Source organism: Aedes aegypti, chromosome 3 (assembly GCF_002204515.2).
Source record: "Aedes aegypti strain LVP_AGWG chromosome 3, AaegL5.0 Primary Assembly, whole genome shotgun sequence".
Lineage (NCBI taxonomy): Eukaryota > Metazoa > Arthropoda > Insecta > Diptera > Culicidae > Aedes > Aedes aegypti.
This window is the reverse complement of record NC_035109.1, coordinates 191,794,452-191,938,630: the sequence shown is the minus strand read 5'-3', so window position 1 is coordinate 191,938,630 and position 144,179 is coordinate 191,794,452. Positions and strand designations below refer to the sequence as shown.

The following is a 144,179-nucleotide window of genomic DNA, read 5'->3' as shown; positions in this document are numbered from 1 at the left end:
GATCACAAAGCGCGATAGTCGACTGACTCGGGCGAGCACTCAACAAGGAATGAGAATTTATTAAGAGATCGTTTATTTTCCCTTTTTTAAAGGTCACACCGTTGTAATTTCTGAACGCCTTTTTTTAACTTGGCGCCATGCAAAAGTTTGTTAGTAAAATCCACATCTAATTTATGGAGGCTCCAGATTTCCTGACACATTTTTAATTTTCGTTAATACAATATTGAAAGGCATGCCACAATTTGATCAAAAATCAAACGAGATATAAGAGCAACTCATACTCAGGAATTTATTGTCTACTGTGTTCTTGTACGAATTTGGGTCGCCTTCAATAGTATACAATTCATTGTCGCCGACGCCGATTTATCTGGATTGACCCAGAAATTCTTCTTGATGTCCTACAAAGCATTCTGTCCATAAACCACTTTATTTGGTTCTTGTCCACATATTTTTCAATCATAGTCTTCAAGACTACGTGATTTTTTTTTCTAAATATCTATTCAGATAATTGAACCATTAGTTTATTAAATGATTATGATAAATTTAAGGGATCAGGTGCATTCTGTTGTCCAATAAACAATCATATAATCAGCTATATCAGCACACTGGGATAATATTTCCTTATCTGACGTAGAACTGTGCAGAATCATATGCAACAATAAAATTTCCGGAATATATCAAGGCGTTAGCATGCTCATGACCTCTAGAAGATCTGTGAGAAGCAATATTTAATGACTGAGGGACATTGATACAGCTTTACACCATCTACATGATCTACGAGAGATACGTAACTTCAGGGCGTGGATAAAGCTTAGAAATTTCGACTGATGGTTTTAAGGGCATTACGATGATCAAAAGATTACAGAATAGAAGATCAAATATTTACAGAGCCTTAATACAGCTTGGAATTTTTAAATGCTATTCTCAGGGCGATCTGAGTTACGGTTAAATAACTTCAGGGCATGAATTTCCGGATGTCAATGATGTCATACATGACGTCTTGTAGACGTTATTTACATGGGATAATGTCGAATAACGCCAGGGCGTTGATGCAGCTTAGAATTTTCAATAGTTGTCCTTAGGGCGTAATGATGTACCTGATGTACCGTAAAATCGGGTGTAATTGATCAGAAGGGTGAAATTGATCATCGTATCAAACGATTTTATTTATTCGTAATGGAGCACAAATATCAATGTAAGCTGCAGTAAATGAACGTTGTCTGTCGTAACTATTGTCAAATTGTGTGTTGTGAAGTTTTTTGCGTTAAAAAATGTTTAATAGGGGAACATACGTATTCTCGGCAGCTCAAGCCGATGCTGTGCTTCTTTTGTAATTTTCTCGGACATCAGCAGACAAATTCCGTGTTTGTCTATTTGCATTTATGCGTTACTCAATCCTCTATCGATTCACACCGACAGACTTGTCAAAATGCTTTTGAAAACGTTTTTACAACGCTGCGAACATCCCTTGTCAGTGTGACTATTGTCGTCAGCCTCAATCTCTTCGGCAACTTTCCCATAACAACTGCTGGTGAATCTCTTCGGCAGCTCCAAATCAGTCCCATTTTGTGGCGTGCTCATTTGAATTAATGACATCTCCGGCGATATCGTTTGTTTAGTCTCGGAAATCTCGCCAGCGGAAAGCGGGCAGAACAAAGAATCATCTGAATGTTTCCACTGATGTATTTTGATAGAAAAGTACTGTATAATTGGCGTTTGAAATTTGGTTGCCGATAATAGTCGAATGGTGCCGAAGCCGTAAGTCTCCCTACTATGAAAATAATGTAAAATTTCAAAATCAAGCGCGGTGCAGTATTGATAAACACCTATGAACTTCTGTTTTTAAGTAAGGATTTGAACATGGTATAAACCTGCCTTCCTTAGCCGAGAGGTTAGAGTCCGCGGCTACAAAGCAAAGCCATGCTGAAGGTGTCTGGGTTCGATTCCCGGTCGGTCCAGGATCTTTTCGTAATGGAAATTTCTTTGACTTCCCTGGGCATTAGAGTATCATCGTACCTGCCACACGGCAACTATGGCAAAGCAAGCTCTCAGTTAATAACTGTGGAAGTGCTCGTAAGAACACTAAGCTGAGAAGCAGGCTCTGTCCCAGTGAGGACGTTAATGCCAAGAAGCAGTAGAAGAATAAACCTGAAAGTTTGTGAGGATGCTTGAGATATATCCCCAAACCAGATTTCATCACCAAAACTCGTACCAATTTGCTCATACGGTTGAAATAATTGAATTTCTTAGGAAATTGCATACATTTAGGCGTTTTCCGCGTAATTCTTGAAATTTAACTATTCGTTATTCATATAAATATTGCGTTGCTCAGAATTTGACAAGCATATTCGGATTCAGGGAGCTCAAATTTATCATGTAGAGTTGTTTTGAAAACTAACAATAATGGCATTGACAAGTGATCAATTTGACCCCGAAATGAGATCCCCTGATTTTTTATTTTCGAGATATTTGTTGACACTAAAAATTTCGGTACATGAGTCGATGAGGCTCACCTTCGTACTTGTTTTCCTGCATTTAGTTGTTTGGCTTTGTTAACATTATAGAAAACAGACTAGAAAAAAACGTGAAAAATGATCAATTTCACCCGAAATTATGGTACATAGGATAAGGTCAAACTACTCCAATGTGTTTATACAACTTCAATCAATGTCTACAGGGGTTGAAATGTAGCTAAGCTACGTGGGAGCTCAAATTACTCCAAGGCGTTAATATAGCTTCTAATTCTCAACTGATGTCCTACAGGGCTTCAAGTGGCGCCAGATCTTCGTGGGATAAGGTTAAATAACTCCAGATTACTGTATTACTCCATTGTTGATACAACTTGATCTATTTAGGATAAATTACTCCAAGGCGTTGATACAGCTTCCAATTTTCAATTAATGTCCTCAGGGGGTTGAAATGCATCTGATCTACATCAGTCGAAATAAAATTACTCCAGGGCGTTGATACAGCTTTGAAATTTCGATTGATGTTATACAGGGTGTTAAGTACACTTGGTCTTCGTGAGATAAGGTCAAATTACTCCAGAACGTTGAGACAACTTATAATGTTCAACTGATGTTCTACAGGGCGTCAAATTACTTGTGACCTACATCTTGTGATGTTCAAGTAACGTCCTCAGGGCGTTGAGGTGCATCTGATCTACGTGATATCTGGTCAAATTATTCCAAAGCTAATGTCTTACAGGGCGGTAAGATGCATCTGGTCTACGCAGATTAAATTTAAATTACTTCAGGGCGTTGAGATATCACATAATTCCAATTTGACGTCCTACAGAGCGCAAGATGCATCTGATCCATGAAGCATAAGTTTTAATTACTTCAGAGCGTTAATACAGCTTGAAAATTAATTTAATGGCTTACAAGACATCTACAGGGGGTTGAGATGCATCTGATCTACGTGAGACAGGGTCAAATTATTTCAGGGCGTGGATACAACTAGGAAATTTCCACTGATGTCATACAGGGGGTTATTTACACCTGGTCTACGTGGGATAAGGTTGAAAAACTGTAGGGCGTACATGCAGCTTATGATTTCGAACTCCTGTCGAACAGGGCGTCAATATGGTTCTAATCTACGAAGGATAAGGTCGAATAACTACAGGGCGTTTATACAGCTTAGAAATTTCAATAGTTGCCCTCAGGGCGTCAAGATGTACTTGATTTACTTAAGATATGATCAAATTACTACAGGACGCTGATACAACTTGGACATTCAATCAATGTCTTCGGGGGGTTGAGATGCAGCTGAATTTCGTAGAATAAGGTCAAATTACTCCAGGGCGTTAATACAGCTTATAATTTGCAACTGATGCCCTACAGGGCGTCAAGATGCATCTTGGTGGTATAATGCCGAATTACTCCAGAGCGTTGATACAGCTTGAAATTTTATATTGATCTCTTACAGGGCGTTAAGATGCACCTGATCTACTCAGGAATAAGGAATCAATTATTGTCCTTGGGATTGAGAAGCACCTACGTGAGACAAAGTCAAATTACTCCAGGGCGTTAAGTACATCTGGTCTTTGTGGGATATGGTCGAATTACTCCAGGGCGTTGATATGGCTTATAATTTCATTGATATCTTGAAGAACGTCAAGATACACCTGATCTACAAAGGGTAAGGTTGTATTATTCTCGGGCGTTGATACAGCTTATAATTTTAAACTGATGTCCTACAGGACGGCAAGATTCACTTTATCTACGAAGGATAAGGTCAGATAGCTGCAGGGCGTTTATACATATTTGAATGTTCAAATGTTCAAATGTCCTCTGGGCGTTGCAGTGCATCTTATTTACGGATATAATCATCTTATTCCAGGGCTCATGGCATGTTTCATGCATCTGGTCTACGTCAAAAGTCAAATTACTCCAGGGCGTTGATATAGTATGAAAATGTATATTGATGTCTTACAGGGAGTTAGGATGCACCTAATCTCGCTATGATGAATCACTCTTCCTATATTTTTAATAAATCAGGGCAAAAATTGTAAAAACAATCTGAGAAAAGCTTCTTAGTCGTCGACTAAGCGCGACTAAGCAGGACGACAGGGCTGATTTCACCCATAATTTGTCCATCTTTACCACGCGTAATGAGTTAATTAATTTTGCATCTACTTAACACAGTTGTACTACTGTCGTTTCCCTGAATATCATTCCCCTGAATGCCACCTCTTCGAAAGACCCGTTTCCCCGAAAAGTGATGCAGTTCAAACAGGTGCAAGAATAATCTTTAAGGACTGACCCGACACGAATGCCCTGACGAGGGTAAAGTGTCGTTAATAAATAATAATAATAATAAAAATTTAAGGACTGGGTGCTGAGCTAGAATGAATGATAAGCAATTAAAAGAAGAAGATAATATAGATTTTAACGGCATCCTCGACTAAAAAAATCATGCCAAAAATGCCAATTATGATGAAACTCGAAAGAACCGCCAACCAAGTGAAGAAGGGTGCATATTAGATGACCGGTTCGTTACCACCTTGAAACACATAAAGTAATGACAACTATAAGAGCTAAAAACTTTTCGGAAACTAGGCTTTTCGGGGAAACGGGTTGTTCGGGGCATTGGCATTCTGGGAACTGGCGTTCGGGGAAACGACATTCGAGGAAAAGTAGCACAACCGTTTAATATAAGCTGTTCCTACATATTCCATACCATGTTTTATGATCAAATTTGACCCAAGCTATTTGCTGTTTTTTTGCTTTCTTAGTTATTCTTCCTTCTTTTAAAATTGGCTGTTCTTTCCAATTGTACTTTCAAAGGGAGATTTGTGTAGTGTAATACTTGTTATATTTAAAAATTAAATAAATGGAAATTGATTTTCGGCTTCCATGGCATATTCTCCCTTCTTTTGAACATATGCTGTTCTTCCTAGGTTTATTGTCTACGTAATTATGTTGATTGATGGAACACAATTACAGTAGAAAATTTCTTTTGTCTTTGATAATTTTCTTTTACAGCAAAACATACAAGCTACAAAAAATCGTAGTCTGTGTGCACTAGGGTGGCCCATATTAATCAGACTACAATAAAATGCTATAAACGTTTGAACAGAATCCATCAACTCTAAAGAGGGGCTTAACGAGCTTGATGTTTGTAGGGAGATAATCGTAAAAAATATATAAAAATCATCCAAATGGTTCGAATTACATTTCCGACCATAGGTGGTTAATTTCTAGAATTTTTGATTTAAAGATTCTCCATTCAATAAATGAAAGAAGTCCTATCGTTAAAAAAAGGAAACAATACGAAAATGTTTTACCTATGAAATCTAAGGTTTTCCTCGAATTTTCCAGTTGGATGAATTCACTATTTACTATTTACCATTTATCTGGATTTTAACACCCCAAAAATCTCTTGTTATTTTTTTTCTGGGGAATGTCCCATTCTGGAGAATGGCGTTCTGGGGAATGTCGATCTGGGGAACGTCATTCTGGGAAATGTCGTACAATCCGGAGAAACATGAAAATACTAGTGATATAGATATAGAGTGATATTTATTACTTCTACCACATTTGTGATTTTTAATCCTTACAAATCATATTAGTTTAAGCTTTCTCTTGCATTTTCGTAAATTATTTCTGATGATTCATTTATGTTGACTAACGTTACACTTGGGACTTGGCTATTTTTGTCTGATTCAGATTTGAATCCCTTCGCCCTCAGTGAGGAACAATTTTCAAGTGTCTCTGCTTTCCTGAGTTTTAGCTTTGTCGAAAGTTGCTAATACTGTTCTCACGGAACAAAATATTGCATTTATTGCAGTGCAAAAGGGGAATATCCGTTTTCAAATGTCGGGACAAACCACTGGTAAGTTCTAAAATAATGTGCATCTAGCATCGTAACCATCAACTCCATTGCTAACTTTTCAGGCCTATTTGTCGTCTTCCTGGGAACTCATTCGTGGCAGGATAAAGTAATCAGAAAGCGAGTCCACAATTGCATTGTAAATCAACCAGAAACAACCGAGAAGGCAGCAAGAGTTTGACGATTCCACCTTGTTCGAGCAGCAGGTTTGGAGGTCATCTGCAGAATAAATGAGTTTACGAAGTCCTTGAAGAACTATGGAATCGAGTAGTATAGCTATAGATTATAACGTGATCACATTGTTTATTCAAATAAAAGCAAATATTTGTCATTTTGTTTCAAATAATTGACTCAATTTGTTTTCACATTCTTCCTTGGAATCTTGAAAGTAAACAAAAGCATGCCGCAGTATAAAAATTAAAGAGTTTTATGCATTACGATTGATAAATACGATTTAAACTTGGGAATGCTTAATCTGAAGATATGCACCCCATGGGGTGAATAGATCAAATATCGTTATAGTATGACTTTTAAGATTTTTAGTATTAAAATATTTAACCGTGTAGGTTTATTGTCTTCGTAACTATATAGATTAATGAAACACAATTACACTAGAAAATTTCTTTCGTCTTTGATAATTTCCTTTTAGAGCAAAACTTAATAGCTACAAAATATCGTAATCTGTGTAGGATGGCCCATATTAGTCAGACTACAATAATCTACTGTAAAAATTTGAACAGAATCCATCAACTCTAAGGAGGGGCTAAACGAGCTTGAAGTTTGTAAGGATTAAATCGTCAAAATATATAAAAATCGTCCAAACGGTTCTAATTACATTTCCGACCGTAGGTGGCGCTGTGTTTGATTTATTTCTTAAATTTTAGATAAAAAGATTATATAATCAATAAATGAAAGACTGCAATAACTGGAAATGCTGTCGTTAAAAAAAAACAAAACTAAAATGTTTTACCTGTGAAAACTATTATTTGGTTTTCTTCTAATTCTTCAGTTAAATGTGTTCACTATTTAATATTTACCATTTACCTGGATTTGAACAGCCCAAAAATCTCTTGTTTTTTTTCTGGGGAATGTCCCATTCTGGGGAATGGCGTTCTGGGAAATGTCGTACAATCTTCCCACATAAACCAAAAGTTCTTTATTTGAAACCTTCAAGTAGACATGTTGTCACGATGAGAGGGGTTGCAATAAATTGGTCAGATGAAGTTATGTAATTAGGGCTCAAGCTAAATACAAATTTAACTTTTAAAAATCCTCATTGAGGGCATTCAGCCCAGATATAACAAATGTATGAGATGTCTTTATCCATTTATTAATAGAATATAAAAAACTTTGTCTTAAAAACAAGTTTTTGATCATCAAACAAATTTTCAGGCCAGCCTTGTTGTATGCTGTACCAATATGTACTAGCTGTTGTAATACCAGAAAGAAAGCTCTGCAGAGAACCTGTACATATTCTGAACTGCTACGGCAAATGAAATGTATTATGTTGTTAACAAAATGTTGATAAAGGCTTAATTAAGTTGTACGAAATTAGGATGACAGTGTTCTTTAACACAGAACACCTAGATATAAGAAATGAATGTAATGTTTGGAATGATACTAATAAAGAAACTAAAAAAAAAAACATTTAGGCGGATGATATCGGGTGCTACCAACGAAGGTACATCAGAAACGTACAGAAGATGGTCAGAGTCGACTATGTGGCAGAACGAGTGGGACCGCGCGGAGAAAGGAAGATGGACCCAGCGGATCATCCCAAATCTGTCGATATGGATGAAAAGGTGAACTTCTACCTGACACAGTTCCTATCATGCTTCAGAAAGTATCTCATAGATTCGGGCACGCAGACTAGCCACACTATCCAGACTGCCCAAACATCGAGCAGACACCGCAACATGTATTTTTTACCTGTTCGAAAATCGCGGAAGTGCTGAACGCAAATCGAGTGTACGAAGATACGGTGCTGCCATCTGGGAAAAGTTTGCTCGATGCGTGAAGTGTCGAAAATTTTACCCGGCAATGTATAGGAAGCGAAATTTCAAATGCTCATATAAAATTAACTACAATAATTATTTATAATCTTTTCAATTTATGTTGATATACTTATGATGGGCTACATTACAGGCATATAATTTTGAGTTTTATATTTTTTTCTCAATATGCTGCTGATTATATAGTTGATCAGTAGTCTAACCCCATACACTTAACAGAATTTAATTAAAAAGTGTTTTGAATTTTTTAGAAGCATTTGAAAATTGACTTCCTATGCTTTGCCATGTAAAATAATCCGAGCTTCACGCATATGGTCAACTGTGGTAATTACCTTCGTAGACGCGAATGGTTAGAAACAGCGACGTAGATTTGAACCCCGACCACGTCGTGGCAGAAAATATATCAACACGTAAGTACGTGGCACGCCAGAGAAAACCAGCATCGAGTTAATGGTCGGGGTAGACTATGTCCGCCGTCGGGGACTAATTGAGTAGATCGCGTAGTTGCACTGGAAGTTTCCTTCCATAGAAATAGCGGGATTGACCTTGGCATCTGCACGGATAGTATCGGTTCGGGAAGCCTTCGGGAAAATCTTCGTCGGAGTAGTATAGATCCACCATCGGGGACTATTCTGAGTAGTCCGTAGCGAATCACCGGCTTGAATCATCGAAGCGCCAGTGAACCGGAAGCCATCCTCCAACTGGAATCGTTGGACTGACCGTCGGGAATTATGCCGAGTAGTATCGACCATGACGAACCGCCGGCTGCTTTGGGTCGTCAGGACGCACACTGTAGCCGTTCCTGAAAAAACGTGATCGAAATTGTTTTGACCTAGATAACATGATTTTTGTAATATAGTGTCTTCGGAAAAGTTTTTCCATAAAATAATCGCTATTTTATGAAAGTGTCAATTTGGTGATTAATCCACCTAAAAGTGAGAACGAAATTTTATTTTTCGTATTTTAGAATTTAAAAATAAAGTTTGTTCGGGAAAGTTGTAGGTAATATTAAAAGAAACAACTTTTCTGAAGACACCGTATGCATATCTTTTGTTTTTCATGTACATTTGTGGAGTTTTTCATGGAACACCCCTAAAAATCACTTTTTTCACAATAACTTGGTTGGATGATTTTGTACAATTTTCAACTGTTCTAGTGTTATTCGTTACTTGCAAAAACGCATAATATTCTCGAAAAGAGCATGTTTTTATCTCATACTTTTCGAGTTATTGAGAGATTTATATGGAATTTTGCTTCTTTTTGACACTGAAAATCATTAGGTCAGTGTAGGAATAAGATGGTGTATAAGGAAAAATATTCGACTCGAATTTATCTATACAACTTGCATCAGTGTAGTTACCGCCTTAGAGAATAAAATGCGTACGGAAATCCTAATCTATCATTCGGAACGAATGGAACGAAAACAGAGCTTGACGAGAAGCGTGGCTTGCATGGGAGATGAATGACGAAGAGCGAAAGAGAAAAGAGATCGTGGACTTCCCGATGGGTTGAGTGGGTAGTCAGTTTGAAGAATGACGAGTTAGAAGATAGTAGTGTTTTGTTGACGCGGGATATGAAAGAAAAAATGGAAATTTTCTGATGTAAAAAAAAACCTAATATAATAAATGTGTTTTGTGCTTTTGTGAAAATGTGTGGTACAAGTTATTTGGAGTCCGAGAAATTCCTACAGTCAGGTCCGTCCGACTCGGGCTCATATTGGGTACCACTTCTAGTACTGCATTTGGTCCCTTGGTAGTGCAAAAGGTACCCACGTTTAACATATCGCAGTACACTTTTCACGGCATTCTAGATTACCTTATGAGCCATGAAATTTTAGGCAACTGCAAGGGACATGGAGGTCTTTAATATGTCTTTGATTAGGTTGCGCAGATTTCCGCAGTCTGAAATTTGCACATCCAATGGTTTGAAACTAGTACTATGAAATGCAGAGAAAGCCACTTTTAGCCTGCTTTAGCCTGACGGTCAAAAGAAAGTCTGAAAAATGTTTACTTACATGCATATACAGTTTGCACTTATTTACAATACCCTATATTGGCATAACTTGAATATCTGCCAACCCTGTATCGAATCTTGTGCAACCGAATTAACAATGTAATCAATCAACAACAGGTCGAAATAATCGGTTCAAATGGGTTTATCACAGACGTTTGCCAACTATTTCTCCAGTTTCTTCTTCTTCTTTCTGGCGTTACGTCCCCACTGGGACTGAGCCTGCTTCTCATCATAGTGTTCTTATGAGCACTTCCACAGTTATTAACTGAGAGCTTACTATGCCAATGACCATTTTTGCATGCGTATATCGTGTGGCAGGTACGAAGATACTCTATGCCCTGGGAAGTCGAGAAAATTTCCAACCCGAAAAGATCCTCGACCGGTGGGATTCGAACCCACGACCCTCAGCTTGGTCTTGCTGAATAGCTGCGCGTTTACCGCTACGGCTATCTGGGGCCCCTCCAGTTTAGTGCCTTTAAAAACGTGAGTAGGGGCACAAGTCGGCCATTGTGCCGGCCATCTTTGGATTCCGAGATGTTTCACCTTAATAAAGAATTCAAAAAAAAAACAAACAAACAGAAAGCTATCATGCTTACCACCTTTTACGGTATATTTTATCTCCTGTTCATGGGATAGTAATCACAATAAAATATGCATGCACCATTTTGATACGAATGGACTATAATCCTTATGGAACCACATCGCAAAAAAAAGTTCTGTCCCGCGTATAGACTCAGGTCAGAAATATTGAACGACATACGATACCCACAAATGCAGTTTTTCCATTCCCGGCAATACATAACAATATCAATCAAATCTCGCGTAACATTACTAAAGGACCTATCTAACATTGAGAGGCTCTCTTTGTTTACTTTCTCTTTCATTAATAACTGAGTCACATTAATCTCTTCTGTTGCGTTTTTTGTATGAAACGCTAGTCAAGGAAACTGACTTTCGATCTATAGTGAAAAACTTCCCAAAATCTTTAGTGTTCCACTGTTATAATCGAAAGAGAACGAGAGAGGAGAGAATCTCTCATTTGTACATAGGTCCTTTAGTAATGTTACGCGAGAAATGTTGGAGAGAATTGCATGCCAAATATCACCTGTTGCCACGGAAGGTAAAGCAAGCGTGTCGTCTCGTAGGTATCGCTACCGTGGGCCATGTGCTTTTCAATCGAATAAACCAGCGATCGACGAGACAGCGTGAACCGCCCAAATAAACAAAGCCGATGTTTTTCCGATGCTCTCGGAGAAAATTGCTCTCCGTCTCAGCTTCTCAGCTGGAAAAGCGTCCTTGCGTATTGGATTTGTATTGCTTTTCTTATATACACACAAGCAGGGAAAGGCTATATAATTTTATTATCGGTTTACCGGATACTTTAATATTATACTTTTTCTACGCAACTTCAAGGTTCAACTTATGTAGCCATATACCAAGCTGCCAATAGTAATATTACAGTTAAAATGTTGTCCATTATCCAATCAATAGTTAACACTTCAGTCGTCGCGGTGAAAAAACCTTGCTTATCGTACACAGCTGCAGCGTGGTGGTTCGAACGGTAGCAAACCACGCGACGACTGAAGATTTAACAAGGTTTTTGTTAGCATTTCCTCGTGAATTTAAACATAATATTTTTGTCGTTGGATAACGTCTTACTGAGCAATTCTCGCTGAAACCAGGCCGCCATCGGCACCCATCGTTAGAATTCCAATTTTATGTCACTGATCGCTAGTTTTAGATAAAACTTAAGGGTGGTCCTTCCTGTTTTCTCAAATTGGTGGACCCCTTGTACGCCAGCTAGCTGAACAGTTTGCGAAAAAGCCCATTTTTTGATAAATCTTGGGTATTTCTTCACGGGATATGTCTCATATTTCGCTTGGAACTCATAGCAAACTTAGTGGCATCGTATAGAGAAAGGATATAGCTTTCATTTAAACTTGAAAAAATTTTGGCGCCCATTTTGAATTTGGCCGCCATCTTGAATTTTGTTAGAAAAATCTATTTTTCACCATTAGCGCACCGCTAGTTTTGAATTCTGAGATCACCATCAGAAAGCTGATGAAAAATTGCGTAAGATAGGCTACAAAAACTAGGTGAGCAAAGGTATTTACCCTATGATATGAACGATTTTCTAAATCATGTTCTACTATTTTGACGTATATGGCGAGTGCAATTAATGCAAACATCATTTTTTGCACAACAAAGAAACAAGTTTTTAACCGTTGGTGTATTATTTGAGACAGATGAAGAATATGAGTATTAATTTGAGTGAAAAAATCTGGTGGCCATCTTGGATTTTGACGCCATCTTGGTTTTAAGTAGTAGAATGAGTTTTCACCTTGTTAGCACTCAACATGTTGAATTTCAATGCTACCGTTACACTTATTCTTCTTCTTGTTTTTCTTTTTCCTCACGTTATGTCCCTACTGGAACAGAACCAGCCCTTCACCTTAACTAGTTTTAAAAACAAATTATCAAATAGAATTTTTTTAACGCTTATTTGCTACCTGAATGATTCTTCTGCATATCTTCGAGTTGTAAAATACCATTATTTCTTTCATTTATTTGGTCTAAAACCATTGATACAAATGAACAATCAGTTGAACAGCTGAGATAAGATAAGAAAGATAGAATCGGATTGTTTTTTTTTTAACGGAGGCCTTATAATTCAACATGATGAGCACTGAGATGGTAAAAAATCATGCAACTGCTAAAAACCAAGATGGCGTCGAAAGCCAAGATGGCCGCCAGTTTTTCTAACCTCGAAATTATACACCTACGTTTCGGCATTACGGTCACATTAGAACAAAACCTGCTTCTCATCATTCAATTTCGCTTTTTTTCACATGCATGTTGGGCGATACTAAAAACGATACCTTATGGCTTAGAAAATCAAGGATATTTTTTAAGACTTTCATTATAAATAAGTGCACTTTTGTCAATGTTTTACGTTAGAACTATACCCAAGTAACCACGAAGCTATATATGAATTCTTTATGTTTGCTCTATAGTATGCTATCAGATTTTGTTTTAAAGTGAGAGCTTTATAAAGCATAATTAAAGTGGGAAAGGGCCCCACAACAACCAAATTAATGCAATACTTGGTAAAGCAGTTTTAATGCACAAGCCCTACTAAAGCATTTATGTTTGTATATTTAGGGTTCATGATGTATATTAGCTTAAAATAATGTATGTTTAGGGCTTGCGTTCAAAATAAACAAAACAATGAATCCATTGGCTACCTTCCAATGGTTTTCTTTACCATCTGAATGATTTTATTTTGTTGGAATCAGGATTCGAACCCACAACTAGGATGATGGTGTGCTGGATGCCTGGCGCGTTGGTGTCCTGTGCTAAAGCTGCTGATGTAACAAGGTAGGATAAAAGTTCCTTATAAACGAAGCCACTGTGTGTGTTAACATTACTATTCGCCCAGTTATTACGAATAGAAAGAATTCTCTTCGGCGATTGATTTCCTTTCCTCACCAAATGAAACATAAATAGAAATAATTTGATCACCATTCATTCTCGTAGAGGAAATAACAGAACGTAACCCACAAAACAAAGCCCTAGCGCATTAAACAGATTTCGGGGGGAGAGAAATTGATCGACATTTCCTCTCACTCCTTATGAATAAAAGAGTCTCATAGATAAAATACAACAATTTTGAATGAATACATATATCCTTAGATTATGAAATGGGGGTTCGAGATGAAAGAAAGTCATTTCATTATTCTTCCATATGCCACAAATTGCAATGAGCGAGTGCGAACGTGCTCGATCGTCTTACTTATTTATTACAGATTCGAGTGCGTTTAATGAGGTTATGTAATCTTGTATGACAGCATAACTGTATATTCACTCTAAACGCTTAGCATCTTCCGCCGTCTATCGCCACTGGCAAGCAGATTTGTTGGAAGTTTTCAAGCCGGATTTGTGGACGGTCGATCGACGACAGACCAAATCTTTATGTTGCGGCAGATCCTCCAAAAGTGTCGCGAATATCAAGTCCCTACGCACCACCTATTCATCGATTTCAAAGCGGCCTATGATACCATCGACCGCGAAGAGCTATGGAAGATTATGGACGAGAACGGTTTTCCCGGGAAACTGACTAGACTGATCAAAGCTACGATGGATAGTGTACAGTGCTGTGTGAAGATATCGGGTGCTTTATCGGACCCGTTTGAAACACGCAAAGGACTTCGACAAGGCGATGGTCTTTCCTGCCTCCTGTTCAATATTGCGCTAGAAGGTGTTATGAAACGGGCGGGCTTCAACATGCGGGGCACGATCTTCAATAAATCCAGCCAGTTCATTTGTTTCGCTGACGACGTGGACATTGTCGGAAGAACGTTCCAGGTGGTTGCTGAACAGTATACCAGGCTGAAACGTGAAGCAGATCGGGTTGGATTGAAGGTAAATACGTCGAAGACGAAATATCTGCTGGCTGGAGGAACCGAGCGCGATAGAGCTCGCATAGGCAGACGCGTGACGATCGACGGGGATGAGTTCGAGGTGGTGGACGAATTCGTCTACCTCGGATCATTGATAACGTCGGATAACAACTGCAGCAGAGAAATTCGAAGACGTATCATCGCCGGAAGTCGTGCTTACTATGGACTCCACAAGACCTTGCGGTCTGGTAAACTTCACTTCCGTACTAAGTGTACCATGTACAAGACGCTAATAAGACCGGTAGTCCTCTACGGGCATGAGACGTGGACAATGCTCGAAGAGGACCTGCAAGCGCTAGGAGTTTTTGAACGACGTGTGCTTAGGACGATCTTCGGCGGAGTATGTGAGAACGGCGTATGGAGGAGAAGAATGAACCACGAGCTTGCGCAACTCTACGGTGAACCCAGTATCACGAAAGTCGCCAAAGCTGGAAGGGTACGATGGGCGGGACACGTTGTGAGAATGCCGGACAACAATCCCGCTAAAATGGTGTTCAACTCAAATCCGGCCGGTACAAGACGAAGGGGAGCGCAACGAGCTAGGTGGTTTGACCAAGTGGAGCAGGATCTTGGAAGTGTGGGGCGATCGAGGAATTGGAGGTTAGCAGCCATGGACCGAGTTAGTTGGCGTAACATTGTGGCGCAGGTCATGTCTTGAAGGACGTAGCGCCAGCAAAAGTAAAGTAAGCTTAGCATAATGCTATATTAAAATAATGCTACAAAGCATTTACAATGTTAATCAAATGCATCATTGCTTGACAGTTATTGAATAAATGCATGATAACATTATTAATGCAAAAAATTTTGGCTTTCGACCAAATTAATGCAATGGTATAATGCTTGTGGTTACTTGGGTAGATATTACCTCAAGGCTTACTAATGTCCCGACACGCAATCTATAAACTTCATACAATGAACAACAATGCATAGGGTAAAAAAAAAGTTTGTTTAATACAATCAATGTTTTTTGACGGTTTTCATTTATTGAATTCATTTATTCATTATTACTGAACTCAAAGATATGTCGAAGAATTATTCTGTTGTCAGAAATCGCATTAAAAAAGAAAATTCCTGTTTAATAACCTGGATTTATAACTAATAAAGCTGAGTATCAGGCTCGGTTCCAGTAGGGACGTAACGTCAGTAAAATGAAGAATAATAAGAAGAAGAGTATACGTAACCTTTTTTTATTGGTAGCCTCTAAATTCGACATGCTATCAAGGTGAAAAAATAATTCTACTACCTAAAATCAAGATGGCGTCAAAATCCAAGATGGCCGCCAGATTTTTTCACTAAAAATAATATTCTTAATCTTTACTTGACTCGAATAAAACACCAAATGTTGAAAACTTGTTTCTTTGTTGTACAAAAAATGATGTTTGTATTGATTGCACTCGCCATATACGTCAAAATCGTATAACATGATTTAGAAAATCGTTCATTTGATAGGGTAAATAACATTGCTCACCTAGTTTCTGTAGCCTATCTTACGCAATTTTTCCTCAGCTTTCTGATGGTGATCTCAGAATTCACTACTAGCAGTGCGCTAATGGTGAAAAATCGATTTTTCTAACAAAATTCAAGATGGCGGCCAAATTCAAAATGGGCGCCAAAATTTTTTCAAGTTTAAATGAAAGCTATATCCTTTCTCTATACGATGCCACTAACTTTGCTATGAGTTCCAAGCGAAATATGAGACATATCCCGTGAAGAAAGACCCAAGATTTATCAAAAAATGGGCTTTTTCGCAAACTGTTCAGCTAGCTGGCGTACGAGGGATCCACCAATTTGAGAGAACAGAAAGGACCACCCTTAAGTTTTATCGAAAACTAGCGATCAGTGGCATAAAATTGGAACTCTAACGATGGGTGCCGATGGCGGCCTGGTTTCAGCGAGAATTGCTCTACGGCAACATACTGGGGTACAATTTCGAAAAACGAAATTCGCTCGCGTCACGAATAGTGGTTAGATTTTGACTGTATATAACTTATGGCAAACGCTCCCTTAGTGGGGGTAGCTCCAATAGTGGAGGTAGTGTGTTTTGGAATGCTTCCCACTAATAAATGATTATGTGATATTTTTCTATGATGTATCATGCGAAAATGAAACAAGTAATCTATGACATTCATGAAACTCAACCGTAAAACTATTTACAACAATTATTTTGCTTAACATTGTTGCTCCTTTGCACCTATAGTGGTGCATCAGTATGCATGGTGGAGGGTCCCATAAAAAATCAATGGTTTGTGCCACTAAAGGAACCATTCTTAAGACATACCTCCACTAAAAGAACAGTGTTCCTATTATTGGTGCAAGGCTTTTTGCAGGGAAATTTCAAACAAATTGTGATTTTTATACATTTGAATGATAGAAGGATTAGAAATCTATCGACTGATACGTTAAATCATATATTTCATGATTTTATCGTCATGTTTTAGAAGTTTTCCCTTAGGTTCACCGCTAATAGTACATTTGCCCTACTAACGCTCGGATAGATTTTCAGGATTCTTACACCAATCAATTAGAAATATTTCTACGAATCGACTCCAATAATGGAAACTATTGATTTTCGTGACTCAACTATTGATAAATGGGTAAATATCGGGGCATGTCTTAATTTCCATAGAAAAGCACATTCTTATTGCGCGTTTGTAACACAAGCATCATTGAGCGATATCTTAGCCACTTTCGTCATTCAAAGCCTCTTTCGGTCTTCTTCTTACTCCTCTTTGTTCTATCGTGTTCCGTCGAAGCCAGCCAAACTCCAATCAGCCACGTGCAGGCTCGATAGAAACTCCTCTGCGATGCAAAGAGGAGGTGATTTTGCCGGTTTTCTGAGGAGTGAAAATTGAACTCGAAATTTTCAACACAGATCCTCAAGCAATTCGAGTGAGAGTGCAAAAAAATGCGAGGATTTTTTCAGGTACTCTCTCTCTCTCTCTTGTTGCGATGCTCACCTTTACTCACACTTTAAAAGAACTCTTGAGTCTGTATATTAAACAGTATTGGGGGAGTTGTGAGAGTACCCTTTTTTGATGGAATTTTGCTCTGTTGTGTTTTGTGCTACATCTTCATTTTTCGTTGCCTCTCTGTTTAGCATTTTTTCGCTGCCTCGCAAAGAGGCAAAGGCAGCACGCAACTCTAGAGAATTTCACCGAACTCTGATGATGTTGAGGAGAATTATCAAGCCTGGCCACGCGCGCATCAGTCAATTGTCGACCAGCAACCGGAGAAGGACTCATATCGGAATAAATTTGACACGTTCGTCGCTGCTGCTGTTTATTCCCAAGCTGAACGTAGCGGGTTCCGTGGAATCGCTCATCATGGCCATGGGCATTAGTGTGGGACAAAATTTAGATTCTCGCTCCAGTCCACTTTTTGGATTGTATTTAGGTTCCATAACAACTGTGCAAAATTTCAGCTCGATCGGTGAAACTATATTTTAGCGCCAGCCGTTCAAAGTTTGTATGGGATTTACTATGGGAAAACTTATTGAGAATTTTGCCCTCTAATAGACTCACACCTAAATAATTTTGGCACACCAAAATATTCTCCCACCATGTTTGCCATATATTGGATGGCGTCGTAGCTAACAAAACCAACAAGTAACGCACATGTAACGCATTATGTTTGATTGTACATTGAATGCAAGGTGCGTGCTTCTATGAAAGTGCCATATAAACTGACGTGTGAGTATTTATTTTTCCACGTTGAAAATGTGCACGAGAATCTATACCTCAACAAAACGAACAATACTTTTGCAAAGAAAAATCGCCAGAAGCCGCCCATTGACCTCTATAAAAAATCTGAACACAGATCTCGATACCTACGATGAAGGATATTGCCGAAGGCCGCGAAACAATCCGACACTTGTGAAAAAAGCTATTCAATGAAAATCTATTGACAAGGCAACGTTGATTAACACGTAAAGGAATAACAATAATAACGAAATCAGGCAAAATTTCCAAATAGTCTATGCTTAATAACTTTTTTCGCAAGCTTCGGATTGCTTTGCGGTCTTCGGCAATGTTGTTCACCGTAAAAATGCCTATCGAGATTTATGTTCAGAATTTTTATAGAGGACAATGGGCGACCTATGGCGATTTTTCTTTGCAAGAGTAAGTTTTCCCATAGTAAATCCCATACAAACTTTGAACGGCTGGCGCTAAAATATAGTTTCACCGATCGAGCTTAAATTTTGCTCAGTTATTATGGGACCTGAATGCAATCTAAAAAGTGAACTAGAGCGAGAATCTAAATTTTTCATATAATCGTGTCCCAGGCTAATGGGCATCCAACTGGCCCATCGAATTTGTGGAGAATGCTTCCAGAAAGCTTGAAAATGTTCGTCGGAGGAGAGAGCAAACCATCGAAAACAAGGGTGGAGAAGGGAACAACGAAGCACACAATTACCGACCACATTCAAATTGAATCGTCTTCGGTAATCTTCTGGTGTATTTCTATTTAACAATGGAATGAAAACCCAGTTCGATCGACGGTGACTACCCCTTACCGTCCTTTTCAGGACGACAATTTCATTTTCAAAGAGAGTTATTAGAATATTCCACTGTGAACAGTGACATTACTGGTGATTGGATGCGAATGATTCATGCAACCACTCATCATGGCTGAATGGACCTATGCACGAGTTCACTATTTGACCTTTTAGCGGCGCCGTGTTATTTACGTGACCATGGAAACAAGTGAATTCGGCACCGCTCAAACATCAAATTAGTGAACTCGTGCAGTTCACGAATTTGACATTTGAGCGGGGCCAAATTCATTCGTTTCCATGGTCACATAAATAACACGGCTCCGCTCAAACGTCAACGAGTGAACTCGTGCATTGGTTCATGGACCTATGCATTGGTTCACTATTTGACGTTTTAGCGGTGCCGTGTTATTTATGTGACCATGGAAACCAGTGAATTCGGCACTGCTCAAACGTCAAATTAGTGAACTCGTACATCGATCCATAGGTAATGCTTTTCGAGAATCACAGAGCCAAGAAATGAATTTTCCATCGTGCGCGCGCGGGCAATCGTCGACAGTGTGTACATGAGTTGGATAAATTGCGGACGGCACTTTAAAAGCGAACGCGCAGACCGACTAAAGACTCGACGACCGAAGGACTCAGAGAGAGAAAAATGAAACACTTGTTGTTTGTAGAAAACGCACTTTAGAATGAATTTATTGAAAGCAACCTTTTGACGTTTTACAGCAGGGCCGCCTCTTTACACTGTATGACTAAAGTACCCTTTAAAGGGTAAAAAAGTACCCTCTTTGAGAAAAACTAGTTTAACTCATAAAAAGAGTACAGGGTTTGTACTCTTTAATGGGTAAACCGCCTGTACGTCAAATTAAAGTGTAAATTTTACCCATTACTTGGTTGAAGAAAACTATAAAATGGGTAAATTTTGCCCTCTTTGTTCCTCGATGAATAACCTTATAGAATATATTATTTTGGTGAAAAACGAGAAAACTAATGAAACCAAAATGAACTACAACATTTATTTAACAAACATATGAATCATCTAAATTTATAAATAAACTCTAACATGCAATGCTGAACCGGCATCTCATTTAAGAAATCAGGACAGCTGGAAGATCGGTTTATTTTTTCGAGGTCTTCGTTTGTTCCAGCTTGCATCTTCCTCCACCCGTTCTGCATTGTTTGAATCTGATGAAAAATATATAAAAAATAGTCTTCAGAGGTCGTTCAATGATTTTAATTGATGAGGATTGAAAAAAAAATACCGTTAAATAGCAATTAAAACAGTTTTTGAGGAACCCTTAGGATCTTACTGATTCAAAGTTGTGAATCTTGAAAGTATTTTTTCATCCTTTAATGGGTATATGTCCAAAACTAACAAGAGGGCAAAAAATACCCTCTTTTGAAACTTTTCAAGTACCCGTTATTTTGACAGCTCCATATATCATTGAAAAAAGGGTATTTTTTACTCCCTAAAGGGTAATGCCGGGTTTACAGTGTACGGATACAGTTCATAGTTTATCTCTGTTGTGTGTAGTTTTGACCAAAGGGGTATACGATTGCACTCTAACACACTTGACTTGAAGTATCCATCCCGATTTGCCTCGCATTTAGAGATGATTGAATAATGCCGTTGTCGTCGTCACTACCTACATACTTGCTAGAGCAATCAGTATCAACTTGTCGATCAAAGAGCACTAACCAGTAACAGCTTTTTATAACAGAAATTATAATAGATGACACGCTTGGTGAGGATCCCGTATAGGTTGGTATCCTCAAACAAACCGACCAGTAAGGCCACGCTCGATTTCTGCAGGCCATGACGGCCGAGCTCTGGAATTGCAGATCGGTCTTGATCAAAAAGTCCTGAGCGATTTCACGGCCGGGCGCTGGAATGGCAACTTGCGGATCAGCAGCTGCGCAACAAACTCTGCACCTGTTATGATGTAGAGCTGGGCTTGTCAGATGATTACACAGGTAGAAATCAGAATCCAAAATCATGGTTATGTACCCGGATATCATGATTCCAGTGTATTTTCATCTTATGAAAATACACCATGATTTGGACTCACGATATCATGAGTCAGATTGTCAGTTACAGCTGAGTGCTCGAAATCATGCATCGAATGCTCGAAAATCATGGTTCGCGCATCCATTTCGGATCTATTTATATTTCTGCCAGTTAACCCGATAAAATGAAAAAAAAAAAAAAACAAAATTTGGAAGAGCAAGATTCGAACCAAAAACCTTCTGATTGAGAGCCACGTACTTTACCACAGTACCAATCTATCGTGATGAATGATGAGTGATGGATGCAAATGACTTGAAGCAAAGTGCACCGCTTTGTGTTGTCGCTCTGGATGTTACATTTATGAAGAATCATGATTATGACTCCAGGAACCATGATTTGTCGTCCTGATGTCATGGCCTAACCAATTTATGAATCTCATGACTTGTAAATCATGGTGTGGGAATCAGATTTTTATCCGTGTATGGTGGTATCTGCGCTGCCGAGATCACTATAATGAATTGTCGGGAACTACTGGTTTGCCTCTACATTTCTCCGGATACCACGACGAAGCAGAAGAAGTTCTTCATGGCGCGGAACTTCTTCGAGTATCAAAAGACTGCTCAAGCTTCTTCTTCCATCGACCGGTTCTATTGTTGAAATGTTAACCGAACCAAACAAATAATAACACACAATGTCCATACTAGGTCAGAATTGACATGCAACAAATAGTGTGAAAATTGATTGGATTTTTAGCAGTAAAAATCTTTCATAAGTTCATGACGGCTGTGAAATGGTGAGCCGACAACTAGGAAGGAGCGTCCAACATAGCTCTGGTCCTCACAAGTCCCTACCTCACGCTTCCACGGGTCAAATGATGACAATGACCGCCAGCTAATGGTTGCGTACTTAGCTGGTAGTGCAGCCTGGGCACTGTTGTCCTTCTGACATCAGCTAGAGTGAGGAGGTGCGTCTCGAGCGTCTGTCCATCAAGGAGGTGCGGCTCAAGCAGCGTCTGTTCTGGCATCCAGCGGCTGAGTATGAAATGCTGTATCACGTCAGCTACACCTAAGGTGGCAGCCCCACCATCGTGATGTAGGTATCGTGACCCTGGTAAGGTAGCATATCGAATTTGGAAATGTTGATGGAAATGGAGAAAGGAGAAATAACGAACGATATTTTCGGCAATCGACCTGGCAACGAAATAAGGACTATGATTGGAAACTCGGTACCTGGAATGTCAGGACGTTAAATGAACCCGGACGAGTGAGCCTTTTGGCTCGTGAATTGCAGAAGGTTGGAGTGAGCGTGGCTGCTATTACAAGGCTGGTAGCGAGTCACTTTTTAGTGACTTGGTCACTTTTTTTAAGCCAGTCACTTTAAAGTCTCTTTTTTGAAGCCATTTCAACTAAAGTCACTTTTTTCGTCAAAAAGTCACTTTTTTCAACTATTTTGAGCTAAACTTTCGAGACAAAATTATGAAACGGTTTTTTTTAAATTTAGGTTAAGTTTAAAGTTAGGCCATCACCAGAACAACTTCATGCCAGTATCAACATATTGGTTCATGATTTTCTTGTGAAAAAAGCTTGGAAAAAGTTAATCTTTCATAGAGTTCCATGTAATTCCTTGATTTAGTTACACAAAATATTAACCTTATAAGATGGAAGCTTTAAAGTAGAATCTAATAAAGCCAAATAAAGAGTATTCTTCAGTGAATATTACATTTGCCGGAACTTCATCTATACGCTTATATATTTTTTTGACTGAATCTTAAATTCTTATCGACTTGAAGTCATGGAAAATTTTTGGGATCTACGCAGTTTATAACGAATTCAATTTTAGTGGTTTGGCATCTTAATTTTTTGGGAGTTTGGATGGAAATGTAAAATGACAAAAAAAAAATTCACGTATGTTCCAAACTTTTATTAAAATTTACAAAACAGAATATACTTGGGTGATATAAAATACAAATATTAAAAAGCTGATTAAAAATGATTATTTACGTAAATGTTAATGTTTCTGTTTGAAAAAAAAAATGTAGGCAATAGCTTTAAATTATAGTATTTCCAAATATGGTACTCAACTAGAACTACTACCTGCAGTAGATTGTATCGAATATTCCCTATCATCGTAAAACAGTATAATAGAATTAAAATAGAACTGATTACGGTTTGATTTTCAAGTCACTTTTAGTCACTTTTTCGAGAATTGGAAGTCACTTTTTAGTCACTTATTTCTCAAATCTGGTCACTAAAATAGCTTTTTTCGGTATCACTTTTTGCTACCAGCCCTGGCTATTCAGGAAGTAAGATGGCCTAGAACTGGAGAACGTGAATTCAGGGCGGTGGATCCCGTCGCCAACACAGCTTTCAAATACAACATCTACCATAGTGGCAGCGATAAGGCAGAGCATGACGTCGGATTCATAGTGATCGGGAAGCAGATGAAGCGTGTTATGCGGTGGAAACCGATTAATGAACGAATCTGCGTATTGAGGATACGGGGCAAATTCTTCAACTACAGTCTGATCAACATCTATGCGCCGACAAACGATAAACCCGACGACACGAAGGATGCGTTTTATGATTGTCTCGACAAGACCTACGGAGAGTGCCCAAAACATGACGTAAAAGTTGTTATCGGGGATGCCAACGCTCAGGTCGGAAGAGAGGATTTTTTCCGGCCTATAATTGGTACGGAGAGCCTTCACTCCGCCACCAATGACAACGGCCTTAGGCTAATAACTTTTGCTGCAGCTAGAGGGATGGCCATCAGCAGTACCTACTTTGCACGCAAAGACATCCGAAAGCACACCTGGATGCACCCAAATGGCGAGCTCTGCAACCAAATAGACCACGTTTTGGTGGACGGTCGGCATTTCTCGGATGTCATCGATGTGAGGACCTTTAGAGGCCCAAACATCGACTCTGATCACTATCTCGTTGTTAGTAAAATTCGTGCACGGTTGTCTACCGTGGCGAACACAAGAACACAGCGACCGTTGCGTTTCAATATCCAGCGCTTATCAACAGAAGGTGTAGCAGACGAGTACCGCCGGAAGCTTGATGAGTGGATAAGGGGATACAACGTAGGCGAAAACCTCAACAATCTGTGGGAGTCTATCCACGGTGCGATGAGCACAGCAACGCGAGAGGTGATAGGTACTGCTCAGAGACGACCCAGAAACGGTTGGTTTGATGAGGAGTGCCAGAATGTGACGGATGAGAAGAATGTTGCCAGAAGTCGGATGTTAGTGTCTGGTACCCGGCAGAATAGAGAGCGGTACAAGGAAGCTAGAGCAGCCGAGAAACGAATTCACCGCAGAAAGAAAAGGCAGTATGAAGAGGACATCATTACTGAGGCGCAAAACAGCATCGAACAAAACGATATGCGGAGATTTTACGAAACTATCAATGGCGTACGGAGAAAAACTGCGCCGTCTCCCGTCATGTGCAATGACCGCGAAGGTAACTTGCTGACAGACAAAATCTTGGTGGCTGCCAGGTGGAAAGAACACTTCGAGCAATTGTTGAATGGAGAGGACACGAGCGCGTCTGAGAACAGATTAATCATCAGCAACGATGGACAAGCTGTGGAGCCCCCGACGCTAGATGAGGTTAGAAGAGCGATTAAGGAGTTGAAGAACTGTAAGGCTGCTGGAAAAGACGAGCTCCCGGCCGAACTTTTCAAGCACGGTAGTGAGCAGCTGTACGAAATGCTGCACCGTACTCCGTTAAGGATATGGGAGGAAGAAGAATTGCCTGCTAGCTGGCTGGAGGGCCTCATCTGCCCTCTGTATAAGAAGGGCTACAGATTGGAGTGCGCCAATTACCGAGGAATAACGCTCCTCAATTCGGCGTACAAAATAATGTCACGTGTTCTGTTCAACAGATTGAGACCGCTGGAGGAGTCCTTCGTCGGCGAATACCAAGCTGGTTTTCGAGAGGGCCGATCAACGACGGATCAACGACAAATCCTTGATAAGTTCCGGGAATACAACTTGCAGACACGTCATCTGTTCATTGATTTCAAGGCGGCGTACGATTCAGTAAAGAGAAATGAGTTATGGCAGATAATGGTAGAACACGGTTTTCCGGCGAAACTGATTAGACTGATTCGTGCAACGTTGGATGGATCGAAATCAAGTGTGCGGGTTGCGGATGAGACTTCAACCACCTTCGTAACCTTAGATGGATTGAAGCGCTTTCGAATCTTTTGTTCAACATTGCTCTCGAAGGAGCTATAAGGAGAGCGGGCGTGCAAAGAAGCGGTACCATCGTCACCCGGTCGCATATGCTCCTGGGTTTTGCGGACGATATCGATATAATCGGAATTGATCGTCGAGCCGTAGAAGAGGCATTCGTGCCTTTTCAAAGGGAGACAGCGAGGATTGGACTTACCGTCAACACCAGCAAAACTAAGTACATGATCGCTGGTAGACAGCGTGGTTCCAATCGCGACGTTGGTAGTGAAGTGGTGCTAGGTGGTGAAAAATTTGAAGTAGTGGAAGAATTTGTGTATCTTGGTACTTTAGTGACTTGCGATAATGATGTTGCCCGCGAGGTGAAAAGGCGTCTTGCAGCTGCGAATAGGGCTTTTTACGGGCTCCGTAACCAGCTTAAGTCCCGTAGCCTGCAGACGAAAACAAAATTCGCGCTATATAAGACTCTTATCCTTCCGGTTGCTCTATACGGCCATGAATCCTGGACGTTAAAAGAGGTCGACCGAAAAGCGTTTGGAGTTTTTGAGCGTAAAGTGCTGCGAACAATATTCGGCGGTAAACAAGAAAATGGCATCTGGCGGCGTCGCATGAATCATGAGTTGTACCAAGTGTATAAAGAAGTGGATATTATCAAGCTCATAAAACACGGCAGGCTGCGTTGAGCTGGTCACGTGGTACGAATGCCGGAAGAACGACAAGCAAAAATAATATTCAGTAGAGAACCCGGACGAGGCCGTCGGCTTCGTGGTAGGCCGCGCACACGTTGGCTTTTTGCAGTTGAAGAGGACTTAAGGGCACTTAACGTTCAGGGCGACTGGAAGCGATTGGCTCAGGACCGAGCCCAGTGGAGAAGAATTTTCCATTCGGCGTAGATTCAACGTAGCGGATTGTAGCCCATCAAGGCTCCAAGGCAAGTTCATGACGGTCTCAAGCCAGGAAATAGAAGAAGCTAACGTTATCCAACGTCAACTTGGCGGTCGTATCTCGGAAACAACCTCTTACATCTTTTTTTTAATACAGTCAACTCTCCCTTACTCGACATTTAGTATCTCGATATCAAGTTAGAAATCCATAATAAGAGTTGGTTTTCATAGCTACCTCGATGGTCCCTTGGATCTCATTTGCACTGTTTTTGTTTTCTATAACTCGATATTTCCCTAACTCGATGGTGAATGCAATTTTTATTTGCTGGTGCACAGAGGTCCAGTATTTCATAAATCTGGCCATCCATTCGTGTTGAAAATGTGATCGATTGGTTGCATGTTGGTGAGGATCTATTAAATTTTTAGCTCTGAGCTCTGTTTGGTTCTCTAAACTAGTGCTCTTGAAAATTCGATTTTTAACTTCGTTTTAAGTTCTTTAATAATCATCCTTATCTCATATTGAACTCATATACCCTGTCAACAAGAAGTCGCATTAGAATTGACTAAAAAAGGCTGGTTTCCTTGCTTCAAACGCTATTTTCTGAGTTCATCGGTGCTTTTTTTCGTTCCGTATGGGTACCGTAATTTCGGGTGGAATTGATCATATTTTACTGATTTCAATGTCTGGTTTCTATGATGTTAATAATGCCAAAAAACTGAATGCTGGAAAACAAGTACGACGGTGAGCCTCATTGACTCATATGCCGAAGTCTCCTCACCTCTATTACAGCACATTGCAATCAGCCGCCCAATCAATATGCGGTGAGTATAGAGGGTAACGCTGATTATGTCGTCGCTGCGAAGGAGATGGCGTGAAGTTCAGATAATAGGCCAGGGGAAGTGGTTTACCTAGAGTGAATTTATAGCTTAGCTTAGCTTCACCTAGAGTGAATTTATAGCAGAGAAAAAGTAGATTCTGTATGAAAATTGACAGGTAAATGAATCCACTTATCCTAGCCTATACCGATCCGCATTTTGACGGTTGATTGCCTTGTTGTTTACATGTTATTTGTAGGAATGAAAGAGAGAGGAAGATTATTGCGCAGTGATCCATCCAAGGCTGGTAGCGAGTCACTTTTTAGTGACTTGGTCACTTTTTTTAAGCCAGTCACTTTAAAGTCTCTTTTTTGAAGCCATTTCAACTAAAGTCACTTTTTTCGTCAAAAAGTCACTTTTTTCAACTATTTTGAGCTAAACTTTCGAGACAAAATTATGAAACGGTTTTTTTTAATTTAGGTTAAGTTTAAAGTTAGGCCATCACCAGAACAACTTCATGCCAGTATCAACATATTGGTTCATGATTTTCTTGTGAAAAAAGCTTGGAAAAAGTTAATCTTTCATAGAGTTCCATGTAATTCCTTGATTTAGTTACACAAAATATTAACCTTGGAAGCTTTAAAGAAGAATCTAATAAAGCCAAATAAAAAGTATTCTTCAGTGAATATTACATTTGCCGGAACTTCATCTATACGCTTATATATTTTTTAGACTGAATCTTAAATTCTTATCGACTTGAAGTCATGGAAAATTTTTGGGATCTACGCAGTTTATAACGAATTCAATTTTAGTGGTTTGGCATCTTAATTTTTTGGGAGTTTGGATGGAAATGTAAAATGACAAAAAAAAAAAAAATCACGTATGTTCCAAACTCTTATTAAAATTTACAAAACAGAATATACTTGGGTGATATAAAATACAAATATTAAAAAGCTGATTAAAAATGATTATTTACGTAAATGTTAATTTTTCTGTTTGAAAAAAAAAATGTAGGCCATAGCTTTAAATTATGGTATTTCCAAATATGGTACTCAACTAGAACTACTACCTGCAGTAGATTGTATCGAATATTCCCTATCATCGTAAAACAGTATAATAGAATTAAAATAGAACTGATTACGGTTTGATTTTCAAGTCACTTTTAGTCACTTTTTCGAGAATTGGAAGTCACTTTTTAGTCACTTATTTCTCAAATCTGGTCACTAAAATAGCTTTTTTCGGTATCACTTTTTGCTACCAGCCCTGGCCCATAACTAGCGTACATAGTGTAGTATCAGAATGGATAATTAAGGCACCTTGAAACCGGAAATCATCCGGATCCCGGAATCACTTTGTGTGGCTCTGGGAGAACTTTTTTTTGCCAGGTCCACCGTCGGGGACTAGGTAAAAATCTTGCAAAGTAGACAGAGTAAATATTCGTAGAGGCTTCCGGACCAGAAGTTTCCCACCTTCGGAAATTTCAGGAACGATTTTGGCATCCTCCCGGATAGCATCGGTTCAGGAGATCTTCCAGTGAATTGACAGCAATTTGTCGCAGAGAACAGAGATCAGTCAGCAAGCACAGAAGTGACCAGTAGAAGTTTTGCAGGAATCCGAAGTGATGCCAGGCCCAAACCTATAGAACGCGTTGTCGCATCAGAAGCTGTGCAAAACCCCGTTGAGATCAAGCCAACAACGAGTTGTCGCAGAGCACCGTTGAAATGTTTTAATGAGCAGCGTTTTTGACGACATTCACGTTCCAACAGAAAACTAGCAGTATCGCTAAAGGCTGAGTTTGACGAAGAGCATGAGTCTGACCCTTCCTCGATGTAACTGCACTGCAACTGCTTACCTATAGTTTCTTTTTAACATGCGAGGATTGGCTGACTTTCGAAAGGCTAAAAAAAATCGTTTCGGGAGAGGATAGATGGAATCCTTGACAAATAACTAGTAACATTGTGGGTTTCGTAGCTGTGGATTCGATTCCTGATCCAGTCTGGAAAACTTTTCGAGTGGAACGTTAGTCTGTTGTCTACTGTGGTCCACCATTCAAAGGGCAAATTGTCCACTGACAAAAGAATTAACGTGTCAGTGTCTTTTCGATTGATTATGCTCGTTCAAAATGAGTTATCTAGGCTGGTCAAATTGACCTCTAGGAAAATATTACTCCAAGTGTCTCCGATTAAATTACTTATTTTATGTTAACAAAATTACCAAATCCTCCATACAAAATCGAGACATCGGAACATGTGCCTGTTCGGAATTTGAATGAACCCGGTATTTCGAATATCTTTTAAAGTTTTCCTTATTTAAGGCATACCTGCAAAAAATACACCGCATAAAAACACCGGAATGGTTCGCATCACCTGTAGGGAGATCAGCCATATCGCTAGATGTTCATATTTGCTACATGCCGAGAGAATGCGTGGGAGTCGTCTGGACGAAGGATTCTGAAACAGAAGATAGCAGTTATTTTATCGTTTCTATCGCAATCCCGTCCATTCGATAGCATCAGTTCGGTTTCGGGAGTCGTGCCGTACGGTCGGAAAATTTGGAAGCGGTTCTCGCCCAACTATAAATTTCCCTTGATACCGTGGAAACTTTGGCTCAAGAAATTCAACAACTGTTGCTCATTTTTACACATTGTTGTTATTCCGTCGTGAAGGTTGGGGTGGTTGATAAAATAAATAAAAGTTGTCTGGAAAAGTATTTCAGTTTTTGTTTGTTGTGAAAGTAGCACTAGAAAAGCAAGGCGAAGGATAGAAACCGAACCGGATGGGGTTTCTTTGACTTACAACGTTTGGCATGACGACGTCGACATACTTCACGCATTTAGCGGAATTTAATTTTGCCACTTTTGTAAAGTGATATTTTTCGTCGCATGAGAAGGAAGTGATGATCGTGAAGCAAAGTTTACCGAATGGAGTGAGAGCATATGTGATTGATGTTGAAGTGCGTGACGGAAGAAGCGTGGCCTCCAGATACGTTGGAAGACGCGAGAAACGGAAGCTTTTTCCGCAGAGTGTGATGCAAGGAAATGGTCCTGATGTGATTACCGGTCTCTTTAGCTTGTGAAACTCTGATGTTGATATACATCACTTAGCATACTCGTGTGGCGTCTGGGCCGGATATTCAAGCCATTAAATGTTTTGGCTTCTACTGAGCATCCTTCTACGATAGAGTTGTTGTTTTTGCCGCTAACGGAACATTATGGACGTGAAAATGGGGTGTAAGAGAAAAGTGGTTGCTTATAATCTTGTGTACATTGTACAAGGGGCTCAGCTAGGGCTAATTGCAGGGAGAGAAAGTACCATACAAGAAGTTGTAAATTCATATTAATTCATATTTATGATTCGATTATCAGTGAGTTTTTTTTTTTCAATTCGAAGGAAAAATGCTTAACATTTGGGACGTCAACATTTTTCATGTCTTCTACAAAGTTGTTAAACATCTTAAAACGCGTGTTTTTGCTATCTTTTAAGGTAAAATAATTATCAGTCGAATTCGTTTTAATAAGGCTTATTTGTTTGATAGTAAAAACCCATGCAAAGACGCTTATAGACAAAAGTTTTTATCGAATTCCGAAAGGGGAGATATGGTACTTTCATGATTTGTAAGAGTTGTCTGCGCCTTTTTGCGCCGAAGCCAGTTATGGAGGCCTAAACTACCCCTTAAAAAGAGTAATTCATGAACAATTTTGTTACTTCAAAAGATAGAGTTCAGCAAAAACACAGGTTTTTCCATGACAAACAACTTTGTAGAAAACACAAATGTTAAAAATCTTGGAAAAATATTATGATAAAATGATTTGTATGATTTTTAGGGGCCATTCACATACAACGGCATATATCTCAAAAAGTATTAGAGATAGAAAAATCGTGTCTTGGACAAAGTTGTTTCAAATTGCCAATGCCATAACTTTTCCGAAGACACCATATGTCTATTCAAATGTTTTGAAAAAAAAAAATGTGTTTTCTATCTCACTGCTAGGTGGATTGATCACAAAACTTTTTCCGTCAAAAGTTACCGTAATTTTGGGTGAAATCACGGTTTTTCTATAATGTTAACAATGCCAATCAACTAAATGCAGGAAAAAAAGTACGAAGGTGAGCCTCATCGACTCATGTACCGAAATTTTCTAACAAATGTTATTTTAGTGTTAACAAATATTTCTAAAATAAAAAATCAAGGGATCTCATATCGGGGTGAAGTTGATCACTTGCCAATGCCATTATTGTTAGTTTTCAAAACAATTCTTCATGATAAATTTGAGCTCCCTGAATCCGATTGTGCTTGTCAAAATCTTAACAATGCAATGTTACATAAATTTCAAGAATTACGCGGAAACGCCTAAATGTATGCAATTTCCTAAGGAAATCAATGGCATCGAACAGAAATTCAATTATTTCAATCATATAAGCTAATTGGTACGAGTTTTGGTGATGAAATCTTCTTTGGGGATGTATCTCAAGCATCCTCACAAACTTCCAGATTTATACCATGTTCAAATCCTTGCTTAGAAATAGAAGTTCATAGGTGTTTGTCAATACTGCACCGTGCATGATTTTGAAATTTTACGTTATTTTCATAGTAATAAACATTTTTCAACGCAAAAAACTTTACAACACACAATTCGATAATAGTTACGACCAACAACGTTCATTTAATGCAGCTCACATCGATATTTGTGCTCCATTACGAATAAATAAAATCGTGTGATACGATGATCAATTTCACCCTTCTGATCAATTACACCCGATTTTACGGTACGCCTCAATAAACCAAGAAGCTTCTCCGAACAAACTATATGGCTAAAATCAACGGTTTGGGCGCTATTAAAAAAAGCGCATGAATTCGAGAAAATAAAAATAAACAGTGCATTCGTAGGTTTTACGGATGTTCTGTTAATACAATTATTTTGATATTTTTGAAGCCAATTTGTAATTGCTATGGATATGGTCATCATGAATTGGTAGCATAGTGTCCAAATAATACAATACTGGATTTTTCGTACATATATTCCTCATCATTCCATTGAAAATGAACATAGAACGACCAGCTTGTCCAAATTAGATGCATATACAAGTTATTTACGTTACCTTATCGGGATTCTTATGAGACTTTTTCATAGAAGTCTTTTTTGATCACCATAATGACATCTTCGATCCACACCGCAACTTCTGTGGTTTTCTACCACGCGGTGGATCTTTTGATGTAAGTCATGAGTTCGACGAGAATAAAAAGGCCTAGATCAAAAGTTTCAGGACCAATTTATTTTTCTTCGGTTTTCAAACTAGTTGAGTACAGAAATAATAAATTGCACAGGTTTTTAATTAAATACAGTTTGTACTTATGGAGACGCGTGGTTGGTCATTTTTGATCTTGAACAAGCATATTGTCGTGAAAGTATGATGTAATGTTTGCATTCTTTTGATAATTGACATTGATGCAGATTGCTATCCAAAGAATTTGTGTGAAAAAAGCTACTAAAAAGGAAGTATATATTAAAACAAGGCGAAATTAAAGTATATCTTAAAAAGTGCGCTAAAACCTGTCCCATGCAAATCATAACCACTTCTTCTTCTTGGTGTACAGATCGTCTAATGCTTGAATGTCTGTTTTATGTGGCTCAGCTGATTGATTTTTGCAAATAATTAACTATTTAAATAATCTTCAATCATGGTTCAATTTATCAGAAAATAAAAACCAAATAGCCGTTTAAACGCATAGTTGTTCGGCAAGGTAAAGTTGAGAATAACGGGTTTGAATGCCGGTTCGGTTAATTCGGGTAGAACATTTTGGAGACTTTTCTGGGAATATAGTGTTCTCCTGCTTGTCATGCGATATGTAGAGTCTTGCTCGCGCTCATACGTGTTCTTCGGAAATTGTTAAAAATCATTCAAAGTTTACTTGGAAAGTCGTATGAAATTATTATGTGTATTATACTTTCTGCCTACTGAAATTATGATGCAACCTAAACAAAACAGTACTTCTCAGTGCAGCAAAAACACTACTTTTCAGTACTACTTTCACGCCGATTGATCCCCCTTTCAATCTGTATTATGACCCGTGTCTTAGATTTTTTCGAGTCGGTGAAAGCTAACGGTGGTAATTATTCTTGGACATAGACCTGTGCACCGAAACATTTTTGATCGGCGGCAGCGTGAGAGCATTTTTGTGCCATCGGCGTCACGCCGTTAATATGTTTCGGCGGCGGCGACGGCGGCGTACATGGGCGTGCAGAAAATTTAAGATCAAAATGATTGTATTTTTTATTTTTGCATTACGCCCCATCTAAATCAGAGCATTCTTCTCAGCTTAGTTCTTATGAGCATTTCCAAAATTATTAGCTCAGAGGTTTCTTATATAATTGATCACTTGTGTGTTTTGTCTGGCAATTGAGGGGGTTTGAAACAAAGGGGTGTAAGTGACAAAAAACTAGTTTTGAGAAAATCGACTTTGAAGTTTTTTCTTGCATTCCATACAAATTGTATGCAAATCAAAAAAGCTAGCCAGTCTTATACGAATTATAACATTTTTCTCATTGGACGGAAAAATCACTTAAAAATACCGTTGGAAAGTGTAGAATTTATTGGTAAACTTCACTCAAAACCGATCAAGATGTCACTTGCACCCCGTTGCATATGGGCCCCTCAATTATGAAGATTGGGAAGTCGAGTAACTAAGTAATCGTATGTAAATCGAGCATATTAATGTGACTCGTCTGTAGTCACTGTCGATCAAAACTAGCATGTATATTCCATATGTCCCCCATCGACTGCTATAGTAATCTTGTCATATAGAGTGTCAACTGTCGATAAATTCGAGTGACACAGTCGTGTCGAGTGTTGGTCGACAGTAACTCTAGTCGAGTCACCTTTGATCGACTCAACTCATACAATAGACCCCATACCTCATACAATAGAATCCAAAGAAGTCACAACGATTATTTAGGAATTTACAATGCGCATAATGAAATTTATATGCTTCCCACAGGATCCACATTGCATTTAATAAATCTAGTAGCAGTATATGGAGACATTTCCATACGACTTCATTGGAAGGAATTCTGGAGAAATCTTTGAAGAAATACCCAAAGAAATGTCAGAAATCCTGTAGTGACACTTTAGCTGTACAAATTGTAACTTGACACTATACTATGGACAAGCATGTTCCAATGGCAGCGCCGAGGAACATGGCTGAAGCGGAATCGAACCTGACGGCACTAATCACACATCCAAGAAGTCTACGTAATTCCTGCAATCTCTGGTTTAATTCCAAAATGTAATATAGATAGGATTTTTAGATGAATTGTTTATTGGAATTGTTTTAAAGAATACTTGGAGAAACTATTAAAAAATAAAGCCGGAACGGAGAAACTAATAAAAAAACGCACCTTTAAAATTATTTTGATCTTTTGAACATTTAACTGAATACCAATAAAGTTTTCAGTTTGCTCTTCAATAAAGTTAAACTGAACCATAAAACTGGTAACACATAACTATTTATTTTTTATTGAACTAACGAAAAAAAAATTGAAAAACATGTCCAAGACACAAAGTGATCAAGCATATTTTTTGTTATGTGTATCACTTTGTTTCTTGGTGCATTTTTTTGTTGTCAAAATTCAACATATCTGTAACCTTTGAATCAATAGTTTTCCCCCAATTTTTTCAAAAGTTATCAAAATCAAAGCTCTCTGAAGTTGACCATTTTGTATGGGAAAACAGCTTTGGTGCATTTTTTACGTCCAAAACTGTAGTTAGGAAGTTTTATGTTTTACCTTACATTTTTTTTAATTTGTGTGTGTGATAAATTAAATAAGGCAATATGTTTTTTATGCATTTGCAAGATTAGAGATATCTGAATAATATTCTGCGAGAATTTTTGAAACACTTGTAAAGGAATAATAAATAAATTGTTCAATAAATTACCATAGGAATTATTGGAAATATAGAATGAGAAATCACTAGAAACAACTCTCTGAGGATTTTCCATGGACATCTTTGGTATTCCTGGTGAATTCTATTGACGAATACTTGAGCAAATTATTAGAGGAATTCAAAAATAAAATTCTGTTATCTCTGCAGGATACTTTACAGAAATCCTTGGATAATTTTCATTTAATTTTCTAGAGAAACTGCAAGGATAACCCCTCACGTAATTAAAGAGGGATTTTTTTTGAAAAACTCCAACAGAAATCCAGGAAAAAAATTTAGAACATTCAAGATAATATAAAATCCCTTCATGAATTGTTTTCAAAAAAATCCTAAATGAATGATTTTTTCCCTAAGAAATGTCTAAATAAATGAAGAAAACTCTTATATGAATTTATTTAATTCTTAAGTAAATTCTTTAAATGCCAGAGGAATTTTAGAAATAGCTATGACGTTATTTATAAATAAATCATAAGAGGGTCCTAATAACAAACATATCAGGAAGAAACCTCTAATAAAATTCCTGGGCATACGCAAGATGATTTTTTTGATAGAACTCCTGAGTACATTCTTTGGAAATGGAGAAATTTCTGATGATTATCGTCGAGAAATCTCGCTGGGAATCCATAGAGGAATAGCTGATTGAATCTCTGTAAGCGTTTTGTAATAATCTCTGGCGTTATAGGCATTCAGAAGTCCAAGCTTAAATAATTTGTGCAGGAAATCTTAGACGTGTTCATGGAAAAATCCGTGTAGGTATTTCAATGTAATTGAAGAAATTTCAGGAGGTATCCCCAGAAGTATGGAAAGATTCTCGATGGAGTTCATAGAAAAATTAGTGACAGATCTCGAAGCCCATTAGTAAAACCAAGGTTTCATTACAAATCGCAAAAAAGGAAACTGTCGTGTTTTGCCAGAAACACTGAAAGATCGCGTTTAAGCAAGGTAATCTTGAAAGATCTCTGTGATGATTAATCTCATCAATTTTCTTTAGTCTAAATCAGTGCTTCCCAAACTTTTTCAACTTTCGCCCCCTTGAGGCCAATATTTATCTGGAATCGCCCCCCTAATATGTGATTCAAATATTTCAATAAATGTCCTCTACTCGTATATCCAAAGAATCATAATACAATAACTATTATGTACATATAAAAATATTTTCTTAAATATCAATAACCTGGACTGTTATAATATCAATCTTAACAATAGCTTGCGTGCATTACAGGCTATTGAATCAGTCAGTAAACGTTCGGTCCAGTTTCAACTCAAATGGAAGTTCTCCAACACTGAATGTTTTCCGAGGAAACGATTTATTTTTACATGAATATGTCATATTTAAGTGAACTGCATTGATTTTGTTCGCCATTGTTCGTTTTTGGAAGATCTCACCCCGTGAATTGTGATTTCATATTGATTTATCTGCTATTTAAAATTACTAAATAAAATTAATGCAATTATTTTCCGAAATTGTGAGTAAAAAATTTTTGAAGTTTCTGAAAATGCTTTTCTTTATGCCTAAAACCCCTGAAAAATACATGAAAATCCAAAATGTTTTACAACTGGAGGTTCAAATCTAACGCATCTTTGAAATTCCTTCAAATATATCAATAAATAGTGTTTTTTTGTCTTTGGCATCATTGGAGCCCGATTTTATCTGCTGAATTTTCCAAAATTTGTTTATAAAATGATAAAAAACATCAAAAATGACACTGTAGATTTTTGTTTCTGAAAAGATGGATGCCAGAAATATTAACTTCCAGACCTTAAAGCTCACATACAAAAAATCCTCCTTTATAAAATATTGGGCACTACTCCTTATATAAAATATTGGGCATCTGCAAAATCTTGTTAAAATTTCAAAAGCTGACCATTCTTAAAACTCACATGATATTTTAAAACCTCAATGCATGACACAAATATTTTGTGTTTGACAATCATATAATGTTGTCTATCATAATTTTGAAATGACCATGATATTTAATATAACGATCTAAGGTAAAATTGTCCTGGAAATAGTTAAGTTTGGAATTGATTAACTATCAGATGTGTGTCCTCCAAAGGTTTTGAGTAATTATTTTCAAATGCTCCCATGTTTGCTTTTTCGCCCCCTTTCTGGATTTTTCGCCCCCCAAATTCTGTTTTACAAATTTTCGCCCCCTTGACCCTGAAAATCGCCCCCAGGGGGGCGAATTCGCCTACTTTAGGAATCACTGGTCTAAATAATCTAAATAAAAAAAAGCACCAGATCTGCCAATCGCATGAGTCTTTCACTAGCATTTTGCTTAGTTCTTTTCAACCAAAGTGATCTTATTATCTAATATAAAAGCTTGTAATGGCAAAAGTTATGTGTTATGTGCATGTACTATGAGTACATTTCCAGAAACCTGTAAGTAATTTCCAGAACCCCTCTCAGTGGTCATGGTACCAAATATTGCCGCTTGGATGCTAAATGCATGATTTATGGAGATATTTTTCACGCGAAGGAAGATATCAAAAAATTGGTACCGTAAAATGGGGTGAAGTTGATCACTTTAGAGCAGTGTTTCCCAAACTTTTTTGACTTTCGCCCCCTTGAGGGCAATATATTTTTGGAATCGCCCCCCTGATATGTTTTTGAAATATTTGTATTGAACGCTTCACTTTGCTAAAGTTGTGATCGATATATTACCATAAGTGTATTGAAGATTGGTCAAATTATCAAAATTATTGGTGCGAAAATGTCAAAAATATGTGGTTTTGAATCATTTTATACACCAAAAATCACCTCAACTCGTATATCCATGACAAAGTCATGCGGTCATATTCATTGATTTTCATGTATAAACAAACCTATCCGAAATATTTTCTTAAATTTCAATAAACGCTATTTTTTTTAATAATGTACTTGTCAGTTATTTATAATAGCAAATATGTGCGTTACAGGATACTGGCCCAGACTTCACCAAACTAAATAGATTTGGCTTACTTTCTCTATTTTGAATCTTATCAATTTGATTGGTTGACAGTTATTTTCTGTTAAGTTATCTATTATCTTTACAATTTCTTGAAAAAGTTTCATAAATTCTATGCAATAAATGTTTGACAGTTTCAAAATGCTAATATTTACTAAAAAAACATTATCATTATCTTTTTCACTGCAATGTTGCGTAAGAAGATTATTTAATTAAAAAATCCAGATTTTTTTGTGTAGCTTTGGAGGTGTCAATACAATATTCATTAAAATCTATTTTTAGTTGCATGATCTACGTTTTAGAGTTTATACTGGCCAAGTTTGCTGAGTTTGATTCATAAAAAGAATGTAATAAAAGTAATTATTGAAATTATCGTAACCAAATATAAAAACAAGTTGTGGTAAAAAAAAATTGCCTGTGATGACCCGGATGTCAATAATCGTAACATTAGCTGTCCAATTCCAATTCACAAATAAAACATTAAATTATTTCTTTTCGTTTTTCGAAACAATTTCTAAGATTGTTTACATATTGTTCACTTTAATGAAACTTTGACTATAAATAGATAACTCTGATCTGAATGCAATGTGTTTTGTGAAAATTTCAGTATAAAATTCATAATTCTTAGTGTACAAATGCTTTAAACAGCTGACTGCTTATTAAACTTAGTTGGCCATTGGCATTGTTTGTACAAGAGATGTATATCGTGATTATAAAATGAGCATGTTAAGACAAACAAATAGAGTGAAAAAATTTAATTTGTAATCAACTTATCTTCAGTTTATTAGAGTATAATCCTCTATTAAATTGAGAGTCTTCTCTAAATGTTATGAATCGTTCCTCAGTTTCTCACACTTTCGCCCCCCTTTTAGATGTTTCGCCCCCCAAATTCCATTTTACAAATTTTCGCCCCCCTGGATCTGAAAATCGCCCCCCGGGGGGCGAATTCGCCCACTTTGGGAATCACTGCTTTAGAGCAATTCCGTTCAATAGGGATGCACGTATTACCAACCAAATATTTTTCAAACCAGTACTGGTTGAATGTTTATCGAATTATGTAAAGGAAATTTTGACAAAATGCTATAATAATAACAAAAATAATTTGAAGAAATCAAAAATTGAAGTTTTTGATTCCGGGGTGAAGTTGATTAATTACTGTAATTGGTTTCCATAAAACTTACAAGTTGTTGATAAATCGGTGTATTTTGGAATTGAAATGTACAAATCAAGCGTGTGCTAGAATAAGGGCGTAAGTCGCATGATCGATTTCTCTTCATCGATCCGGTGACAAGATGCAGGGTTGTCAGCATTTTTTCACCTCAAGACACAAGATTGCATCGCTGCCAAGCGATTTGAGGTGAAAAAATGCTAACAAACCTGCATCTTGTCACCTTTATTCACAGAAGAGAGGACCGATGAAGATAAATCGATCATGCGACTCACGCCCTTATTCTAGCACACGCTTGAAATTACAGAATAATCCACATAAACGCCTAAATGTAGGCAATTTTCTTTGGAATTGGGACATGGTTACGGAAAGAACATTTTTTCTCTGGAAATGATTTTTTCTATTCAATTCAAATTCTAAACTGGGTTCAAAAAATAAAACTGGAATGTATTAGACAGTGTATGTAAATGCTGTGTGTATATGGGCTTGGTAATAGTCGATTGTTTGGAGAAGAAAGTCGATTGTGTGGAGAAGAACCATTCAACAGTTCCTCATACATTTCCTAAAATTCCTGTTTTTTTCCATGGTATAATTATCTCCCATGTCAATCCAAATTTAGAAAAAATCAAGAGTACCTAGCGACCAGTCAATGCGACATCACAGAAATTTTGATAATTGAAATCTAATTATAGGCTATAATTTATAGCTCTATTGGCAGACTATGCATGTGGGTCAGGGATTGATCAACTTTACCCCACTAATCAACTACACCCTGAGTTACGGTATGTGTAAATTGTGCTGCAAACTTAAGTCCAACTTTTGGGATTGTCGCGAAACGAGTTGAGGAGTCTCATTCACAAAAACTCTAACCAGTTTCGACTCATAGTGGGGGAAAAATTCAAATCAGCGGGGCAAAAGTTCAAGCAAAACCATGCTGAAGGTGTCTGGGATCGATTCTTGGTCGGTTAAGGATCTTTTCGTAATGGAAATTTCCTTGACTCCCCCTTGGTTGAGCATCGTACTTACCACACGATATACGAATACGAAAATGGTAACAAAGAAAGCCCTCAATTAATAATTGTGGAAGCTGAGAAGCAGGCTCTGTCCCAGTACGAACGTAATACCAATAACAACAAGAAGAATGTAGAAATGTCACTACAATTTTAAGTTTTACTCTTATTTTGTTACATTTTACAATTAACACTATTTTACGCAAATTTCCAATTAAAATTTAGTGTGTTTTTCAACACAGACATCAGTGAAGTTTTTATGGTTGGTATGAAGTATTGCTATTACAAAAATATCAATCTTTCTCATTTTACGCAGCAAACTTTTACTCTTAGACTAGTTTCGATTTAATGCCACACCGGTGGATGATTTTGAACCATCAATAACTTTCAATTTTCAAACTGATATGTCTAAATTTAGCAAAATTGTAGGCAATAGATCGAAGGTCTACTTTGCGGTGTTTATTTCTTTATAACTGTTATTATTTTCCAGGAAATGTAGATTATTGCACTAAGGTCGAGATTTTGCCCCACCTTACCATAAATAGCTTGTAGAAACAGCATCAACGAAGATTTTGAGAAAGAATCAGGGTAAAAACACCGGTTTTGGCCAGCACAAGAGAAAATGTCGATAAAAATTCAATGGAAAGCCGTATTTATGCTACAAATATGTCAAATGCAAGCTTCCAATACATATTATGTGTGTAATATATCAAAACTGAGCTAAAACCATTTTTTCGTCTTGAAAATTCTGTTGGTCAATATAGGCCATCGGAACTAGTTTCGGCCAGAGATTTAAATTTGGTTCCTAAATTGGCCAATTGCATTGATTTCTCATGAGAGTGACCAAATTAGGAGTGCCCTGGCCAAATTAGGTGTATGGGAGTTAAAATTATAAGGAAAATTAATTGTTATTCTTATGTTTTGAATCAATTTGGACGAGTAAATCAATGTAGCTGTATAATATGAATGTGATCTACTGAACTCAAAATGTTTCAAGCTGATTGGCTATGTAAAACGGAGTATAATCCACTATGGCTACAATTGGCGTATGGCCAAAACTGGTGCTTCTACCCTATATGATCGCAACCCTCAATCCGGCCATGTATCTGCTTAACGACGGGCGTTCTACGTGGGGTTCCGCTAATGCCGTGAGAACATTTCTGGTGTGCAGTTGTTTTACTGTTTTCCTTTTTACTAACTGGTACATGGTATGTTTGTGCTGGGCAAGATAAATATTTATTAAAAATGGGGAAAAATTACTTCTTCGTAATGTTTCGATTGCCAAGGGGAGTGGTTTTTTTACACACAAAAGATTGAACCATCGCACGGCTCGATACTCAAACGGAAAATAAATCAATCAGTATCGCTGTGATTTATTATTATGTGATACAAACTTTGGCTCTTTTTGCTATTCTTAGGGAATGGGCATTAGCGGGCGAAAGAATCCTTGAAAAAGAAAGGTTATAACCTAAGAGCGGCAGACATTACCAAACGCGGCAAAACCAAATTCGTGCAGACCGTGAATTAACAAGTTCAATAAATTTGGCGCATAATTGAGTTTGGGAAGCCCCGATTAGATCGGAGCTGGCATTTGCCAGATCCGCCAAACGAGCTGAAAAAGATTATGATGCTTGTTAAAATGGGTTCGCAAACAGTTGAAACTAATCCAATTTTCAAATCCAAATCATGATAAGCTACATAATAAAGTAATGATTCGAATAGCTATATAGCATGCGACATTTTTTTTAATTCCTTCATTAGTATTCAATTCTTATATTCAGGTGTTCTGTGTTATTAGACAACACAATCATCCTAATTTGGTAATACTAAATTAGTATTAAATTTTATTAACATATTGTTAAAAACATATTACATTGCATTTGCCGTAGCAGTTCAGAATTTTCACCTGCTGGCAAAAGATAAGAAAGGCTTTCAATTAACGTAACCTAACTTAACCTGCATATGTAACGCATTAATCGTGGCAATAGAAGATTGCAACGATTTTTGTCTAAAATTATAAATAATTTTATTTGACATTTGTTCCAATCCTTCAAAATTCGATATTCTATGTAACATATTAGTACTATAGCAGGGAAAGAGCTTGAGAATCATTTTACAAATTTTATTTTCAATCCTCTGCAGAATTTTCTTTCTGGTATTACAACAGCTAGTCCATATTGGTACAGCATACAACATGGCTGGCCTGAAGATTTGTTTCAAAAACTTGTTCTTAAGACAAACTTTTGATTTTCTGTTAATAAGTGGATGAAAACATTTTATATATTTGTTACATTTGGCATTCAACTTCAATGTGAGTTTTGAAAGTTAAATTTTTAACTAGCATGAGCCCTAGATACTTAATTTCATCTGATCATCGTGACAACATGTCTACTCAAAGGTTTCTAATAAAGAGCTGATTTATGTGGGAATATTAGCGTAACAGCACCGGTTGTGGTCAGTATAAGAGAAAATATGTTTTTTTTTTTAAATACATGAAACCTTGCATGTACTGCAAATACTCCAAATGAAAGCTTTCAAACCATATTATGTGTGAAAAATATCAGAACTTGGCAGAAACCTTATTTTGTCATAGAAAATCTCGTTGGTTTCAGCCACATTCTTAACATGGGTTCCTAAATTGCCAATAACTATGATTTTTTTTGAGGATGGCCAAATTAGGAAGATCCAGAACAAATTAGGTGCTTAGAGTTTAAAATCATAAGGAAAATTATGTTTCTTTTTTATACTTAACAATGAAACATTTATTCTAATTTTCTATGTAAAATGGTAATGGTAATGGTAACCGGTTCAAACTTTATTGCAATCTACTGCACCAGTGATTCCGGAAGTGGGCAAATTCGCCTCCCCTGGGGGCGATTTCTCAGGTCCAAGGAGGCGAAAAATTGTCATACTGAATTTGGGAGGCGAAAAAATTGGAAAGAGGGCGATGTTATTAATGATAACCATTTTAATGAAAGACAGATACCATACAACCTTGTTTCTGATTACCTCTCAGGCAGTTAGTTCCATGAGCTGAATGACGCTTGAATAACCTTTAATTTGAACGATGTGCAGATGGGATGGGTCACCGAATTCCGTGAAAATTTGCTTTTTTGTTATTTATTCGACATAAGGATACACGTGTTTTTGGATTTTTTTGATTAGGGCGACCATTTCCAAAAAAGGGACCTGAAAAATCGCGACTTTGCAAAAGTTTTATTTTTTAAAAATTTATTACTTTTGAACCGTTTGACCGATTTTTAATTTTCTTGGACAAAATGGAAAGATTTTGATTTTTCAAGAAAAATACAAAATTTCACAAAAATTGTTTTTTACACAAAAAAAAAAAAGAAAATCAAATTTTTCAGTTTTTTTTTTTGTGTTTTGAAGGTCTTGGGACAAAATGAGCTATTGCTGTTCCAATTTTTCTTGAAAGTTCAGAAAAATTCACGTTTACTGTCGAACTTTCAGCGATGTATGTTTTTTAGTTTTTGAGATATATTTTTTTGAAAATAAAAAATCAGTCATTTTTTATCAGCACACACTGTAGGTCTCAGCGCATTAGATTTTTATATTTTTTTTAAATCATAACTTTTGAACAGTTCAACCGATTTCCAATCTTTTTTCATGGAATGAAGCTTAAGATTTCAACTTTTCAGAATAAATATTAAACCCAGAAAAATATTTTCTCTACATGAAAATATATAAAAATTTCAAGTTTTTTAGAAAGATTTTATTTTTTTCATGTAAACATTTTTTTTTTCAGAGTTTAATATTTTTTTCTGAAAAGTGGATTTCAGCTTTTATTCTATAAAAAAGATTGGAAATCGGTTGAGCTGTTCAAAACTTGTGATTTTTTTCTTTATAGAATATCTAATGCGCTGAGACCTACAGTGTGTGCCGATGAAAAATGACAAATTTTTAATTCCTAAAAAAATATATTAAAAAAACGTACATCGCTGAAAATTTGACAGTACCTAAACGTTAGATTTTATGAACTTTCAAGAAAAAATGAGAACAGCAATATCACTTTTTGTTCCGAGGCCTTCAAAACACGAAAAAAACGGATTTTTTTTATTTTTTTCATGTAAAATAACTTTTTTTGTGAAATTTTATATAATTTTTGAAAAGTCAAAATCTTTTAATTTCATCATGAAGCATGAAGCATGAAGCTCGTCGTCGGGACTACACCGTCCCTCAAACAGATGGTAGTGAAAACGTTCTATTGGAGAAGTTTCACCGAGGATTTCATCGTATACAGTCCTCTCAAGTCTAGTTTTTGTTGTCGCTGGTTGACTGATTTTACCTTCCCGGATCTTTAGAGGAATTTTCAGATGCGTGTTGTCCACACGAATGAGAACGGTTGGCGTGGCGTTGCTGTATCCTTCAATGGGCAGACCCAGGGAGGTACGAAAACTGTTTCGACAGTTGAACAAAGGGTAGAGTTTGATTTGGGAGGCGTACATTCTCTACCGTGTGGGCTGCTATCAACACATGTCGTTTAGACGTTCCTCGACCAGAAATTTCAAGTCGAATCAACTGTGGTTTATATTCAGTACGCTCTTTGTCACTTTTCCTTTGCAGGCAAAGCGAATAATCTTCTCCTTTCAGTCCCAACTCGCGGAATACCCCAACTTCGATCGGCATGGAATAAGACCCTTCATCCAGAAACGTAAAGGTGTGGACAGACTTTCCGTTTCCGAATCGCGTTACCGATATTATATGGAAAAGCGTTGTCATCTTGCGTTGATTGTGGATATTGACCGTTTCTGTTGTTGAAGGCTTCGCTGGCAATGATGTGGCAAGATGCAACAGCTTATTGTTCTTCACAGCCATCCATACTGCATAACGACGCCTTTCCATGCGTAATCAAGCACTTCCGATGTAGGTGAAGCTCTTGAACGCGCTTCCAACGATCATCCAAGCATCACTTCTTGAAAGCGTCGCATTCTCGTACCTTGTTGCCCGATTTTTTGCAAATGGGGCATGGTTTCTGCTGATGTTGTTGTCATCTTCCAACGTTTTCTGGCGGGGTGCCAGACGAATGTGCGTTGACAAAGAGTCTTTCCTTACCATTCGTTTATCCGATTGAAAGCGAGTTTCTTCGGACGATTGAAAAGGAGCAATATCGTTTGTGCCATGTTATCACCGAAGGTCCCAAGGTCGACTGTCGAACACTTCTGCTTGAAGAGCGCCCAATCAAGCTTAATATTCGCTGGCAGTTTGATCTCTAGGTTTGTACGATTTTGGTTACGCCGAAGGGAGTGTTCAATCAATGAGGAAAGCTTCACTTTAAACGTTGCGTTCGGATGTAATGCATTTGTTCTATTTTGTGGTAACATGTTATCAGAGAATAATTTACCCACCGTGGTAACTGCTGCTTGTGCATGCTACTTAGTGGTTCAAGGCCTGACGACTGGTCTACTGCTACGTTGAACTTGTTCCATGGACACTGGCTACCGGATGGTTACCACTCGCAGGTTGGCTTGACGACGATGGGCCCACTTGCTGTGTGTTCGGCTTTGGCGGACATAGTTGTACGCCAAGATATTTCCGCTGAATCTCCTGCAAGCCCACAGCGAATTGCCGTTTCGGTAGCGGTTGAGGTCTTGTTGGACATCTCTTGTCTTGTTGAGTGTCTTGTTTGGACATAAGTACTGTCATTTCGATTTATTTTATCGGAGTCCTTCAAATAATCTGTGCCTGACGAAAATTGTAACTGCAGAAGCTAGCCGCCAATTTGCCAAGAATCCATGAAAATCCCTGCTAAGGATTGCAAACGGAAGCCTCCATACAGCACGCCAACCACCACTTCCGGATTGCAGTTGTTCCAAACGCCTTCGCCGACCCGTTGGTTTCCATGCGAAACTATTATCATATTTCAACCCATGGTTTTTTCTGTTCTGGAGAACACGGTGATCATGAAGCAGGTTTTCCAGTCTCAAATCTATTAGAACAGCGATGAAGAACGTCTCCACTGATGCAAGATTGGCAAGGATCTTTATACGAGGCACTTCTTCGAGGCCTGTTGGTATTCATCCTGGAGGTGCTTTTTAACGAAATTCCGAAAGCTAAACCTTAACCAAAAGTGTTTTTATCTGAAAATAAGGCTGATACAAATATTAATTTTCTTTTATGTCACCCCCCGAAAATTTTGAAGGGGAGAAAAAAAAGATTCTTCATATTTTTGACATCAGTTAGGGGTCGTCCATAAATGACGCTTTTAAAGGGGGGGGGGCTTCCAGAATTTGTGACGATGTGTGACGAGGGGGAGGAATGGGTCCTAGCTAGTGGACGTAGCATTTTGAACCATGTCGGTAAAAAGAGAGGCGCTGAAAAAAATGGAATACAATATTTTTTTGATCAATTTTTTTTTTGTTTGACTTATAAACTTGGGTTATAAAATGATGATTCGGCTTCCAAACATTAATATGACAAAATTGAAAAAAATCAATGAAATTTCAGATTTTCTTGATAAATGCAATCAAACAGCTTTTTTTAAAGCTTCAAATAATTATGTGAATACAGATCGGACTCGATTATCTGGAGACTCGATTATCCGGGGACTCGTTTATCCGGGATTCGATTATCCGGAATTTTAGACTCGATTATCCGTAAATTGTTTTTTGATGTTCTTGTTTTTCAATTTTTATGCATAAATCTGAGATAATTTGGTATTGCAATATACAATATGAGTGGTTTTGCAGTTTAGAATGTATTTAAGGAAAGGGGGTTTAAAAAAGTGTTTTTTTTGTGTATGCTGGTCAAAATTATTTTTCTTGTAAAAACCCCTACTGTTCCTAGAAAAAAAATTCTGGCTACTCCACCGCATCATATAAATAAAATAACGAAAAAAGATAATATTTAAGTTTTTTTTATCAGAGATTTAATTTTTTTTTTAGTGATTCGATTATCCGGAAAAAAAATCGATACTCTGGATAATCGAGTCTGACCTGTATTAAATTATATTCAATAGAACAAAAAGTTCGATAAATTAGTTAAAAATCAATGCTTTATGGACTTTATGGAAAATTGTTTTCCAATTTGTTAACAATACATGTCAACCATTTTAGTTTTATTCGTATATTCTGTTGGGGCTTTATTGCTTCAAGATAATATGCTCTTTTTGGCAAATATTACATTAAAACAAGATATTTATTCCGAGAATGCATTCAATGTTGCAGGAGATCTCTACCCAATCAACTCATCGATTTGTTTTGATATATCATTGCTCTTGATGGAATAGCCTGAATATTAATGAGGACAACAGATTCGAGTGTTATCTAAATTGTCATATCATTTAATTTTCTTAATGACTCGGTAACTTGAAGAAAGATTATTTTTATTTTTTTAATTGTTTTATTATAGGTTATGTAAGATAATTTCAGTATGATCAACGATAATGAAAATCAGCTGAAATATTGATGGAAATGAATAATGTTTATAATAATCGCCAAAATTTTCTAAACATTCCAAATATTACAAGTGTAATCTTTTCTATATCTGGCCACTGATTGCTGAATGGATTTGAATTTGGATAATAATGACGAAGACACATTTCAAATTAATATATCTTGTTGATCATTTTCATTGAAATCTACATATTTGTTACATTTTTTTTACTTCGTCCTTTGGCGGAGAGGCCTGTGTCATCCGTAAACAAATAATTTTGACATCCCTGAGGTAACTCAGGTAAGTCAGATGTGAAAATATTGTATAATATTGGTCCCAAAATGCTGCCTTGAGGAACACCAGCTCTTACAGGCTCTTTCAGACCTGGAGCTCTGATAATTAACCTGAAGTGTACGATTTGACAGATAACTTTGAATTATTCTAACAACGTATGTTGGAAATTTAAAGTTCTTTAATTTTACAATCAAACCTTCATGCCAAACACTGTCCAATGCTTTTTCTATGTCTAGAAGAGTAAGACCAGTAGAATAGCCTTCAGATTTGTTGGAACGCATCAAATTTGTTGCACGTAAAAGTTGATGAATAGTCAAATGTCCATGACGGAATCCGAACTGGTCATTGGCAAAAATTGAATTTAAGTTGATGTGGACCATAAATCTGCTACTGATGGAGGAAAGCAAACTGATTGGACGATAGCTAGAAGCTTCTGCAGGATTTTTGTCTGGTTTCAAAATTGGTACAACCTTAGCCTTTTTCCATTTGTCAGGAAAATATGCTAATTGAAAACATTTGTTAAATATATCAACTAAGAATGATGAGCTACTTTCTGGAAGTTTCTTGATGAGGATGTAGAAAATTCCATCATCACCAGGAGCTTTCATATTTTTGATTTTTTTTAATAATAGTTCTCACTTTTTCCAAATCAGTCTCCCAGGAATTTTCGAAAACATTCTCTTGATTGAGAATATTTTCGAAGTCCTTAGTAACTTGATTTTCAATTGGACTAGTAAGTCCTAAATTGAAATTGTGCGCGCTTTCAAACTGTATAGCAAGTTTTTGAGCTTTTTCGCAATTAGTTAGTGATAATTTGTTTCCCTCTTTCAATGCCGGTATTGGCTTCTGAGGTTTTTTCAAAATTTTAGATAATTTCCAAAATGGCTTAGAGCCAACGTCCAACTGAGAAATCTTATTTTCAAAATGTAATATTATTTAGATCACTTTTATTAAAGTGAACTAAATAAAATTCTTGACAAAAGAGAACCTGTTAGTCTGGGTCCTCATTATTATAATGATTAGTTGGGCTGGGGAAAATCCAAGTAAATCATTTATTCCATTTTTGAACTCTGCAGGGGACTTATTGTCACTTGAGGTACCTTTCAAGACGACTTTGACAGTCTCCTTTCTTGATATTTGGGAGGAAACCTTGATGAAGATCAAAATCATTCGATACAATTATCAATAGTATAGAAATAGTACTGAAAAGTACTGTTTTTGTAGCACTGAGAAGTACTGTTTTATTGCTAGGTCGAGTACGTTGAAATTGCTTTCTCCTCGCGATTTTAAAACGGATCAAAAGTTAAAGATCAGCATCTATGGACCAATGCACGAGTTCACTCGTTGACGTTTGAGCGGTGCCGTGTTATTTATGTGACCATGGAAACGAGTGAACTTGGCACCGCTCAAACGTCAAATTAGTGAACTCGCGCATCGGTCCATAATAACAGATTCGAATTTTGCTAGACATTTTAAAATCAGTGAAAAAAAAACAAACAAAAAATTATTCATATTAAAATTATAGGGAAAAATCCACTGATGACTAACTTTCCGCTAATCGAACCACACTATTATTCATTTTGATTGAAGGCTAAGCGATGGCGGGTTGCGTCTGGGTTCATCTTCGGCCTTCCAGTGAAAAGTTTTAATTGAAGATTTCATTTACCCTACCCGATGGAAAAAAACAGCAGCCATGGAAAAGTACCATTTGGGAATTTGGGTAATAACACTAGGGAATCGCAATGGAACAATGTCGTAGTACGGCATTTGTAATTTTTTCGGTTTTGACTTTCAAATACAAATTGCTGTTGAAATTATTTTATACATCATTTGAATATGAAAATTTGTTGCTGTAACATTGTAACATTTGCGACATAAACGTCAAAGTGTAGACCTAGAATTTATGATACGAACTAATCGAGGGATACAAATTGATTATTCCGCATTATTTTTTTTATAGGGGTGCATACAATAACCTGCAAATGAAGCAAACAGATTTGAAATGAGTGCCAGATAGATTTCAAGCATACATTTTTCAATTGCTACGGATACATAGTTGGTCTCTAATTGGATATCACAGTTCGAATGCGGGGGCCTAAGTGCCTCTCCCCGTAGGTGCATCTAATTCAATATCCGTATATTGTGTCTATTCCAGTGCTGAGAGGAACCAGACATGGTTGAAAAATGTTCCACCGGCAATATGGGAAATAACATGAGTGCATACTAACAATTGAGGAATGCAAATAAATACCGGAGAGACCGAACTCTGCCATATGCTTGGGATCAAAATTGTTTGAGGTGCAAATAGTGCTGTCCCCAGTTGGTCGTGAGTTTGCAATAAGCGGATGCCACTAGCAAAAGTCAGGCAATCATCATGTTTGGAAATACAACGTGGAATGAAACCTTCGCCTGGTACAACGAGTCACTGTATCATGGAAACGTGACAAACATTGAAAAAATTGTATCCATGATGGTACCGGTGTTCTTCGGATTGATAGGTCTCGCAGGACTGATAGGCAACGGCTTGGTCGTACTCGGTAAGTGCAAATTAGTTTTGTTTAATTAGATTATCTGCTTTATACTTGCTTTCCATCGTAGAATCCTGATTAAAAATTTCATATGATGATTAGGGACATAATGAACGCAAGGGAAAAGAGCATTAAAAATTACAAACTTCTAATGAATGACACGCTATGTCTGAACCAGACGATTATAAAAATCGAATGTACATCGGATTTTTTCTCGCTAGGGATCAGTATTTGGTCTATATTTTCATAATCGGAAGGTTTTAAAATATTCTATCGGTGAAATTTTTTCCATACATTTTGTATGGGCTAAAATGCGTCGAAAAAGGGGGTTTTCATGGGTTTTAGTATGAAAAATAGCTAAAAAGAAGAAAAAAAAAAACAAATTTTCACCGATGGAATATGTTAAAACCTTCCGATTATGAAAATATAGACCAAATACTGATCCCTAGCGAGAAAAAATCCGATGTACATTAAATTTTCATAATCGTCTGGTTCAGACATAGCGTGAATGATCTATAAAGTGGTGCTTGTATGTCACGGATTGGATTGAAAGCGAGTTCATTCCTACAGGACTCCTGGGGACCGTTCAAATATTACGTAACGCAACAGGGGGAGGGAGGGGGTCTTACATAGTGTTACGGTCCATACAAAAAATTGAAGTTTTCCATACAAAAGCTGTTACGTGGGGGAGGGAGGGGGTATAAAATTGACAAATTTTGCGTTACATAATATTTGAATGAACCCCAACCTGTTCGTTCCGTAGTTACACAAAAAATAAAATATGTTCCAGAAAAAAAGAAAACCCAAACAAAATTTGGGTATTAGAGGTTTAAGCGATTCTGTTCTTAAAGCCTAACAGACTGCATGTTTAGTAGAGTGGTTCAAAAAATCGATTTTGCTCCAAACCGCTCATTCGAAGATCAAATTCTAAGTGTCCTCTCAAAATTTGAGCTCATTCAGATGAAAATTGAGACTGCACAAGCCCTTCGAAGTTTATATGGGAATTACTATGCGAAAAGCAAGCAAATCGGTCAACCAATCATAGTGTTTGCCCATGTGCTCTTGGAGATTAGAGAAACATTGATACTGTGATCACCTACAACTACGAAGACCGTTTACAAATCTGACGTCTCAGTAATTAGTTATTGATTTCTATGTGAGTTGTGAAACTTTGGCTATAATAATTAAGCTGATGTGCAATATTATGTATTAATATAATATAATAGTAATATTCCACAAGAATGTCATGAGCAATTGAAACGAATTCAATTGGAAAAATGTTATTCATGATTTTTCAAAGAAGTTATCCGCAGATATATCTGCATTTTTTCACAGATAATTATTTTTTAGATATCTCTATAATCAAAGAGCAACATCCCGCATACCTTCAAACTCTCTCGAAATTTTATTTTTATTTACTTGTTTTTAATTATGAAACGTGGTTTACGGCTAACCAGCCGAGTGGAAGTTTAACAACTACCGAAAAGCTAAACATTACATTTAATTTGCAATTGGATTAGATGGACAAATTGATGTGAAGATTTGCGAAAAAGTTACACGTCTTCTCAGTGAGAATCGAACTCACGACTCCCAGATCTCTAGTTGGGGCGCATTACCACTATGCCATGAGAGGACTCATGAACGCAGAAGTTAACCTGAATTCGATTTCAGCTCAATAATCACGTGGTCCTTTTTCGCAAAGTGCACCTCTTTCGGATGAATTATATGCCCATCCAAACACAACGCTTTCTATGTATATCCAATGCCTAGCCCGAGAGCGCATTGTTTTTTAGGTATAGGAATAGCACACTACACTAGCCAGCAACTGCGCTAGCTGAGGTATCTATTGTGTGGAGTCGAAACTCACTGAGAAGACGTGTAACTTTTTCTCAAATCTTCACATCAATTTGTCCATCTAATCCAATTGCAAATTATATGTTACGTTTAGCTTTTCGGAAGTTGTTATTTTTATTTGTTTTTTTTTTTCAAAAATGCCTAAATAAAAAATATTAAAAGAATTCTAACATTACTATAAAGTTCCTACCGGAATACGTTCAACTGTTCTTACAAAAACTGTTCCGCGAAAATATTAAAAGTTTTCCCGACTACTTCGTTCGGGAATTTCATAGAGATTTCTATTCTTGTTTCCCTAAAATTCTCAAAAGAAATCTATCTAAGTAATTACCTACGATTTTTTTTCTCTAAACCACAGTAACGATTCTTTTTGGATTTTTTGAAATTTATCTTCAGATTTACTAAAATTTTGCAATTCATTCTTGAGCTTCTCAAAAAAATTCTCCAGCAGTTCCATCAAGTATTCTTACTGGTTCTAGATATAACTCCAATTTGTTTTCCGAATGGTGAACTCAGAAATTTTCCATAAATAACATTTAAAAGAGTGGAGTGGAAACTCCATTTTTCTGTTTAAGAACTTCTTCAGGAATATCTCAATATATTTAAGCGATTGCTTTACAAATTCCTCTACGAATCACTCCATATCAGAAACACATACAAAAAAAAAAGGTTTGAAAGAACTTTATTGGTATTCTTTTTAATTGCAACCTGAATATAATTCGGAAAAAAAATATTAAATTCCTGTCTTAAAATTCAAGAACTAAACCGTAGAATTTCTGAAAATTGTAAGTACCGTAATTTCGGGTAAAATTGATCATTTTTCACGGTTTTTCTAGTCTGTTTTCTATAATGTTAACAATGCCAAACAACTAAATGCAGGAAAACAAGTACGAAGGTGAGCCTCATCGACTTATGTGCCGAAATTTTCTAACAAATGTAATTTTAGTGTTAACAAATATCTCCAAAATAAAAAATCAGAGGATCTCATTTCGGGGACGGAGATGAACCAGCCTAGGGCTGAAAATCTCCTTAATAATTTCGGGGTGAAATTGATCAATTGTCAATGCCATTATTGTTAGTTTTCAAAACAACTCTACATGATAAATTTGAACTCCCTGAATCCGAATATGCTTGTCAAATTCTTAACAATGCAATATTTATATAAATAACGAATAGATAAATTTCAAGAATTACGCTGAAAACGCCTAAATGTATGCAATTTCCTAAGGAATTAAATGATATCTAACAGAAATTCAATTATTTCAACCATATGAGCTAATTGGTACGAGTTTTAGTGATGAAATCTGGTTTGGGGATATATCTCAAGCATCCTCACAAACTTTCAGGTTTATACAAAGTTCAAATCCTTGCTTATAATTAGAAGTTCATAAGTGTCAATACTGCACCGTGCATGATTTTGAAATTTAACATTATTTCCGTAGTAATAAACATTTTTTAACGCAAAAAACTTCATAACACACAATTTGACAATAGTTACGACAAACAACGTTCATTTACTGCAGCTTACATTGACATTTCTGCTCCATTACGAATGAATAAAATCGTGTGATACGATGATCAAATTCACCCTTCTTATCAATTACACCCGATTTTACGGTATTTGTAACTTAAATCTTAGATAATAAATATTTTGTTTTAACTCCGAAGTTTCAATAATATGGTGAACATATTGATGTAAAACCCCTTGTTTTCCTAACTCCAGAAACCTCACAAAAAATTGTAGGGTCTATTACAAATTATTTTGTAGTAAATACTGTAGAAAGTTAACGCGAAAATATTGCCGGTATTGCGTCATGCGAATGAAGGAGAAACAACAATATGTTGAAGCAGGCAATGGTTCAATGAAAGATAATTTATAATCTTTTCTCTAGTGGTAAATTCAGGATAGTTTAAATCTCTCTAATGAATTTACAAATAAAACAAATTTCTCAAAAAGTTCCATCAGAATCTTCTTTAAAAATTATCCTTGAAATCTATCCTTTCTTAACTTTTAGTTTTCTTGAATTGTGCCAGAATGCCTCTAGAAATTCGGCCCTCGTATCGCACAAAACTTCAAACCAAGAATATGGATTCTGACAATAATTGGTTAAACTATTGCTAAAGAAGTGTTTTGAGGAATATCAGTACAAATTTCTTTATGAATATCTTAAAAGATACTTCCCCCCTTCCCAGATATTTTGCTACATGTTTCTCTACAGATTCCTTTACCGCTATGCTGATATCAGAAACAAAAGTTTTGGTGGGATTTGAAACAAAATTTATAGGAAACAATTTTTGACGCAATTTGTATTTTTGGAAATGTTTCTTCAGGACTTTTGGTGAACTTCACGGGTGAATTCGTAATATTTTTTTGGGAACATATTCAAAATAAATTCACAACAGAATTTCTTGAAGAACTTTCAGCAAAATTTTAGGATATGACAGAGTCAAATTTTTTTAGAGTAATTGCGAGAAAAAACTGAACTTTTGAAAGATTAAGTAAAATTCTTTAGGTAAATCCGGGAACATATTCGGGAATCTATTTTCTAATAAGCGTAGACATATAAGGAATGGATGTCCACCAGGAGGAAAGTATGAACAACATTATTTGACTAATTTCCAATAGATTTGCAAAAGTTCTGGAGCTCCTCTTCAATGTTCCTTGAGGATTTTGATTATACAGTCATCTCTCCCTTACTCGATATTGAAGGGACAATCGAGTTAGGGAGGTATCGAGTTACAGAACACAAAAGCAGTGCAACTGCGATCCAAGGGACCATCGAGTTAGCCATGAAAACCAATTTTTACTATGGTTCTCTAACTCGATATCGAGATACGGAATATCGAGTAAGGGAGAGTTAACTGTACTAAAATTCTATAGAGAATATCGAAAAGTTTTTTGAAAAAATTGCTACAAATTTATTGGAAATAAATCAAATAGTTTATGAAGTATTCTTGGAAAAATATCGTTAAAGCAATACTTTTTTTTCATGCGAAAATGCTTTTGAAATTGAATAAAAATCAAAGAGAGAATTAATTGCTGGAATAAAACGGTCGATTTTGTTACATTTTTTCACACCAGGTTAAATTTCTCCCATTCATCTGAAGAAAACTTGGCTATATCGAAATTCTTTGAAAATTATACCAATATTATACCCTATATGTGCCTTAGGGTAAGAAAAAAGCTCTCTCAAAATGTCAACTCAATTGGTTGCTCCCCCAGCTGGCGCATTCAATTCGATGTTTGTATGGAATATTCGTTTCAAATATATTGAAAATTTACCCTATGTCACTGTTTCGTTCTGTATACTAGTTAATCGTGTTCAATTAAGCCCAGAATGACAAATTTACCAGTTGATACCCTAATGAACATAGTTGCAGAAGGTTGTATCAGGATTTAAGCTAATTTTTATAAACCTTTCAGTTGTTGAAAGTTAGGCTCCCGTACAATCACATATATGCATGTACCGCGCCCAGCGTCATAGGTGGCTATGATGCGCCTAGTGGCTACCACCCAGCTAAGTTAAAGAAATACTAAGCAATATTGCAAATCTACTTCAGATTGTTAAAACACCAACTTTCTCTATTTTAATCATCATATAACCTTCTACAATATTGTGCGCTATGGTATCAGGTATTGTTTTTGACATTCTGGGTTCAATTGAACGCGATCAACAATTTTGCTGACTCAAACAGGAGATGATGTGCTGTTTCCCATGTGTTTGAGCTGAAAGTCCCATATTAACTTCAATTCAATTGCGCCAGCTTATGGAACGACCAAATGAGCTGAAATTTTCAGGAAGTCTTCCTCCAACCCTAAGGAATAATTCTGGGGGGTGCCCCGTGGAATAACACATGCTGTATCTTTTTAATTTATCAATGAAATTCCAATCGATTTTCTGTACATCGTTCGACTAGTATTGTACAATGTTGTGCCTCCATAGAGTTACTTATTTAGTCCCCACGTCACATTTAAAGCACAATAGAAAAACAACTACTTTGTTTATAGAAGACCTTTCGAAGTACATTGACAATCATCAAAATTGGCAACACTGCTGTAATAAAATCGAATTTATATTCCTTATATTATTTTCATAATATGTTATTCTGAGATTACCAATTTAAATATTCGGAGAAAAATGTTTACAATTTGCGGTAGATCGATAAATATGCGTACATGATTTCAAAGTATGGGACTTTTTAGTAAAACCACCATAATGTGTAAAAATTGTACATAAGACTGTGGTTTAATTTCACAATTTAGCTCTCGTTTATACAAATATAGTTTCTTAAGTAGTCTAAACTTGTTTTTAATATGCTTTTTACTTTTCTCTTTTGCTGGAAGCGAAAGGATGGTGTATCAGCAAATTTGGCCATAAATGGATAAATCACTAAAGTTACCTAAAGTCAGAGAACGGTGGAATTAAATTGATTTTTTAAGCTATACTTTTAGTAGAATAGTAAAGAATACAAACATACAATTTGTTCATAAAAATAAGGATTTTTGTTTTGCGAAAAATAATGTTAAACTTTGACAAACAGCTTTTCCTAGGAGTTTTTGGAAAAACTATTTTGCTCTTCAACGAAAAGCATTTTCTAAGATCTTATATTTTCATAGCACTGTAGAATAATAGTTGAACGATGCACAGAAAACCGATTACGATTTTATCAATAAATCAAAAAGATATAGCATAAATAAAGTGTCTACTTTATAAAATGAACAGTCCTTAGTTGTAACAGTAACCAATCGATCAACAGGTTAAGCTTTCGGTTGTCGCGCGATTCACCGAAGTCAGAACCACCATGAGCCTGTGCATGCTATAAAACGTTTGACTTTTACTGTGCGCCCTGTTTTCAAGTTGCCCGTGAGAGAGAGCGAGACAGCACCTACACACGGCGCACAGTAAAAGTCATAAGAACAAAAGAATTTATGGCACGTACAGAGGCTCATGCTGATGCTATGTAAGACAAGTGAGATTTTCTCATTATCCAGCTTTTTACGCTCGCTATAAAAATGCAGGGGGTGATTCGATTTATTTCCAACAGATTTTATGGTTTGATCTTAGTAGGTTGTGATTTCAGATTGTTTGTTGAACTGTCAAAAATTTTCGCTGTGTTCATTATCGGCTACTTTTTCTACCAGATACACTCTTAGGCGGCATCCATAAATTACGTGACGCTCTAGGGGGAGGGGGAGAGTAGGCTCAAGCGTTACGACTCATACGAAAATTTCCAATTTTAGCGTTACATAATTAATGGACGCTACCTTATTGAATATTTATTATAGTAATTGATTCTTTTTTTATCATTTTGGACACCGTAGGACCAAAAATCTCTACATTGGAACAATTGCTACACCAAACCAATGGAAATTGAAACAAAATTTGAAGAAATGAGATCGATAGATCGATTCATCGTTTAGTACATTGGTTCTCGGCTGTTCTGGATTTTAGCTTACGACTAGAAAAGGCGGGCCGCCAAAATTTTATAATCCATGCAAGTTGTATGTAACGAGAGGGGTGGTACATGATGTTCAAAGATTTTTCCTCGTCCATGTTTACGCCATTAATGTTCAGCTTCATACATACAACACGCATTATTCTTAAACATTCATCACATTTAAACATAATTGGCTTTGCCCAACATTTGTGGGGTGACTATCAGAGGAATTGCCATGGCCGTTCCTCGGGATGTTTTTTTTAAGGTCCTCCGAATTTTCAGTTAGTCTACTGGTTCATGTAGTTCTTCCAGTAGAAGCTTCAATGAAGAAAATTGCACAAATACGATTTATGGAGAAATCATTTCCATATTTATTATAGCTTCAATGCCACTGTGTCTCTCTAGCAACAATCCGAACCAATAACTCTGCTACTCATGTATTCAACCTAAAATTATCAATGCATTAGTATAAAATAGGCCATTTTAAGCTTATCGATATCAATTTCCTAGAATCAGAACTGAAAATTTTTGACATTGCTTTGTCAACAAGAAAAAATTCAGCTTTAAAAGCATACTTAGATCCATCCATAACAATTATAGTGAAGGCAAGAAATGTCAGAAAGGGGTGATTTACAGTTTAAAGCAGGCTAGCGTAAAAAGCTGGTAGCTGTACAACATAAAATAACGTAACTACTAAAAAGATTTTTGTCAATAAGAAGAGTCATGTACCTACATTGGTTCAATAGATTTTGCTTCATGTTATTTTTTTATTATCATCTAAAATTCTGGGGGGGGGGGTCTGGATGATTCTGGAGGGGGCCAGGCCCCCCTGCCCTCCCTGTTCCTACGACAATAGGATTGACGCATAAACCTGGATGGTCTCACTTGTCCCGTTTAGCGAGGTAACTGCGTCTAATGGCTCATGCTGAAACTTTCTTCTAAAGATTTCACAATTTCGAATTTATTCGATGAAATTCATGTACACACTTGCAAATATGTTGCCAAAATGTGACCGTGTTGTTGGATTTGCAAAATATTGACATTTGAAAATTATATTGGACAATTTGCTTAAACTACCATTTTTTTTTAGATCCCACTTTCCCCGGGGAACCGTAACTGATTTGTTTGAAAGTGAACAGTTCCCATAAGTTCAATCGATTGAATCTATTCATCGAAATCAAGCAAATTATAATAATTGTTATTAGTGAATGTGTCCCAAAATTTCAAGCATGATTTTTAGTAATCCTAATGAATAATACCAAATTTAGATGAAAGGAAGTGATAGACTTCCAATCATCATCTAATCTAAGTGATTCCAAGTACATCTGCTGATTCGCACATTGTCGGTCAAGCTATAGCATAGTTGCTGCAGAAGAAAAAAAAAACGAAAGAAATCGTCTGTACGACCAGCATAGTTGTAGAGAGAGTGGAAAGTAGAATGAATAAATTGACAATGATTTCGAAGGGAAGGAGCTTTTTTCGCCATTCTGGGGGTATAAAAGTAATTTCATTCGTTCTGTTAGTTTCATTTTCACTCTCGTCAAAATACTGTCGTGGCTGTGTGGAGCTAATATCCTAAAGTGAGCTCAAAGCTGAATCGGGGTGGGTTAAACCCCCGGAAATTATTTGAGTAAAGTACATACTAAGCTTGGGAGTTGAGTTGATTCTCCAAAGGAGGGATTAAATTTTATGTTTACGAATTTACAAAAACCAAATATAGGATATTGGATTTTCAAGCGAAAAATAATGTAAACTACTGAAGGCTGTATTACCGTACTTGCAATCCTACACAGGCAACCCTGAGCACTGTTACGTTACAAGCGTTATATGAGCCGCGCAAAGGGTTTACAGTGCCAACTAATCATAAAACATTTTTAAATGCTTTTAGGCAAAGTGACCTTCAAGCCCTGAATGTAGTCGTATATTGGTTATAATTATATGTTACAGTGTTTTAACCCTGTGCTTATGAGCCGTACACGAAGAAAACAAGGTACTCAAAAGTGAGTTCATTTCACTCAATTCGGAGGGTTCGTGCGTTAACCTAATTTTAAGTTGATGGGGTTGATTTTTTTTCATTTGCAGCCATGTAAAAAATATCTACTGGCTAAGTTATTTTCACTCAACCTGAAGATCAATTCACTCGGTAGAACAATAGAAGGAACGAATGAAATAGGGAGTGCAATAGAAGTTAAAAAATACACAAATATGGGTTTTCATTTTTTCCCAGCTGTCAATGCTAATAAACTTGCTAAGTGACATGACGTTTATGTTAAGATCTTACCAACACTAATCGATTATGGAAGGTGATGAAATTTTGTGAACATTTCTCCCGACCATGAATGATGCTACACAGAACGAATGTGATAATTTCTGCATCGCGGAATAAGACTAGGATTGCATTTTCTAACCAGTGGACCAGCACTTTTGATTATTGTATTTTTATGACAATGAAATTTTCAAGGGAATGGCTTATTCAGAACCGATTCATGAAAACCAAGAGGATACAAATACTAAAATGACATGGCATATAAAGACAGGAAAAGTACATAAATAAACAAATACTTTTTTTTTATTTATGTCTGGTACGATCCTTTTGCACAGGATAGGGCAAGAAACGGTCAAGGAATGATTCCGCTACCGAAATTACTTGAGCTGTATGCTGCTGAGAAGTAGAGATGATTTAATAACATCGGTAACGCTCAAAGGTGGTATTGGCGGCTCTTTATTGCTACCCCAACGTGTAGCTGGTTCTAAAACGAAAACAATCATACAAAATTACTACCAAACAATGGTGAATGCGTAATAAATTTTGTCAAAAACATCCATTTTGGGAATTCAGAAGAATTTTCTGACTAAATTGCCAACAGCGCACTGTAGTAGCACGTAGAAAATAATTGCTTACAAACAATATCCTTCAAGCGCATTTATTTAAAGACAAAATTTCATATATAGGAGAAGGTTTCGACCGTGATTGTTTTAAATGATTATTGTTTTATGGCTATATCGGTCATGCGACTCAAAGGTAAAGGGAGTCTATAGAAGTAAATGATGGAAACGAATAGGTGCATAGGCGTCGCAAGGGAGCGACAAGATTGAAATTTTAATTAGGTGGTGAAAATTGAGCAAGCCATTTTAAAGTCAGTAAGCATCGAAGCGTCCTGTATTTTGCCTAGCTTCTCTACTGGAAAAGGGTTGGCTCAAAGCTTTGAGCTTTGCTACCAACACAGGCTATGAGCTTTGCTACCAACACAGCTTTGAGCCAACCCTTTTTCAGTAGAGAAGCTAGGCAAAATACAGGACGCTTCGATGCTTACTGACTTTAAAATGGCTTGCTCAATTTTCACCACCTAATTAAAATTTCAATCTTGTCGCTCCCTTGCGACGCCTATGCACCTATTCGTTTCCATCATTTACTTCTATAGACTCCCTTTACCTTTGAGTCGCATGACCGATATAGCCATAAAACAATAATCATTTAAAGACAAAAGACAATTTACCTTAAAACTGGTTCTGGACTTAGGCTGGCGGCTTTCCAATTTTACTCCCATTTGACAGCTACCCTCCACCCTTGGTAACGCTTGCCTTACAAATCAAATGGAGCTGCCACTTTTCCGTACCGAAAAATTTGCCGCTCAATTATTCCGCAAGTAAAGGTGACACTTCGCTCATAGCTGTCAAAATTACTTTGATAGAAGAGAAATTTTACTTGAGCGCTTTACCCTTCAGGTGCATATCACGCATTATCACGTGCTACAAAATCTCGCATAACATTCTGCTAAACCGCACCAAGTACCAAAACCATTATTTAGAGATAATCAATTTTAAAGCCCACTCACCTCCGAATGACTCTTTTATAAATTTCATCGCTCACAAATGACTAACATGGTCCAATAAGTAAGTCAAGATAGAATATTAAAGAAAATTATCATATATTTTCCAAGCAGTAAGATTTGATTTCAAATTAAAAGGCACTTAGTTCACTCTAGCAGAACAAAAATTGGAGAAAATGGTTTTCAGTTCGGTTTGGCTGAATGTGTTTCATAATTTCCAGCAATACAAGAAAAAAAGAAGACAAATAGTTCGTATCATCACCATGCATGATACAAATGTTTATACACTACGAATGGGAAAGATTTGTAATTTCCCATAGAACTGGTCCACAATGTAATGTTGGGGAACAATAAATTGGTACAAGGCATCCAAAACATATTCTATCTGTCTTTCTCTAGATGGATTATTTATTTCAACATATATTATGTTAAATCAAGGTCCTCACGCGTTTAAAGATTCGAAAGAGACAACAATGATGTAGTTGAAAAATGTGAGTTACTGAAACTAGACCAAATTTTCCGTCGATTGCTTCCCGGTGCAAAATTTTCCTTTCTAAATCATTTTGACTACCCCCTGTATATCATGTGGTAGTTACGAAGATACTCTATGCCCTGGAAATCGAGAAACTTTCCAACTCCAAAAGAGTCTCGACCGATGGAATTCGAACCCACGAGTCTCAAATTTGTCTTGCTGAAAAGCTGCACGCTTACCGCTATGGCTATCTTGGACCCTAATTTAATATTAATGAAAATTCATTTAAATTTGCACAAAACACATGAATTTAGTTTATTTGTACAGTAGACGTAAATGAAATTTTAAAATTGTTTACAGTGTACTGTATGTATATAAAACATGGAAAGTAACTGACAGTAGCTGAAAAATATTGCAATATTGTAGCACTTGTCGTAATTATCATATTCGCCAAGCCTCGTTGGACAAATATACGACCCGAATTTAAAAAAAAATATTGTTCTGCAAAATTGTTGCAAAAACTGCTAATGTTTTATCGTAAGGTACCGTGGGGTAAGTTAATACAGAAAAATCAATAGTTAACTTCATTGTTATGTACAGCTAACGTGAATAATGAAATTGAAACTTTTTTCTGTGTATATCAAATGAGGGGCTATTATACTTCAAATCGTCATTTATTTCGATTTTTCTGATTGTTATGTAATGAGTATGAGGGACTTAAAAATTTGCGCCAAATGATCCACTTGCCCCACCATGGTGGGGTAAGTGGATCACCATTAAAAAAAATCTTTTCTCAAAACAAATGTGGTGCAATTATGTATAATAAGAATGATATTACTCTAGTTCTTGTTGTTAGTGCTAGTAATGTTACATTTTAATACTTTAAAATTAAAAAGTATCTTTATTTAATCAAAATATAATAAAAAGTATGTATATATTAGTTCACACTAATTCGAACAAAAAAAAAAAAAACATTGTAACTAGAATAATATGGAGAAAATTCATCCATTTATACGCATAAGTTATACAGAAGTATCGTGGGATTATTCCTAACGATGTTTCTAAAAACATTCGTAGTTTAAAAATATATGTTATATTACTTTTGAATCACAAAGTGAAATCCTTTTATTCTATATATGAATATATGTGTACCATCTGTCTAGAATAATTTATATGGTCAAATAAGCTACGATACTATGCTTTCAATTGGAAAATTAGTATATTTTTCTCTTTTGCAACTCAGCTTAGATAAACCACGAAAAGTTTCGAGTGAATTTTGAAATTATTATTATTTTGTATTTTTTTAAAACCAGAAAAGTTAAAAAAACTTTTAGGTGGATTAATTCAAATTTTCTATGGTCAATTTGACAAATTTAAGCTGGGAATGGAACAAAATAACAGAAAACAAAATTTGCGGATATTAAAGCTTATTAAAATTCTCGTAAGCGGTCTGCCAATAAATGTTAATAATACTTGATCCACTTACCCCACCCCATTAAAAAGTAGGGGTAAGTGTACCAGGTGCAATATATTTGTATTTATTCAGAAAAATCATATATTTTCCATTGTGATTAATTTAATTAGAACCACCATGTGGCGAAAAAAATAATAGAATTCGATTCTAGACAAATATACAATGGAATTTTGATTGATGGAAAACAATTTTCAAATTAATTAATTTTTGCAGCTAAAAAGTTTGCTTGTGTTAGTGTACGTGTAGTACCAGTTTTGCAATAGTATTAGTATTGGCGTAAGGATATAACCTAAAACGACGTAATGGTGCGAAAACATTCAACATAATCCATGTATTTATGCTTAATATTGACAAATGATCCACTTACCCCACTGATACACTTCCCCCACTGTACCTTATATCATTTCGCAAATTAAGCTAAATTACCTTGTGTTTTATTTCCAGTTGTTGCCGCTAATCCTAACATGCGATCAACCACAAATTTATTGATTATCAATTTGGCCGCCGCCGACCTGTTGTTTGTGATATTTTGTGTACCATTCACCGCGACTGATTATATCCTACCAGAATGGCCTTTCGGACTGATGTGGTGCAAATTCGTAAGTATTGACCAATTACTAGTGCAAATGAATTTCAGGACGTAATAACTGCATTCACAGGTACAATATATGATAGTGGTTACGGCCCATGCCAGCGCGTACACCTTAGTTCTTATGTCCTTGGATCGGTTTCTTGCTGTGGTCCACCCTATTACCAGTATGTCTATTAGAACCGAGAAAAATGCTGTGATGTAAGGAGTATAACGAAGTTTCCCTTCCCGGCACTCAGCTTATTCAATCCTATGGAAACTATTTTCTATTACAGAGCAATAACCGTGGCATGGATCGTCATTGTGACCACAGCAATTCCAGTCGCCATATCTCACGGAGTTCTGCACTATCCTAGCAGGGGAGGTGATTATACCGCTTGTCTCTTCCTTCACACCGAAGGATACAGTTTGATTGCATTTCATGTAAGTGTTTCCATCTCGAGTGCGAGAAGGCGATTAGGGCGAAGATGGAGGGATTTTATATGATAACCGGCCACCACCACAATAACCACAAATACCAATTCAGTTCCATGTTTGGATTAGATTTGATTCTGATTTCAGCAATGAGGTTCAAATAAACCGCTTTGATTGTTTTGTATCGCTTGAAAAAGCGTATATAACTTAAAGTTTCGATAATGATTACACAACTCAAACGGAGATTATGTTTATTATATTGAAGACACAGAAGCAGTGCTGGGAATGGTAATAGTAGTAGGCTTGAATTTTTGCGAAAATCACGTGGCTCTCAAGTACAGTAGTTCAAAAACGTGAATCTCATCAAGTAGCCTATGTTAGATGCACGAATTTTCTAAATCATGAGTGTCATTGAAGGCAATAGAAATACAAGTAGTAGAACGCTAGTGGCGCTGTTTTCACAAAATAGAATTATTTTATTAAAACTTACTATTGAAGTTTTTGATTGTTTGTTTAGTGCCATGTTGTAGAGAATGCTTTATTATGGTTGAAAAATTTGATTTGACACTTATAAACCCGGTACTCAGACTGTCAGAGCGTGGCAAACTAGATGTTGGTCACACGAACAGTCACGACATTGGCCTTCTACGGCTAATGCTTCTACTTTGAAGGCTCTAAATGCGGGAAATGCAGCGGGAAATAGAACATTTTTCTACAGTAATTCTGAGTTGCCCTTAGCAACGGGTGTTTTGATATTTTCAAGGCTTTTTGCCTACAGCAGCGATGGGCGTGAGTTTCACCGGCTTCGCTGACTATGATTGGCTTTGCTTGGCTACTGTAGAGTGAATTTCAAGATTTTTCCCAACCCTGCACAGAAGCGTTTCGATAACAAAGATAACTGAAGTCATAAACGCTTTCCATTTGAATTCCATTGTTGAGGTAAAAAGGATTGAAACTGTTTTTTGTCGAATAACATTTAAAATTCGTATTTTAAAAGAAGAGTTTTTTTGGTGTTCTTCATAAAACGCACCTAGTTGGAGTTGTTGCATAATGTTTATTATGAGTGTAGATATATGAGAAATTCACGCTGAAACCAGGCCGCCACACAGTGCTGCGTCCCTTGGACAAAAGTGAAAAAATCAACTATTTTATTGCACCATATCAAATACACTACTTAGTTTACATATATTTGATATGTGTTAAATGAGTAGCAAAACATCGTGAACTCTAATATTTATGAGAACAGACCAACCCAAGTTGTTGAATAGTTTGATTGAATGGTGTGGATTCTATAAATTTATGCAAATTACAATTTAGCTTTTGTAGCGGTTCATGTTGTTCTATGATATTTTCTTAAGTTATTATGAAACGGTAAGCATCAAACTAAATTAGTTCGATGCATAACACTGTAAGTATTTTTTTTTTTTCATACAAGAATTTTGAATTTTTGAAGATTTTTTTTTTAAAAGCTCCCATATAATTTATTTTTTCACATAGGCCAAATAACTAGCAAAACTTCCAACAGCTAAAACAAAAAATCACCCCAAAACAACTCTCTGATTTTAGTATAAATTCTTATTTAGGATGCCTTTTAAACACTGAAAATGATTCCAGCTGCTCCCGTCTGCTATTTTGATTACAATCTTTGATTTTGTGGATGATGGTCTTGCGAAAAAAAAACAGGATTTTTGAACACATGTGCAATGCTGATTTATTGAAACAAAATAGTCACCTGCTCAGCTTCCTATCCAGCTCGAACAAGGGCGGAGGAAGCACTTTTTTATTATAGATGCAACGAACGTCTTCTTTTTGGCGTTGCATCCCAACTGGAACAGAGTCTGCTTTTCAACTAAGTGTTCTAAGGCCCTGAGCATGGTATTGCTGAATAGTTTCATTAAATGGTTATAGACTTTGATTTGTTTGTCAGAACCTGCAGATTGTTCTTTCTATTTCACCACACCAGTTACAAACTGAAAAGAATTTTCACTGTCTTTTTTATTTTATCTTCCTCGCTTTTCCGGGAAACGGGTCATTCGGGAAACTGGCATTTGAAAAATTGAAATACGAGGAAAAGTAGCATAATTACATTATTTATATGCTAATCCACGGAAATATGCATTGGCGTAAATAGGGAGGGGCCAGGGGGGCCTGGCCCCCCCGAACCATGGCCTTGGCCCCCCGAAAAAAAATGGAGAAGAAATGACAATACAGTTAAAACTAGTTTTTAGTATCAAACACTAGACGCATTAAATGCATTTTGTATATGAATTCATGGATGATCATTGTTTGACAGGCAATGGCAATATGTAATTTTAAAACGTCACATACTGCCATACTGTTTCCTTTTTGTCTTGTTTGTTTTAGAACTATAAGAACTGGCTTGATCCATTTGTAGTGGTATTGTTAATTAGAAAACCAGAGTTTTTTCATATTTTAAAACAAGCTGCGATATTTTGTGATCAATTATCTAGAACGAATCGTTGTTACTGGAAAATGTTTGTGTATGAGAGTTATGGTTAAGTTCTACAAAAAAAAAATCTCGAAACTAAACAATTGTGCAGTAAGCGTAGCAGTTCGTACGTAAACGACAGTGAAGCAGTTGCATTCAAAAGTGAACATTGAAATTAAATAGTAAGATAGTGGCGGATTCGTACAAAAAACCACATCGAACCATGTAAAATCGTAAATGTCGCAACAATTTTCAATGCTATGTTGACACCAATTTTTTGATTTTTTTTTTGATTGGAAAGATAATAAGACCCTGTTACTATTTGTTTCTGTAGAATAAACGTAAACCTTATTCATACTGAAGATTGTTTTAAGACACGATTTTAATTTTTCTATAAATGTTTATAATATGACCCTTTTTTTTATTTTTTTTTTTATTTTTTCTTGCGCCAATTTTTTTTGGCGTCTTACGTAGTTTATATGGACATTACATCAATTCTTTTTGTTTGTCTTTGTTAACGAGATTTTTAACCCTGGGCTAATTCATTTCGAGAAGAACAGCTTCACTTCGCTTTCAAATGAAGTCGCCACTATAACTTTTTAAGTCATAAGTGACTATCTCCAGAATGGGAACCACATCAATTCGGTTCAGAGATGTTATTTTCGTTATAAATATGTATGCATTCATTTCTGTAATTAGAAGACGTTGCGTTATTTGTAAGAAATATAGATAAAACTTGTTTTAAATTAATGATAATAAATCGAATGTTTAGGATTCGATTTAGGATCTAGCTATAGTGTTCAAGTAAGAGACTTTCACTACAAATATCATAAGAGTCGATTATGATTTGGAAAAATAATGGCTATTTGTTGTTTTTTGACGTAAACATTATAATTTTTTATCAAACTTTCATTGCATGAAAATAAATAAGGATAAAATCTTCTTCAATTTTTTTATGTAAGGGCGTTTTTATGCATCATAAGGATGATTTGAGGTGTATTAGTAACTACATAATTGCTTGGAATCAATTTTTGGCCCATAGTGTGGCAAAAGTTCGAATCAGCGGGTCAAAAGTTCGACCTATATAATCTAGCAGAGAAATTTACTAATTACCCCAAATTCACATATTATCTTCAAATTTAGCGAAATTTGCCTGATCGTGCGAAAAAAGTCACCAACATTTCACATTTTCACCTAGTTTTACAAAAAACGTTTGGGCTTTGGGCAATTTTTTGATGAAAAGTTAGAGTATATTTATCTGTAAACATAAGTTTATATAAAGTATGTCTATCGTAAAAGTGTCGAGCCCCACCGATGGGTTAAAAGTTTGTTTAAGACAATCAGCGAAATTGTAGCAAATATGTTGAAGGTTCACTGTATGGTATTTATTTTCAACTGCTATTGTTTTTATAAAAAAATTGATTATACTAGTAAGGTCGAAGTTTTGCTCTGCCTTACTATGATTGGATATTAATAAATCCATGAGCAAAATACCTTCCATCCTTTTTCTTCAAATAACTGTTATCGTACGAATTTTCTGACAACAGCTTTATTTGAATACAAAAAAAAACTTCAATCCTTCAATATGATGGTAGCCAAGCAGCTTTAGGATTTAAAGTTTAAAGAGTTTAAAGAGTTAACTCTAACAAAAAAAGGTATTATTCAATGCTATGTTCAAATTTTGTATTCGAGAGGTTTAGAGACATGAATCGTTTACTACAGAAATGTTGAGCAACAATGATCCATATTTTTAAACTAGCAAGCATTTTTTTTTCGAAGGCTTGGGTGATACAATTAAATTTTTATCTTGTTTTAGAACTTTGCAAACATCTAGATCAAATCGAATTGGAAAGGTAAATCCTGATTATAATCTGCTTTTAAATCCTTGTGTTCTATTCGAGATCTAAATATAAGATTGGGTTGAATACGTCATCTTGGCAATATAAAACGAAAACATAGATTTTTAAATAAATGTTTACTATTTTTCCATAAAAGTGACATTTGGTATCTAAGAAAGTTGATCAGTCGGTTTTAGACGATTTTTAGGTTTTGATCTACCTCTGTATGAAAGTACGCGACTATAATCGGTTCACAAATATTATCGAAACAAGTATTATTAAGATATCCTTTACGACTTTTGTCTCTCATGAGAAGGGGCCGTGGCCCCCCTCAAGTCTGATGGCTATTTACGCCCATGGAAATATGGCTCTCTGATTTTAAAATAGTATGTTCATTGCATGACAATAGCTGCATTTAGGACAATATGCATATTGGGAGGTGTCCGAAACACTCTACAGTAAATGCACTCCACGAATTTATTGTTTTAACTCAATTAATTATTGAGGAAGGGAATTTTCAATAAAACCATTACACTTTGACGCCTTGTGTGAACACGAGCATCTATAATTGAAAGTGCTACGAGTTCCATAGCAAGGGAAGGGTAATTTCATTTCTGCGAAATGTGAAAGCCAATTTCGCCAACAGAGACTGAGCTTCAAAGCTTGATGTACCAAAAGCGGTTGTTTGAAACCGATACCTGAAAGCATTGAGGCTGGAACGCCTAAACAAATTCGTTATTGTGGTGGGATGCGTTCGCTTCAGGTTGTTTAAAAAATGACTGATGTTTTCTTTCTCTTCCCGTCTTTTTTGTCCAACATATTCAATTTCATAGGTATCGTTTTTCCTATCATCATACGTCATCCCGCTAACGCTGATATCCATGCTGTACGTCGGAATGCTGGCTCGGTTATGGAAAGGTGCACCAGGCGGTCGGGTCTCGGCTGAATCTAGGTAAGTAATGCGGTAGATTTTTGTCGGCGGAAATTGATTGCTTCCATCGTGTTTTATCCCTTCCTGATGTTTATCAGACCTTTTTCATATCTTTATCCTTGCGTTTAACGATGCTTAGGACACAGTGTTTTTGTGACAACATTTTAAAACAAGCGCCGTTTCACAAATTCCAATCGAGAATTTAGAAACTTTAGTTCATCATAAAATGGTATAATAACTTTATAAATATCCCATACTAATGTAAACGTTTTTTTAATGTATGTATTACTATATAATGAGATACTGTAGCTTTTTTTTACTATTTTACTGAAAAAGTACGATTGCTATACAGAGGTTCTTCTTCTTTCTGGCAAAACATCCCAACTGGAACAGAGCCTGCTTCTCTGCTTAGTGTTCTTATAAGCTATTTCTTTGCCAGATGACCATTTTTGCATACGTATTTCGTTTGTCAGTTACGGAAATTCTCTATGCTCGGGAAAGTCGAGAAAATATCCTTCGCGAAAAGATCCTTGACGGGGACGGACCTGGTGTAGTGGTTAGAACACACGCCTCTCACGCCGAGGACCTGGGATCGAATCCCATCCCCGAGATAGTCACCAAAAATTTCAGTGACGACTTCCTTCGGAAGGGAAGTAAAGTCGTTGGTCCCGAGATGAACTAGCCCAGGGCTAAAAATCTCGTTAATAAAGATAAAAAAAAAGATTTTTGACCATTGGAATTCCTACCCACGACTTTCAGCTTAGTCTTGCTGGATAGCTATTCTGAAGTATTTAGAGTGTGGTAATAGAAAATGTAAGGTAACTTTCACGAGCAAAGCTTGAGATCATATTGAAAACTAATTTTGATGTTGTGATGTCGTAGAATTTGATAACTCAGTTTGTTGTCATTTTGGTTGTTTTAACGGTTAAAATATCAAATCTGAGAGCAGACAAATGTTCTCATGAAATCAAATTGAATTTTATTTTTTGCTGTCAGTGAAAGCAAATTGAAAACTGTTTCTGCTATAATGGGCAGCAAATTGAGAACTCACTGCTTATGAATTTAAATTAATTAACTCATTACGCGTGGTAAAGATGGACAAATTATGGGTGAAATTATGAAAAAAATCAATATAAGTATCAATTTATTTTTATTATGAATTAGATTTCTAGAAAACTAACCCGTTAACAAGTAGATAAAAATTTAGTTTGAAGATGACCTTGATCGGCAATGTGTAGGGGCCCCATGGTCAATGGTATAGTGATTAGAGTAACCTAAATACCTATTAAAAATTCATTCTCGATAAATCGGTTAAATTTTGTAATTCAGGCGGATCTATGTAAATATGCGGGGCCCATAATCGTATCTTGAACATACTTCCAAATTTTACAGACTATATTTTTAGGCAAGCCGACGAGACAGCTGCGATCAGCTGTTTTTTTTTGTTAACCATGTGCTTTTGACGTTTCGCGATCGGAGTGGCTTTCGATTACAAAGGAAAATGTAAAGCTCCGATAACACTCGCATGATTTGTTTACTCTTTCATTTCGGTTGCATTCACACTTTCAGCTGTCAGTCCTATCACGAAAAGTCCTCATGGATAGCTTTATAACCAAAACTGGCACTGTGAAATGCATAGATAGCGCCACCGTAGACTTGTGTGTTTGACAGAACAGCAATGCCGTCACATTGCGCAATCCCATATACGATGGTGCCGTTGTTTTGATGCGGTGAGTGCTAAATGAGTGACCTTCAATGATCCATTATAATTGAAACAATAAACCAGTTACCATCTTCGGGACATGATTTGTACACATTCAAGGATGATAGCAGATCTCTTACTAGAGGCTTAGTTATGCAAGTCTCCATTTTAAACGTAAGGTCTTTAAAGTCTATTTTAATAAAAATGGTCTCTAAACTCACCTTTATCTTTATTCTGATCGAAGTGAACCGTGCTGCAAGATGTCCCAGGGAGACCCTCAGAGACTATTTCACAGGTTCTTCAAGAATTGGTTTTTAAATTCCTTGAGGAAAAACTTCAGGAATTCTTTTAGTAATTGCTATAAAGATCTCTTCAGGCATACTTCTGGGATCTAGTTCAGAATTGTCTATATTGGTTCTATCACCAGGTTTCCCAAAAAATCTTCCAGCGTTGTTTCAAGGGATGGTTAGAGGATTTTTTTGTTATTTGCTCCAGGAAATCCATGAGCAGTACAATGCTTTTCTTGACTTTTTTGATTTCCCCAGTTGTAACATTAGTAGATATCCAAAGTTTCCTACAGGAGTTCTCTTAAGAAAAAAAAATTCATTCTGTAGATCATAAAGAAATTCATTCGGGAATTTTTACAGGAAGATCTACGAGAATTTATATGCCGGTTTCTCCAGTTATCCCTTCAGAAGTTTTATCTGGATTTCTTCAAGGATTCATTCACATTTACCCGTGGAATTGCTCCTAAAGTTCCTCCATGGATTATCATAGAATATACATTTGATACTCTTCCAGGAATTCCTCTTTGAATTTGATCTGCGGTTCTTCACGAAGCTCCTTCAGAAGCTTTTTCTAAAGCTTCTTCTAACATTTCATGCGAAATTACTTCTACAGTTCTTTCAAACAATTTCTCGTATACTTCTTCAAGTAAAATCTTGATGATTTCTTTAAATATTCATCTCAGATTGCACACCAGCCAATACTACAGTAAATAATCTAGCAATTCCTATCATCTAAGCAATTTATCATCGAAATCTTTCAAGACTTCCTTAAGGGCCCTGGAGTTCCTTCAGAGAACTTTGTGGGAGTTCATAAGATGTTATTTTAGAATTTAATTTGAACATATCTTCTGATTTTTCAAAAAATTTCACCAATAATTCCTGAAAAGAATCTTTGATCTTTTCTTAGACATTTCTCTAAGAACTTCTAGAATAATTCCTGAAGGAATCTTAGGAACAATCTCTGGAGAAATTCCTGAAGGAATTCTCTGGATGAAATCTGAAGGGTAATTTTTAAGGAAATTCCAGAAAAGCCATCCTTAGAAAAAATCTACGTTAAATTTCTGAATAGAATCCTAAGGAAGTTCGTGAAAATTGCAAAATGAACTTCTGAAAAAATCCTTAGAGTTCATTTTGTTCGAAATTTATTTCAAGCAAACTTTGGCAAATTTATTCATTTTTAATGCATTTTTTCGTACATAATTTCAAAATCAATCCTGAATCAAAACCACAAAATTTAGGAAATGTCCAAATTTTCCTAGAATGCTCAATTGCTGTATACAAATCATTGATTTCCAGAGCTATTTCGCCAGTGTTTATTTATACTTCCATGGTAATTCACTGGAAACCCCCTCGATGATTTTCAGTAAACTATTGTATTTCTGAACAAGAATATAGCAAAGAATTTTAGGCTCATTAATTGACATTTATGCCATCAAACTACTTCAACCTCATATCAACGTGATTTCCATCGATTTCGCATTAGCGCCTTCCATTTAAACGGCGTTTACCTTAATTTTGAGGGCCCCGAAATCAATCTCCGCACTGGGCCCCAAAAATCCTAGCTACGCCACTGGATATTAGACTGGCCCTTAAACAAAAAAGTTGTAAAATTCAACGGGGCACCCCCTAGATATGTGCCTTAGGTTAAGAAAAAAGCTCTCTCAAAATTTCAACTCATTTGGTTGCTCCCCCAGCTGGCGCATTCATTTCAAAGTTTGTATGGAATATTCGTCTCAAATATATTGAAAATTGACCCTATGTCACTGTTGCGTCTCGTACACTAGTTAATTATGTTCAATTGAGCCCAGAATGACAAATCCACTAGTTGATACGCTAATGAACATAGTTGCCGAAGGTTGTATCTGGATTTAAGCTCATTTTCATTAAGCTTTCAGTTGTTGAAAGTTAGGCTTAGATCAGCACTCCCTTACAATCACACATGTGCATGCACCTTGTGCCGCAGCTCGCGCAGCGTCATAGGTGGCTATGATGCGCATAGTGGCTACCACCCAGCTAAGTTGAAGGAATACTTTGCAATATTGCAAATCTACTTCAGATAGTTAAAACACCAACTTTATCAATTTTAATCATCATACAACCTTCTACAATATTGTTTGCTACAGTATCAAGTAGTGTTTTTACATTCTGGGTTCAATTGAACGCGATCAACAATTTTCCTGACTCAAACAGGAGATGATGTGCTGTTTCCTATATGTTGGAGCTGAAAATCCCATATTAACTTCAATTCAATTGCGCCAGCTCATGGAACGACCAAATGAGCTGAAACTTTCAGGAAGTCTTCCTCTAACCCTAAAGAATAATCCTGGCGGGTGCCCCGTGGAATTATACAACTTTATTTTTCTCCCATACTAAGGTGGGCCAGTCTACTGGATATACATGTTTTCGTTTGATAAAGAAACAAGTCTGCGTCAAGTTGATTGCTTGATTTGTATATTCTCACATTGTTTATACATGTAGAACGAATAGATTAATAATTTATTAAAATTATAACTTTAACAAAAAATTAAAATGATAGCACAACGGAAACCAAATATGATATCGAATAAATTAATAAATGATTGATATTGAATTATGATACCACCTTGATGCTGAAAACAAGATATGTATTCAACTTGCTTTCTTTTTTTATGTTGGACTTTGCTCGGGTTGATAGTGTGTGTCCCAAAATGAGTGAATCACCCCCCAGCGAGTGACCAATAGTGTGGGACAAAATTTAGATTCTCGCTCCAGGCCACTTTTTGGATTGCATTTAGGTCCCATAACAACTGTGCAAAATTTCAGCTCGATCGGAGAAACTATATTTTAGCGCCAGCCGTTTAAAGTTTGTATCGGATTTACTATGGGAAAACTTACTTTTGCAAAGAAAAATCGCCAGAGATTGCCCATTGACCTCTATAAAAATTATGAACACAGACCTCAATAGCTATTTTTACCATGAAGAATATTGCCGAAGTCCGCGAAACAATCCGACACTTGTGAAAAAAGTTATTCAATAAAAACATATTGGCAAGGCGACGTTGATTAACACGTAAGGGAATAACAACAATAACAAAATCGAGCAAAATTTCCGAATAGTCAATGCTTAACAACTTTTTTCACAAGCATCGGATTGCTTTGCGGTCTTCGGCAATGCTGTTCATCGTAGAAATACCTATCGAGATCTGTGTTCAGAATTTTTATAGAGGTCAATGGGCGACCTCTGGCGATTTTTGTTTGCAAAAGTAAGTTTTCCCATAGTAAATCCCATACAAATTTTGACAGCTGGCGCTAAAATATAGTTTCTCCGATCGAGCTGAAATTTTGCACAGTTGTTATGGGACCTAAATGCAATCCAAAAAGTGGACTGGAGCGAGGATCTAAATTTTTCATATAACCGTGTCCCAGGCTAGTGACCAATTGATCGAGCCTGAAGGGGTTTTTGGGTCTCCAGATTTGTGCTTTGGAAATTTTAAAGTTGAGCTTTAATTCATCTTTCCTGTTGCGTAGAAAACTTCTTCGCTGTCTCCGATTTTGAGAATGGCGACAAATGTTACATTGCCAGCTACAGAGGAATTAGGGGGAGATCCCCCAGTACCGGACACTTCAGCCAAATAATACATAATACAAAAAAAAAATATTTTATGTGATCCTGTTACCCATTTATGATAAATATTATTATTTTTGTAGCGTATACCATGACCCAACAGTTACGGATGACCCACAGTGACGGATCACTTTGGCGTTCAACATCGGATAACTCGCTCAAAACATAAACGTTGACGTAAAACATATTTTTCCCATGTTATACTATTTGTCTTCTAGCATTTGTAAAGTTAAGCACAACATTCAACCGCTTAATAACGGTGTTTTTGACAAATGTTTAGTTGGTACCACACAGCTATCATTATATGGTCGTTTTCTGTAAGAAGTGTCGTCAGCATTCATAAGCTCCCACAAGTGGTAAAATTCATATGTTATAGCATAAAACATGCTCATTAGCTTTGATTTAGTGTGAATTCATCTTTAGAAAACAGTTTTCTTGATTGTTGATTCTAAATACCGAAAATTAGCACTTCTAAGTAGTGATCCATAATATGGACCAGGAAATGCTTGTTTACCACGGTTATGGATCACTACCAAAGAATATAGATTTCTACCATTTTAAGTATTGGATTCGACATTTTCAGACAGCACTAAGGATAAAACTAATGCAACATCAAGGTTGGTAAATTTCATTGTTTAGCAGACAAAAATGGGTGGAAAACTTGGTGTGGAGCGAAAACAGTCCATGCCTCAGTTACTACAATGCAGTATATCATAAAAAAGGACATTTTACCCTTGTTTCCAGCTCTAACAATGCTATTTTTGCAGTAATATGTGACACATTGTTAACTTTCATCAAATCATGCAATACAGATGCATTAAGTTTAAAATCTCTTGATTTTGCGCACTGATCCGTAATATGTCACAATTTGATCCATAATATGAAAATTGATCCATAATATGGTTTTCAGAAACCGATGCAATTTTTAATTTTTATGTAATCCTATGTGAATATTACACTCAAAACAGTTTACTAATCGAAGTTCCAATTTGAAACGATTCAATTCGTGCTTTTCAATTAAAATTTTACGTTTTCCATGTCGTTTTATTGAATTTTATAGGTTGGACTCCACACTATTTGATCCATAACTGTGGGGTCATGGTACAAATAAATTTCAAAATATAAATATTAATTTACCATTACTTTTTGATGATGTATTCTACACTTCAATTACTATTCAATTATTTTACCGTAATACATAAATTTCACCGTAATCTCAACAGTTCGGTAAAATAAATCACCGTAATTCCGTCGAAACTTAACGAAATTCTACCGAAAACTGTAAAAACTTACCGTATTCCGTTAATTTATTTCACCGAACTTTTCAGCTGTTGAGGATTCCGGAATAATTGAGGTGTGTATATTACGAAAAATAACACATTTTCCGATGTTGCTTAGAATGTTCATTCTTCTTATTTTTATTGCATGTATGGTATCATCATTGATGGAATCCATGAAAAATTGTATATATTTTGAGACGCTGATGCAAAAATTACAAAAATATCCCAAATAACCACAAGCATTATATCATTGCACGTATTCTACTGTATTACAACAATATTGATGCGACATTGCTTTTATTCGACAAACTTCTAGAGCTGCTAGGCCATAGAGCATTAACGCTACATTACAAATGTATCAATGCACTAATATTAGTTTATGAATTGCTTGTTTTTTTTTGGGCCCCAGATAGCCGTAGTGGTAAACGCGCAGCTATTCAGCAAGACCAAACTGAGGGTCGTGGGTTCGAATCCCACCGGTCGAGGATCTTTCCGAGTTGGAAATTTTCTCGACTTCCCAGAGCGTAGAGTATCTTCGTACCTGCCACACGATATACGCATGCAAAAAAATGGTCATTGTCATAGTAAGCTCTCAGTTAATAACTGTGGAAGTGCTCATTAGAAAACTGCTGAGAAGCAGCCTCTGTCCAAGTGGGGACGTAACGCCAGAAAGAAGAAGAATTGCTTGGTTGCATTATGAACAATCTTGCATTAGTTCTACGCCCTTTTCCACGTTTATACTACTTTAATGGTAGGCTTACGGCAATGCAGCTGCTTTATATAAGCAATGACATAATGCTCCATTGTTACTTGTGATCATATAACAAATCAAGTTGTCCAAAACTGGGGAACAGAAGTTGTTTGACCAAAATTGTAGGTTGTCCACATTCAGGTTAAATATGGTACAACATACATTCATACTTTCAAATTAAGATTATATTCGCCAAACTATTTTACCATATTCAAAATAATTACTAACAATCGAATAATTACTTTTACAAAAAGGCACGGCGTGTATATGCGGGAGGTTTCCCGACCAGATGGAAGAAACAAGATTATAACAGAATGTGTTACTCTGCACTCTTCCAAAAATTTACTTAAATCTACGTCTTCTTAGATGCACATAAAAGAAGCGAACCGTTAGACATGAAACTACATCACATCTTAAAATTACATGGCTCTCAAAACCAAAAAAAAAATTACATGCCAGGACGTAAAAGTCATTCCCACTGACTTTTACATCATGGCATGTAATTCTGCTCCAATCTCTGCATTCAATAATTGAGTTAATGCGTGCGTACGGGCCCAGATAGCCGTAGCGGTAAACGCGCAGCTATTCAGCAAGACTAAGCTGAGAGTCGTGGGTTCGAATCCCACCGGTCGAGGGTCTTTTCGTAATGGAAATTTTCTCGACTTCCCCGGGCATAGAGTATCTTCGTACCTGCCACACGATATACGCATGCAAAAATGGTCATTGGCATAGTAAGCTCTCAGTTAATAACTGTGGAAGTGCTCATAAGAACACTAAGCTGAGAAGCAGGCTCTGTCCCAGTGGGGACGTAATGCCAGAAAGAAGAAGAAGAAGACTTGGTAGAACCAGTTATTACCTTTCCTAGCCATCCAGTGCTTGCATTTAAATACACTTTTTCATACATCACTGAAATAATAGTTGATAACACTGCCGCTTCGAAAAACGCATCGGATAAGACAAAGATTCCACCAAACAAACAATGGCCCATCGTAATAAATAAGCCTGTACCAAATAAATTACTTCACGGAACACTGCTGAAACGCGGCCAATTGTGGGTCAAAATTTACACCCTCGCACAATGCCACAGAAAAAGTCTTTCCCAAATGTTTTGCAACTATCAGCCAACACAAACCAAACAACATTTTTTTGCACTCACATACTTGTAGATAATTACCTGGCTTACTGATCACAGCAGCACTTTGATGGAAGCAAACATTCAATCACGTTGAGATTACTAAAACAAGAACAATTAATATTACACTTTATAATTGTTTTCTCGCGTAAACACAAGAGAAAGAAATCGCGTCGTGAAACACCGGCCATGTTTGAAAACCAACTCAATGATGCCGACACCAAGGCCGACGTTAATGCCAAAGACTATGTAAATTTACGTCTTTTAAAATGAGAATTCCAGTCTTACTTTCATATTTGACCACATGTGACATGTGAAATTTAAAAATTACATAAACGTCATACGATTTTGTAAATATACATTGTTGAATGGAATTCTCAAACTAGTTATATTTGTAATCTTATTTTGTTGCATGATTTTTAACAATAAGTTTAAAGGGATTTAAAAACGCGTCATAAATGCGAATGCGTCTTAAAATATTTAAGTCAAGATTGAATTAGATCACATGTAAATTTCTATTTTTTAAGAGTGTGATATTTGTTATATCACCAGTTGTTATAAAACATGTACCGTTAGTAGTTAATATAACAAATATTCTAACAAAATTTGCAACAAATTAAACTAAAATATAACAAACCCTGTTATAATTATATCAAAATTATTACAGAATGTGTTGCAAGGATGTTATAAAATAACAAAATTACTGCAAACTAAGTTACTGTTTATGACATCGGATGTTATTTCCAACAAACTTATAAAAGCGATGTCAAAAATATAACAAATGTTGTTATAAATGTGTTACTGAAAATATAACAAGTTGAGAACAAAGTCATCTTGATAACAAAATTATATCAACTTCTGTCATTTTTAACTGCTGGTGATAGGAATGTGTTATAATCTTGTAATGTGGTTCTGGTCGGGTTATCACAAAAAATAGGCATCGCTAAATCTTTCACCATTCGAATATATAGGTTTTAAGCTTTCATTTGAAGTGTTCTCCAAAAAATCATAAAGTGAGTTTGCCTTCAGTAAGCTTCACCAACTATTCAGCAGGCAACAGTGGTGCTCCTGGCGGGAAGAATAGGTCAAAGTAATCCAGGCTACTATGTTCTACAGCAAAAACGCAGTGTTGCTCTGAAAGTAATTGAATGATCATCTCAGCATGGTTTAGACTTTGGAATCAAGAATAACAAATTATCCTTACGTCCCAACAAAATGTGGTCTTCGGCAAAGTTGTAGCTGGGAAGATTTTACATCGGAAGTGTGTGTTCGCTTTTTCATATATTATTATGGCGAGCTGATAGAGGACTGAACACAAAAGGTTTGGCTTTTCCATAGTAATTTCCATATAAACTTCAAATGGCGTGTGCACAACCAAATTTCTTCCGAATCACTTCAAATTTTGAGAGTATCATTTTCATCATAATTGACATCGTTTAAGCATAGGGGAGCAAAAACTTCAAAATTTGCATCAGTCTAATGTATATATATTAGGTTTCCTTCTGTTAAAAATAAAAACAAAACTGTCCTATGTGATTTTGAGAATTTAATGAGCCATACGACACTTTTTCGATTAGATATGTTAGAAGTTCGACTGTTGGACACTTATTCGTACTGTGGAAGTATATTAATTCGACCACTGCAGTGGTCTGTTACCTTTCATGGTTAGAATACATTTTTTTCTCCTTCTTCTGTCTGGCGCTACACCTCTGCTGGGACATACCCTATTTCCAAGTTAAGAGTTCGTTGAGCACTTAGTTATTAATTGAGCGTTTTCTTCGCCAATCAACCATTAGTGCATTTGTATTCTGTGTATAAGAACCAATCAACTTGCGGTCTATAAGTGCGATCTTTATTTTTGCTGGGATTATTTATCTGCGAATTCTCCCGGCAATCGTCTCGTACACTACGCGATAAAACTCACAGATTAAAACGGCTTAAAATGGCTTTGAACGGCTTAAAACCAAGGGTGGAGGGCTCAGTGCGCATCGTACCTTCGTGCTGTGCGTACACGAATTCTCTCTGCTCTTGAAAGTTTTCTTAAAAACTACCTAAAGCAATAAAACAGTACTTTTCAGTGCTACATAAACAGTACTTTTCAGTGCTTAAATTAAAAACGGTACTTTTCAGTGCTACTAAAACAGTACTTTTCAGTACTATTTTCTACTATTGATCCCTTTACGATCCTTGTTTGGACCCGTGCCTTCGATTTTTCGTTGGACCCGTTGACGAAAGCTAGTGGTGGTAATCCTTCTTGGACACCGTCTTGGGAAAAATCCTCTCGAAGGTCACGTCTTCTTTCGTTTATTAATTAAACATGGTATCAACAACAAACAAAAGGAAGGGTGAATCTCTGAATTCACTACTTCCTTCCAAAAAAGTGGGTTTTAACTGTCACTACACGTGGCAAGAATGGAAGAAAAGACGTTTCCCCGGAATGCGAACTTTCCTCCAAGGGTGAAATGAATAATTGTATCGAAATGAGCAATCAGTTCGATGCTCTAGACAAATTTTCCGAACACCAAATCGAAGCAGCCTATAGCCCAGGCTCTTTGATTCAAGTGAGGAAGCAAAGAGTGCCGCCTATCATGGTCAGTTGTTCCGAATTTGGGGGATTTAGGCAGGAGATCTTGAACTCCATTAGGGGAATCAAGGTTTCCTTCCAAATCGCAAAGAAAGGAGACTGTCGCGTTTTGCCGGAAACTCGTAAAGATCGCGAACTTCTTATCAGATATCTAGAAGAGAAGAAGCACAATTTTTTTACTTATGACGACAAAACTGAACGTTTGTTCAAAGTTGTCTTGAAAGGTCTCTCAAGTGACTATAAATCACCTGAAGATGATGATTATTTAGCCACCATCAGCGCAAGGATTACCTATGGCTGCAGAATCATACCGGGATGATATGATCTACCTGATGGTTTGTTGTAGCAGGGCTAGTTAATATCTTTGAAGACCTTTGGAAGACAACACTAAGGCTGTTTTCTCTTGACAAAAGGCTGGCGACCCCACGCACTTTCATCCAGTCAACAGTTCAATTAACTCCCTTAGGCTACCCCTCCCCAATACCCAATATATAGTAATATATCATATATAGTGTTATTAAAGTATCTTACCGTAAAATTATAGAAATAAAGAAATTAAAAATTATACTCAGCTTAATCCAAATAAACTCAAAAACAACGTCCGGGGAAGTATTTCAAGCTTGTAGCTTCGTGATTCCAACGTTTTGTCACCGGAAAAAGCTGCCCTTTCGAAATTTGGAGATTGCTATGGAAAACGCCAATCTTTTGTGTTCTGCCCTCTATCTCTACGTCATAATATTTTATGGAAAAATGAACACACTCATCTCATGTGAAAACTTCCCAGCTACAACATTGCCGAAGACCACTTTTTGATTGGACGTCAGAATAAATTGTTATTCATCATCATAAAGTTGGTTTGCATGTAGCGTGCTTCACCAACTGTTCGGCAGGCAACAGTGGTGCTCCTGGCGGGAAGAATAGATCAAAGTAATCCAGGCTACTATGTTCTACAGCAAAAAAGCAGTGTTGCTCTGAATGTAATTGAATGATCATCTCAGCATGATTCAGACTTTGTTATCAATAATAACAAATTATCCTTACGTCCCATCAAAATGTGGTCTTCAGCAAAGTTGTAGCTGGGAAGAATTCACATGAGATAAGTGTGTTCACTTTTCCATAAAATATTATGACGAAGAGATAGAGGGCTGAACACAAAAGATTGACGTTTTCCATAGTAATTTCCATATAAAATTCAAATGGCGTGTGCACAATCAAATTTCTTCCGAATCACTTCAAATTTTGGGAGGATCATTTTCATCATAATTGACACCGTTTAAGCATAGGGGAGCAAAAACTTCAAAATTTGCATCAGTCTAGTGCATATAGCAGTTTTTACCGAAACGTATTTAAAACCTGGATCTAAACTCAAAAGAGATCCTAACTTTTTTGTTTATCGTAATGATCGACTTGATGGTGCATGTGGGGGAGTTGCTATCATCATTCATAGGCGTATAAAACATCAATTGTTTTCGTCATTTGAAACTAAAGTTTTTGAAACTTTAGGTGTTTCTGTTGAAACACAGTTTGGTAAATATACTTTCATAGCTGCCTATCTGCCTTTTCAATGCTCTGGACAGCAAGTTAATTTGCTCAAAACTGACTTGCAAAAATTGACTCGCAATAAGTCAAAATTTTTTGTCATTGGTGACTTTAATGCCAAACATCGGTCATGGAATAATTCTCAAAGTAATTCCAACGCAAGGGGGTGGTCACTCTACGCAGTGTGCCTAGCGCAGCTGTGGCACATTTCGGCGCACTGACTGGCACAGCCTTATAAAGTGGGTTGCTATAAAAATCAAATTGAACTGAAATTTCCATCTCAGCAATCATTGAGTTTTCTTGTAGTTGAGTTTGCCTTGTAAAATGTTGACATTAGAGAAGAACCTCCTTACATAAAATAATTTAACATTAATGAACTTTCTTCTTATTTCAGAACGAAGTCCCATGTCAGTCTAGATGGCGTGATTCATTCTGACCGAACCGGTTCCGCTTTTGCTGCCGTTACGCTGTCATTGCGTTCGGGCCTTTAGAGTGGCACTAAATTGGCAGGACCTATAGAACCGTGATGGAATTGACTTTGGTCAAGTTCTATAATCAATTGATATTGAATAAAAATTTATATTAAGAGATAAATCTGAAAAAGCGTCAGTGATCGTGTCATCGGCTTATAGGGCCCATTCACAAATTTCAGAACACTGGAGGGGGTGGGTGGGTGTCCAAACGATGTTACGGCCCATATAAAAGCTGAATAATATTCATACAAAAAGCGTTACAAGGGGGTGGGTGGGTTAATCAAAGCTGTCCGAAGAGAAAAGGGTCTGAGACCAAGGGTAATGTCTGTGCACTCTGTACATCAATTGAACAATTCGGCGAGCATTGCTCACTTGCAGTGCACCTTTTTCTCTTTAACGGCGTATCCATACCTAATCGTAAACACCCCGTATTGCAGTTCCCGTGTTGTCTTGGAAGTTGTGTGGGCCATTTCCTAAATCTTTCAATTGAAGTCTTTTAATCGATCTGCCTTTCTTGTAGGTTTTCCGTGTGATAATGTGAAAAATATCCCAGAATATGTAGCACCGTCCCCTAAGACACACTTCCGAAGGATTAATGGAAGTACAAAGCATCTCAAATTTGTAGAACGAGAGATAAACAAGAAAAAACATTACATATCTCAATGCTTGCTGAGAACGATTTTCCGTAATTTCAGTTCATTGAATTTAATGGCATGCTACTATTACACGGTAAAAAATAAGCACCATGCTATCAATAGTTCTGCACTTGGATTTGCACTACTGTTGAATCTTGACAAAATCAAGGTAACAGCACTTGAATTCAACGTTGTATGTTTTGATTTGAAATAAAAAAAAGTAAAAAAAAAAAATAAGTAAAGTAAAGTAAAAAAAAAATAAACATTTCCGCCTAACCCAGATTCGAACCACCAATCTTCGGAGTGCAAGTCTAGTATCACACCTCGACACCAACTCGCATTTGCTGAAAGGGGTTGAATTGATCTCAATCACTTTCTACAACGAGCTGTCAATGATTGCTTTTACACAAAAGACATGATGTTCAAAATCAACGACTTTTCACTTCAGAGTCTAGTTCTAGAGACAGTAGAGCAAATCCAAAGTTAGAACTCTTCAAATCATGGTGATTGGTGTTTTGAATTGAGTCAAGTTATCAATCTATTCAATCGAACGTGCTGATTTTTTACCGTGTATAGCACGTTTGGCACGCTTGGCGCACTTTGGCGCTCTGAAGGCACAGCTGTGCCGAATGAAGTGCGTAGAGAATAGAAATATTAGAATTAGAACGCTAGAGGCGCTGTTACGTCCATACATTGGTTGTGATGGAGATAAATCGACCACAGTAGCCTTGATTTCTACTAACGCTTTCCTCCGGTACTCAAAGTGTCAAGGAACATTATTTTGGTTTTGTTTTCTTTTTCACTCTTTGAAAACAAAGTGCGACAAGTGAAGCCAGTCAATCCTATATGCAATTGCAGGAACAACCGATGCGATGAGAGAAACTTCTAATCGATGCTTGAAATGCTCTTTAGTTGGAAATCGCTATAATTAACAAGCATTGGTGTGACTCAATACGTGATTCAACTTGTATGTGAGCTTGTGTACTTCTGAGCTAGTTCTAATAGCAATATTTGACCAAGAATTAAACGACAGAGTCAGACCTGAAATTTACATTTGCGTAATTGGATAAATTGTTTGGAGGCTCATCTTAAAAACTCTCAAACTACATTTCCTCTGTGCATCACAATATTTATTTGCAGCAAGTTAAACTGCTTATCAGAATCCTTTATCGATGATTTACTTCTTATTTTTCCTCTCTGTTAGAATGTAAAAATCCGTGGGGACAAGAGGCATTTTAAACTTCTTATATTCGACGCCATCCATTGAAACACCGTCACTGTGGGGAACCTAAGTTGAAAAGCAGTTAGTTTAGAATTTAATCGCGTATATGGAGGAATTAATCACCTTTCGAAGGACACGGCTAGACGGGACTTTCGTCTGCATAGGGATTTAAATTCTTCATGATGCACCTGATTCTTACGAAAACACACAACACGGACGTGAGGTGGCAATAATTGCGACAATGTTTATTTTGATTTTATAACCCGGTTACTATGGTTCTATTGAAGGAATTTTGACACTTTGAGTACCATCTTCAAAATTCGCATACTAGATGTTTGTCACACGATTTGCAGCGACAATAGCGGTCTAATTATTATATGTCTATTGCGTAGAGTGACCACCCCCTTGTTCCAACGGCAGAATTTTATTTGATGAGTGCTCTTCAGGATATTTCTCAATTCAATACCCTGATAGCCCTACATGTTTTTCCTCTTCTAGAAATCCATCTACGATTGATTTGGTCTTAACCGACTCTAGTCATCTTTGTAGCCAACTGATTACTCATGCTGATTTTGATTCTGATCATGTCCCTGTTACATTTCAAATATCGCATGAAGCGATTCTCAATCCTATCAGCTCCAATTTCAATTATTTTCGAGCCGACTGGAATATATATGAAACATTTATTGACTCTTATCTTGATGTTAATATTCCCTTACAAACAAAACTTGATATTGACAATGCTCTTGAAACTTTAACAAATTCCATTGTTGAAGCCAGAAGCATTGCAATTCCAAAATGTGAAGTAAAATTTGAATCTGTGATTATAGACGATGATCTTAAACTCTTGATCCGTCTTAAAAACGTGAGGAGAAGGCAATTTTAACGCACGGCTTAAAACGGCTTAAAATGGCTTAAAACGGCTTAAAAAAGCACGAAACGGCTTGAAACGGCTGAAAAAGGTTTAAACGGCTTAAAACGGTCTAAAATGGCTTAAAAAGACTTAAAACGGCTAAGAACGGCCTACTTGAAACGGCTTAAAATGGCTTAAAACGGATTAAAATGGCTTAAAACGGCTAAATACAGCTAAAAACAGCTAAAAACGGCTAATAGCGGCTCAAAATAGCTGAAAACGGCTGCAAATGGCTTATCACGGCTTGAAACGGCTCAACATTGGTTAAGGTGAAGATGAATCGAAGCCAAACTTCAAATTTTCAAACATCTGTTTAAGCTGACAACTTAATCGATTGGTCACCACCAGCGACTGAACAATCGATAAGGTTTTCAGCTTAAACGGATGCTTGGTTCTCCAGATCCGTGCTCTTGGAAATTTGAAATGTGGCTTCGATTCACCTTCATCTTAAAACAGCTTAAACGGCGTAAAACGGTAAAAAACGGCTTCAAACGGCTTGAAATGGCTTATAACGGCTCAAAATGGCTAAAAATCGGCTTAAAATGGCTTAAGGCGCAAGAGAAAATGGCACAAAAGTCAGAACTGAAAAGCAGTTTTCTCCTTTTAAAACAACAAATTGATAAAAATAAAAACACACAGTCTTTTAATTTGGAAAATAAAAAAGCTGTGTGTTTTTATTTTCTTTGATTTGTCTACTTAAAAAAATAAAACTGCTTTTTCAGTTTTGACTTACGCACCATTTTTACTTGGGCCTTAATATGGCTAAAAACGGATAAACACGGCTTCAAACGGCTAAAAACGGCTTAAAATGGCTTAAAATGTCTTAAAACGGCTAAAACGGCTTAAAATAGCTTGAAACGGCTGAAAACGACTTAAAATGGCTTAAAACGGCTCAAAATGGCTAAAAATCGGCTTACAATGGCTTAAAATGGCTAAAAACGGCTCAAAATGGTATAAAACGGCTTAAAATGGCTAAGAACGGCTAATACGGCTAAAAACGGCTAAAACGGCTAAAACGGCTAAAACGGCTTGAAATTATTGAGCATTTGTAGACCATTCCAAATTACATTGAAACGGCTTAAAACGGCTAAAAACGGCCAAACACGGCTAAAAACGGCTAAAAATGGCTTAAAATGGCTTAAAACGGCTTAAAATGGCTTAAAACGGCTAAGAACGGCTAAAAACGGCTAAAACGGCTTGAAATGTTTGAGCATTTGTAGACCATTCTAAATAACATTGAAACGGCTAAAAACGGCCTAAAATGGCTTAGAGCGGCTTAATATGGCTTCAAATGGCATAAAACGGCTAAAAATGGCATTAAATGGCAAAATACGGCAAAAACGGCTTAAAATGGCTTAAAATGGCATTAAATGGCTAAAAACGGCTTAAAACGGTCAAACACGGCTTAAAACGGCTAAAAATGGCTAAAAACGGCTTAAAATGGCTTAAAATGGCTAAAAATGGCTTAAAATGGCTAAAACGGCTAAAAAAGGCTAAAACGGCTTGAAATTATTGAGCATTTGTAGACCATTCCAAATAACATTGAAACGGCTTAAAATGTTTAAAACCGGCTTAAAATGGCATAAAACGGCTTAAAATGGCTAAAAACGGCTAAAAACGGCTATAAACGGCTTAAAATGGCTTAGACCGGCTTAATATGGCTTAAAATGGCATAAAACTGTTTGAAATGGCATAAAATGGCTAAAAATGGCTTAAAACGGGTAAAACCGACTTAAAACGGCTTAAAACGGCATAAAACGGCTGAAAATGGCTTAAAATGTTTAAAACGGCTTAAAATGGCATAAAACGGCTTAAAATGGCTAAAAACGGCTAAAACGGCTAAAAACGGCTATAAACGGCTTGAAATGGCATAAAATGGCTAAAAACGGCTAAACACGGCTTAAAATGGCTTAAAACGGCTAAAAACAGCTAAAAACGTTTGAAACGGCTTAAAACTAAAACCGGCTTAAAACGGCAAAAAAACGGCTTAAAAAGGTTTAAAACGGCTAAAAATGGCCTTAAATGACTTAAAATGGCTTAAAATGGCTTAAAACGGCTAAACACGGCTTAAAATAGCTTAAAACGGCTAAAAACAGCTTAAAACGCTTGAAACGGCTTAGAATGGCTTAAACTGGCTTAAACCGACTTAAAACGGAAAAAACGGCTTAAAATGCCTTATAACGGCTAAAAACGGCTTAAAACGCCTTAAAACGGCTTCAAATGGCCTAATATGGCTTAAAACGGCTTAAAACAGCTAAACACGGCTTAAAATGACTTAAAACGGCTTAAAATGGCTAAAAACGGCTTAAAATGGCTTAAAGTCGCTTAATATGGCTGAAAACGGCTTGAAATGGCTAAAACATGGCCTATACTGACTAAAAACGATTTAAAATGGCTTAAAACGGCTTAAAATGGCTAAAAACGAATATAAACGACCTCAAACGGCTTAAAAGGGCAAAAAACGGCTAAAAGCGGCTTAAAATGGCTAAAAACGACTTCAAATGGCTAAAAACGGCTTAGAACGACTTAAAATGGCTTAAAACGGCTAATAACTGCTAAAACGGCTTGAAATTATTGAGCATTTGTAGACCATTCCAAATTACATTGAAAGGGCTTAAAACGGCTTAAAATGGCATAAAACGGCTTAAAATCGCTTAAAATGGCTTAACATTGCTTAAAATGGCTAAAAGCGGCTTCAAATGGCTAAAGACGGCTAAAAACGGCTTACAATGGCTTAAAATGGCTTCTCACTGCTAAAAATGGCTAAAAATGGCTTCTAATGGCTTAAAACGGCTTTAAACGGCTAAACACGGCTTATAATGACAAAAAACGGCTTAAAATGACTTGAAACGGCTTAAAATGGCATAAAACGGCTTAAAATGGCTATAAACGGCTTCAAACGGCTGTAAAGGGCAAAAAACGTCTAAAAGCGGCTTAAAATGGCTTAGAATGGCTAAAAACGACTTAAAATGGCTAAAAACTGCTTAAAACGACTTACTATGGCTTAAAACGACTAAAAACTTCTAAAACGGCTTGAAATTATTGAGCATTTGTAGACCATTCCAAATTACATTGAAACGGCTTAAAACGGCTTAAAATGGCATAAAACGGCTTAAAACGGCTTAAAATGGCTTATAATTGCTTAAAATGGCTTAAATTGGCTAAAACCGGCCTAAAACGGCTTAAAATGGCTTAAAATGGCTTTAAATGGCTTCAAACGGCTTAAAATGGCTAAAAACGGCTTCTAATGGCTTAAAACGGCTTAAAATGGCTAAACACGGCTTAAAATGGCTAAAAACGGTTTGAAATGGCTTAGAGCGGCTTAATATAGCTAAAAACGGCTTAAAATGGCTGAAAATGGCTAAAACACGGCTTAAAATAACAAAAAAACGACTAAAAATGGCTTAAAATGGCTAAAAACGGTTGAAATCGACTGAAAATGGCTAGAATTGGCTTAAAATGGCTTAAAACGGCTAAAAACGGCTAAAACGACTAAAAACGGCTAAAAACGGCTAAAAACTGTTAAAAACGGCTAAAAACGGCTAATAAGGCTTGAAATTATTGAACATTTGTAGACCATTCCAAATTACATTGAGACGGCTTAAAACGACTTGAAATGGCCTAAAATTGCTAACAACGGCTTAAAACTGCTAAAAAACGGCTTAAAATGGCTAAAAACGGCTTAAAATGGCTTAAAATTGCTTAAAATGGCTTAAATTGGCTAAAACCGGCTTAAAACTGCTTAAAATAACTTAAAACGGCTTAAAATGGCTGAAAACGGCTATAAACGGCTTAAAACGGTTAAAAACGGCATAAAACGGCTTGAAATGGCATGAAATGGCTAAAAACGGCACAAAACGGCAAAAAAAAACGGCTAAAAATGGCTTAAAACGGCTAAACACGGCTTAAAATGGCATAAAACGGCTAGAAACAGCTAAAAACGGCAAAAAACGGCTAAAAACGGCTATAAACGGCTAAAAACGGCTTAAAATGGCTAAAAATGGCTAAAAATGGCTTAAAATGGCTAAAAATGGCTTAAAATGGCTAAAACAAGGCTTAAAATGACTAAAAACGACTTAATATGAGTTAAAATGGCTTAAAACGGCTTAAAACGGCTAAAACGGCTTGAAATTATTGAGCATTTGTAGACCATTCCAAATTACATTGAAACGATTTAAAACGGCTTAAAACGGCTTATAACGACCAAACACGACCTAAAACGGCCAAACACGGCATGAAACGGTTAAAAACGGCCTGAAACGGCCAAACACGGTTTAAAATGGCTAAAAATGGCTTAAAACGGCTTAAAACGGCCAAACACGGCTTAAAACGGCTAAACCCGGCTTAAAATGACTTAAAACGGCTAAAACGGCTTGAAATTATTGAGCATTTGTAGACCATTCCAAATTACATTGAAACGGTTTAAAACGGCTTATAACGGCCAAACACGACCTAAAACGGCCAAACACGGCATGAAACGGTTAAAAACGGCCTGAAACGGCCAAACACGGTTTAAAATGGCTAAAAATGGCTTAAAATGGCTAAAAGCGGCTTAAAATGGCTTAAAGCGGTTTATTATGGCTGAAAACGGCTTAAAATGGATGAAAATGGCTAAAAACGGCCAATAAGGCTTGAAATTATTGAGCATTTGTAGACCATTCCAAATTACATTGAAACGGCTTAACACGGCTTATAACGGCCAAACAAAGCTTAAAACGGCCAAACACGGCTTAAAACGGCTAAAACCGGATTAAAACGGCTTAAAATGACTTAAAACGGCTTAAAATGGCTTAAAACGGCTATAAACGGCTTAAAACGGCTTAAAATGGCTAAAACGGCTTAAAATGGCTTTAAACGGCTTAAAATCGCTTGAAATGGCTTACCATTGCTTAAAATGGCTAAAAGCGGCTTAAAATGGCTAAAGACGGCTAAAAACGGCTTACAATGGCTTAAAATGGATTCTCACTGCTTAAAATGGCTAAAAATGGCTTCTAATGGCTTAAAACGGATTTAAACGGCTAAACACGGCTTATAATGACAAAAAACGGCTTAAAATGGCATAAAACGGCTTAAAATGGCTATAAACGGCCTCAAACGGCCTCAAACGGCTTTAAAGGGCAAAAAACGGCTAAAAGCGGCTTAAAATGGCTTAGAATGGCTAAAAACGACTTAAAATGGCTAAAACGGCTTAAAACGACTTAAAATGGCTTAAAACGGCTAAAAACTTCTAAAACGGCTTGAAATTATTGAGCATTTGTAGACCATTCCAAATTACATTGAAACGGCCTAAAACGGCTTAAAATGGCATAAAACGGCTTAAAATCGCTTAAAATGGCTTAACATTGCTTAAAATGGCTAAAAGCGGCTTAAAATGACAAAAGACGGCTTAAAACGGCTTACAATGGCTTAAAATGGATTCTCACTGCATAAAATGGCTAAAAATGGCTTCTAATGGCTTAAAACGGCTTTAAACGGCTAAACACGGCTTATAATGACAAAAAACGGCTTAAAATGGCATAAAACGGCTTAAAACGGCTAAAAACTTCTAAAACGGCTTGAAATTATTGAGCATTTGTAGACCATTCCAAATTAAAAAACGACTAAAAATGGCTTAAAATGGCTAAAAACGGTTAAAATCGACTGAAAATGGCTAGAAATGGCTTAAAATGGCTTAAAACGTCTAAAAAACGGCTAAAAACGGCTAATAAGGCTTGAAATTATTGAGCATTTGTAGACCATTCCAACTTACATTGAAACGGCTTAAGACGGCTTAAAATGGCATAAAACGGCTTGAAATGGCCTAAAATTGCTAAAAACGGCTTAAAGCGGCCAAACACGGCTTAAAACGGCTAAAAATGGCTTAAAACGGCCAAACACAACTTAAAACGGTCAAGCACGGCTTAAAACGGCTAAAAATGGCTGAAAACGGCTTAAAATGGCTTAAAATTGCTTAAAATGGCTTAAATTGGCTAAAACCGGCCTAAAACGGCTTAAAATGGCTTAAAATGGCTTTAAACGGCTTAAAACGGCTTATAACGGCCAAACACGGCTAAAAACGGCTAAAAACGGCTAAAAATGGCTTCAAAAGGCTTAAAACGGCCAAACACGGCTTAAAACGGCTAAAACCGGCATAAAACGGCTTCAAATGACTTAAAACGGCTATATACGGCTTAAAACGGCTGAAAACGGCTTAAAATGGCTTGAAACGGCTAAAAACGGCCAATAAGGCTTGCAATTATTGAGCATTTGTAGACCATTCCAAATTACAATGAAACGGCTTAAAATGGCATAAAACGGCTTAAAATGGCCTAATATGGCTTAAAACGGCTTATAACGGCCAAACACGGCTAAAAACGGCTAAAAACGGCTTAAAATGGCTTCAAACGGCTTAAAACGGCCAAACATGGCTTAAAACGGCTAAAACCGGCTTAAAACGGCTTAAAATGACTTAAAACGGCTTAATATGGCTTAAAACGGCTAAACACGGCTTCAAATGGATTAAAACGGCTAAAAACGGCTTAAAGTGGCTTAAAATGTTTTGAAACGGCTTTAAACGGCTAGAAATGGCTTAAACGGCTAAAAACGGCTAAAACGGCTTGAAATTATTGATTATTTGTAGACCATTCCAAATTACATTGAAACGGCTTAAAATGGCATAAATCGGCTTGAAATGGCCTAAATGGCTAAAAACTGCTTATAACGGCCAAACACGGCTTAAAACGGCTTAAAACGGCTAAAAACGGCTTAAAACGGCCAAACACAACTTTAAACGGCCAAGCACGGCTTAAAACGGGTAAAAATGGCTGAAAACGGCATAAAATGGCTTAAAATTGCTTAAAATGGCTTAAATTGGCTAAAACCGGCCTAAAACGGCTTAAAATGGCTTAAATTGGTTTATACGGCTAAAAACGGCTTAAAACGGCTTAAAATGGTTTCAAACGGCTTAAAATGGCTAAAATCGAATTCTAATGGCTTAAAACGGCTTAAAATGGCTAAACACGGCTTAAAATGATTTAAAACGGCTTAAAATGTCTAAAAACGTTTTGAAATGGCTTAAAGCGGCTTAATATAGCTGAAAACGGCTAAAAATGGCTGAAAATGGCTAAAACACGGCTTAAAATAACTAAAAACGACTTAAAATGGCTTAAAATGGCTAAAAACGGTTGAAATCGACTGAAAATGGCTAGAATTGGCTTAAAATGGCTTAAAACGGCTAAAAACGGCTAAAAACTGCTAAAAACGGCTAATAAGGCTTGAAATAATTGAACTTTGGTAGACCATTCCAAATTACATTGAAACGGCTTAAAACGGCTTAAAATGGCATATAACGGCTCGAAATGGCCTAAAATTGCTAAAAACGGCTTAAAACGGCCAAACACGGCTTAAAACTGCTAAAAACGGCTTAAAATGGCTAAAAACGGCTTAAAATGGCTTAAAATTGCTTAAAATGGCTTAAATTGGCTAAAACCGGCATAAAACTGCTTAAAATAACTTTAAACGGCATAAAATGGCTGAAAACGGCTATAAACGGCTTAAAACGGCTTAAAACGGCTGAAAACGGCATAACACGGCTTGAAATGGCATTAAATTGCTAGAAACGGCCCAAAACGGCAAAAAACGGCTAAAAATGGCTTAAAACGGCTAAACACGGTTTAAAATGGCTTAAATCGGCTAGAAACTGCTAAAAACGGTTTAAAATGGCTTAAAACGGCTTAAAACGGCTTGAAATTATTTAGCATTTGTAGACCATTCCAAATTACATTGAAACGGCTTAAAATGGCTTATAACGGCCAAACACGACCTAAAACAGCCAAACACGGCTTGAAACGGCTAAAAACGGCCTGAAATGGCCAAACACGGTTTAAAATGACTAAAAATGGCTTAAAACGTCCAAACACGGCTTAAAACTGCTAAAAACGGCTTAAAATGGCTAAGAACGGCTTAAAATGGCTTAAAATTGCTTAAAATGGCTTAAATTGGCTAAAACCGGCTTAAAACTGCTAAAAATAACTTAAAACGGCTAAAAATGGCTGAAAACGGCTATAAACGGCTTAAAACGGCTTAAAACGTCTAAAAACGGCATAAAATGGCTAAAAACGGCTAGAAACAGCTAAAAACGGTTTAAAATGGCATAAAACGGCTTAAAATAACTTAAAACGGCTTAAAATGGCTGAAAACGGCTATAAACGGCTTAAAATGGCTAAAAACGGCTTCTTGTGGCTTAAAAAATGGCTGAAATGGCTTAAAGCGGCTTAATATAGCTGAAAACGGCTTAAAATGGCTGATAATGGCTAAAACACGGCTTAAAATAACTAAAAACGGCTTAAAATGGCTTAAAATGGTTAAAAACGGTTGAAATCGACTGAAAATGGCTAGAATTGGCTTAAAATGGCTTAAAACGGCTAAAAACTGCTAAAAACGGCTAATAAGGCTTGAAATAATTGAACTTTTATAGACCATTCCAAATTACATTGAAACGGCTTAAAATGGCATATAACGGCTTGAAATGGCCTAAAATTGCTAAAAACGGCTTAAAACGGCCAAACACGGCTTAAAACTGCTAAAAATGGCTTAAAATGGCTAAAAACGGCTTAAAATGGCTAAAAACGGCTTAAAATGGCTTAAAATTGCTTAAAATGGCTTAAATTGGCTAAAACCGGCTTAAAACTGCTTAAAATAACTTAAAACGGCTGAAAACGGCTATAAACGGCTTAAAGCGGCTTAAAACGGCTAAAAACGGCATAAAACGGCTTGAAATGGCATTAAATGGCATAAAACGGCACAAAACGGCAAAAAAAAACGGCTAAAAATGGCTTAAAACGGCTAAACGTGGCTTAAAATGGCTTAAAACGGCTAGAAACAGCTAAAAACGGTTTAAAATGGCATAAAACGGCTTAAAATGGCTTAAAACGGCTATAAACGGCTAAAAACGGCTTAAAATGGCTAAAACACGGCTTAAAATGACTAAAAACGACTTAAAATGGCTTAAACCGGTTTAAATCGACTTAAAATGGCTAGAAACGGTTTAAAACGACTTAAAACGGCTAAAAACGGCCAATGAGGCTTTCAATTATTGAGCATTTGTAGACCATTCCAAATTACATTGAAACGGCTTAAAATGGCATAAAACGGCTTAAAATGGCCTAATATGGCTAAAAACGGCAAAAACGGCTTCAAATGGCTTAGAACGGCTAAACACGGCTTCAAATGGATTAAAACGGCTAAAAACGGCTTAAAATGGCTTAAAATGTCTTAAAACGGCTAAAACGGCTTGAAATTATTGAGCATATGTAGACCATTCCAAATTACAATGAAACGGCTTATAACGGCCAAACACGACCTAAAACGGCCAAACACGGCTTTAAACGGCTAAAAACTGCCTGAAACGGCCAAACACGGTTTAAAATGGCTAAAAATGGCTTAAAACGGCTTAAAACGGCCAAACGCGGCTTAAAACTGCTAGAAACGGCTTAAAATGACTAAAACCAGCTTATAACTGCTTAAAATAACTTAAAACGGCTTTAAATGGCTGAAAACGGCTTAAAACGGCACAAAACGGCGAAAGAACGGCTAAAAATGGCTTAAAACGGCTAAACACGGCTTAAAATGGCTTAAAACGGCTAGAAACAGCTAAAAACGGTTTGAAATGCCATAAACGGCTTAAAATGGCTAAAAACGGCTTAAAACGGCTATTAACGGCTTAATTAACGGGGCCCAGATAGCCGTAGCGGTAAACGCGCAGCTATTCAGCATGACCATGCTGAGGGTCGTGGGTTCGATTCCCGCTGGTCGAGGATCTTTTCGTAAAGGAAATTTTCTCGATTCCCAGGGCATTGAGTATCTTCGTACCTGCCACACGATATACACATGCAAAAATGGTCAATCGGCAAAGAAAGCTCTCAGTTAATAACTGTGGAAGTGCTCATAAGAACACTAATCTGAGAAGCAGGCTTTGTCCCAGTTGAGACGTAACGCCAGAAAGAAGAAGAAGAAGAACGGCTTAAAGCGGCTTAAAATGGCTAAAACACGGCATAAAATGACTAAAAACGACTTAAAATGGCTTAAACCGGTTTAAATCGACTTAAAATGGCTAGAAACGGTTTAAAATGACTTAAAACGGCTAAAAACGGCCAATAAGGCTTTCAATTATTGAGCATTTGTAGACCATTCCAAATTACATTGAAACGGCTTAAAATGGCATAAAACGGCTTAAAATGGCCTAATATGGCTAAAAACGGCAAAAAACGGCTTAAAATGGATTAAAACGGCTAAAAACGGCTTAAAATGGCTTAAAATGATTTAAAACGGCTAAAAACGGCTTAAAATGGCTAAAAACGGCTAAAAACGGCTAAAACGGCTTGAAATTATTGAGCATTTGTAGACCATCCCAAATAACATTGAAACGGCTTAATACGGCTCAAAATGACTTAAAACGGCTTAAAATGGCATTAAACGGCTTAAAATGGCTAAAAACGGTTATAAACGGCTAAAAACGGCTAAAAACGGCTAAAAACGGCTAAAAACGGCTAAAAACGGCTTAAAATGGCTTAGAGCGGCCTAATATGGCATAAAACGGCTTTAAATGGCATTGAATGGCTAAAAACGGCAAAAAATGGCCTAAAGCGGCTTAAAATGGCTTAAAACGTCTTAACAGGGCTAAAAACGGTTTAAAATGGCTTAAAATGGCTTTAAACGGCTTAAAACGGCAAAAAACGGCTTAAAATGGCTTAAAACGGCAAAAATACGGCTTGAAATGGCTTAAAACGGCATAAAAAGGCTAAAAACGGCTTAAGGTGAAGCGGCGTGTAACTCAAACAATCATTAGAATCATCATTGGTGTAATAGTAGTAGTGTCGCCTTTCCACGTACATTACGTACATACGTAACATTTCTGTTAAGCATATTTTTATGTAAACACATGGGAAATTTAGTAGATTGACGAGTATTGGAAATCAAAATCAACTCTTCAATCGTACATATCAAAAGAAAATATTATAATTTAATGTACGGTAACGGAATTTCTATGTTTTATATTAGATTTATTTTTTATTTTTTGTTATGCACCGGTACGGTTTATGTTTGCAAAAGGTGTTGCCAGGTGGTTGGTGATTTTTCTAGTATTTCTTACATGATTGTTTTCGAAACATTTGCTGCATATTATGAAAAATTTTCTCTTTACAAATAATTTTTCGTCACAAGATCACCGATTTAATCAAATTTAAATGATTTTTGTGATCAATTTACATTATACTGTTTTCTACTGTAGCTAAACACTTGTTTTGCTTTTTCCCTCTCGACTCCATGACCGATTAATTATTTTTTATCATAATGCCGCTGAAAGTCCTTGTTCATAATTTGGACCTAATCCAACATGATTCATGCCACCATGCGACACGACAAGGCTATGCGAGTGTGATGTTAGTGATGCTATCTACTCATTGGGGGCGTTTCGATTCCACGGGTAATTTCATTAATGTGTTTGCCCTTGGTGTACGTAAGGGAATCAATTTCGGTTCTTGGAATATGGTTAGTGGTAATCAGAAATTGATCATCAAATTATGTTAGTTGACTGAAGTATTTTTTAGTAATAAAACCGATAATTGAATAATGCAAATTTAAACTAACTAATGGGAAATGGGAAAAACTAACATTCAAGGAAGTCGTTTTGTTTTATTTCAACTCAATAATTGGTAGTGCTATAATTAAATCATGTGGTTCGGTAGACCGCTCGATATACAAACTCGAACAATTATTTGATTATAGTCAACATCATAATGCACTCCAATGCAAGTTTGGAATATGAATAAATATTTAACTCTCTAGTACACTCCTTCGATGCGGCTGACAAATGATTGGCAATATTTTCACATATCATGCACATAACTGATTATTCCATCCATATCAAAGGTGAAAATGACGCTGTCAATCATTTAAAAAAGTCTAAAATGCATAACGCAAACGTCGTTTCAAAACTACGTGTAATCGTTTGTTGAAAATTTGTGCTTAATACTTACGTCAAGCTCGTCAAAATAAATCCAAATTTTCGAAGTCAGAATTATGTTACTCAGTCGTCTTTTAATGATGTTCCGTTAACATTTTAGGGTCGATCACATTTTTTTTAGTTTTATGGAACTGCTGTCATCGGTTTGAAAATTGTGGTAATGTTCAGCAACACCAGGCTGAGGTCGTGGGTTCGAATCCCACCGATCGAGAAGCTTTACGTAAAGGAAGTTTTCTCGATTTCGCAAGTCATAGAGTATCTTCGTACATTGTGTGGCAGCAATGTACGAATGCAAAAATGGTCAATTAGCAAAGAAAGCTCTCAGTTAATAGTAGAATAATAGGGTAGAAGCACTAGATTTCACCCCCCTAAACCATGTTATCGCTAGAATAATTAATTTTTGACTCTATTAACCAATACCAAATAATGTTATTGGGTTTATGCAACTATTCATCTATTATTTTACGATGATCAAGCTGCAGATTTATCCAAAATTAAGTTTGATTATTGAAAATAGTATATATTTTGGATTAATGGTGTGCTTTAATTTTCGTCCCCCCAAATTCAATGTTCGCCCCACCCATGCTCTAATCTTCGCTCCCATTAATTGAAGTATAGGTTTTCGATAGTTTAATCAAGTACTTATTATCTTCTCACTTTTCATCTTCACTGGTACTTATCCTGCCTATTTCCACTATGTCTTCTTCTTTTTGGCATTACGTCCACACTGGGACAGAGCCTGAATCTCAGCTTAACTTTCTAAGAGCACTTAAACAGTTATGAACTACATGGTTTCTTTACACAAGTTGCCATTTTTACAGTCGTATACGGTGTGGCAGGCACGATGATACTTCATGAATAAGGAAGTCAAAAAAAATTTCCATTACGAAAATATCCTGAAACGATAGATAATCGAACTCAGACACCTTCAGCATGGATTTGCTTTGTAGCCGCCTATTAACGAAGGCTTTGGAAGGTCCTGATTTCCACTTTTTTTTGTTTTTTATAATTGTAAGTAATTATTTATGCTGTTGTAGCATTTATGTGAAATATCATATTATTTCCAGGAAGTCGAGAAATTTCCCAACATGAAATGATCCTACGTCAGAATCAGGGGGGGTATACGCAACGAGGTGCGCCTACCGTTCATGTTTCGTGGGTGTGTTCGTTTGGCTCACAACGCTGCTAGGGATCCCGCTGTTTGAGTGTTGAAATGCATCAGCATTTGCTGCCTGGCATGGCCCGCGTTTTCGACCTGTGCTATTTGGGCCTTCCCGCGTGAGAGATGATGCTGTTTGGGTCGGCCCGCGTGAGAGATGATTGTTAGGCGAGCTTTGTTTGTAGTTGACAGCCGTACACCCACCCTGGTCAGAATATCGGAATAAACCCCGATATGTCTGAATTACCAATCCTGCACTTCGTTCACTAGAAATCTTAATATTATCATGTATTGCATCATATATTTCGCACCTTTATAATGTACATACATTTAGGGTCTTCTAATATTTTTAAAATAATTATATCAAGTACCGTAATTTCGGGCGAAATTGATTGTTTTCAGCGTTTATCCAGTGCCAAAAACTGAATGCGGGGAAAAATACTGCGGTAAACCCAATTTACTCATGTAGTGGTAAAAACAATATTTAAGATTAAAATCGGTAGATCCCATTTCGTTTCCATTCCATTCTTGCTGAATATGGTGGGTTATTTGATTGATAATATTAAGTTTAATTTGTTCTTCGTCACAGACTTTCAGTATAATAATCAGTTCGATTCCTGGTCGGTCAAGGATCTATTCTTAACGGGAATAATATTGACTTCGTTGGGCATAAAGTGTTTTTGTGCTTACCACAGAATAAACGAATACGAAAATGGCAGCTTATGCAAAGAAAGCTCTCAGTTAATAACTATGCAAGTGCTCATATGAATACTGCTGAGAATATATAGCTGAGAACAGGCTCTGTCCCAGTGGAAACGTAATACCAAGGAGAAGGAAATATTCGGCACATTCTGAAAATCCTTTAAACTTCCTGTAACCTCCTGTAAACAGGTTACAAATCAATGAGTTTGTTTTGTTTTTCGAACAATTTCGAGGAGGGGCGAAAATTAATCCACGCACCACTGAAAGAACGTTACAGGTAGTTTCGCCAGGGGCGAAGATTAGAATTGTACGAAAACGTGCTTTAGTTTTCGTCACCCTGGAAAAATAATTTAAAACTGATTATAATTACTGGAATAGTTGAAAAAATCTATTCGTGTCACTTGTTGATGTATGTCTCATCAGAACAATTTTTTTTTGTACAGATAAAATAGTTAACTTTATATGTTTTTCTTGCCTTTTAAAATAGACGCTTTTCTCATTGAACGGAAAAAATAGCATATCATCTTTTCAACATTTTTATATGTGCTTATTTGGCGGTTTAGAAGATTGCTTTAATTAGTAACATTTGGAAACTAAGTATATTTTATTTCAATCCAGAACAAGCTAATGTTCTATCAGGGGGGCGAAAACTAGGGAGCAGGCGAAGATTGATACATCTACCCTAATTGGGGAAATGCTCCTAGTTGGTACGTAACGCCAGAAAGAAAAAGATATACAGTTTCTATGCATTTATAATTGTAAAAAATCAATGGTCATAATGAGCATTTTACCTTGCGTTTTTCTACAATTACAAAGTTTGTGTTAACAACGAATATCCCTCATAATTTTATTCTATGCATTCAGTCAACAGGGCTAATTATTTTTGCCCAATTAACTCGTTTCAGTTTTATTGAATTTACTTCTATTGATATGCTCTTGTACCTATCATAACGTCAATTTTATAATTAACCATGAACTTTTAACTTATTCAATTCGCAGGAGAGGCAAAAAACGAGTCACCCGAATGGTTGTAGTCGTTGTACTGGCGTTCGCTATTTGTTGGTGTCCTATTCAGGTAAGAATAAAAGTGGAAGCTAAATTTATTTTTAATAATGCTGAACAAACTGGCATTCAAAGCGATAGCCACAATTTCTATGGGAGATTAATAACCGGCATCAATGTGGTGCGCCGATAATTGTTTTAGCTGTAATAGGCGAACAGAACAAGTTTGCCAGACGGACAAATTTCATATTTATATTAGGCTCATGGGCGTAAATAAGGACTTCGGCCCTCCAAAACGTAGACTTGCTCACCCGCGTATAATTTTTGTAATGTAAAAGACAGTTGAAATGCATGTTGAATAGCTTGCCACATTATTCTGGTATTATCTTGCTATAAAAATGTGACCCCATGTCAGCACGATGATATATATAGTTTCTAAATTTCTGTATGATCATTATTTGACCTGTGAGCATAGCCAAGTTTATCTGTTGTAGGCAATAGCAATTTTCAATTTTTTATTTGAAACAGCTTGGAATCCAAATTCAATAATCTCCAAAAAGTTTGAAGGCGCGTGTCTTACAAAAAAAAAAAAACAGCAGACGACAGTGTAATTTCTATTTTAGCTTAGTGCACTAAGGTGTGGCCCACTTAGAATTGGAACAAACATCTTTGGTTCTTACAACGTATCTAGTGGTCCAATTTAGAAGCTGAACCGTCCATGTGTGCTCTATAACAATAATAACATTCACAGCTTAATTCGAACGCACTTCTGAGAAACTCAACATGGAAGAAGAGAGAAGGGAAATAATTGCGCACAAAAATCTGAAAAAACCGTCTTGATCAGGAATAGATATTGCAAAAATGTTAGGTTTTTCAATAAATACTGTGTGACTCGTACTGAACAAGTACGAAGTAACTATTTTGACAGATCGTAAGCCACAAAGGAAGCGTCAGGCAGTTACTGTGCACCGTCAGTAGTGGATTAAAGTCAGGACCATTGACCAGCCCAATTAAGAGATTTTGGGCTATTATGAAACGGAAGCTAAGAGGAAATCAAAGTATCTTCAAAACATCGACGAACTGTAAACTAAATTGGATGAACTTGTCAAAAATATAGATGAAAATAGTGTGCGCAAGTTAATTAACCGTGTTCAGGGAAAAGTCGGACAATTTCTCAGAAAAGGGGATGATATTTTTTTATTATTTTTCCTTTGAAGCTTACAAGTAATGCAACATTTGAGTTAAAACAGAATTCATTTTTGTATGTTCCAATTATAAATGGGCTACGCCTTAGCAGAAAGTTTTCAATAGGAAGATCAACGTTTTTTGTTCATTATTCTTCTTCTACTTGACATTATGTCCTCACTGGGACAGAGCCTGCTTGTTAGCTTAGTGTTCAATGACCACTTCCACAGCTATTAACTGAGGCTTTCTTTGCTAAAGTTGCCATTTTCGCATGTATCGTGTCAGGAAAATTTCCTTTACGAGAAGATCCTGGGCCTATCGGGATTCGAGCTAAGAAACCTTCAGCATGGCTTTGCAGACTCTAACCACTCGGCTAAGAAAGGCCCCATTTCAGAAGATTAGTGTAATTAAAATCGCGAGTAGGAACACAAGTTCAAGTGACCAGATGTGTTTTACTCCAAAATGGCGCAACATATGAAAACACTATGTCACAATAGTTATATACGAAGATAAACGATGTTAAAGTTGTTACAAAGAACATTTGAGGAAATTTTAGGAAAGTTTTTCGTAAATCGAATACAATCATGAATAAAATAACTAGTCCTCAGGCGTCGTCCACAAATTACGTAACGCTCTATGAGCAAGGGGAAGATAGAAGGCGTTTTGGCTGAGACAAAAATTTAGATTTTTTCATACATAAAGCGTATTGGAGGGAGGGCAATGTGTCGAAAATTGCCAATTTCAGCGTTACGTAGCGGATGGACGCTCTCTCAACGAAATTCATTACTTTCTGGCTAAATTGTTTACGTTTATGTCATACGGCTTTGTCAAATGTTTGTCTAGATTCCACATTTGAGATCATGATCAAACTTTTGTAGCAAGGGACAAAAAAGATTGCAATTTTTTATCTTGCTCCGAACTCACAGTTTACCTTACAGTTAGATCAAAACAAGCAAGCCCGAGGATTCGTTATTACCGTATTTCTTTATTGCTTTTTCTTATAATCAACGTAAGTAACATTCACACGTTAGGGAGGAAAAAAATCATTGGAGGATGTGTACATTCGTCAAGGCTTCCGACGTGTTCCTGCGTAGAAAAATAGAGGAAAGTCTCCGGAATAGTCGAAAAAAAGAGAGAATACTAATTTGTCATTTGGTATGGGAGAATGTATGCCATTTTTCATCAGCCTACTTGATGGCAAGACAAAGTTTTCCGGAACCGCTAGTTATTTATAAATTCAGAATGTTTTGTCAGTATATTATCGATCGTCTGAATTATCATCTTGAAAATGTATTATTCGCTCTAGTAGTGCTGAATATTAAGGAATCACGTGATGAATAAAATACTAAATATTTCTCACTGAACTCCTTCGTACTCATATGATTACCCTGGAAAGAGCCGATGGCTTTGTCAGCTTGTATGATGACACCGATAGATAGCACTATTGGGATGTTATTGGTTGATTGCCGAAGTTTGGTTCAAGATTTTCTTATTACTCCAACAAGACGCTGGAATGTAAGCTCCTCGTAACAGCAGCTCAAGAGGCTCCGGTTATGGGTGCCTTCTTGACTGTACCGAGGCTCAGCCATTCACCGAAGGAGGTACGTCCTCGGAAATATGCTCAAATTACCGTATTGTGAATTCTACACAACAAATCATATATTGTATGATGCTACCTGATGAATTAAGATATTATAACAAACATGTGGTAAACAAACTATGAAATATTACACAAATAACTCTTTTGTACACATTTGTTGGCCCTGAAAAGGGCCGATTGAACTGTTGGACACATTTCGAACCACTGAATTTTTTCGACGCACAGGCTGAAATCCTCTTCACCCGATGAGATTTGCAGTGGCGATGACGATGGACGCTTCTACGAGCGGCTTTGACTGATTTTCTTCAGTCATATAGTACGAATCTTGCGTTGACGCACCGATTCCTGCAGGGCCAATTCTGGAAGCGCGAATCAATCTAGAAATATTGAACGATTTCACAAACCAAACGCTGGATTTTCAGCAGCTTTTTTTTTTTTTTTAATTTCTTTATTAGTATCATTCCAAACATTACATTCATTTCTTATATCTAGGTGTTCTGTGTTATTTGACAACACTATCATCCTAATTTGGTAAAACAAATTTAAGATTTAATTAACATTTTGTTAACAACATATTACATTTCATTTGCCGTAGCAGTTCAGTTTTTTTTTACAGGTGAGTTGATTTCACCTGCTTATAAGAGAAAAAAAAAACGTTTTTAATATACTTAACCTAACTTAACCTAAACATATAACGCATTAATCGTGGCAATAGAAGATTGTAACGATTTTTGCCTGAAATTATTAATGATTGTATTTGACATTTGTTCCAATGTTTCAACATTGGATATTCTATGTAATTTTCAGCAGCTTGATGATCAAGAGCTCTGTGGCACTAGTAGCGAGGAACTGAGCAGGTTCGGAGCTCTTACTAGCTCGAAAGCGAAAATGAAATGAAACCGAATTTGACGAAGGAGGTTTGCTTTACACCCTTAGAATAGAAGACGATGTTCCTTCTTTTCGCATTCTTCGCCTTCTGGTTTGGGAGATAGGGTATATAGAACTGATGTCCTGGCAAGGGATGTACAAGATGAGCATCATGCTGTTATTGCATCCCGACGGCACTCCAACAGCGTCCTCGGAAACATTCTCAAATTACCGTTTTGTTAATTATCGATAACAAATATTGTATGATGCTACGAGATGAATTGAAAGATTATTGCAAGTCCATGGAATGCACATTAGGAAATACCACATGCTTGAAATATTTTCGGCACTGCAGTTTTAATAATAAGCTAACACGTGTGTTGCTCCTACGTCCGACGTTTCAGTTATTTGTGCTAACGTCGGACGTAAGAGCAACACACGTGTTAGCGTGTTAGCTGGCCCCCTCCTGAATCATCCAGCAAAAAGAAAAAATGCAACAAAATTTACTTAGATATTCTTCATAGAATTTTAGTGTAATCAAATCCCTCAAGGAATATTGAAGGGTGGCTTCAGAACTTTTGAAAATCTCTTGTAAACAAGTCAAATAATATCATGGGACTTGTTCATATTTTCATAGCGAATTCCTCCTTGTTGACATCCATTCCTTGTATGTCTATTTTTTATTAGCTAATTAATTTCGGAATATGTTCCCGGTTTTACCTAAAAAAATGTTACTAAATCTTTTACAAGTTCAGTTTTTTCTCGCACCGAGATGAGCCAGCCTCGGGCTGCAAATCTCGTTAATAAAGATAATAATAATAATTTTTTCTCGCAACTTCTCAAATAATCATTGATTCGGTCAAATCTACTAATGAGATATTTCGCTGATTGTTCTACTAGAAATTCTTCTGCGAATCCCTTTAATTATTTTTTCCATAAATTTTATTACAAATTCTTCCGCAAAGTTCATAGAAAGTCCTTAACAAATATTTCCAGAATACATAAAAAATGCGTCAGACATTCTTCTATGTTTTCTTTTTCTAGAAATTACGCTTCAAATCCCCGGATTATTCAAGAATTGAAAAAAAAAAATGTTTTAAAAATGTCGCTTGCCTGCGAATTCTTCAGAGGAAATTTGTTGAAAACCCCAGAAAAAGTTTTGCTTCCGAAATTAGCATAGCGGTTCATGAATCTGTAGCAAAATAACTGAGAAGTATGAGAGTAAAGAAATTTGTATTGATTTTCCTTGAAACACTTGTTTGGAAATAATGTTATCAATTATTGGCAGAATCCACTAAGGCTCAATTTCTAGAGGCTCGCTGACATAATTCTAGAAAACCAGAAGTCAAGGAAGGATATATTTCAGAATAATTTCTAAAGAAGATTCTGATGCAACTTCTTGAGTAATTTATTTTATTTCTCAATTTATTCTTCATTCATTCTCAATTCATCGTAATCATCGAAACTTCAAAAGCAGTTTTTCTGTTCACAACTAAAAATTATTCGATGAAAATGTGTTCACTGTGTTTCGGTTGGAGAATAGAATACAGTGAACAAATTTTCCTGTAATTTTTCTTGATTTTGAACGAAAATCAATGACGGATCCTGTCCCCTTAATCATCTATTGCTCTATCTGTTTCAATCTTTTATTTGTTTCTCCTTCCTTCGCATGACGCTTTGAGGAAATTTGTACAAAAATCTTTCCATACTCCAAATAATGCAATATTTTAAAGAATTTAGAAAAGGGTAAATGAGAGGAGTTTTGAATTTTTATACGTATGGTACATCTTCGGCAATGTTTTCGCGTTAAACTCTTACAGTGTCACAGAATAATAGACCCTTCAAAAAAATTTCGGAAGGATCTTAGGGAAACAATAATATCTAAGAAACTCCTGAACAAATGACTCGGGGCATTTTTGAGTAGTTTTGCGGAAGAGTTTTCGAAAGAACAGTTTAACGTATTTCGCTAGGTACTTCATAGGAATGTTAGAATTCTTTAAACAATTCTCAATTAGGCATTTTTGAAAAAAAATGTTTTAGAGAGAGTTTTGAAGGAATGCCGGATGCTGCTCCTAAATTTTAGAGAAATCTAGAAAAAATGTCTGTGATAAAAATGCAGATGCATCTGCGGAGAATTTCTATGAAAAATCATGAATAAAAATTTGCCAAAATTTGAATTATTTGCAATTGCTCATGAAATTCTTGTGAAATATTACGAGGAATTCTTAGAATAACATCTGGAATATTCATTTGATTGTTTTTCAGAAAGTCCGGATAATTTTTACTGTGTTTTTTTAAACAATCCTGCAGAGAAATTTAGGAAGAACTTCAAAAGCAAAGTGCGAAGAACTGTTGATGAACTCTCTGAAGAATTCGTGGAACGAATCCTTGCTTGTTGATCTTGAAGACATTTTTGGTGAGAGTCATAGAATTTTTTGTACTTTTTTTTTGAAGAAATTCTCCGTTATCACTAACAATTGGAATTTATTCTTCTATATAAATAAAAATAGAATGGTGTTTGTATGTCACGAAATGGCTCACGAAAGGGGCAACGGATTTGGATGATTCTTTTTCCATTTTGTTCGTCAAGGGTTCCGACGTGTTTTTGTGTATAAAATTTCCAGGATGTTCACCGGGAAAGTAGGAAAAACGGGACTGAATGGAACTGTCATTTTGTATGGGACAATTCATAGCGGTTTTCAACAGCCTACTTGATGGCAAGACGAAGTTTTCCGGGACCACTAGTATGTAATAAGTATGTAATTCTTCAAGTGTTTTTTTTATCAATTTGATAGAGAGTCTGGGAACGATTTTTCATGAGAATCCCAGGATGTACTTAGTGGAAACCGGTAAAAGAGTTCTTGGAGAAAGCACTGGAAAGTACGAAAATAATTGATGAAGGCATTTCTTCATAAATTATGTTTGTACTTTTCAGTGCTTTCTCCAAGAAGGAATCTCTTCATAGCACATGGTTGAATACCTGAATAGTTCGTGGATGTATCACAAAGAACATTAGTTGCATGAACTGTATATAACTTTTATTCTTAAACTATTTAATGTGTTGCTTAATCTAAGTTTCAAATAAATTACAAATAAATGACAAATGTAGCCGTCCCGCACGATATATCGAATAGTATCTCTTGCTGTACGATGTATTGCCTTTTGTACACTGATCACATGAAGTGATAGATCGTTCTTGTTAAGCCCCAAAGTGTTGAATTGAAGAAGCATTGTATTAGGCAGACAAATGGTCGGTGTTCAGACAGACCGGACTAGATGAATTTTTGGAGCTCTGAAGATATGTTAAGAACTCCATAAATTCTTATTTCTCCGATGCAACTTTGATACAGATGTATCATCAAATAGGTAAGTTCCATTATTGCAACGAATAACGCGAATATTTATAAATTTCGAATGCCTGAGATACGTTTTCCGGAAACCATAAAAAAGCACTTGGTCCAGTCTGTCTGAACACCGACCAAATATGAGCGGTGATCGTAAAGGTGACTGGTAAGATATCCGTATGTGTGGTAGAAGCGAGAAGGCAATTTCCAATTCAAATATTAAAATCGAACAGTTGTCGATCAAATCATCAATCAAATTCCGACCGACTGGTGGGAAAAAATTTAAAATCTATCGATAAATGGTTGAGTTACTAGCGATCAAAACCTAACATACATTTTACATTCTTTGCATGCAAGAAGCACGTGTCGAAAAATTCTGATTTTCTATCATTTTCTAACAAAAACTTAAAATGACAAGATGACATCGTTACTTAAATACGACGTTTTTGTACCAGTGACGCATGAAGTGTTTTGTGGGTCATTCTCGCTGAGACCAGCCCACTATTTACACTTTCAAAATGTTTAAATTCATGCTCATTCGTAAGCTCCTGAGCATGAGCATAGATTGCCGTACAATTCGTAGTTGCTACTTGACCAGAGCAATCGAAGTTGCACAGAGATTTAGTGAATGGTGCTCATTCGAAAGCTTAAGTAAAGAAACTGCATTCGGTTAGTCAAATTGATGGACCCCTCGGTAGTTATAACTGAAACTATTTTTGAGGAGCCCTCGACTTTCGACAATTCTTGCCTCACTCAAACTGCCAACACTCGAAAATGTCTTCAACAACCCCTTCACAATGGACCGATGCACGAATTCACTATCTGACATTTGAGCGGTGCCGTGTTATTTATGTGACCATGGCAACGAGTGAATTCGGCATCGCTCAAACGTCAAATTAGTAAACTCGTGCATTGGTCCATAGCATGGTGTTAGAAAGAGAAAACATTGGAGCTTCATTTGCAAAAATTAATTTCACATTTCAAATACATCACAGCAAGCGTAAATCGCTACCGCACCGTTATGTGACCGAAAATTACACTGCAAAACACGATTTTGTTTCATGCACCAAAATACCGCTACAGTGCCTTACCGATTTTGGCAACACAACATGATTTTTATGTTGCCAAATTGGGGATGTCGCCAAAATCGGGAATTTTGAAATAGGTACTTATGTTTTTTATCATTTTAATCTTTAAAAGCATCAGAAAATGCATATCAACTATTGCGAATGATGTGAACAATATCTGGGAGCCTTCTTCAGTTCAACTTTGGCCTAAAAGCATAGACATCATGCACTGTTTATATGCACCATTTGAATAGCACACTTGTTGCACACAGTACAAGCGTGGTATTGCTTTCAGTGGCCATTTGAGACTGTTCTAGAGTACAAATGTGCAAATTTAAAGCAAGACCATATTAAAAGTAGGTAGCTATGATCCGGGAAATATTTTGCTGAGAGTAGTAAAATAAATAGACAAAAGGTTGGAAGGGATTTCTTGAAAAAAACTTTATTAAAAATTGCTGAATCTTTTGCCGTTTTCAAAAAGATCATACCACGTCTAGTTTTGAGATATTTATTGTTGAAAATGCAAAATTTGGCTGTTTTAGCTTGTCAGCTTGTATAGCAATTTATTTGTTTAATTTGCCACAGAATTCAAACTTCATGTATATAACAATACTTATCAACAAAGTTCATAATACTTTCGTTGGTCAAAAAATATTTTTTGGTGGTTCTGAATAGTATTGTGTTTTGCCATATAGAAGAACCAAAGAATATTGTATGGAGACTGCAAGCATGTTGGAAAAATCTACTTATTCTAAATTTTATCGTGTAATTTCAACTAAATTATATCTAAAATGAAAGTTCAAGTCCTATTTTACATGCTTGGAGGATTGGATCACAATGAAGTTTGATAAATCATAATATAAATTTCATGTAAACATCAATTTAAACAGTGCTTCATACAACTTTGGCGACCTGTACCTAAAAATTGTGACGTTCTGAAACATTTCTGAAAACGGTATTAGATTTAGCTACCCCAAATCTACTAGAGACACCTAATTTGGTCCCTGAGACACTCAAAGATGTCATTTTTGTTACACTGTGTTACACCTCACTATGAGGTGGTCATAAATCTAAAAAGTTTTATATCCCAAATTATTTTTGGTTATTTTCTCATTATTACTGACAACATTATTAAGAAAAATCCAAAATATGAAGATACTACCGTTTTGACTCAAATTCCGAACAGACTCATGGTATGGCGATGTGGTTGAAATGTTTCGCTGATATATGTCATCAAATTACCAGTAAAAGGCAGTCAATTGCAATGCAGTTTTACGTCTTCAAATCTATTTTATACCTCTGGAGTAGTGTTGATTCTCTAGTTCGAAGCCAGTAAAACTAGCTCAGTTAAATTTATTTGCGAATTTAATCATTTAAATACGATATATTCGTGCTGTTCGGAATTTGAATCAAGGTGTTCGGAATATGAAACAGAACTAACACAGTGTTCGGCATTTGAATCAAAATGGTGTTCCATACTTTCACGTAAAAACAATCCCAAACAAGTTCAAATAAACATTATTATCGACACACCCAACAGACTTTACGAAGAACCCAGTAAGACTTTACGAAGAAATAATTTTTTTCACAAATATCAGCTAATTTGCATTTGAAGTCAGCTTTGGCCTTAAGCGGTCGGAATATGAGTCAAAACGGTTCCTGAGATATACGTTATCAAAGTTAAAATTTGATGCAAAATTTTCACTTTTCGGCAAAAAATCTTTTTCTTCAAATTAACTAACCAATTACATTTTTCAATACTGCTCTTCATCTAAATACGTTTCTATGAAGATTTTTACTAAAGCTTTCTGTTGGATTATAAAAATAATGTCACTAATAAAATAAATATTAAAAATGAAATAAACTGGAAATTTTGGTAAGCAATACCAAATTTGTCCATTCATAGTGAAGAACTTTTTTTCCTCACATTTCCCCACACTTCTTTTTAGATAGAAATGAAGCTAGAAACTTCAACAAACATGTCACGAAGATAAATCTTGCAACAAATTGCAACTTTGAAATTTATATAATTTTTTACCGTGTTCGCTTAAAACAAGTTTCCTTCCCCATCAACAAAGTTTACAGATGATCAGAATCTCATTATTTTTAGTTTACCTACAAGTTTTTGATTTATTTCGGACCAATATTTATTTTGCCTTTAGGGTAGCCATCTTCAGGATAGGGTTCTCCAAAAGAAGTAGCCTTGAACTGCGGAATTTCTCCTTCACATGCATGATTCAGATTTTTCGAATTCTTACTACACATTGACTTTGAAAAATGTACAGTTACTATATTATTCAAAGAAAAATATGATGCAAGAAAACAACTTGTAGAAACCCGGCTTTATGATAGTTTTGGCACAGACAAACAAGCGTAACATTTGGAACAAATATTGATTTAAACCAGGGCTGCCCAACCTTATTGATTCTTTTTCGATATAAATGGTTGGTGCGTTCGCAAGAATAGATCAATATGAACGAAATTAGTCTCAAATGAAAGCTTAGTAGTATATATGTCAAATCCATGCTGAAAATTTTGAATTTATATTAAACTATTCGCTAGCGATGCAAGCAAAGGTAAAAATCATTTTTTTTTACTTAATTGCGTCGGTAGCAAAGAGGTTGATATAAATTTTAAATTTGCAACTTGGATTAGACAAATATACTACCAAGCTTTCATTTGAGACCAATTTTATTCATAACGGTCCATTCTTGCGAACGCACCAACCATTTATGTCGAAAAAGAGCCAAAAAGGTTGGGCATGCCTGATTTAAACCATAGTCATGAGGACATATATTCCCAATGAAAAAATTGGTGTGTTTGACTGACGGACCAACAGATGGCGGTAGTGTGTAAACGTCAACGCGCAGGTGGCGGATTTGGATCTATTATATTTTTGAATCGACTGTTAAAAAAGTGGTCGATGGACAATGATGATAGGGGGACGGCTGTTTGTCTGTGGTTTTAGTGTTTAGAGCTGGTACAAGCACAACTGGATATGTTTGTAGAAAGGTATTTTCCAATTCCAAACTGTTGAGTAGTGCGTTGGATATTGATGGAAAATTAATTGAAAGGTTGCATAATATTCTAGTAGCCATCAACTGTCCAAGAGTCAATAAACCCAGAACAAATTGATGATTTTTGTAAAGCTACTTACCAACAATATTTCAATTTGAATAGTTGCTACAACATTCATGCAACTGTGCATACAGTTCTGCCTCATGCTGGTAAAATAATAATTCAATCACCTGTCCTTCAGGTTCACTAACTACAGAAGCTGCCGAATGTCTAGTATAAACTTAAAAAAAAGTTAGGACCCACCATGCAAGAAAACGATTCAGAGAGGCCAACTTGCATGACGTTTTTCTTCGCGCTTTGCATGAGTCATATCCATTTTTCCATTTGATTCTTAAGATTGCCTTCCTTTCGCTTCTTATGGCTTTTATAATCGACTTTGGTTATCGACATTTTATTATTAATTAAAAAATGCTTGTTGTGACCCCTCTCCCCGCATAACCCTACCACACTCCTTTGTCCACCCTTTTACCAAACATGCCGAAAACACTACATGGAATGAACACATCCGTTTTGTATAAAACGTTGCAATTTTGCAAGGGGGAGTAGGGTAGTGGGGGTATCCCTTGATACTCATATTTTACAAACTTAGATCTTCTTCCTGACATTACGTCCCCACTAGGACAGAGCCTGCTTCTCAGCTTAGTGTTTTTATGAGCACTTCCACAGTTATTAACCCGTATAGGCCTGAGTGAAAGCAAAAATACTAAAACCCGAATTCTTAACGGATTCAAATGATTTTTTGTCAGTTTACTGGCCCACATATCTAGTTTCTAGAAGTGGCTAGAGATACTCGGAAATATTCCTGTGGGCGGAGTTATTCCGGTGGGTCACTGGGTCAAGTTGGGTAAAAGAGGGTTATTTTTTGGGACATGACAAGTTATCTTTATTTATTTGCAATGACAATCATTTTAATTTGCATAAATCATTAAGATCTGACATTGAACATTACAAATAAACACCGTTTAAAATATACCGGATGTAGTCATTCGGACGTAATGTCCGGAAGAATCGGCTATAGATTTGTTGGATACTAAACCGCTTCAATTCTTAAATTAAGTAGAAATCAAAAATAATTGTGCACTAAAATGCATTCCCTTAAGCATGACACAGATGTTCAGATACAAATTGGCCACTTTATCGTAAGTTTGAGGCGTACCGGGACCTGAAAATGGTCATTTGTAGGATGAACCAAATGCAAAATTCAACGTTATCCAATTCAATCGTTTCTCAAAAGGTTTACACTGATGCAATTTTCTTAAAATTCTGTCATATGGTGACCAGATTATAGTCGATTCCGGAAATAATCTATGACATGCAGTTGGCCTACCTCCAGGGGCACAAACGCACAGTACCCTTTACATCCGACCTGACCCAGTGACCCACCGGAATAATTCCGGTCACAGGAATATTTCCACGTTTCTCTGTCCACTTCTAGAAACTAGATATGTGTGCCAGTATACTGACAAAAATCATTTGAATCCATTAAGAATTCGCTGAGCGATGAGGGTTTTAGAATTTTTGCTTTCCCTCAGGCCTATACGGGTTAACTAAGAGCTTTGTTTGTCAAACTTGCCATTTTCGCATTCGTATATCGTGTGGCAAGTACGATGATACTCTATGCCCAGGGAAGTCAAGGAAATTTTCATTACGAAAAGATCCTGGACCGACCGAGAATTGAACCCAGACGCCTTCAGCATGGCTTTGCTTTGTAACCACGGACTCTAACCACTCGGCTTAGGAGGGCCTCTTACAAACTTAGGGTAAACAGGTATAAAACGCCCCCCCCCCCTAAGGCGAAACTGCTCTATCGCAGTAGCAAATGCATTACTTCTATGGTTTTTGATGTCAAAGCGTTATTTACTGAGATCGCCATGCTCTTCATGCAACATTCTCTTAACAGGTAGCTTCTAAAAAAAGTACAAGACGTTTTACGTAAACGGTCCAAATCTTGACGTTTCAAAACAAACCGGGCAACATGCCCCTGCCGTATAAAAAGTTCCGCAGCGTTGTAGAAATGCTTCCAGGGAAAATTCCACCACTTGCTAAGCTTAAAAGGGTCCATTAGCAGTCCTCTTCCGGTAAAAGTTTTTGTAACAAGTTCAATTCTAAATGATGGGCATCATTTACAACGAGGCTTGCCTATCGGACCCAAAATTTTACGCCAAAAAGCTGATTTTCGATATTATTAGTATTTCTATTGGTTATTTATACTTCTCAAAGATCTAATATGCGCAACATCATTATTTTCGCGGATATTAAAGATATGTTATCATATTTACGTGTTAAAGAAGCCTCAATCTCTTGAAAATGAAGTAAGGCGTATTGCCCGGTTGGGGCGCATTATACCGATTTACCCTAGATCATACATTTCTCAAAACAAATGAAAAAAACGCAATAAAATTTAAAAAAAAAACATATTTTTGATTTTTTGATTTTATGGGGTTCCTCCATAGTGCACCAGCGCGATAAAAAGTGTTCTGCAAAATCGCACTCATCATTTGATTAAAAAAACACACACTTATATTTTTTTTTTTCATATTTTGTGTAAAACTAGCTCAGCATTCCAGTGTTGCAAAAACTATTAAAATCGGTAGTTGCAAACACCATTTCCCGATAAAATTCAATATGGCGGCAAAATTTAACATGGCCGCCAAATATTTTTATTATTGCAAATGCATCTTCTATGTTTTCTCTTTCAAAAAGAAGAAATTGTCTAGTTATGGCAGTTTGAGTGAGGCAAGAATTGTGTTAAATCGAGGGGTACTCAATAACTGTTTTTATTACAACTATCGAGGGGTCAATCAATTTGACCAACCGAATGCAGTTTTTACTTACTCGTCAGGAGCTTTCGAATGAGCATATGATTTTAAACATATAGAAGGACCAAGTGTAAATAGTGGGGCGGTCTCAGCGAGAATCACTCGAACATTTTTTAAACAGCGTGTTCCACCAGTACGTCAGAGTAAACTAGGGATTGTCCACGTGATTTTTTTTTTTTAATTTTGAACCCCTCCCCACTGCACCTTTGACTAGACCTCTCTCCCTTCTACCTACAGATGACCACGTGGTTTATAAAGACGGCCTTAGACTGGACCTGTAGGTTTGTTCATTATAGTAACATGGCATACGATACAACCAATTAAAAATCATCTACGAACCATGTATCATTTCCCACAGAAAAAAAAATCATAAACCAACGTCGGAAACGGAAAATGTTTGCAGATTTATATTTTAATATCCACTTACAAATAGATTGAAAAGTGACTTCCGGAAAACGCTTCAACGTGGCTCAACCGTCATCCCTCAATACGTTAAGCAAATTAATTATTCTATCTGTTTAAACATCCTCAAAACAAACACCGCGAGATTGGTTTCCGTTTTGAATGCGCTGGAAACCGTAATGTAAAGTTTTTATTAAATGGCGGTTCAAAAAATTATGTTAATTTTGCTTCCACCCACACCCCTAGCTCAATGTTTCGAGCTATCGTAGAAATGTATAAGCCCGAAGCGCTATAATTCACAAAAAGCTCGCTTTATATCTTGCACTGGAGGAAAATCTCCGACGGATACTAATTCGATTCCATCTTTCCATTCCATCCGTAGATCATTTTGGTGCTGAAGTCCTTCAACGTGTACGAAGTTACACACGCCAGCATCATCATTCAGATCGTAGCGCACGTTCTGGCGTACACCAATTCGTGCATTAATCCGGTGCTGTACGCGTTTCTGTCGGACAATTTTCGGAAGGCATTCCGCAAGGTGAGTAGCATTTTGTTGGGGGAAAATTTCGATCCATTCGACCAGCGTCCGACCATGGCACAGTGGGAAAATAGTTAATCTAAACGAGATCACAGGATTGTTTTGTTTAGTTCCTTCAATAGAATCATTTCAAACATTTTTTCTTACATCCTGGTGTTAGGGAAAACTATCACCCCAAATTGGTAAAACATTATATTTAACATTTCGTTTGACACAACAGTTCAAAATTTTTTAGAAGTATGTGTAATTCTCCTGCTTGAAGCAAAAACAACTTTTTTTTTAAATGAACTTAACTTTCTTGTACACTACCAGCAGAGTCGGGTGGCACTGGAATGAAACGTGTGGACTGCAATAATGTGTAGAGGGATTCCACGGAGGCATGCAAGTCGATTCTGATCGACCATTTCAAAAATATCTGAAACTTTGCACAGTTTTTCAGTTCCATCTAAATCGTCATTTTCCGATATCAAGTCTTCAAGTTGAGTCACGACTAACTTTTCAAAAGGGTATATGTGAAAATGGTTCAAAAATATTCATATAGCTGCACAGCAAAAACGGTTCGTTCGATTGTTAGACAACTAAAGAAACAAAGTTAGACAACTAAATAAAGATTCCAAAAAAAAAAATACACACAGTAAAAAAAAAATCTCAAAACCCTATCGGAATACCAACGTAATTTTTTGAGGGAAAACGGTCCATTATATTAGATATCTACCATAAAAATTTGGTGATGGTAAGCCAATAAACAAAAAAGTTATGACATTTCAAATATTTCACAAATTTGACACTTAGTAAAATTTTTTTTTTTTCATTGTCAATTTTTTTAGGACCGCAGTTTGTTGCTGAATTTTTTGTTAAGGGTACCACATGAGGTTAACAAGTTGTTTTCATGATATTTTATTTAATTATTCATAACTATTATAGCATCTATTAGAAAGTTAGACGCGATCCAGTGTTGTGATCTAAAGTCTTGATAGTGTCATATTTTTTATTGTACGTAACTGAAGAAAAATTCTCTCAATAGTGTTGAAACCTTTTGATAAAAGAAACCTATAAGAAATCTAATATTGAAGACAAAAGCTACAAAAAAAGTTTTCTATACAGGTATACGACTAGTTTACCTGCAAAAAGTTTACCTCGTAGAGAACAAGGCGGGTCTATACCCAGGTGATCTAGTATACGTAAAGCAGGTCGGTTTTCTCGGCGCTGGTTTCCTCCACAAAGTTAAAATCTGATTACACCTGGGTATAGACCCGCCTTGGTAGAGAATAGACTTTGTTAATCATATTTGGGAGAAAGCGAGTAACTTCAACAACATCAAAAACATGATAGGTACATACCATGAACATACTCACGAAAAAGCTAAAAATATACTACCACTATAATTATAAAAGATTTAATTGTAAAATTTTTCTTCTGTAAAGCATACGACACCAAACTAGTCAGTAAAAACTTAAAAGTGATTTTGTTTATTAAAATCTAACGAGCAACATGAGTAGTCGCTTTCTCAACTGTTGCAGGCCGTTTGCAGAAAAAAAGTGTTCGAAAGAGCTACGAAATCTCACCGAAAGCACCATAGATAAACTGAAAGCGGCTGGTTATGCTCCAATGTCTACATTGAATACAAATTTACGCATTTGTACGTCCTGCCATTTAAACGTTGACAAACGGGCAATCTGTACATCATCGGTGGATCAGGTTGCAGGAAGTTCGAAAACAACAACAACTGAGGAATTACTAGATGCACCGACAACAACTGAGGAGTTACCAGAAGTACCAAGTGCAGGTAGTCTTGCCACGGTACCATCTGTGACATCTGTTTCAACAAATCAATCAGAAGATGAGTGCATCCAGAAGGTCAACATCGAACGCTTCAACGAAGGGATAGCTGGAATAAAAGTGACTCCGATTAAATGGACGAAGATGGGTTACGTCAATTATCCCGAGAAAAAATACCGTGAAATCAACGAAGCTGTACGAAGAAACCTCTTCAAATTAGGACCTGAGGATGTGGAAAATACAGACTACGATGAGGTAATTATGAATATGAAGGAAAGGTTCTCGAATCTAGCCACGACAAGGAAAGAAAAATTATTGATTTTGTCGATGCTGCCAAGCTCGTGGTCTATTCAAGACGCCATTGATGAGTTCAAAACCAATAGAAATACAGCAAAAGAGGCAAAACAATTCAAAAATAACTGTCTTGCAACCAAAAATGCTAGGTCGAGTACTTCATTAACAGATGAGACAAAAGAAAAAATAATTCAATATTTTGAAGACGATGAAGTAAGTAGAGCTATGCCTGGCCAAAAAGATTATGTATCTGTAAAAAAAGATGGAAAGCGTCAAGCAATCCTAAAACGATTAATGATGACTACTTTAAAAGAAGCGTATACACGCTTCAAGTAAATTAACGAAAATATTAAGGTAGGTTTTTCCTCATTTGCAAGCCTTCGTCCAAGGCAATACAAGCTTCTATCCAATTCAGGAACACATAATGTTTGTGTGTGCACAACACACAAAAATATTAACCTAATCTTACAAAGTTTGAAAAGAATCAATTTATCAAAGGATATTAAAATGTTAACTGGTAGTCTTTTGTGTGAAAATACAACATCAAATTGCTATCTACGATCTTGTTCGGATTGTCCAGATTCTTCATCATTGGAAAATACTTTATTCGCTGAGTTTGAAGAAAATTATATTGATCAGTTATCATTTGAGCAATGGGTGACCACGGATAGGTGTGACCTAGACACTATTGTAAAACCTGTAGATGAGTTTGTGTCATTTTTTTGCTTGAAATTAGAAGGTTTAATTCCTCACGACTTTATTAAAACGGAGCAATCCTGCTTTTTAAAAAATACGAAAAATACATTACAAAATGGTGAATTTTTAGTCATTTGTGATTTTTCTGAAAACTATAGCTTTGTATTGCAAGATGAAGTGCAGTCCCATCACTGGAACGTACAACAAGCTACAATTCATCCATTCGTTATTTATTTCAATGGAAGTACGCAAATTAAACATTTTAGTTTTATTGTAATTTCCGAAGATTTAAGACACGACTCAGTATCTGTAAATTTGTTCATTGCCAAAATGATTAACTTTTTACGCGTTGATAAGGATAAAGAAATCAGAAAGATATATTTCATGTCTGATGGAGCAGCATCGCAGTACAAAAACGGTAGTACTTTTTCGAGCCTATGTCAATTTAAATCAAAGTACGGAATTGATGCAGAATGGCATTTCTTTGCTACGTCACATGGCAAAGGTCCTTGTGATGCTATTGGAGGAACCATAAAGCGCATGGTCACAAGAGCAAGTTTAGCCAAAGAACGTGAGCATCCAATTAAAACTGCAAAAGAACTATTTGATTGGGCGAATCGCAGAAAAGAAGAAGATTTAACAAAATTATCATTTTGTTTTACTACTACTGAAGAGTACGAATTAACGGCATCAGAGCTCAGCGAGCAATATAATAACGCGAAAACGATCCAAGGAACCCATTCACTGTTTCATTCCGTTGTCAGAAAATAAAATTAAAGCAAAACTATACTCGAACTGTACTGATAATGATGCAAAAGTGTTCGATATTGTAAAAAAATTGAATAACAATAAATAAATAAATAAGTATTAATAAAATGTTTTCATGATCTCATAACGCATACCAAAATCCAAAACTTTTAAAGTTTATATATAACATTTAGAAACTCATCGATCATACTCTAAAAAAAAATATCCTGGTAAAAAAAATTATTTTCGTGTAATCTGTTAATTCATTTTAATTTATACATATATACATATACATATAATATTTATACATATACATAATATTTATACATATAATATACATAATACTAATGAATACATGAAAACGACTTGTTTAATTCACGCAAGGCCCTTAACAATAAAATCAGCAACAAACTGCGGTTCCCGTAATAATTTACCGTTAACTCACCAGTCACCGTGCGGCTTCCATTCACCGTGCACATATACAAATTCCTACAGAATATTCATACAATTTTCATAAATTATTCTTTTGTCAGCAAAATAACATAAAACTGATGAGTTGAAGTAGTTTATGTCACAAAGCAATTTGAAAAACTTAGTTTATGTAGTCATAATCATGTGAATTCTGTTTGGTAATGAGATTTTTCAACACTCTTAGTAGAAACGCTAAAAAGTCATATTTTGCATTTTAACGATAGAGTAGAAATTTTTCAAAATTTCAACAAGTTTTCACTGTGAATACCATTAGTAAGATGTATTTCATTGTATGAGCAATAATTTTTTTGCAAATTAGATTTTTTTATTGTGTTTCACTCGAAACCCAAATGCACGGTGAATGGATCCTTTTCAATATATATGGTTCCTTTTACCGTGCATTAGTGTAAAAGGCATGAAATTATTCGGTAATATTAGATTTATTGTTATGTCGTCATTACACTACTTCATATTTAGTTTTTGAGTGAACATGGAATGGTTTGTACAATACAGTCAAACCTCTTATAAAGATTTTAATGAAAAAATAATTAATTAACCAATTTTTCAACTTTTTTATGGTTTTTATTGTAAATGAAGATTTGAATACTCTTAAAATGAGTGCACACACTAGTAGCAATATAATTACTCCATCAACAACGTTTCTTCATGATATAAAATCAAATCATGACAAAAACTATACGCACGGTGAATGGAGCACTAGTGTGCACGGTAAATGGTGACACATAACCGGTACGAGGCGACCTTAACATGATATATTCAAACATAATTTTTGAGTAATTTTTGTTATACATCACTAGTTATAGATTTTTCTTTGAATTATTATATAATTGCACGCTACGTAGTGGTATTCTAGTACGCTTCAAATTATTTGAAAAAAATATATAATTTTTTGAAGTGCAAATTTGTCTTGAATGCACGGTGAATGGTAGCTTGACGGTACACCGAAAAAAATTTTTTTTTTCTACTAAGGCTGATACAAATATTAATTTTCTTTTATGTCCGAGACCACTTGGAAGGTACGAGGGGGGGGATAAAAATAAATAAGGAACAAAAAAATAAAAATTGAAAAAAAAAATATTTTTTTGAATTTTTATTTTTAACGATAGTTGTTAAACTATTTTCAATCGTCATCTGGATTATTATTTTACCTGTTTTCGACTTTTAAAATTAAAAAACCTTACTGATGTCAAAAAAATGATGAATATTTTTTTTTCTCCCCTTCAAAATTTTCTGATTTTTGAAGGGGGGGGTGACATAAAAGAAAATTAATATTTGTATCAGCCTAAATGTGAAAATTGTGACATGTTTGAAATGTCATAACTTTTTTGTTTATTGGTTTACCATCACCAAATTTTTATGGTAGATAGCTAATATAATGGACCGTTTTCCCTCAAAAAATTACGTTGGTATTCCGATAGGGTTTTGAGATATTTGAGTTTTTGTGTCAAAAATTATGTTTTTTAATGCAAAAAAAAATTTTTTTTTACTGTGTGTATTTTTTTTGGAATCTTTATTTAGTTGTCTAACTTTGTTTCTTTAGTTGTCTAACAATCGAACGAACCGTTTTTGCTGTGCAGCTTTTTGAATATTTTTGAACCATTTTCACATACACCCTTTTGAAAAGTTAGTCGTGACTCAACTTGAAGACTTGATATCGGAAAATGACAATTTAGATGGAGCTGGAAAACTGTGCAAAGTTTCAGCTCAATAGAAAAAAATGAATTGAAAAATTTACCAAATTTTGGTGCTGTTGCTTGAAATCACTCTGTACAGGTGATAAGAAATATGTTTGAGATAGGCAAAAATTTTGCCTAAATGGATATGCTTAAAACTTTATGAAAAATTGATGAAATTGGATGCATCATTCGATGGTAAATTTTATCTAGTTCAGTAATTTGCTTGGTTATGCATATAGACCACCGGACACCAGAGTTGTTCCTAGTTTTCTCAGGTCATGTCCAAAACATGTTTTTGTCACTTATATTTTTGTGCGATATTCGAAGTTTTAATTTTTTTTAAGAAACAACTATAACATCTGCCCTAGTTTTTTTTTTTTAATTTCTTTATTAGTATCATTCCAAATATTACATTCATTTCTTATATCTAGGTGTTCTGTGTTATTAGACAACACTATCATCCTAATTTGGTAAAACAAATTTAAGATTTCATTAACATTTTGTTAACAACATATTACATTTCATTTGCCGTAGCAGTTCAGATTTTTTACAGGTGAGTTGATTTCACCTGCTTACAAGAAAAAAAAAACGCTTTGAATATACTTTACCTAACTTAACCTAAACATATAACGCATTAATCGTGGCAAAAGAAGATTGTAACGATTTTTGTCTGAAATTATTTATTATTTTATTTGACATTTCAAGCATGTGCTAGAATAAGGACGTAAGTCGCATGATCGATTTCTCTTCATCGATCCTCTCTTCTGTTAATAAATATGACAAGAAGCGGGTTTGTTAGCTTTTTTTTACTTCAGGACGCTAGGCATCGATGTAGTCTTGCGTCCTGAAGTGAAAAAAATATGACAAATCCGCATCTTGTCACCTTTATTCATAGAAGAGAGAATCGACGAAGAGGAATCGATAATGCGACTTACGTCCTTATTCTAGCACACGCTTGATTTGTTCCAATGTTTCAACATTGGATATTCTATGTAACTCATTGGTACTATACCAGGGAGGAAGCTTCAGAATCATTTTCAAAATTTTATTTTGAATTCTCTGCAGAGCTTTCTTCCTGGTATTACAACAGCTAGTCCATATTGGTACAGCATACAACATGGCTGGCCTGAAAATTAGTTTGAATATCAAAAGCTTGTTCTTAAGACAAAGTTTCGATTTTCTATTAATAAGGGGATAGAGACATTTTACATATTTACCGTGAAATGGGGTGTTGAGGACTCGTGGGGTTTTAAGGGATTGAACTTCTCAATCTAGTTCGACAAATCACAGAAACGTGGAAAATCGATATATAAGTCATCTGAAATGCTCGATTTGTTCGGAGGATTGTGAGCTGCATTATGTAATAGGAGTTATCTATTAATATGAAGTATTGTGGTTGCTAGATATTGAAAACTTTTCAAAACATTTTTGTTCGAATTTTATGGGCTAAATACATGCATTCATTCATTTATTTAGTTAACATCTACACAGATAACACTGAATCAACAATTTCACGCCACAATACTCGGTTCGTGGCCGCATCTCTCCATCCTCGGTTCTGCCCCACGCTCGCCAAATCGATACGCACTTGATCCGCCCACCTAGCTCGCTGCGCTCCACGCCTTCTTGTACCAACCGGATCCGAAGCGAACACCATCTTTGCAGGGTTGCTGTCCGGCATTCTTGCAACATGCCCTGCCCATCGTATCCTTCCAGCTTTGGCCACCTTCTGGATACTGGGTTCGCCGTAGAGTTGGGCGAGCTCGTGGTTCATCCTTCGCCGCCACACACCGTTCTCCTGCACACCGCCGAAGATCGTCCTAAGCACCCGACGTTCGAAGACTCCAAGTGCTTGCAGGTCCTCCTCGAGCATCGTCCACGTTTCATGCCCGTAGAGGACTACCGGCCTTATGAGCGTTTTGTACATGGTACATTTGGTGCGGGCGTGAATCTTTTTTGACCGCAGCTTCTTCTGGAGGCCATAGTAGGCCCGACTTCCACTGATGATGCGCCTCCGTAATTCACGGCTAACGTTATTGTCAGCCGTCAGCAAGGATCCAAGGTAGACGAACTCGTCGACCACCTCGAACGTATCCCCGTCTATCGTAACACTGCTACCTAGGCGAGCCCTGTCGCGCTCGGCCCCACCAGCTAGCATGTACTTTGTCTTGGCCGCATTCACCACCAGTCCAACTTTTGCTGCCTCCCGTTTCAGGCGGGTGTACAGGTCTGCCACCTTTTCAAATGTTCGGCCGACGATGTCCATATCATCCGCGAAGCAAACAAATTGACTGGATCTCGTAAAAATCGTACCCCGGCTGTTAAGCCCGGCTCTCCGCATAACACCTTCTAGCGCAATATTGAACAACAGGCACGAAAGTCCATCACCTTGTCGTAGTCCCCGGTGGGATCCAAACGAACTGGAGTGTTCGCCTGAAACCTTCACACAATTTTGCACACCTTCCATCGTCGCTCTTATCAGTCTCGTGAGCTTCCCGGGAAAGCTGTTCTCGTCCATAAATACATGCATCTACAAAACCATGAAATATATTTGAGAAAAATTCGCGAGTAACGTAGTAGAAAAGTAAATTCAATTGAGATCAAAGTCCAGACAAAAACTTCTTAAAACTATATCTGGGTTTTGATTTTTAGAAACTTTTATGAAAAAAGTCTCGTTTTGAAAATAAGTGGAGTGTTAAGGGATTATCCATTCTATCTTTTCTAAGTTACCAAACCCATTTGATTTATGCCGTTATGTATTTCAAAATAGCTTTGGGTTGTTCTGTGAAGTTAACCTGCATGGAAAGTTAAGAGATCTATTTCGTAAGTCACTGAATATCACCAGAAAAGACTTATCTCAAAATTTGGTAAAATTGTTAGGAAAATGTAGATTAAAACTGAATTGGGGATACGACTGTGATAATTATGTTCTAGGATATGGCTTTCAATGCTCAAAAACGGATTTTAAGTTTTCATGTCTGAATCGTCGGATGAAAACTTAAAATCCGTTTTGAGCATAATAGACTGAAGGCCATAACCTAAAAGATAAAAACTTATTAATGTAAATATGGGGTTTTCATGATAGTATTTTCAAAAGCTGTTCCATCGCATTGGTGAAAAGTTTGGAAATAGGAATGGATAGGAGCTATTTATTATTTTAAGCACTACCTACAACAATAATAATAATATAAGGTTATTTCCGATCTCTTTTTGGAAAACTTTTAAGGCTTCGTGGTCATGTGTTAAGTGTAGTCGAGCATTGAGTACATTGTAGTATAGTGTGCGCGATTTCCGCTTAATATTGGAAACTTTTCGTTAGGATTTGTTTTCCGATTATGCAATTGGGTGTAACATGCAAATCCGTTATTTGGAGTGGTGCTTCATTTAAAAGGCAAATTGGACACTTACTCTATTCAAACTGAAAGCTTGTTTAAATTATCCTTCTTTTGACAAGTCATGACATAGTTGCTCTGCACTATTCTAGGACGAATACTGCATATGAGTATACGAATCCTTTCAAGACAATTGTGCGATGCACTTACAGCTTGGATGAAAAAAGAATCAATATCTATGAGAGATTTAGCAGGTAAAATAAAACGGTTAACGTTTGCAGGAGTTCCAACTTGCATTATATTGAAGTAATATCATCTTTAGGTTGAACACATCATCGATATTGGCCAAAATAATATTTTTTTGCTGTTGGCAAAGTATAGTTTTATTTACAAAGCTCAAATTCCTTAACACCCCTTTTTGCATTTTCGCCAAAAATCACACATTTTTATGAATATCTCAGAAATCTGCCATAGGATCATCTTCATTGTAATTGGTTCTTGAAATACACACCGGGAGTATATATGTATTTTGTTCAATTATTGACATACTAGAAGTTGCTCGAAAATTAGGTAGATTTTTTTTTCATCCCTTAACACTTTCAAACTGCATATCAAGTTTTTGAGCTTTTTCGCAATTAGTTAGTGTTGCTACGACCGCTCAACCGGCAACCCGGCTACCGTAGGTCAGCAGAATCCAACGACGGACAGCGTGGCTACTACAGCCAAGCGATAGATGTGTAAGGAGATGTCTGATGAATAGGTGGACAAAACAAAACAACTAGCTATTACGAAGCAAAATTGAACGGGTTGAATTTATGTGCTGAAGTAGTTTATTAGTTTTACTACACTATTTGCTGTTTTTTCTTTCAAAGTTTATACCGTATAATTCGTAAGTTATATTGAATTTATTACCAATTATGCCCAATATCTAATCGATCTATTGTGAATAGTGAAATCAGGCTAATATCGTTGGCCACCTCTAAAGTTCGAGCACAATACACCTACTGAACTCAGTGCAAATTGGTAGGTTAAAGTTGGAATACTAGAAGAGCTGAAGTCTGATTATATTTTCTATAGCCATCCTAGCGAGCCTAAGAGTGGAATCTCGCGCATTAAGCTTGAATCAGTGGATAGATCGAAAAAAGCGCACTATTATGTATGTAGAAGGTAAAATTACAAGCTCATTTCTTATATTAATATCACTCTAATTTCTAGCTTGAAGCGTTCCATTAATAAATTTGCTCTCAAGAAGTGCGGCGTTTTGTTATGCAGTAACAAAACTTCAAGATAATATATCATGACCACTGAAAGGCCTAATGGGTCGTCGACGGATTTGGAGCAATCCGAAATCTTCACTTGTGCGGCGTGTGCCAACCCAGAAGTAGCGGACGATCTGGTTGCATGCGACAAATGCGACAAATGGTGGCATTTTACGTGTGCTGGGGTCAGCGATTCAATTTCAAGTCGTGACTGGATCTGCCCGAGGTGCCGCCCACCCTCCATTCCGGCTTCATTAAGATCGACAACTTCTAGCAAAAGAGCAGATTTGCAACGCAAACGCTTGGCAGAACAACAGGAGCTGGAGAAAAAAGAACTGGAGTTGGAAAGAAAGCAGCTAGAACTATTGAAAAGGCATTCGCAGGAGCAGTACGAATTGGAAGAGTCAATTGTGGGAGCAGAAGGTGATAACCGTAGCGTTCTGAGCCGCGTGAACGAGATTGAAGCTCGTGAAAGGCAGGTTGAAGCATGGGTGGACCAACACTCCTCCACCGGACTAACATCCGCTGTACCACCCGCCGGATCTTTAAATCTGTACCGTCAGTTAGCCCAGGATGCTGGCATCGATATTTCAACCAATAAAGTCGGACCAGTTCCTGATCCACCACTTCAGCTTCCCATCATTACTGAGCCTGCAAACGAGGTCGGTAAATCGTTTGTTGACAATCCAGTACTACGTACTCTGCAGCAGCAGCTGGCTCAGGGCGGACAACAGCCTTTTTCAGCAGAACAATTGCTAAGCTTGGAAGCCCAGTTGAGAAAATGCCGATTGGAAATGATGCAGCAGGAAGAAGAAGCATCAGGTGGTGACGCCCTCACCAATCGTCACCAAGATACCGGTGCCAATAGAGGAGCAAGGCCGAAGAATCCGATTGCGCGCAATGCTCTCGAACCGCCAAAATTTGCAATAGAGAGTTCGAACCAGACGAGATTGACCGAGAGTGGAATACCGGATCAAAGACATCGCAGTTCAACTCTACTCGCCCAGGAAGACGAATCTAAAGGAACCAGTAGAACAGGCCCACGAATTCGCTTCGCCCCTAAGCAAGATGCTGTGAAGCCACCGTTGATCGAATCAACACTGATTGAGCAGACGCGATTGAGACACGCGCACTCAATTCCTCCACCACTCAACAGCACGCTGCAGCCGACGGGTCGATACTTCCAATTGGATGCCCCTGCTACTCGTTTCAACACTCCTCCTCGCGAAGATCCCCGCCACAGCTCTCCCGAAAACGGTGCTTTTCGAAGAGCCACTGGAAACGTCAGGGGAAGCATGAGACAAGGGGACAGTTCCTTTGCAATTCCGAACCCCGGTGCGACAAGTTTTGTACAGCCACCAAATCCCGCTGTTCCCCCAGTGAACTTCAACCTCGGCACGGGCTTTCTCAACAGACAACCGTCAGCGTTGAATCCAGATCAAATCAACTTACGTCGTCCTTCCCCCGAACAACTAACAGCCAGGCAAGTCATGCCACGAGATCTCCCGGACTTCTCTGGAGATCCAGAGGAATGGTCGATTTTCTACAGCAGTTTCCAAAACTCCTCAGTGGCGTGTGGATTCAACGACGTCGAAAACCTTTCCCGTTTACAACGTTGCTTGAAAGGGAACGCGCTAAAGTCGGTAAGATATTATCTACTATCGCCCGAGTCAGTGCCTAACGTGATAGACACTTTGCGAACCTTGTACGGTCGTCCGGAGATCATCATCAACAAGTTGATCCAGTCCGTACGTGAGACACACGCGCCAAAGCCTGAGAAGTTGGAATCCCTTATCGATTTTGGGATTTCGATTAGAAATCTGACGCAACATCTCATTGCAGCGGGACAACAAGCACACCTGTCGAACCCGGTGCTTCTTCAAGAGTTGGTAGAAAAATTGCCGGCCAACGTGAAGCTACAATGGGCCCAGCATCTGATGTACGAGCCAGAAGCGAGTTTGAGAACCTTCAGTGACTTCATGGGGACAGTCGTTGAGTCGGTCAGCAAGGTGGTGATCTACACGGGGGCTCAACAAGCCAGGAGCGAAAAGCCCCGAAATAAAGATAAAAGCTTCGTCAATGCTCACTCCGAGGATAGCAGTAGCAGCGCTCCAGCGGGAGAAAATTATGAAGTCGAAAAGCCGTGCCTATTTTGCGAAAAAGTCGGCCACCGTCTGAAAAGCTGTACAAAATTCCAGCAACTTTCGATTGACGATCGGTGGAAAAACGTTCAACGATTGAAGTTGTGTCGCAGTTGCCTCAATCCTCACGGTCGGCGCCCTTGTAGAATGTCCAGCCGATGTGGAATTAACGGATGTGAGTTCCGTCACCATCAACTGCTGCATGGAAAATCTGACGCACCGATCCAACCAGCTGGGACCTCAGCGGAGAACCATGTTCACCACCATTGTGGTCAATCCGTCCTCTTCCGAATCGTTCCGATAACATTGTACGGAAAATCAAAGTCAGTAAACGCGTTCGCCTTCTTAGACGAGGGATCTTCTGCGACATTGATCGAGCAAAGTCTGGTTCAAGAGCTGGGAGTAGAAGGGCCAACAGTCCCACTGTGTCTTAGGTGGACAGCTAACATGACGAGAAGCGAGGACGAGTCACAGACTGTGTCGCTGGAAGTGTCGGAAGTGGGACAAAAGAAGAAATTCCAGCTGATGCATGTACGCACCGTCGAGAATCTCAACTTACCATCGCAAACACTACGATTCGCTGAGCTGCAAGTGGGCCATCCCCACCTGAAAGGATTGCCTATTCGGAGCTACGAGGCCGTAACACCGAAGATATTGGTCGGCCTACGAAACCTGCAGCTGGCCGTCCCGCAGAAGATCAAAGAGGGGAACAGTGGCATAATTGCGACAAAGACCCGTTTAGGATGGTGCGTCTACGGAAGTTTGAATAGGGTAGAAAAAACGGATGAATACAATTACCATGTGTGCGAGTGTGAATCTGAGGAGAAACTGGATCGCCTTATTAAAAATTACTTCAACGCCGAAGATTGTCCGACAAACTACCCGGAGAAGCTAGAGTCCAATGAAGAATTGAAAGCACGGCGAATCATGGAGAAAACGACGATTAGGGTGGGTGATCGATTTGCGACGGGACTGCTCTGGAAGTCCGATTTTGTAGAGTTGCCGGACCGTTACTCAATGGCCCTTCGACGCTTGGAATGCCTTGAGAGACGAATGTCTCGCGATCCCTTTTTAAAGGAAAATATCCGCCGGCAAATTAGCGAGTACCAGGAGAAGAGGTATGCTCACCGAGCGACTACAGACGAGCTTGCGAATGCTGATCCCAGACGGACCTGGTATCTTCCACTAGGCGTTGTGTACAACCCCAAGAAACCAGGAAAAGTGCGCTTGATTTGGGATGCAGCAGCGAAAGTCGACGGGATATCTCTAAATTCCGTGCTACTCCCAGGCCCTGACCTTCTGACATCACTCCCTTCCGTACAGTTCCGCTTTCGACAGTACCCAGTGGCAGTAAGCGGTGACATCAAGGAGATGTTTCACCAGGTACAGGTCATCGAGCGTGACCGACCAGCACAAAGCTTCTTGTTCCGTGAAAATCCTGACGACAAACCCAGCGTATTCATGATGGACGTTCTCACCTTCGGGGCCACTAGTTCTCCCTCATCCGCCCAGTTCATCAAAAACCGCAACGCGCAGGAGTTCTCCGAGCGATACCCACGGGCCACGGAGGCGATTCGTAAGTGCCACTATGTTGACGACTACTTAGATAGTTTTGTGTCAACCGACGAAGCAAAATCAGTGGCGAGCGAAGTAAGGTGGATTCACTCGAAAGGAGGCTTTGAACTGCGGAACTGGGCATCTAATCGAAAGGCTGTCCTAGAATATCTAGGAGAGCTTCCGAAGCTATACACCAAAGATCTCGCTATGAAGGCTGATTCGGAACGCGTGCTGGGAATGCTGTGGCACACTGAGGATGATGTTCTACGGTTTTCGACATCATTTCGTGAGGAAATTGTCACACTAATTGAAGCGGGTTCAAAGCCAACGAAGCGGCAAGTCTTAAAGTGTGTGATGAGTCTGTTCGACCCCTTAGGGCTGCTGGCTTGCGTTCTCGTGCACGGGAAAATAATGATGCAAGATATCTGGAGGACTGCGATCAAGTGGGATGAATGCATAGACGACCAGATCAATGAGCGGTGGGTGAAGTGGATTGAGTTGCTGCAAGACGTCAACGAAGTTCGCGTACCGCGGTGCTACTTCAACGGAGCAAGTGCTACTTTGTACGATTCGTTGGAGGCCCACATTTTCGTCGATGCAAGTGAGGTGGCGTACGCTGCATTGGTGTATTTCCGTGTCATCAGATCGGACGAAACAGCATCGTGCGCTTTAGTTTCGGCCAAAACAAAGGTTGCTCCTCTCAAATACGTATCAATCCCCCGTTTGGAGTTGATGGCGGCGGTTCTGGGAGTACGTTTACTCTCATTCGTGAAGGAGAGCCACACCTTTCAGATCAAACGCTGCGTCTACTGGTCGGACTCGCAAGTAACGTTGGCTTGGATACGGTCAGAGCATCGACGTTACCGACCATTCGTAGCCTGCCGCATCGGAGAAATTCTATCGACAACCAGTGATAATCAGTGGAGATACATCCCGAGCAAACTCAACGTTGCCGATGATGCCACTAAGTGGGGTGAGAAACTGTGTCTTGATGCCTCAAGTCGGTGGTTTAGCGGTCCACCATTCCTTCAACAACCAGAAAATATGTGGCCCGCGCAGAAAAAGAGCATTGCAACGACTGATGAGGAGCTCCGAGCGAGTTACCTGCATCAGGATGTACCAGTTCTGCACAATCCGTTCACTTTTGAACGGTTCTCCAAATGGAATCGGCTTTTGAGGACAACAGCCTACGTAATTCGGTTCATCGGCATACTGAAACGCACTGGAACCGGTGAAAAACGCCGTACCTCAGCTTTACGGCAGGATGAACTACACGCAGCAGAAGTTATGATCTGGAAACTGGTCCAGTCCGAAGCTTATCGCGACGAGGTAATCGTCCTTTCGAAAAATAAGGAGCTGTCGAGCGGGAAACGAATTGAGCTGGAAAAGTCAAGTGTGCTGTGGAATTTAGCTCCTAAGATGGATGACGATGAAATTCTTCGAGTTGACGGTCGGATTTCCGCAGCGAAAGAGATGTCTAATGACGTCAAGTTTCCTGTAATCTTGCCAAGGAAACACTACGCTACTCATCTTATCCTTGAAGACTACCACAGGAGGCTGCTACATGCCAATTTTGAAACGGTAGTCAATGAAGTGCGTCAACGTTACCACATTCCTCGACTACGTACCACAGCTCGGAGTGTAATCAGCCGCTGCCAATGGTGCAAGGTGCATAAGGCCCGTCCAGCGATGCCAATGATGGGACCACTTCCGACAGCCCGCATATCACCCGGAACACGCCCGTTTAGCTACGTCGGCATCGACTATTTCGGGCCTATCCTGGTGAAGATAGGTCGAGCAACAGCGAAGCGATGGGTATGTCTGATAACATGCTTGACCATACGTGCCGTACACGTCGAGGTAGCGTACGACCTGTCTACGAAGTCATGCATCGCCTGCATTCGCCGTTTCGTTTGCCGACGCGGCGCACCTATAGAAATCTACTCCGATAACGGCCGTAACTTCACTGGAGCAGATCGTGTTTTGCAAGAACAAATAAGGCGCCTCGAAGAGTAAGCGTCTACGACTTTCACGAATACTACGACGAAATGGTTGTTTATACCGCCCTTTGCTCCCCACATGGGTGGAGCATGGGAGCGGATGGTACGTTCTGTCAAGAACGCGTTAACCAGTATGCCTCAGGACGACAAACTGGATGATGAAGGACTCCAAACCATTATAGTAGAAGCGGAAGCGATAGTGAACTCGCGCCCGTTGACGTATCTACCGCTGGATTCAGCGGAGCAAGAGGCGCTCACGCCTAATCACTTCATCCTTGGAAATTCAACAGGAGTAAAGCAACCTGCGGTGAAGCTCGAAGATTCAGAGGCAGCAGTTCAACCTTCTCTGAACCTGATTCGACGAAGGATTGATCACTTCTGGAAGCGTTGGATCCTAGAGTACCTCCCAACCCTGACGAGACGAGTAAAGTGGCTGCAGGATACTAAGCCGATGCGGATCGGAGATTTGGTCATCATGATCGACGAGACTAGAAGAAACGGATGGATACGAGGGCGTGTCTTAGACGTCACTGCAGGTAGAGACGGAAGAGTTCGCCAAGCGTTAGTGCAAACTTCAGGTGGACTTTTTCGACGGCCGGTATCCAAACTGGCGGTGCTGGATGTAGCTGAACGTGAAGTGGAGGACCCTACCGCTCCTCACGGGGAGGGGGATGTTGCTACGACCGCTCAACCGGCAACCCGGCTACCGTAGGTCAGCAGAATCCAACGACGGACAGCGTGGCTACTACAGCCAAGCGATAGATGTGTAAGGAGATGTCTGATGAATAGGTGGACAAAACAAAACAACTAGCTATTACGAAGCAAAATTGAACGGGTTGAATTTATGTGCTGAAGTAGTTTATTAGTTTTACTACACTATTTGCTGTTTTTTCTTTCAAAGTTTATACCGTATAATTCGTAAGTTATATTGAATTTATTACCAATTATGCCCAATATCTAATCGATCTATTGTGAATAGTGAAATCAGGCTAATATCGTTGGCCACCTCTAAAGTTCGAGCACAGTACACCTACTGAACTCAGTGCAAATTGGTAGGTTAAAGTTGGAATACTAGAAGAGCTGAAGTCTGATTATATTTTCTATAGCCATCCTAGCGAGCCTAAGAGTGGAATCTCGCGCATTAAGCTTGAATCAGTGGATAGATCGAAAAAAGCGCACTATTATGTATGTAGAAGGTAAAATTACAAGCTCATTTCTTATATTAATATCACTCTAATTTCTAGCTTGAAGCGTTCCATTAATAAATTTGCTCTCAAGAAGTGCGGCGTTTTGTTATGCAGTAACAGTTAGTAATAGTTTGTTTTCCTCTTTCAATGCCGGTATTGGCTTCTGAGGTTTTTTCAAGATTTTAGATAATTTCCAAAAGGGCTTAGAGCCAGGGTCCAATTGAGAAATCTTATTTTCAAAATTTTTGTTTCTCAATTGTGAAAAACGTTTCTTGATTTCTTTCTGCAAATCTTGCCATATAATTTTCATAACAGGATCGCGAGTGCGTTGAAATTGCCTTCTCCTCACGTGTTTAAGACGAATCAAAAGTTTAAGATCATCGTCTATAAACACGGATTCAAATTTTACTTCACATTTTGGAATTGCAATGCTCCTGGCTTCAACAATGGAATTTGTTAAAGTTTCAAGAGCATTGTCAATATCAAGTTTTGTTTGTAAGGGAATATTAACATCAAGATAAGAGTCAATAAATGTTTCATATATATTCCAGTCGGCTCGAAAATAATTGAAATTGGAGCTGATAGGATTGAGAATCGCTTCATGCGATATTTGAAATGTAACAGGGACATGATCAGAATCAAAATCAGCATGAGTAATCAGTTGGCTACAAAGATGACTAGAGTTGGTTAAGACCAAATCAATCGTAGATGGATTTCTAGAAGAGGAAAAACATGTAGGGCTATCAGGGTATTGAATTGAGAAATATCCTGAAGAGCACTCATCAAATAAAATTCTGCCGTTGGAATTACTTTGAGAATTATTCCATGACCGATGTTTGGCATTAAAGTCACCAATGACAAAAATTTTTGACTTATTACGAGTCAATTTTTGCAAGTCAGTTTGGAGCAAATTAACTTGCTGTCCAGTGCATTGAAAAGGCAAATAGGCAGCTATGAAAGTAAACGTCTGCCCTAGTATTTGGTGAAAACTATGCTGTTTACAGGAATGATCGCAATACAAATAGCAGCCACAAGAAGTCCGGAGGAGGCGTGCTTATCGCTATTCATCGCATACTTCACTCAACTCCAGTTCAGTGTGCCGTGGAAGATCTAAAGCTCGTACTGGCCCGTATCCGAACAGCAGAATCGTCTCTGTTCATCTGCTCTGCGCTGGATACATTATTCCAGAAATGCGTTCAAATATTGTTCGTTTGTAAAATACTTCTCCGATGCTATCAGGGACAGCTTTGACTGCGCATGCGATGATGGTTTAATTATTGTTTGTGGCGATTTCAATCAAGCTAACCTTGTAGGACCTGTTTTCGCCAACGACGACTTTTGCGTTGTAACTGAAGCCGCTGTCGCTCTGGTCAAAATTGATCGCCTGCACCCTCCATTTTAAAAGGCGCTTTTTTCCACTGATAGCAAGCCCTTATTCAATCATGAAGATGTTCCTCAATTTGACTTCGAACGCATCGACTTTGCATTGCTACACTACTTTTTAGCGCGTCTAGACTGAACCGAAATTCTCACCTGCTCTGATGTGAACGTTGCTGTGAGAATTTTTTTCGATATTGTCTTAAATTGGCTTTCGTCAAACGTTCCAAAGATGCGTACGCCTGCAAAGCCACCATAGGGGAATGCTCGAATCCGTTCGCTAAAGCGTGCGAAAAACTCATGTCAACGCCACTACCATTAAGCGCCGCTTTCAAGTTACAAGTGATGCATGCAAATCGCTCAACGAACATCTTTACGTGCAGTATGTTGATAGAATGCAAAACGGCCTCCGTCGATATTCAAAACGTTTTTGGATTTTCTTCAACTCTAAGCGCAAGCAAAACGATGGTGTCCTCGTTACCTATCTTTTGTCGGCGAAATAGCATCAACTGCACCGGAAAAATGCGAGCTCTACGCTAAGCTTTTTTCAAGTGTTTTCAATGTTGATTGTGCAACAGTTAATGATGCGATGCATGCTAGTTCTACAGTGCCAGAAAACATATGCGACGTTGGTGTGCCACTCGTTACTGACCAGCATGGTTTTTACCCTGGCAGGTCAGTAACAACAAATCTTCATCGTTTTACCTCAAGTTGCATCAACCAGCTAGAGGATAAGAAACAAGTAGATGCCGTTTACACCGATTTGAAGGCCGCCTTTGACAAAATCGATCATCGTATCCTATTGCACAAGTAGGCTAGAATGTGTGCGTCAACCGTCATTAAAAACACCGGCTTGCAGAAATGTGTAACTAATACAAGCGCGCATTAAACAACCCTGAAAGTGGTGTTATCCGTCGCGTTTTTTCCCGAGTTTATATCCGGTGGTTTCCGTAGACCCTGTTGATTGTCCGTACGCGTTATCCTGCTGATGTGTGTCCGGATTGGTTCAGAATAACCGAAACAAAATTCCGTCAAATCCTCACGCGGTGTTGATATCGTTCACTATTGTTTGCGATTTACTCATTTAGTCCCCTTCGTTACACATACATACGGAGCAACAATGACGACCAAACGTACTCCGCCGTAAAACATCAACAACGTTGTGAACTTGACTCTATTTCTCTGCTCGTCATGCTCTACGGGCGGACCGGTTGAATGCCAAGGTCGGTCTTCCGATTCCGGTTGAGGGGTGACTTTCGGTTCGCAAGCGCCCGGCGGTTCATCGTGATCGATACTACTCGTTGTAGTTCCAGACGGTGAAGCTAGCCTACTCCGAGGGAGAGTACCTCGACAGAGGAATAACTCCCAAAACCGGTAACGTTACACGTTGTTCATACTAGTGTTGTTCAGACTCATTTCCCCGAAAATAATATTTTCCGAACTACGAAGCCACGAACTACTACAGCCATGCTCTACCCTCCTAAGATAGAAAAGCAGATGGTTAAGCTTGAGTACTGCACACAAAATCGATCAATTTTGATCCCGGAGAGTCACAATTCAAGTTTCGGTGAAATGAAATGAGTGAGTGAGTGAGTGCGAATCATTTCACCGAAACTTGAATTGCGGCCCACCGAGATCGAAACTGTCGGATCCCATGTGCAACACTCAAGCCCAACCACCTCCCCCTCCATCTCAGGAATACAACGCACAGTTATAACAGTTCATGGCTTCACAATTCGAATTTCGGGGAAATGAGTCTGGTCAACACTGGTTCATACTCCGTTGTTGGCCGGTAGAGTACTCAGTGATTCTGGTTGGAGGATGGCTTCCGGTTCACTGGTGTTCCGACGAATCAAGCCGGTGATACGCACGTCAACTGCTGTCTACGATGATCACTAGACATATATCTAGGGATCTAGCATCCGTTGACCCCGAACCTTAAGCCGTTGACGTAATCCCGTTCTCATGCACACCGTCAAAGATGGTCATAAGCACCCTTCGTTCGAACACTCTACGTGCTTGCCGGTACTCTTCCAGCATGGCCCATGCTTCATGTCCATAGACGACCACCGGTCCGGGCCCATTCTGGTGAGTTCAGCTCCAATACCATCCTTACCAGCAGTCTTGTTGTTCTTGAGCAGATTGATGGCATCCTTAACTTTCCTCAATGTGAAATCAGGTTGGTTTCCTTCATCTGCCGTACTGACTTAGATACTTCCTCCGCTGTCGTGACCATCTGCGCCTGTGTCCTATATGCCGTTTAAATGTTCATTGTAGTGCTGCTTCCAATTTCAAACACCTCACGCCTGTCCGTCAAGATGCGTGCATCCTTATCCCTACACATTTCGGCTCGCTACACGAAACCTTTTCGGGTTGCGTTAAGCTTCTCGTAGAACTTTCGCCTTTCTTGTGAACGATGCAACTGCTCCATTTCCTTACATTCTGCTTCTTCCAGGTGGCGCTTTTTGTCCCGGAATAGACGGGTTTGCTGCTTTCGTTTCCTTTTATAACGCTCCATGTTTTGCTGCGTTCCTTGCTGGAGCATTGCAGCCCGCATTGGATCCTTATCCTCCAAAACCTGCCAGCATTCTACGTCGAACCAATCGTTACATGCCCCCCCTATCCACGTACCTAACGATGTTCTCGGCTGCGTTGATGTTGGCTGCTTTTATGGTGCTCCAGCAATCCTCAAGAGGGGCTTCGTCAAGCTCGCCCTCTGCCGGCAACGCTACCTCAAGATGCGGCTGCTACGTTCGGTTGGGCCAGTCGGACTAGGTTATACCGAGCGGGCGTCAATATCGTACATTGTTGATGACGGATAGTTTTGGGAGCAGTTTCACCATCACTAGATAGTGATTAGAGTCAATGTTAGCGCCACGATAGGTTCTGACGTGGGTTATATAGGAAAAGTGCTGTCCATCGATCAAAACATGGTCGATTTGTGATTCATCTGTTGTGGTGATCTCCAAGTGTATCGATACGGGAGGCTGTGCTGAAAAAAGGTGCTATAACCTAAGATCATGAATAACTATCTCGGGGATCCGAGATCCCAGGTGCTTGGCGTGAGAGGTATTTGTTCTGACCTCTACACCAGGCCGTCCCCATATCAAATATTATTATTATTTTTTTTAACATTCATCGTGTTAGAGTGAAGATGCATCAAAGCCAAACCTCGAATTTGGGAGCACAAATCTAGAAAACCAGACTTGTGCTGAAAAATTATCTCACTGGTCACTCGCTGGTGGTGACTAATCGAACAAATTTTCAGCGCGAATGGTTATCAGGTTCTCCAGATTTGTGCTCTTGAAAATTCGAGGTTTAGCTTCGATGCATCTTCACTAGAGTGATGCAAATTTTGAAATTTAGGCTCCCCTACGCTTAAACGAATTTGATTATGGTGAATAGCAGCCTACCAGAAATTGAAATGATCCGGAAGAAATTTGATTGTGCACACGCCATTTGAGGTTTATATGGAGATTACCATGGAAAACGCCAACCTTTTGTGTTCAGCCCCCTATCTCTTCGTCATAATATTTTATGGAAAGTGAACACGCTCTTTTTATGTGAAATCTTTTCAGCTACAACTTTGCCGAAGACCATATTTAGATTGAACGTCAGGATAAATTGTTACTCATCATCAAAAAGTTGGTTTGCATGCAGCATGCTTCACCAACTGTTCGGCAAGCAACAGTAGTGCTCCTTGCTGGAAGAATAGATCAAAGTAATCCAGGCTACTATGTTCTACTGCAAAAAGCAGTGTTGCTTTGAATGTAATTGAATGATCATCTCAGCATGATTTAGACTTTGTTATCGGTAATAACGAATTATCCTTACGCCCTATAAAAATGCGGTCTTTGACAAAGATTCTAAGATTTCACACGAGTAGGGATTGTTCACTTTTCCATAGATTGTTATGGCGAGCTTAAGAGGACTGAACGCAAAAGGTTTGCCTTTTCCATAGTAATATCCATATAAACTTCAAATGACGTGTGCACAGTCAAATTTTTTTCAAATCACTTCAAATTTTTTCATAATTGACACCTGGGAGGGAGAAACCGATACAAAATTTATGCACGTCAAGGTGAGCCAAGATTCTGCTGTCACGAACTGTCACTATGAGCCCGGATCTCAAAGAATGGACAAAAATGAGAGAAGTGCGTAATTGATCACAACATATTTTTGCATTTCAACAAAATTGACAACAATTGGTTGAAAATCAATTCTTGCACACCCAAAAACAATGTCACGATGGCAACTTTTAATTTGACTGTATTGAAACATGAGTATTGAAACACGCATCTTTTAACTGTTTTTCAATCAACTCGAAAATTAAATGCACATAAAACTATGGCCCTTTTTCTATGTTTGTCCGCAAAGATCGAAGGTACACAACAAACAAAAACTAGCGATTTTTCCCAAGCCTGCCTTGATTGTCGTTGGTGAGTGGGAGTTATCTTGCATTTTGGAAAAGTGTTGCTTCATATTTCATGTGTAGTATCTGTGCCTCCTTCCCAGATTGACACCATTTAGACATAGGGGAGCAAACATTTCAAAATTTGCATCAGTCTAATCTTCACCATAATGGGTAATGGAATTGATTAAAATTCAAAATCATTATTATAAATCAGCAAGAGAAATAGTTTGATTTCTACAAGACCCAATATAAATACTTGGTATGTATCAAATATGAATCAAATCTAATCGTTTGTAATTTAACAAGTCTTATGAAAACTATAATATATAAAACGATTTCAAACAACAATCCGCAGTAAAAAAAAACATTATTTATGTTTCAATGCGAACAGTATGCTATCCATCTATGTTGATTTACAAGCCTAATCTTGGGCAAATTAAACAATATGTGTTACATCAATGTTACATGCTGATACATTAAAGTACATCCAAGTAAACAATGTGTTTTATCACTGATACGTGTGGGTTGAAACACGTGCTCAAATTCTATAAATTTAGGGGAAGCAATGAATTCAGAACAGAAATTTAATTTTATTGCATGGTACTGTCGAAATCAATTTCGTTATGCATGTGCTTCATGACCTGATAATGCTCTATGTAGATGTAGAAGTCTTATCGTGAAAAGCAATCTATGCATACAGGAGAATTTCCCACTATTCCCAATCTAATCAAGGGTCAGTAGACGCCGGTCGAATGGAAGTGTCGAGAATGGATTTAATTTAATAATTTTTCTGCTCTATCACCCTCATCCCATGCTCGAACTCAAACTCATTCGTTTGTATCCTTACGCAACCCCTTTGCGCAACGTTGATGAACAGTGTGGGATCGGAGTGGAGTTGTAATTGATAAAGATTATTTTTCTCTGATTTATCTTTGTGCGGCACCTCGTCGGTGGACTTTTCCAACTGGGACCGGACTGGATCCAGGTGGTATGGTGTGGAAAACCGCCCTCGCTCTTGCCGCAGGGTGGTCCTCAGACGAAAACCACTCGCACCGGAAATGGGACTTCCAATGCGGATGTTTTGTGAGTGGAAGTCGGAGCCGATGGCGGCACAAGTGGAGGTGATAGCAAACTTGTTGAAAAGTACATCGAAATTACTAGTGTGTAGGATAACCACCTGCTTGGTGCATTGTAAATAACTAGAGCATAAATCATCCCCAGTCATAGATTAGATATAGCATGATGTGTCTGAAACCGTTGTAACCGAAAAAATGACCATAGATTCGGCTCTGTGAATTTGAAAATATTTCATCGAAGTGATTAATTAGTATTAAAGTGATTTTAGTATTTAAAGCTATTTTCAAGGGATATTTTCATGTTAAAAAAACCAGCACATTATATCGTTTACCATTCACAAAAAAAATTAAACAATTATCAGATTCACATTCAACATCCAAAAGATGTGATATCTAAAAATTTAAAAATTCCGCCAACCAAACGTTTATTTAAATTTAATTAAATGCTTAGATATCACTTCTTTTGACTATTAAATACGAGCCTGGTGATTATTTGATTAGTTTTGGAATGGTAAATGATGCAGCAGACAGAACTTTTTTCAAATATGAAAATATTCCTTAAAAATTGGTCTAAGTCTTCAAATCATTATAATTTCCATTACGCTTGGTGAAACATTTCCAAATATAGAATACCATATATTTCGAATCGTGGGTGCCGAATGGATTCATTTTTTTCGTTAATAGCGGTTTTAAACACACTGTGATAGAGATACGACTACCAAACCAAGTACAACAAGTTGGTTTCCGAACGGAGGTACAAAGAGTGCTTCCCATCACCGCCATCGTATGAATTGGTCATTTCTTAGATGAGATAGCTATGTAGGTATGTGTTGTTCCATCAATTAGGAATAGAAAACCATTGAACAGATTGAGCATCGAGGTCTTCCAAGTAAAAGTGATTGAAACCGACAAATCATCCCCGACAAGGATGTTGATTGTGTATACAAATCATGAGACAGAAACAGGTAAGGTACACATGTCCATATTGAATTTCCTTTCCGTTGATTGCATTGGTCGACCACTCGAACAGGTGTCATCTTGTCTATCCCTATTGTAGGTATATGTTGCATAACGAATCTCGACACGTGTTAGAAGCTTCAAGACACACGCACTAGATACTTAATAACTTGTGAGGGACTTTCAACGCAGTTTTATAGCTTCTCCTATTTCTCTGTTACAATAGCGTATTATACCAGTGGAGAATTGCTTTTAGCATTCAACAGGTATGCTTTAGAATACTGACTTGCTAAAAGAGTAGACATCACTAGTAAAAACTTTTTATGTCATGGATCCACGTGATAAAACGCAGTCCACGTGGATGAAGCCGTCAGTTACTCTTAGAAGAAAATGTACCAGAATGTACCGCTTTACGACAATCAAAAGCAAACCATTTAAATTCAGTGTATCGTCATTTACAACTAATGAACAAAAAAAAATATAATCACCATGCGTCCCAATGTCTTTTTTTTTTAACAAACACGAAAGTTCGCGAAGGGTTAATTTGACGGGGTCGGTGGTATGATAGCTACTAAGCAAAAGGTCATGAATTCAATCCCAGTCCAATCCATTTCATATAACAATCCTGAACTTTGACCAAACCAATCCTGAGGCACCTTCCCACTAACAGCATCCAAATACCTGTGATGTCTATGACAGGATATAAATTTCTCTGCAACTCTCTTAAGTAGGCTTTAGGATGGCTCACCACGAAAACCTTAAGTTACACTAGTGATCCTTTATAGAGAGATAAGCGGAAGTAAAATGGAATGATTTGGCAACAGACCGGCAATGCTGATTTTGCTTGGCGTCGAGAATAATATTGTAACACGGACATGACTTCCGCTTTGCTAAACAGTGTATTTTGTTTCGTTATAGATCTTTGATCCAAACTAATAAACAGCAAAAAAAATCAATAACTAAAAATCGCATTGACAAAAATTTAAAAAAGAAAAATATTTCATGTTTTCGCTTCATGCAAAATTTATTTATTTATTTATTTATTTTCGTCAACCGACGTAGACTAGTACATTTTACATATACATATTTTTGTTTTATTTCTTAATACTAAAATTATGAAATTTTTAAAAAATATTGAAAAAGAAAGTGTAGTGTAAGTAATGTTCATTTCATTTTGTTTTATGTTATGTGTTGCGATTTCTAATGGATTTGAAGTATGTTTTTAGATTTTGCCGTGACATGGTAAAGTCAATAGTTTCGCAATGTTGATTGTAAATGGCCATCATTTGATTTAGGGGCCCGTTTTTGGCATAATTTGTTCGATGATGATTTGTCAAGAATAAGTTACGATTTCGTAGTTGCCTAGAAGGAGCGTAGAAATTTAATTTTAATAAAATTTCTGTAGAATCAATACGTTGCGAAACGATATCATTTACAAATGAAACTCTTGCGATTCCACGCCGCTCTTTCAACGTTTGTATGTCAATAAGCATGCAGCGTGCTTTGTAGGGTGGAAGTAGAAATGATGTCCAACCTAATTTACGAAGAGCATATAGTAGAAATTGTTTTTGTACAGATTCTAATCTTTCTTCGTGTGTCATTGAGAAAGGAGACCATACAATGCTGCAGTATTCCATGATTGATCTTACATATGCAATATATAGAGTTTTAATTGTGTATGGGTCATGAAAGTTGTAGCAGAAGCGTTTTATGAACCCTAGCATGTTATTAGCCCTGTGAATTATTGTATTGTAGTGGTCTACGAAAGAAAGCTTAGAGTCTAAGATTACTCCTAAGTCCCTTACTCTTTCACATTTTTCCACATTTTGATTTCCTAATGAAATTGAAATGCGTGGTGTCGTTCTTTTTCTGCTAAATGATATTAGGTTGCATTTTTTTACATTCAGTTCTAATAGGCTTTTTTTGCACCATATGTAGAATTTTTCTATTTCATTGCGGAATACATTGATGTCTTCTTCATTTCTTATTTCCAGGTAGAGCTTCATGTCATCGGCATAAATTAACACTTTGAGTTTATTGAAAATGAAGGAAATGTCGTTTACATACATAATAAAAAGAAGAGGTCCCAAATGAGAGCCTTGAGGGACACCCGAAGTGACTTGAATTGGTTTTGATTTGTTTCCTTCGAATTTTATTATTTGTTGGCGGTCAGTTAAATACGATTCAAGCCATTTCAGCAGTCTTGGCTCGATTCCAATTTTTTTTTTAGTTTGAAAAGTAGCATTGGTATGTCTATGCGATCAAATGCCTTGCTAAAGTCCGTATAAAGAGCTTCTACGTGGTTTCCATTGTCCATTGCATTCAACGAATAGTCAACAAATTGAAGTAAATTTGTTGAGGTCGAGCGGCCTTTAAAGAAGCCATGTTGTGTGTCAGTAATTCTATTTTTGATTTGAAGAAATAGTTTTTCGTTGACAATTGACTCGAAAAGTTTTGGAATACAAGAGATAATGGCAATACCACGATAATTACGTATGTCAGATTTTCGGCCAGATTTAAAGATAGGCACTAAAAAGGAGCTTTTCCATATTTTTAGGAAGATTCCGGATTCAAGGGATTTATTAAAAAGCCAAAACAATGGCGCTGTAAGTTCTTTTGCTAAATTTTTCATAAATATTGGTGGAATCGTGTCAGGGCCGGGACCTTTTGAAGCGTCCAAATTCATTAGAGCGTCTGAAATTTCCCGCACATGGATTTGATTTACACCAATATCTCTAGAAAATTCCGGATAAAACGTAAAATAATTGCGATCGCGGTCTTCTTCCGAAAATGTAGTATAGATTTCTTGGAAAAAATTTGCATATAGATTGCAAATTTTATCTGAGTTGTCACCCACATTTTCATCAAGGTGCATAACGGATGGAAAATTGTCAGATTTTAGTTTTGTTTTTACGTAATTGAAGAAGTTCTTTGGACAGGACTTTATTTCAAGTTCAGTTTTTGAATTGTATTCTTCAAAAGCATCACTGATGGCAAGATTCAGTTGATTGCAAATGTCCAAATATTTTGCTAGGTTTTCATCTTTCTGGTGTTTCTTATAAATTTTGTGTGCCTTTTGCTTCCGATTTTTCAGATTTTTTATGTGGTTGTTATACCATATTGGATTTTTTGTACTGAGGTTTCGCCGTATTTTTTTGGAGGGAATTTTTTGTTTTATGATTTCTAGTACAATTTCATTGAATATGTATGCAGCAGTTTCAACATTTCCTTCATTTCTGATTATTTCTTGCCAATTAACACTATTTAGTCTACATTTAATTTTTTCATAGTCTGCTGATTTGTATTCAAAGGCTTCCTCGTATTCATAGTCGTTGGGTCTTGCATTCTTATGGATGAATAGGGAATATTCGATTGCTGTGTGAAACGCTTCATTTTTCCATAATGGAATCAATGACTCAGTTACGCAGAAATCTTCGTAAATGTTTGTCAATAAGAAATCCAATTAACAGTTTTGTCTGTTTTTAATATGATTAATTTGATTTAGTCCTAAATTTGCGGT

General features: G+C 37.2%; 1 protein-coding gene across 1 annotated transcript; it reads left to right on the top strand.

Annotated features, from left to right (window-relative positions):
- Window positions 1-29,261: 29,261 nt before the first annotated feature.
- Window positions 29,262-115,789, top strand: LOC5568864 (allatostatin-A receptor). Its single transcript, XM_001652540.2, has 8 exons — window positions 29,262-29,878; window positions 50,127-50,508; window positions 64,013-64,167; window positions 64,228-64,358; window positions 64,433-64,580; window positions 69,692-69,810; window positions 100,773-100,848; window positions 115,520-115,789. Exons 2-8 carry the CDS (start codon window positions 50,346-50,348, stop codon window positions 115,751-115,753), a joined length of 1,026 nt encoding a protein of 341 aa, XP_001652590.1. The 5' UTR covers window positions 29,262-29,878; window positions 50,127-50,345; the 3' UTR covers window positions 115,754-115,789.
- Window positions 115,790-144,179: the final 28,390 nt, after the last annotated feature.

Excerpts from the sequence above, each read along its gene's own strand:
- LOC5568864 (XM_001652540.2), top strand. The coding sequence starts at position 50,346 with ATGTTTGGAAATACAACGTGGAATGAAACCTTCGCCTGGTACAACGAG. Across the intron at positions 50,509-64,012 it reads CAACGGCTTGGTCGTACTCG|TTGTTGCCGCTAATCCTAAC; the intron begins GTAAGTGCAAAT and ends TTTTATTTCCAG. Across the intron at positions 100,849-115,519 it reads TTTGTTGGTGTCCTATTCAG|ATCATTTTGGTGCTGAAGTC; the intron begins GTAAGAATAAAA and ends TTCCATCCGTAG.